Below are 118,452 nucleotides of genomic sequence, written 5' to 3'. Positions count from 1 at the left end.
GTCCATTTGGAAGAAGCATTTGCGACCAAGCTTTAACTTCCTGACTGATGTCTTGAGATGTTGCTTCAATATATCCACATAATTTGCTCTCCTCATGATGCCATCTAATTTGTGAAGTGCACCAGTCCCTCCTGCAGCGAAGCACCCCCACAACATGATGCTGCCACCCCCGTTCTTTACGGTTGGGATTGTGCTATTTGGCTTGCAAGCCTCCCCCTTTTCCTCCAAACATAACGATGGTCATTATGGCCAAACAGTTCTATTTTTGTTTCATCAGACCAGAGGATATTTCTCAAAAAGTACAATCTTTGTCCCAATGTGCAGTTGCAATCGATACTCTGGCTTTTTTATGGCGGTTTTGGAGCAGTGGCTTCTTCCTTGCTGAACGGCCTTTCAGGTTAAGTTGATAAAGGACTTGTTTTACTGTGGATATAGATACTTTTGTACCGGTTTCCTCCAGCATCTTCACAGGGTCCTTTGCTGTTTTTCTGGGATTGATTTGCACTTTTCGCACCAAAGTACATTCATCTCTAGGAGACAGAACGTGTCTCCTTCTGAGCGGTATTACGGCTGCATGGTCCCATGGCGTTTATACTTGCATACTATTGTTTGTACAGATGAACGTAGCACCTTCAGGCGTTTGGAAATTGCTCCCAAGGATGAACCAGACTTGTGGAGGTCTACAATTTTGTTTCTGAGGTCTTGGCTGATTTCTTTTGATTTTCCCATGTTGTCAAGCATAGAGGCACTGAGTTTGAAGGTAGGCCTTGAAATACATCCACAGATACACCTCCAATTGACTCAAATGATGTCAATTAGCCTATCAGAAGCTTCTAAAGCCATGGCATCATTTTCTGGATTTTTCCAAGCTGTTTAAAGGCACAGTCAACTTAGTGTATGGTAATTATAAGTTAAATAATCTGTAAACAATTGTTGGAAAAATTACTTGTGTCATGCACAAAGTAGATGTCCTAACTGACTTGCCAAAACTATAGTTTGTTAACAAGAAATGTGTGGAGTGGTTGAAAAACGAGTTTTAATGACTCCAACCTAAGTGTATGTAAACTTCCGATTTCAACTGTCTCTGGTTGAATGACAAGTTGTCCTTTAAAGTTCATATGGATAATCTTGTGTGGATGCTTAAATTGAAATGTGGTTTTTATTTCCATATTAAGGTTTGCTTCCCGCTTCTGGCTAGAAAGAAACTTGTTCAGGCCACTTTTTTTCTCTCTGTAATTGATTCTGATGACTTGTTGTATATGCATGCAGCCTCCTCTGTCTTACCGAGACTGGACTCTGTTCATCAGGCATCCTTGCACTTTATTACAAATGCCAAGTCATTCACCCATCATTGCACCTTGTACCAGGGGTTGGACCTCACTTTATATGTGCAGAAAGCTACATTTGTACGTGTCCATCTACAAAGCCCTTTTGGGTGAACTCCCTCTTTACCTCTGTAGTCTGGTCTCCTTCACCACCAGCAGTTACCATACCTGGTCTGCTAGGTGGTTGCTACTTAAAGTCCCCAGGACATTTACAGTACTAGGCAAGACAGCCTTCTCGTCTTGTGCACCAGAGACATGGAATAGTCTACGATCCATCCTTCATCTAGATATGTTAGTGTCACTGAATGAATTTACATTTTTGATGGGAGACTCCGTTACAGAGGAGTGTTAATGCTTTTTTTTTTGTCTGGATCATGTTGTTGTTTTGTATTGGTGAATGTTTGACATCTGTAATGTATTGATTGTTGCTGCCTTCTTGGCAGGTCTCCCTTGAAAAAGAGACTCTGGGTCTCAATGGACTTTTCCTTGTTAAATAAAGGTTAATTACATTAGATTTTTTTTTAAATAGGGCGAATTACCAGAGGTGGCAGGTTTGGTGAGGGTCTTGGAGCCCGAACCTTGCACTGATGGTCAGGATAAAGATGAGCCTGTTGTTTTTGGAGAATGTAGACACCCACCTTTTGGCTGATCGACATGTGGTTTCAGGTTGGGTGAAAACGTAATTGGGTGGAGTCAGTGAAGGTAACCGGAGGTGGGTTTGTGATAATTGTTTTGTGTTTCTGTCGGTCACAGGGAGCGGCCACTCCGCGCCACACAAATGGGGACAAGAAGAGCAGTGACTTGTTTTCCCCTCAAGAACATGGCGTCATTGAAAGGAGTGATTGCTGGGGTAGCGGTAAATGTGAAGTTGGACCAGATGAAGGGGAAGATTCCCGGTGTTTGTGATGCTCGTCGTTTGGTGCGACGCAGTCAGAGCGGCGTGAGTTTGGATGTTGAGTCCTTGCCCTACAAAGTGATGTTAGGATATTTCAGTTATCCCGTATGAGCTTTTGTGCCGAATACATTATGTTGTTGCAGGTGTCAAGTTTATGGGCATGTGGCAGCAGTGTGTGGGAGGGAGGTTCCTAGGGGTGAGAAGTGTTTCCGAAGGACGTGAGACAAAAGAATACGTAGTATTGTGGAAAGAAGCTCAATGTGTTAAATGTAGGCGTGCCTATGGTGCTGAGGATGAGAAGTGTCCGGTGACAGAGAGGCAGGTTGCGGGTTACCAGGGTTAGAGTGGTGCAGAGGGTGTCCGATGCTGAGGCAGTGAAGAAAGTAGAGGACAATTGGTCAAAGGTGAGAGATCCTGAGAGGATCCGTGTGAGCAGCAGATCTGTGTCAGCACAGAGGTATAGGCCAACGAGTGATATAAGTGTGGCTTCTTAGCGTTTATAGCAATGGTTGTCAACTGTACCGCAGGGATGGAACGTAAAATCGCTGAAAATGTAGGTTGTGGTGGCAGCCGCAGAGAAGTATTTGGGTGAAGGAGATTTGACTTCAGAAGAGTTGCAGGGTGTGTTGAGTGGTGGTGTCTCGTCCTCCGTTGGCCTGGGCTAAGAACAGATAGGGTTAAATAGTGGAATTGAGTTATTAATGAGTGTAGGGTCGTTTTTATACTTATATCATTTTTTGTTGTTTGGCTTGTGGTAATGCTGGAGCGGAAATATCTGAACGGTATCAAATACAGTAAACACATAGTTTCCATGTATTTTATGCCATTCCATTTGCTCCTGTCCAGCCATTATTAGCCGTTCTCCCCTAAATATCATCCACTGGTGTTAGCACTCACTGTCAATCTGGAAACACTGGATAGGAGCCCAGTCCAGGAGCGCGTTCAGTTTGGTTAAACGTTTGCTACGTTGCGTGACTGTTTTATACTGAGCGAAACGTTTCCCCAAAACGTTCAACCCACAACCCAACCCCCCCCCCCCATTTTTCAACTGATAATTTAGAACAGTACCACTTCCATTTAATTGAACGTTTCACACCGTTTTTTCATACTTAATGCAGCCCTGAATAGACGTGTGTGTTCGACCTCTTGGTCCTCCCCTGAGCATGCTGCACCCCATCCCACTTTATACATCATCACATTTTTAACAATTGCTGCCTAAAATGCTGTGGTACCTGCTTGCGCTTACTAACACAGACGTTGCATGAATCAACCAATGGTTGCGTGCAACGTCATCGACTGTGCTATCGACTGACAGATTCCTATAACATGTGATGTGGTTACCCGATACGTAACATACCTATCCAGGCTTCATAAGATCTGTAAAGCGTCAGCAACGCCTGGGCAGAGGAACGCGCCCAGTAGGAGAGGTTGTGGTAGACCTGAACCATCACAGGTGAATTCACAGCTCATTCACTCTGGGTATCAATATCAATGATCCCCCCCCCCCCCCCCCCCCCCCCCCCCCCCCCAAAAGGACCATCAATACCCAGAGTTTTACAAGACTATTTAGATCATCAACTGGACATTTCAACAGCCTGGCCCTCAATATAGACCTGGACATATATTGTTTTACCTGGCCACTGTTTCAAATGCTAACTTTTTAGCATTTGTGGCATGAAGTCAATAGTAGAGGACGTTAGCATTTTTGCACTTCATGTCCAAATCATCCTAAAGTGTGAAAGTATTGTAGCGATCCGCACTATATGAGCGACATTACATTTCCGACCAAGTGGGTTAACCCTATTGGCCCGATGCGTAAGATGTTTACGTTTCACGCCAGCAACCCAGATTCACTTCCTTGCCCCGTAGTTTGCTACATTGGTGTCAGAAGTGGGGTAGCGGGCATGTTAGGGGAGTTGACTAGTTAAAGCATGGGGACTTGCTTTCCTGTTTGGAAAGGGGCAGTGTAGGGATCCTCCCTATATGAACCATGTTACAATTCTCACAAAGTGGATTAACGTCATTGGAACGATGTATAGGGGTGTTTACCTTTCACACTAGCGACCCGGATTCACTCCACAGCCCTGCTGTTTGCCTCAGTATCGAAACATGTATTGTGTAACTCAACAAAGTTACTTAAAGACGACAAAGCGTGGATTGCTGTCATAACCTTGTCCAAAGACTGCTTACAAGATAAGGAAATCAATATGTCATTTTATAATATGGGTGAACTATCCCTTTAATGTTATTTAGGCTATCCAGTTTTCTTGAAGGAAATCACACTTTTTTAACAAACAATAAGCACATTTATCATCCCCTTCTCCCACCCACTTATCCCCCCCTCATCCCCCACTCCCTCATCTGTCCGTTTTAATGGCATTGGCACTCAAGGTTTATCAGAACTGTTTCACACACAGACAGACACACAGACGGACAGACACTATAGATGATATACGGTCCTCAAATCCAAATTTGGACCTTGAAGCCAGTTCTACTGCTTCTTTTCATTCTCCCCCTCTAATTTTGGACTGGTTTAAATCTGGGACACCATATGGGTGCAATTCATTATCAGTTAAAGAGAAAACCAGCAGTATTCCGGACCTCATAGGCCAGGGTCTGGGAATGAGGGATTATCACTCAATGGGTGGGATACATCCCAATAATCTTATAGTGGCCTTCTCTCTTTGTCTCCTCTCCTTCATTTGTACTGATCTGAAAACACAGGACGGGTAGCATCAACATGGTGGATGGGAATTTGTTCTCACCTATCTAGGTATTTCACACAGGCATTGTGTGAGCTGAAATGCTGCACAGTTAATGACGACAGATCCTGCCACGTAGGCAGTGCAACTGTTATTTGTGGTGCTGGCGACATCTTGTGGTTAGCTCATGTAAATCCAATCACAACCGCAATATAAACACAATATGTAAAGCGTTGGTCCCATTATTTCATGAGCTGAAATAAAAGATCACAGAAATTCATAAGAATTTCGTATGAAATTTACTCCACCAATCAGGCCTTTATTGTAGAGTGGCCAGACGTAAGCCACTCCTCAGTAAAAGGCACATGACAGCCCAATTGGAGTTTGCCAAAAGGCACCTAAAGGAGAAACAAGATTCTCTGGTCTGATTAAACCAAGATTGAACTCTTTGGCCTGAATGCCAAGCGTCACATCTGGAGGAAACCTGGCACCATCCCTAAAGATGAACGGAGTAAAGTACAGAGATCCTTGATGAAAACCTGATCCAGAGCACTCACGACCTCAGACTGGGGTGAAGGTTCACCATCCAACAGGATAACGACCCTAAGCACACAGCCAAGACAGCGCGGGAGTGGAAAATAAATTTGAGATGAGATTTTTTTCAAAGTAGCCACCTTTTGCCTTGATGACAGCTTTGCACACTCTTGGCATTCTCTCAATCAGCTTCACCTGGAATGCCTTCCCAACAGGACTTCCCACATATACTGAGCACTTGTTGGCTGCTTTTACTTCACAAATTGGTCCAACTCATCCCAAACCATTTCAATTGGGTTGAGGTCTGGTGATTGTTGAGGCCAGGTCATCTGATGCAGCACTCCATCACTCTCCTTCTTGGTCAAATAGCCCTTACACAGCCGGAGGTGTGTTGAGTCATTGTTCTGTTGAAAAACAATTGCTAGTCCCAATAAGCGCAAACCAGATGAGATGGCGCAAAATGCTGTGGTAGCCATGCTGGTTAAGTGTGCCTTGAATTCTAAATAAATCACGGACCGTGTCACCAGCAAAGCACCCCCACACTACCTCCTCCATGCTTCACGGTGGGAACCACACATGCGGAGATCATCCATTCACCTACTCTGCGTCGCGAAAGGCACACCGGTTAGAACCAAAAAGATCAAATTTGGACTCATAAGACCAAAGGACAGAGTCCCACTGGTCTAATGTCCATTGCTCATGTTTCTTGGCCCAAGCAAGTCTCTTCTTATTATTGGTGTCCTTTAGTAGTGGTTTCTTTGCAGCAATTCAACCATGAAGGCCTGATTAATGTAGTCTCCTTTGAACAGTTGATGTTGAGATGTGTCTGTGAAGCATTTACTTGGTCTGCAATCTGAGGTGCAATTAACTCCAATGGACTTATCCTCTGCAGCAGATGTAACTCTGGGTCTTCCTTTCCTGTGGCAGTATTCATGAGAGCTAGTTTCATCATAGCGCTTGATGATTTTTTGCAGCTGCACTTGAAGAAACTGAAAGTTCTGGAAATGTTCCTGATTGACTGACCTTCCTGTCTTAAAGTAATGATGGACTGTCGTTTCTCTTCTTTTGTTTGACCTATTCTTACCATAATCTGTATACCAACCCTACCATGTCACAACACAACTGATTGGTTCAAATGCATTAAGAAGGAAAGAAATTCCACAAATGAACTTTTAATCAGACACACCTGTTAATTGAAATGCATTCCAGTGACTACGTCATGAAGCTGTTCCATTGAGACCCAGCAAAGCTTTCATCAAGGCAGAGTGCCTACATTGAAGAATTTCAAATATAAAATATATTTAGATTTTTTTCTTTTTTGGTGACCACATGATTCCATATGTGTTATTTTATAGTTTGGTACAATGTACAATGTATAAAATAGTAAAGATAAAGAAAAATCCATGAATGAATATGTGTCCAAACTTTTGACTTGTACTGTATGTAAATGTGATATTTCATTTTTATATATATTTTTTTTATAAATGTGCACAAATCTCTAAAAACCTGCTTTCGATTCGTCATTATGGGGTATTGTGTGCAGATTGATGAGGGGGAAAAACGATATAATCAATTTTAGAATAAGGCTGTAACGCAACAAAATGTGGAAAAAGTCAACCAGAGTTCAAATTCATGTATTGGCCTAGCATGACAATGGCACCCAAGATGATAATACCATATTTGGATACATTTCAAATGCAATGTTAAACCAGAATGTATATTCAGATACTGCATAAATTCGGTAGATTGGTCTTTTTATGTCAACAGCCCGAATTATAGGCCCATATAAAAACTATTGAGTTCAACATTCACCACCTAGACAGGTGTAATGCAATACCCGAAGTATCCACTAGGTGTCACACTCTTCTCAGATAATACATAACCATACAAATCGAAGTCAATGTAATCATAGATAATTATTCCATGATAATACTGCGTCTGTTAGAGCCAATTGAAAACTATGAGTATGTCAAAGAGGTCGAGGAAGATCAAAATTCCCCTGCTCTGATGCCATATTTTTCTACTGTAATTCCATCTTTTGATTGGTGGTAACATTATTGCTTAATGGCATTGGTGCTTCTATTTCCCAATTAGAACACAATCATTACATAATTATAACTCTTGTTGAAGGAAGGCAATATTATCTTGGTTGTTGTAGCTCTAATTTTATCCGTCTATTCAACAGATGATGGTGACGGTCAGAAATCACCCCACAGGACTGAGAGTCTCTAGAATCTTCCTCCCTAGAATCGTCGTCCCTAATTTGACACAAGGTCAATGAGTTTTAAAGGCTGTGTTGTTGCATATTGAGGGGGTATAATACATTTCCATTCGATTATAATCTTGGATATTTATTTGCATTTTTTCTGGATGGTTTGAACCCCTGCTTGCAGCACCCTTGTCTTCCTCTCAAACAACATGATCAGCTTTTAGCCCAATAAAGGTACATTTTTTGCCCTGGTGCCCCCCCCCACTGTCTCCTTCAGCCAGTACTATAGTTTCTCCCTGACATGTCCATGCCCAGCCAGTACTATAGTTTCTCCCTGACATGTCCATGCCCAGCCAGTACTATAGTTTCTCCCTGACATGTCCATGCCCAGCCAGTACTATAGTTTCTCCCTGACATGTCCATGCCCAGCCAGTACTATAGTTTCTCCCTGACATGTCCATGCCCAGCCAGTACTATAGTTTCTCCCTGACATGTCCATGCCCAGCCAGTACTATAGTTTCTCCCTGACATGTCCATGCCCAGCCAGTACTATAGTTTCTCCCTGACATGTCCATGCCCAGCCAGTCCCACTCTTGTCAAATATTCTGCATTCCACCGCTGATAATATAATCTAGCACTCTCACTGCAACAATACCCCCCGCTGTTCTATCTAAGAAAGGCTGGAGCTCACACACACACTTCTCAGTTCAAACAGGAATATTGGAATGGCAAGATCAAATGAAATTGAGGCTCTCCAAACACTGTGGACGTTGTTCATGGGGATAAAGAAGGTAGAGAGAGAGAGAGAGAGAGAGAGAAGCATTACAGACAATCCACCCTTCCATACAAAGACAAATAACCAAGACAAATAGAAAGTAGGCCACATCTTTTTAAAATGCTATTTGATGCCCCCCAATCGTTGTCTCCCCTACTCTCACCCCCTAGTCTCCTACTCTCAACCCCTAGTCCACTACTCTCACCCCCTAGTCCCCTACTCTCACCCCCTAGTCTCCTACTCTCACCCCCTAGTCCCCTACTCTCACCCCCTAGTCCCCTACTCTCACCCCCTAGTCCCCTCGGCTCACCCCCTAGTCCCCTCGGCTCACCCCCTAGCCCCCTACTCTCACCCCCCTAGTCCCCTCGGCTCACCCCCTAGTCCCCTCGGCTCACCCCCTAGTCCCCTACTCTCACCCCCTAGTCCCCTCGGCTCACCCCCTAGTCCCCTACTCTCACCCCCTAGTCCCCTACTCTCACCCCCTAGTCCCCTACTTTCACCCCCTAGTCCCCTCGGCTCACCCTCTAGTCCCCTCGGCTCACCCCCTAGTCCCCTACTCTCATCCCCTAGTCCCCTACTCTCACCCCCTAGTCCCCTCGGCTCACCCCCTAGTCCCCTACTCTCACCCCCTAGTCCCCTCGGCTCACCCCCAAGTCCCCTTGGCTCACCCCCTAGTCCCCTACTCTCACCCCCTAGTCCCCTCGGCTCACCCCCTAGTCTCCTACTCTCACCCCCTAGTCCCCTCGGCTCACCCCCTAGTCTCCTACTCTCACCCCCTAGTCCCCTCGGCTCACCCCCTAGTCCCCTACTCTCACCCCCTAGTCCCCTCGGCTCACCCCCTAGTCCCCTACTCTCACCCCCTAGTCCCCTCGGCTCACCCCCTAGTCTCCTACTCTCACCCCCTATTCCCCTCGGCTCACCCCCTAGTCTCCTACTCTCACCCCCTAGTCCCCTTGGCTCACCCCCTAGTCCCCTACTCTCACCCCTAGTCCCCTCGGCTCACCCCCTAGTCCCCTACTCTCACCCCCTAGTCCCCTCGGCTCACCCCCTAGTCCCCTACTCTCACCCCTAGTCCCCTCGGCTCACCCCCTAGTCCCCTACTCTCACCCCCTAGTCCCCTACTCTCACCCCCTAGTCCCCTCGGCTCACCCCCTAGTCCCCACGGCTCACCCCCTAGTCTCCTACTCTCACCCCCTAGTCCCCTCGGCTCACCCCCTAGTCCCCACGGCTCACCCCCTAGTCCCCTACTCTCACCCCCTAGTCCCCTAGTCTCACCCCCTAGTCCCCTACTCTCACCCCCTAGTCCCATACTCTCACCCCCTAGTCCCCTACTCTCACCTCCTAGTCCCCTCGGCTCACCCCCTAGTCCCCTCGGCTCACCCCCTAGTCCCCTACTCTCACCCCCTAGTCCCCTCGGCTCACCCCCAAGTCCCCTCGGCTCACCCCCTAGTCCCCTACTCTCACCCCCTAGTCCCCTCAGCTCACCCCCTAGTCTCCTACTCTCACCCCCTAGTCCCCTCGGCTCACCCCCTAGTCTCCTACTCTCACCCCCTAGTCCCCTTGGCTCACCCCCTAGTCCCCTACTCTCACCCCTAGTCCCCTCGGCTCACCCCCTAGTCCCCTACTCTCACCCCCTAGTCCCCTCGGCTCACCCCCTAGTCCCCTACTCTCACCCCTAGTCCCCTCGGCTCACCCCCTAGTCCCCTACTCTCACCCCCTAGTCCCCTACTCTCACCCCCTAGTCCCCTCGGCTCACCCCCTAGTCCCCACGGCTCACCCCCTAGTCTCCTACTCTCACCCCCTAGTCCCCTCGGCTCACCCCCTAGTCCCCACGGCTCACCCCCTAGTCCCCTACTCTCACCCCCTAGTCCCCTAGTCTCACCCCCTAGTCCCCTACTCTCACCCCCTAGTCCCATACTCTCACCCCCTAGTCCCCTACTCTCACCTCCTAGTCCCCTCGGCTCACCCCCTAGTCCCCTCGGCTCACCCCCTAGTCCCCTACTCTCACCCCCTAGTCCCCTACTCAAATCAAATCAAATCAAATTTATTTATATAGCCCTTCGTACATCAGCTGATATCTCAAAGTGCTGTACAGAAACCCAGCCTAAAACCCCAAACAGCAAGCAATGCAGGTGTAGAAGCACGGTGGCTAGGAAAAACTCCCTAGAAAGGCCAATACCTAGGAAGAAACCTAGAGAGGAACCAGGCTATGTGGGGTGGCCAGTCCTCTTCTGGCTGTGCCGGGTGGAGATTATAACAGAACATGGCCAAGATGTTCAAATGTTCATAAATGACCAGCATGGTCAAATAATAATAAGGCAGAACAGTTGAAACTGGAGCAGCAGCACAGTCAGGTGGAAGTTGAAACTGGAGCAGCAGCATGGCCAGGTGGACTGGGGACAGCAAGGAGTCATCATGTCAGGTAGTCCTGGGGCATGGTCCTAGGGCTCAGGTCAGTTGAAACTGGAACAGCAGCATGGCCAGGTGGACTGGGGACAGCAAGGAGTCATCATGTCAGGTAGTCCTGGGGCATGGTCCTAGGGCTCAGGTCCTCCGAGAGAGAGAAAGAAAGAGAGAAGGAGAGAATTAGAGAACGCACACTTAGATTCACACAGGACACCGAATAGGACAGGAGAAGTACTCCAGATATAACAAACTGACCCCAGCCCCCCGACACATAAACTACTGCAGCATAAATACTGGAGGCTGAGACAGGAGGGGTCAGGAGACACTGTGGCCCCATCCGAGGACACCCCCGGACAGGGCCAAACAGGAAGGATATAACCCCACCCACTTTGCCAAAGCACAGCCCCCACACCACTAGGGCTCACCCCCTAGTCCCCTACTCTCACCCCCTACTCCCCGCGGCTCACCCCCTAGTCCCCTTGGCTCACCCCCTAGTCCCCTACTCTCACCCCCTAGTCCCCTCGGCTCACCCTTAGCTAGCTTAGCTATCACACAGTAACCCAGGCAGCATGTCACAGCTATGTTATGTGTCAGTTGAATCAGAATAAGCCAGAACAGGTGGCGGTTTTGTTTTTCAGATGTGGACAGACCGTGGATTCCCCCTGCTTACCAGATTAGCCCATGGTGTTTTTATGTGTAGGATGATTGAGTGGGCTATACATGTGTTTCATGCAGTGTTGTGGCTGATAGAGAAAATGTGGAGTTTGGCATACAAATTGATGCATGGTATGATCACAAGAGAGACAGAGAGAGAGAGAGAGAACTTTTGTTCATTCAGTTACATTTTTTTTATTGTTTATGTCACTTTTGTTTATTATCTACTTCACTTGCTTTGGCAATGTTGACATGTCTCCCATGCCTATAAAGCCCTTGAATTGAATTGAGAGAGAAGGGTGAGGGGTGGGGGGATAAAGCAGCGGGGGGAAGAGGAGGAGGGAGTGGTAATACAATAGAGGAGAGGGAAGGGGAGGGAGCTAGACAGAGGATAGACAGAGCAGTGAAAGAAAAAGAAGTAGAGAAGAAAGGAGAGAGAGAGAGAGAGAGCGTTTGTGTTTAAGTTTAGCCATAGCCTTCGGTGAGTTGTCCAGTTCCTGTTGTTGACGGGTGGTGGGGGGAGTTTCCCTCAGCACAGGCTGAGAGGGGAGGGAAACTATAGAAGATGTGTTTTTCCTGACTGACCAAGAATGACCGTGTTTGCCTCTGTGTTTACATGTTTGTGTATATTCACATGTCCTGTAGAATAACAGTTGACCCTTTACTCCCTGTATCACTTTCCCTTGGCTGTGTGTGGCAATGCATCACCAAACATTTGTGAGGGAAGCACCATGAAAACATGCATTCCTTAAAGGGCCACAGGGATCCCTGTAGCCCTCCCCTGCTCTCCCCTTTCCCCCAATCATGGTACCAGGACTACATGTCCCAGCATGCCCCCCCCCCCCCCCCCCCCCTTGCAGTGGGTCATAAATCCTGCCAATGGTTTTGTACCAGGAGACCTCTGGTTGGTGTATTCTATGGCAACTTTGGTTTTCACAGAGGCATTAGCCGGACAGCTGGCAGAGGGTTCCTCAGACCTCTACCGGGAGTCACATGGTTTGGCCCGACCAACCCCTTTTCCTCACTCCTCTCTCGCCCCCCTCCCTCCTACTCTCTCATTTGCTCATTCTGGCTCTGTGTTTCGCTACAGTGAGAGGGGGAGGGGAGATGGGAAGGAGGAGGGAAGTGGAGAGAAAGAGGAGGGAGGGAAGAGGAGGAAGGGGGCAGCAACAGAGGGGGAGTCGAGGCGAGTGAAAGAGAGAAAGAGAGCGGGAGACCTCTCCCTGTGCAATTCTGCTATCAGTGAGAGAGGTGAAGATTCCACACACGCCCTGTTTCCCCCCCGCAGCTCCACGGAAACAAGCAGAACGACAGAAGACCGAGGAAGGACAAGAGAGGAGAGACTGGCAGGATAAACACAGGCTGTCAGAGCCACAGAGAGGAGGGAGAAGGAGCGAGGTATAGACGGGAAGAATCATGCCTCCCCAGAGGGTTGCCGCCGCCCGCAGCTTGGCTGCCTTGCCTATTTGAGGAGAGGAGGATCGCAGTTGGGAATACTGAGCCAAGAACGCCGAAGGGGAGCCAAGGAGACGCCGGTGATTCTGTACCATGAGCGGGAACAGGAGGAGGGAGGAGGCTCGCTGAAAACATGGACCAGGTGAGGAGAGGAAGAGAGGAGAAAGGAGGAGCAGAGGGACAGGGAAACGCCGCGTAGTACCTACACACACAATACATGTACCTTACACACACTAAACACACAGTAGACCCTCCGATTCATTCATAACATCCACCACCCCACCTATTTCCGGTTCCAACACCCCCGGCCTCCGGGTAAAAACAAACAACACAGCATGCTTCTTCTCTGCCGCTACTACCATATCTGATCCCCCCCCGATACTGCTGCCTGTCTCCATCAGGCTGAGGGGCGGTGGGGTGCCGTGCCGGGGGGAGGGAGCCACCGGGTGTGCCTGTCGTCAAACAGCCACCACCAGCATCCAGGCCACTAGAGGGTTGACAATACCACTCAATACTATGTATTTTCTCCCAGATATGTACTGGGATCAGCAATACACAGGAGAGCAATGACTTGCTTTGGCAATGTAAACATGTGTTTGCCGTGCCAATGAAGCCCTTTTGGATTGAAATGGAGGGAGAGAGAGACAGGGGTGTGGCTGTGGTTTAAGCAGGCATCCTTGATGATCTCTCTTCACCCAGATCCCTGTAATTAGCGCCGTGTCACATTATCATTTAGCATGGAGGGTATTGCAACGCTAATCAGGGCTTGACTACGGTTGTGTGCGTCACTGTGTGTGTGTAACCCATGGACTTTAAGGAGGGTGTCACGGTGAGGACGCCATGCAACAGGGGCTCTCTGAGGAGGATGCTCAGACAGAGTGGAGGAGAGAGTAGATGGATAGAGATGAGCAAACGCTTTCTCTGAGCTATCCAACCAGGGCCGCAAGTTCACTCATGAAAAAAAGAGTTTACTCACTTGTTTTCCTACATTATCGGGACCCCGATGTCCTAACAAATCACCCGAATGTCCTGAAAAGGTAGGAAAACAATAACCTTCTTGAAGAGTCGGGTCTTTTTTCAGGTCCTGAATTTGTTCAAATGCTCTTTTAAGCTTAAGGGTTACGTTTAGTGGTGAGGGTTTTCGGGGTTAGGGTAGAAGTTACGGGGTGGGGTTACGTTTAGCGGTGAGGGTTTTGGGGGTTAGGGTAGAGGTTACGGGGTGGGGTTACGTTTAGCGGTGATGGTTTTGGGGGTTAGGGTAGAGGTTACGGGGTAGGGTTACGTTTAGCAGTGAGGGTTTTGGGGGCTAGGGTAGAGGTTACGGGGTAGGGTTACAGAAAATATGATTTTTAACGGTTAAACATTTTGACACCCCAAAAAGTCCTACAATTTCATGATTTCAATTTCGTGTGTGTGTGTAATCTATTCATCCTGTCTATGGGGTCATCATGGTGCATGCATGGTCTGTGACAGTGTGCTTCTATCTGTGTCAGCTGCCCTATGACCGTTTGTGTGCCATCAGCCTTATAGGTGTCTGTGCATCACCTGTTCCTGTGCTCTCTCCTCTCGTTTCTCTTCCACTCCATAGGGATGGTGTGAGAATGAGACATAGGGAGGAACCCAATTAATTACTTAAAAATCATGGCTTTTTGTTTTAGATTCTGTTTCTCACAGTTGAAGTGTACCTATGATAAAATGTACAGACCTCTACATGCTTTGTAAGTAGGACACCTGCAAAATCAGCAGTGTTTCAAATACTTGTTCTCCCCACTGTACACTGAGTGTACAAAACATTATCAACACCTGCTCTTTCCATGACATAGACCAGGTGAAAGCTATGATCCCTTACTGATGTCACTTGATAAATCCACTTCAGTCAGTGTAAATGAAGGTTAGGAGACAGGTTAAAGAAGGATTTTTAAGCTATGCGTCAACTGAGACATGGATTGTGTGTGTGTGCCATTCAGAGATTGAATAGGCAAGACAAAAGATTAAAGTTCCTTTGAACAGGGTATGGTAGTCTGTGCCAGGGGCACTGGTTTGTGTCAAGGACTGTAACACTGCTGGGTTTTTCACGCTGAACAGCTTACCATGTGTATCAAGAACGGTCCACCACCCAAAGGACACCCAGCCAACTTGACACAACTGGGGAGTCAACATGGGCCAGCATCCCTGTGGAACGCTTTCGACACCTTGTAAGGTTCATGCCCCGGCAATTTGAGGCTGTTCTGAGGGCGAAAGGGGGGAGGGGTTCTTAATGTAGGGTAGCCTAGTGGTTAGAGTGTTGGACTAGTAACCGGAAGGTTGCAAGTTCAAACCCCCGAGCTGACAAGGTACAAATCTGTCGTTCTGCCCCTGAACAGGCAGTTAACCCACTGTTCCTAGGCTGTCATTGAAAATAAGAATTAGTTCTTAACTGACTTGCCTAGTTAAATAAAGGTAAGTGTACCTGCTTGTGTGATGCTATCTTTTCTGCTGACATTCACACATTTGGAGGCGTTTTACATTAGCTTACGTCATCTGTTTTCATCCATGCCTTAATGACCTGAGGGTGGACGGAGCAGTAGAAATCAGGGAAAGGGCCACCTATGACCCAGCCTTTACCTTGTCATCAGGTAGCCTCCATTAGGGCTTACAGTATAGTCACCTCATACACTTCTATGGCCCTGTCTCTGTCCCTGTCCAGTTGGGGCCTGTGCTTGGCTGATGGTTGATGAGACTGATGTTAGGCTGGACTCTGTAGTCTGGGTGTATCTAATGTTAGGCTGAACTCTGTAGTGTGGTTGTATCTGATGTTAGGTTGGACTCTGTAGTCTGGTTGTATCTGATGTTAGGCTGGACTCTGTAGTCTGGTTGTATCTGATGTTAGGTTGGACTCTGTAGTCTGGTTGTATCTGATGTTAGGCTGAACTCTGTAGTGTGGTTGTATCTGATGTTAGGCTGGACTCTGTAGTCTGGTTGTATCTGATGTTAGGCTAGACTCTGTAGTCTGGTTGTATCTGATGTTAGGCTGAACTCTGTAGTCTGGTTGTATCTGATGTTAGGCTGGACTCTGTAGTCCGGTTGTATCTGATGTCACATTTATTTATAAAGCCCTTCTTACATCAGCTGATGTCACAAAGTGCTGTACAGAAACCCAGCCTTAAACCCCAAACAACAAGCAATGCAGGTGTAGAAGCACAGTGGCTAGGAAAAACTCCCTAGAAAGGCCAGAACCTAGGAAGAAACCTAGAGAGGAACCAGGCAATAAGGGGTGGCCAGTCCTCTTCTGGCTGTCCCGGGTGGAGATTATAACAGAACATGGCCAAGATGTTCAAATGTTCATAGATGACTAACAGGGTCAAATAATAATAATCACAGTGGTTGTAGAGGGTGCAACAGGTCAGCACCTCAGGAGTAATTGTCAGTTGGCTTTTCATAGCCGATCATTCAGAGTATCTCTACCGCTCCTGCTGTCTCTAGAGAGTTGAAAACAGCAGTTTTGGGACAGGTAGCAAGTCCGGTGAACAGGTCAGGGTTCCATAGCTGCAGGCAGAACAGTTGAACCTGGAGCAGCAGCACAACCAGGTGGACTGGGGACAGCAAGGAGTCATCAGGCCAGGTAGTCCTGAGGCATGGTCCTAGGGCTCAGGTCCTCAGAGAGAGAAAGAAAGAAAGAAAGAAAGAAAGAAAGAATTTGAGAGAGCATACTTAAATTCACACAGGACACTGGATAAGAGAGGATAAATACTCCAGATATAACAGACTGACCCTAGCCGCCTGACACATAAACTACTGCAGCGTAAATACTGGAGGCTGAGACAGGAGGGGTCGGGAGACACTGTGGTCCCGTCCGACGATACCCCCGGACAGGGCCAAACAGGCAGGATATAACCCCACCCACTTTGCCAAAGCACAGCCGCCACACGACTAGAGGGATATCTTCAACCACCAACTTACCATCCTGAGACAAGGCTGAGTATAGCCCACAAAGATCTCCCCCACAGCACAACCCAGGGGGGGGGGGGGGGGGGGGGGGGGGGCGCCAACCTGGACAGGAAGATCACGTCAGTGACTCAACCCACTCAAGTGATGCACCCCTCCTAGGGACGGCATGGAGGAGCACCAGTAAGCCATTGACTCAGACCCTGTAATAGGGTTTGAGGCAGAGAATCCCAGTGGAGAGAGGGGAACCGGCCAGGCAGAGACAGCAAGGGCGGTTCGTTGCTCCAGTGCTTTTCCGTTCACCTTCACACTCCTGGGCCAGACTACACTCAATCATAGGACCTACTGAAGAGATGAGTCTTCAATAAAGTCTTAAAGGTTGAGACCGAGTTTGTGTCTCTGACATGGGTAGGCAGACCATTCCATAAAAATGGAGCTCTATAGGAGAAAGCCCTGCCTCCAGCTGTTTGCTTAGAAATTCTAGGGACAGTAAGAAGGCTTGCGCCTTGTGACCATAGCGTACGTGTAGGTATGTACGGCAGGACCAAATCGGAAAGATAGGTAGGAGCAAGCCCATGTAATGCTTTGAAGGTTAGCAGTAAAACCTTGAACCTTGTATCTAATGTTAGGCTGGACTCTGTATTCTGGTTGTATCTGATGTTAGGCTGGAGGCAGCCCAGGGACACAGCAGACTAGCTGCTAGGACCTGAAAGGGTGCTGAATGAGTAGGAGGAGAGGAGAGCTGTCTGGGAGATGACAAGGAGCACAGGCACAAGTCCCTACTCTTCTCTCCCCCAGACAGTGTATTTCCCTGGTCATTGATTACCTCATCCCCCATTCTACCCCTCCTCTCCCGAGGTGGTGTGTGTGGTTGTAAACAACATGTTTTAGGGTGGCTACTCCTCACCCTCTCCTCAGGTCAGGGTGAATGATTCATAGTGAACCACTGGGGGACAACTGCACTGCGTTTCAAATGGCACCCTATTCCCTATATAGTGCACTATTTTTGACTCAAACTCATTGGGCCCTGGATAAAAGTAGTGCACTATAAAGGGAATATGATGCTATTTGGGATGCCACCGTGGTGTACTTTCCATGCCCATCCTGTCAGTCTGCCAAGGTGACGCTAGCCCCCCACTCAAGTAGAGGTGACATCATCACTGCCAGCCAGCATCTGTGTATGTGTGTGCGTGCAAGCGTCCGATTTAATTGAATGTGTGTGTGCCTTCCATTTGTTAGCCTAGTTTCTCATTTCAGAGATTGGCCTGGGGCAATCACACAGCATGCTTCTGTACTGTGTCCCACGCAGCAGAGGGAGCTTCTCGTTGTACTTTACATGTACAACAACAGAGCTTACTACTACAGTGTTTGCATCAGTGGCAGGGGGTAACTTACACTACCACAATGCAGCAAACAGGAAACAATACTATTTATACGAGTCTAATCTGAGAAATGCTGACATGACATGGCCTTGGTGCGGAGCTCGGCTCTGATGTCATTGTCATGGATAGTCTGTTTTCTGATTTAATTCAATGATGTGTCAATTCTATTTCTACATTCTACTTGTACTTTTCTTTGTGATGGGCTGTCTCTTCAGTTGCATGGGTGTGGACTCTTTGAGATGACATTGGACATTTTAGAGTTTCCAGAGGAGTCATTTGATCTCACCGATGGTTGTGTCCCGCTTCAAAGTTGGGGAACAAGACGTTGGACCCGTCACGACTTCTACCGAAGTCGATGCCTCGCCTTGTCCGGGCGGTGTTCGGCGGTCGACGTGGCCAGTCTTCTAGCCTTCGCCGATCAATTTTTCATTTTCCATTTGTTTTGTCTCGTTTTCCCACACACCTGGTTCTCATTTCCCTCATTATGTGTTGTGTATTTAACCCTCTGTTTCCCCCCCATGTCTTTGTGTGGTATTGTTTGTTGTAAGTGCTTGTGCACATTTGTTTGACTGGTGCGCATCGGGTTATTGTGCCCATACTTTGTATTTCTTATGCCGTTGGTTTTGCTGTTAAACTGCTCCGGCTATTATCAAGTTCTGCTCTCCTGCGTCTGACTTCCCTGCCACCAGATACGCACCCCTTACAGGACACTTAAAATAGGAAGAACATCGGAGAAGCTGTACCTACGTTTGTCAATATAAACAGTGGCGTGATGGAAATATAAACAAACTTCAACATGTGTTTACTATGGAGCCTCAGTGGAATGACACGTAAGAAAAGTCACATTACTGTGGTCTCCTTTTCTGCTTCTCTCTCTCACACACACACACACACACACACACACACACGTACACAAACACACACACACACACACGTACACACACACACACACACACGTACACACACACACACACACACGTACACACACACACACACTCACACTCACACACACACACACACACACACACACACACACACTCGTACACACACACACACTCGTACACACACACACACTCGTACACACACACACACACACTTGTACACACACGTGTACACACATTTCCATGAGTGAGTGATAAGGAGGGTAGTGGCCCACAGAGGGACAGGAAGAGGCTGGTTATATAAAGAGTGTGTGTGAACAGATCGAGGACAGGCAGCGGTGAAGTGCTAGGGCAACACTCCTCCCTCCCCGGCAGGAGGAGACCTATCTGTGTTTGATGTTTTGCCCCGAGAGCAGAGGCCACACAGGACTCTTTACCGCGTACGCATATCTCGTCAGTGCCCCTATGTAAGTGTGTGTGTGTGTGTGTCTGTATGCATGTGTGTAAAGTGTACTCTCTTTACTCTGCACGCTCTGCAATGAGAATGAGAACCCTGCCTGGGGGCACGCTGCTGCACAGCCAGACCCACTGTAATGCCCCGTTGGTAGGGAATCAATAGTCATTGAGGGAGACCTCAGTAAACCCTGTGGGCTCTGCTCAGCTCCGCTCAGGTCTGATCAGGGCTGTGGCTGTGCATGTCAATCCCAGCTCAACCTGCCCTCAGAGTTGGAGCTGGTTCAGACTGCTCGTAACAGCCTCCGCTCTTCTGGGAAGGCTTTCATCTAGATGTTGGAACATTGCTGCGGGGACTTGCTTCCATTCAGTCATGAGCATTATTGAGGTCAGGCACTGATGTTGGGGAATTAGGCGTTGCTCGTAGTTGGCGTTCTAATTCATCCCAAAGGTGTTCGATGGGGTTGAGGTTCTGCACAAAGCTCTGTGCAGGCCAGTCAAGTTCTTTCACACCGATCTCGACAGACCATTTCTGTATGTATGTCGCTTTGTACACAGGGGCATTGTCATGCTGAAACAGGAAAGGGCCTTCCCCAAACTGTTACCACAAAGTTGGAAGCACAGAATCGTCGATAATGTCATTGTATGCTGTAGCGTTAAGATTTCCCTTCACTGGAACTAAGGGGCCTAGCCCGAACCATGGAAAACAGCCCCAGACCATTATTCCTACTCCACCAAACTTTACAGTTGGCATTATGCATTGGGGAAGGTAGCATTCATCTGGCAACCGCCAAACCCATATTTGTCTGTCGGAATGCCAATTGGTGAGTAGTGCGTAGTGCTGAGCCGTTGTTGCTCCTAGACGTTTCCACTTCACAATACAGCACTTACAGTTGACGTGGCAGCTCTAGCAGAGCGGAGATTTGACGAACTGACTTGTTGGAAAGGTGGCATCCTAAGTCGGTGCCACGTTGAAAGTCACTGAGCTCTTCAGTAAGGCCTTTTTACTGCCAATGTTTGTCTATGGAGATTGCATGGCTATGTGCTCAATTTTATACACAGGTGTGGCTGAAATAGCCACTAATCCACTAATTTGAAGGAGTGTCCACATACTTTTGTGTATGTATGTGCATGAGCCAGTTGCAGACACTCCTAATATGTCCTGTAGATACATGGAATGGAATGTATGAAGACCCACACCATCTTATAAACAAGACTGAGGCTCTGTAAAGGACATACAGGACAAACAGTCTTGTTTATAAGATTGTGTGGGTCTTCATACATTACATTTCATGTAAGCACAGATAGATAGAGAATGTGGCTAGGGTGTAGGGAGGGAGTTCCCTCCTGGCCCAGGTACTGTTATTGCTGTGCCACAATGGATATACTACGGCGGCGTCCCAAATGCCACCCTATTCCCAACATAGTGGAGTCCATCGGGCTCTGGTCAAAGGTAGTGCACTATGTAGGAAATAGGGTGCCATTTGGGATGCACACTAGCTCTGTGTTTACTCCTCGGTCTGTACACCACTCCCTGGAGGCCGGCTCTTAGACACAAGGTGACACGTGTGTGTGTGTGTGTGTGTGTGTGTGTGTGTGTGTGTGTGTGTGTGTGTGTGTGTGTGTGTGTGTGTGTGTGTGTGTGTGTGTGTGTGTGTGTGTGTGTGTGTGTGTGTGTGTGTGTGTGTGTGTTTCTGTCTTTATGTGTGCTGCGGCTCTCTGCCAAAGTTATCTGGCAGATTGTTTTGTCTGTTTCCCATAGATGGAATGCAGTCAGTTTGGAGCTAGGCAGCCAGACTGAAAGGGGTGAGATTGAGGGAGAGAAGACAAGAGTGGGTAGTTTATAAAAAGATAATAAGAGAGAGCGAAAGAATGAGAAGGGGAGAGAGCGAGATAAAGGGAGGGAATGAGTGTGTGTTTTCCACAGTGGAACAGGTGGTCTAATCTAACCCTACCAGGCAACCCCCCCCCATCTCTGCAGTGTTAGGAATTTCTCACTCCTCCTTTTGGGCCATAGAGAGAGATGAGTGCTGTTACTGTTCTGGAGTGTGTGTTTTTATAACAGAGATATACATTGAGTATAGGCCTATATTGTGTGTGTGTGTGTGTGTGTGTGTGTGTGTGTGTGTGTGTGTGTGTGTGTGTGTGTGTGTGTGTGTGTGTGTGTGTGTGTGTGTGTGTCTTAACCGGGCTGGGCTGGAGAGAGTGAGATCAGCCTCAATTCGTCAGGGCATGGACTCTACAAGGTGTCAAGCGTTCCACAGGGATGTTGGCCCATATTGACTCCAAAGCTTCCCACAGTTGTGTAAAGTTGGATGGAGGTCCCTTGGGGGTGGACCCATCTTGATACACACAGGAAACTGTTGAGCATAAAAAACCCAGCAGCGTTGCCATTTTTGACACACTCAAACAGTTGCGCCTGGAACCTACTTCCATACCCCCTTCAAAGGCACTTCAATATATGTTTTTTCTCGAGGCTTAAAAATCCTTTTAACCGGTCTCCTCCCCTTCATCTACACTGATTTGAAGTGGATTTAACAGGTGACATCAGTAAGGGATCATAGCTTTCACCTGGATTCACCTGGTCAAGTCTATATCATGGAAAGGACAGGTGTTCTTAATGTTTTGTACACTCGGTGTATATGAATCTAGTGTTGTCGGTGAACAGTGTGGCCTGATCAGTGCGCTGTGTGAAGGATGTCAGTCTGCAATGAGCAGCTGCTGCTTCATTACTGTGATCATTCTTGAGGCCAAGTAGCAGCCCTGTCTTCTCTGAGGGCCGGACAGAGGCACCACAGCTGCATCCTATCCTAGGTGTACATACTACTAACCTCCTGGCCCAATTACTGAACCACCGAAGGCTACCGATGCTCTCATTACCAAGGAAATGGGGATACTTCATACAACCAGTGTGTGCTATAGTATTCTTGAAGTTATCTTGAGTAGTGTGTGTGTGTGTGTGTGTGTGTGTGTGTGTGTGTGTGTGTGTGTGTGTGTGTGTGTGTGTGTGTGTGTGTGTGTGTGTGGGGGGGGGGGGGCTGCGTTGGAGATGGATGAATGTCCACCTGCACTCATCACTCCTCTCCAGTATGTCTCCTCTCCCTCCATACATCACTATAATGACTCATTAGGCTGATCGTTACGCTGGTCCTTTAAGCATGGCTCAAGCTCTGTCTGCTCTGTACTCTGGTTCATATGCTCTGGACTAGTACATATCTACTGTGTCTTTACAGCTCTGGGTAGCAATTGCCCAGATCTAGGATCAGTTTACCCTCCCCAAATCCTAACCATTAAGGGGAAATGCTAAACTGACCCAATATCAATGTTTAGGGGCAACTTTATCCAACTTTCTTTGTCTTTACATGCTAAGTGCCTACTAGTTTCCCTCTCTTTTCTGTGCTTCACCAGCCCTGCATGCGCCCTCCGGTGGCCATATGGTGAAATGAAACTCAATTAATTTCCATGTTGAAGGGATTATTCAAAAAAAAAATAGAAGTTTTACCTTTAACTAGGCAAGTCAGTTAGTAACAAATTCTTATTTACAATGACGGCCCACCCCGGCCAAACCTGGACGACGCTGGGCCAATTGTGCGCCAACCTATGGGACTCCCAATCACGGCCGGATGTGATGCAGCCTGGATGGTTTATATATTTAGGGGAATTCTCCCTACTGTGCTGTAACTGAACAGATGGCCTTCCTTTTTATTCATCTCCACGCCAACACAAGGCAGATGTTTATTTATGTGGATTTATTTACTTGAATTTTATTGCCCATTTGTGTTAAATCCAAGATAATTTCTAATCTGTCCCAGTGGAGCTGGTTCTTTGTTTCAGTGTTGATCACAGCTATTGGGTGGCTAGGGTAAAGTTCATCACAAATGAATAAACTGTTGTTACTGAACTGAATGTTAAATATTGCCTGGTTTAACATGCAGAGGGGTCTAGGACTATGCTGTTTTGTGGCCCCTTGTTTCATTCATATAACCTTTATTCATATAATTCGCTAGCAGGACAAGCATACAAGACATGGTAAGGGATGTATGTGTTTGGAAGGGGGGAGATATCTCCATGAGATAAGACCCCCTACACCAATCCCCCTCATGCCCCCCTTCTCCCTTCCCCAAACCCAAGGAGTGAGTCCCTCTTCTAAGCCCCGGTCTAGACAAGCTGTCCCCCTCTGTTATTAGGAAAGGGGACACTGGGGAAATGCCAGGATTAGGATATGATGACCCTCTGACAGAGATACAGTATTTAACACAAATGTTAAATTGTTTGTACAGTATAATCCTTCTTCTGCTGTCAAGATGTCTTTAATCCTTGACATTATAATAAAAATAAATAATATCTGGTCCATATTAGTGAATAGCACGAAATGGGGTCAGTGGAAGGCCTTTTATGAGTAGGGACGTGAACCGACTATATTTATACTACTGTCAAACCATGACTGTGATATTTCATTTTAGATCCACAGCTACCTAACGGATGCCATTACTCAGCCTGGCACACAGAAATAGAATCGGACAACCAGAGTGAATAAAACAGGCAGAAGCGACAGAAACAGTTTACCGTATATGGGTCACTCATCTCTGGGTCCTTAGCAGTGCTATTTCTATAACCTACCTTTTACTCATGACTCCTACATGTATATGCACTTGCATATAGGTCTGAGGGTCAGCAGCGTGAGTAGGTTTTCCATTGTCTCTAGCTCCAGGAAGTAACATCAGAGACGGGAAGCAGAGCGGTGAAGGTAAAGGGGGCAGCAGACATATGTGCCTGTGAAGTGACCGGCAGAGGAAGGAAACATGGGGACCTACTGGAGCTGTGAGCCCCTGTTTACCCCCCCCCCCCCCTGTCTGTCTGTCTGTCTCCCAGATTGGGGGTAGAGTGCTGGGAAGAGGTGGGGTGGAGACAGGGTGAAGGGTGCAGCACAGCGGGTATGTCTTCTTGCTGAGGAATGTGTACCACTGCCAAGCAGTTATAGCAACAGTTGAATTACCTGGATGTGATTCACATGTTCCGGCTCAGTACGGGGGGGGGGGTCTCATATTTTCCTTATTATTCACACACGTAAGAGGTAGGAGCCACACTGGAAGCAAAGTGGATATGACTGTGAATTGATTACCGATTGTGACACTTGACACCCCTCTAATCAGCAGCCAGTGTGTGAAGGCCATGTATTTTTGTATCTCAGATAATGGGGAATTGATATGTATGTGCATTTATACAACCTCAGATTGTGGTGTGTGTGTGTGTGTGTACACATTCTCTGGACTAATGCCAATGTGACGTACTTTGGCAGGGGTGTGCCGGTCCACCACGCCCAGTGCAGGGTACACAAGCTGGTGACACTGCTGGAGGCCCTGAACCATGATCCAGTGAGTCACAGCGCAGCCGGCCAAACGCCCCCCACAGCCTCAAACTTGACCTTAGCCTCAGCCCCAGACACAGCCTCAGCCCCAGCTCTGAGTCTAATCTGTCTTTACAGACATCCAGTTATTATGTATGTCTGACAGGGAGTTTCTCATCCATTCTCTATCTGGCTGAACAAGCCTGGAGAAGAGTGGAGAGGAAGGAGTGAGATGGGCAGCTGCAGAGAAGAGAGGGATTGTAACGATATGGAGTAAGAAGAGAGGGAGCGAGGCGGCAGGGGGAGGTTAGAGGAAGGGTGGAAGAGAGGAGAATGAAGACAGACAGCTAGAGGAAAAGGGAATGGCAGGGGTGAGGAAAGGGGTTGGGCAGTAGACCAGGGAAAATGGCAAGGGGGTTGAGGAAAGAGGTTGGATAGTAGACAAGGGATAAGGGCAATGGGATGAGGATGGTTGGGGGATGGGTGGAAGGGCACAGGAGTTTTAGGAAATTGTCCAGTAGAAGTGACCTAGTAGGGGCTGGGGGAATGGGAGAGGGCGGCCGGGAGGAATTTTAGCAGAGGAGTGGAGAGAACCCTGTGCCTCCTGCAATAACATACCAGCCTAAATACTTTAACCAATGGCACTAACACAATACCATCATAGTGGTTACACCAGAAAAGGACACCACCATGTGATATATTTGTGTATTTTATTACCTGGTTTATTAATAACAGTATCCACATGAATTTTATGAAGTCCAGTCAAGGTTTTGTAACAAAACTACACCATGCCTGCCTGTGTGTGTCTGTGCCAGTCTTTATATTATGCAGGTTATATTTTTTATGTCATGAATCTTGTTCTGAAGGGAGCTCTGCAGAGTGCTCACTCGCTGGTTCAAACCATAAATTAAAACCAAAAAGCTATTTTATTTTTATAATATACAGAATTTTGACTTTGCAGCTGGCCTATCTAGCAGAAATCAAGGGTTGGAACCGAAATTATTTTCTCATCTTTTAATTCTGACAGAACCATATATTTTCTGGTTCCGTTCCGACCAGCAAAATACAGTTCTGAACCGTTTGGAACCCCAAAAAGTACCGGTTTATATCGTTATTTTCTGTTCCTTTTTAAACTTGCTGTGGAGTGGGTAAACAATTTGATCTGTATAGGAAAGTCGTTAATTAAGAGCAATTGTATTTTTGCCGAAAATGGCATGGTTTAATCATAATGAAAGACCAACACACACACACTGCTGCCAGTCACATTGTAGGGCGTGAGATTTAACTGAAATGTTGCGGTTGAGGGGAGAGCGAGAGAGGATGGAGGAAGCTTGCGATGAGGCGCTGGGCATCTTGTTATGACATGCATTATCTGAATTAGGATAACAGAATTATACCTAGGAGGAGCAGATTCTATGGAGAAACATTGAATGTCTGAATTTCCCGAATTGGTTTAACGTTGGACCAGAGCAAACGTTAGCTAGCTAACAAGCTTGTGTGTGCAGAGCAGCACTATCATTACAAACACGTATTTTTGTAAATACATGTGAAACGTGATGACTATAGTATCCTTAACTAGCATTAAACAAGTTAATCCATTCTATTAAACATCTCCCTAATTTCTGAATCATGTTTGTAACATAATCAGTACGCTACAGTAACCAAAGGTTCAGAGGGGCGGGGCAGGTAGCCTACACACACACACACACACACACACACAGGCAGAGATTTCCAGCTGGCAGGCAGAAACTCGAATACATTTCAGAGGGAGAGCTTTGCATAGGTGCTTTGTTGCAATTTTTGTGAGACCAAAAAAAATAAGCCCAGAACTCAAAATAACGGTATTAACCGGTTCCCTTGCTTTTAAAATAAAGGTTCCCAAACCATATTGTAACGGCTGTCTTGGGAAGAAGGTGAGGACCAATGAGCAGCGTGGTACCTGTTCATGTTTTTTATGTAAACGGTCCCTTTCTCTCCACGGTAAGCACTGGGAGTTGGCTCAGGTCTCCTACCTGACTTAGCCACACTCCCCGTGTGCCCCCCCCAATGCATTTTTGGGGCTGCTTCTCGGGCTTCCAGCCGCGCTGCCCTGCTGCCTCCTCATACCGCCGCCTCTCAGCTTTCGCTGCCTCCAGCTCTGCCTTGGGGCGGCGATATTCCCCAGCCTGTGCCCAGGATCCTTAGCCGTCCAGGATCTCCTCCCAAGTCCAGTTCTTCGGGTATCGCTGCCTCTCGTCACCATGCTGCTTGGTCCTTTCTTGGTGGGTGGTTCTGTAATGGTCATAATGGGAAGAAGGTGAGGACCAATGTGCAGCGTGGTACCTGTTCATCTTTTTAATGTAAACTGAACACTGAATAACAAAACAACAAAGAAAACAACAGAAACAGTTCTGTCTGGTGCAGACACACAAAGACAGAAAACAACAATCCACAAAACACAATAGAAAACAGGCTCCCTAAATATGGTTCTCAATCAGGGACAACGATTGACAGCTGCTTCTGATTGAGAACCATACCAGGACAAACACAGAAATAGCAAATCATAGAAAAACTAACATAGACAACCCACCCAACTCACGCCCTGACCATAATAAAACAAAAGACAAAACTAAGGAACTTAGGTCAGAACGTGACACATTTTGATCACTTTTGGTTCGGGTTCTTTTACTCAAGTAATAACGTTATTTTCTGGTTTTATTTTCTGTTCCCTGAACCAGTTCAAACCCTCGGCAGAAATTCCTTAGGTTTGCCTCCAGGACAAGACTCATCCCAATGAACGTCAACCTGTATTCTGACTGGTCAGCTGTCTCCCCCTCTCCATGCCAGTTGTCCAGGCAAACAAAGAGAGGACCCCCGCCCCATGCCCCTACTCCTCCATACTGCGAGTGGGGAATTTAAGGCTCACAGTGGAATCTGGACATGGAGGGGTCACCACACTGCACCTCTTCCCACAGCCCCACAGCCTTACCTCCTTCAACGGAGTGCCCCAGGATCCTCTGTGTCAACAGGCAGCACAGCCACGACAGACCAGGATGTCAAACTTACTGCATTCTATGGGACATGGCACTCCGTCATACACACAAGTGTCTATGTTACGAAGATGACACTATGATCACACAGGAGGATCTCTCAAACAGTGTCTGTCTCTCTCTATCTCAAACACACACACTATCTCTTCATTTATTTAGCCAGGATACTCCACTCAGTAACATTTGCCACACACACACACATATACTTGAACTAATCCACATTTTGTCAGAGACCCATCTCTTCAGCTCCCCTCTTAAAAGAGCACATTTTGTGCTGTGTGACCAAGACCGCTATTAATGGTCTTCAATTATTACATTTGAGATGGGGGTCAGAGTGAAGGTCACTGTTTATGTTAGATGGACAGAGAGGGGGAGAGAAAGAGGGAGAGACGACTTGGCTGGACTCGAACATGGTGTCCATTCAGCTCTTAGCAGGGCTACAGATGCAGTCCAAGCAGCAGCGGTAAATGTAGTTGTGTCCGATGGAGGGCCGAGCGAGAGAAAGAGAAAGCGAGAGAGGGCTACTGTGCTGTGACAGGCCTGACAGAGTAGCAGTGTGTGCTAATGCGCCACTCCATACTGAGGAGGCCCACTGTGAATGATGTTGAAAGGGTATGACAACAAAGCTTAGAACCAACAAAAGTGTGTGCGTTTGGTGTGCGTTTGGTTTGTGTGTGTGTCATGCATCTACTCACACAGAAAGGAGGGCTTCAATCTCAGGACTAGAGGGAACTGGAGGGAAAGAGGGCGAGAGAACAGCGATGGGACAGGCTGTGAGACGAGCAGTGTGACAGCAGATATCTGGCTAATTGGAGTGACCGGAATTGATTGTAACACACAGTGAGTGCAGAGGCATGGGACTGTGGACTGTGATATCTAGCATGGCAGTTTTTATTTTTCTTTCCTAATTTTTATCAAATTTGGCACAGTTGGCATCTCGTTAATGTGTTGGTTGGTTCAGGGTAGGACCGCGAGCCGACCCTGTGAGCGGGCAGCAGCAGCGGTGGGGCCCATCCCAGGGGGGTTTGAGATGGGGCGCAGTGGAGCGAGTAAACATGATGAACGTTGATTGTTTGTGGGTTACCCTCCAAAGTGCTCCCTCTGCTGTGCGTTGTTATGTAATGACCGTTGGGGAGGGGGGGGGGGCTGATGGTCTTTTGGTGCTCTCCCCCCTATACACCCCCCTCGAGGAGAGAGATAGGGGTGTCAGCACCCATCAGGGTCAAACTCTGTCTCGCTCAGTCAGCCAGGGGGACCCTCTCTGGCCCGTGGGCTGTGTACCAATGACTAAGGCTGTCCAACAGACCCAGAGAAAGAAGAGAGGGAGGGAGGGGGCGAGTGGTTTTTACTCCAGACAGATACACATACTGTACAGCGCTCAGTCTTACAATAGTATAGTAAATACACTACTCACACACAATGGTAAATAAGCTAATCCAGTCACCAGAGTAACAATGTAGTAGTCTGCAAAATTTAAATCTGCCCACTCAAACACCTGACAGACAGACTTCCTCACAGACGGCTTCCCAGTGGCTCCTTGGCTGGGCTTATTCTCGCTCAGTCTCCCCCTCGGCAATAATAGAGGGGCCATTTTGCCGGGCTGACAGGCCAGTTGACTTCTGCTGCAGAAAACCCGAACGGTGGAGTGCTGTGGCACTGTATCGCCCCACCCAGAGCAGACACAAGTGATTTACTCCTCTGTCTGGTTGAACAGAATACACACGTAGCCTACTGTAGGGTCAGGCTGAGTCAGAGATTGGGGCTGCATCCCCAATCGCACCCTATTTCCTATGGGCCGCGGTCAAAAGTAGTGCACCACATAGGACATAGGGTGCCATTTTGAGAGTGAGAGCCTACAGACTATAGACAGTGTTCAATGGTCACAGGGGACACGGAACAGTTCAGCTCACCAGCGGCCATGGCCCTCACGCTCTCTGACTCCCACCACGGGACCCTAGTCCCGCCTCCCCCTCCTTCCTCATATCCCCTCACTCAGGGACCACGTGACCCCTTCCAGACAGCACCATCTGCCCACCCTGCTCTGCTCTCCCACCTTATGAGCACAATCGCCTAGAGAAAGACCCCGGTCTCTCCCTCTCCCATGGAGGACTCTGACTGACCAGCTATAGGCTGACCCTCTGGCAGCGGTATGGAGCAATGGGTGTCGAACAATGTGCTCGCTGGCAGGGCCTCGCCGAAGCCTCGCAGACTCTCATCGATATCTTTGGAAGTGAGCTGAGGTGGAAGTAGTTGAAGGTCGTGGTTGAGTTGAAGATGTGTGTTCAGGTGCCGAGCTGCCCTTGACACGGCTGGTGTATCAACACAAGGTGGGCGGGGGGGGGGGGGGGGGTCTGCAGCCATGTGGAGAAAGGGAGGAGAGGAAGGCAGGGAGGGCAGCTGTGTGTGGCTCTGTGCGTGGGAAGTATCTTTCTCCCTGTGACTCGACTCCGTATCCCCCGGCAGGCAGGCGGCTTTGAAGTGGCTCTCCCTAGCCTGCTCCCTGCACCCGTCTCCCACTGCACACTCCAGTGTAATGGCAGCCACATGGGTCCCCAGCCACGCCTCAACCCCACTCTCCTTACACCAACAAACTCACTGCATCCTTTCCCTCTCTCCTCTGCATCCTCCTCCCTTCCCCCCCTCTCCCCTCATTCCCTGCTTAAGTTATTCTCTCTCTCTCTCTCTCTCTTTTCTATCCTTTCTGTTCTTTACTCCTCTTTATGGTCAATACCAGTCCAGAACACATGTAATAACATTGTTTTGCAGTAATATATATTTAGTTACAAAAAAACGTACTAATCGGTCTATTTTGCAACCTAATTTGCTATAAATACCACTTTAGTCACACTTTCCACAAATTCCCATCCATACAGTATACAATCATCTGGCTTAAGCGTTTACCAGAAACGGTTTTGTTTCTCTCAACCCATGCCTCACTAGGCAACAGCCCCGTGCTTCCACACCTTCATATATACCTTCATTTATCCTCTTGTAAGTCTGTCTCTGTATCTGAGTACAAAAGGGCTTTGTTTAAATGGCATTGGGAACGCCGTGGCATGTGCGACCCCCACACGTCGCGGTTTCCGAAGAGACACGAATAGTAGTGTGTACATTCCCGACTTGAACTTTTTGGCACAGCCAGAGGGAGCCCGTACGCTCCTTTACGGCAAGCCGAGTGCTCCGTAATGGGAGGCAGGCGCTTTGCTCAATCGGCGCGCAGATTTTCCCAACGCGCCCCCAGGCAGACCGAGCAAGAGAGGGATTTACGCTGAGCCAGTCTGGCGGAGGAGGGGGAGCAACACCAACCAAACAGCCCAAACAACGGAAAAGAGGGGGGTTGGAAAGGAAGGAAACTGGATAGGTGAATACCACAGAGCATCGCCACCAGGCTAAACTATAATAGTCTGTTCTTCACAGACTATTCTGTATTTGCCGATTTTTACGTCTTATTTTTTTAACTTCTTATAGCAGCAAATCTCACTCTATTTTGTACTGCTGAACAATCCCAGCTGTCCAATGAATGGAGTTGCTTTCTGCCTTGTTGGAATCCCACCCTTCCCAGAGAACGAAGTAAGTGATCGACCCCACTGTGTTGTCATCGATGTATTCTCGTCTCCTATGTTTAGTCTTCAAGATTTACCCCAGAAGCTCTTGCGTTGGACAATCGGGTTGGTCAGAGAGCATGATTTCCTAAGAGGATTAGTTCACATCGCTACTGTGTACACACACAGACATGTGATACAGAAAACCCGTAATTTTAACGAGTTCTCTGCAACTTTGTCCACACCCCAACGTTTGAATATGTTTTCTGCAGGTGTTGATTGTTTATTTTGCTATTACGCGGTGGTCAGTGTCGGAGAGAAACAACTTAAACTGCTCCTGAAATCGAATTGCGATTTCAAAGCCACCCTGACTGACACTTGGACGATATAATGTAATTGTGTCTGTCTGACCATTGAGTGAAGCTGTCATACACTGAACGGGACGTCCGGTACAGGGATGGAACTCACGTCATTACATTATCCAGCGATACCCGCCATACCCAGATAACGGGTTTAATTGGCAATTTATTCAACCTTTTTATTTGAAGTTTCTCGGTTTGTTGCAGTTTGTTTCCATTTCAAGTAGTCGACATGATTGGTTAATACAATTCACTCACAAACGTGTTAAACAGCATAATTGAGCTTTAATCTTAGGACTCTCTTCCCCTGTCTTTCCGGTTCGTTTTCCTGCAAGTCTTTCCTTATCTACTTTGGGTATTCAAGGACATGTGTTCCCTCTCCAAAATGTTTCTCTAGCCACTTGATAATACCAGACAAAGCTATGTACAGTGTAACGGTTTCATGATAAATTGTTACTTTGAGCTACACATGTTGCCACATAGTATCCCAGCAATGGTCGACTGAACACATTGCATTAGAGATTTGCTTTCTAAATGACTTTTTATGACCACGGACACACAAAAAAACTGTCTGACAATGTTTGCATACACACTATTTAGTTGTTTTCTTTGCATAAAGCTGTCGAATAAAGGATTTTATGTTTCATTTCAAGCCCCAAAAGTACTGAGGCTTTAAATGTAAGGTTATCCCACATTATTACCCCACGTTTGCAAAGTTGTCCATCCCTCCATCCAGTGTTGAGGTCGAGGCCTCTGAGGGTGATGTGACATTGCTCAGCTATAAGATAAGAGTAGAGGTTCTCCTCGGCCTCCCAGGTGGTCTGTGTGTCTGGAAGAGGAGGGCTCAGTGTTGCTGTTTGTAAGTCCTGTCCTGGCCGCAGAGCGCTGTGTCTGGGTGAATCTGTTTTAATTTAGCCTTTGACACGGTCTGGCCTCTCTCTCTCTCTTTCTCTCTCTCTCTCTCTTTCTCTCTGTGTGTGGTGTCTATATCATGTGTTTGTGACACACAGTGTTTCACAACATCACCTGGGTCTTTCTGCTTTCAAACTTGGAATCTCCTTACTCCCTACGTCTCCCTAATTTTCGGTGCCGTAGACAACTTCTCTGAAGCACTCCTTGCTGCTCCTGCAAAGTTCATCTTCCCTAATCCATTTTCCTCAAAACAAGAAATGACAATTATTTTGTTTAGCGAGACTACATTGGGACCATGCGTCTCTAACTCCCCCCATATCAACAGTGATGATGTCCTCCATTTTTAAAGGTCCTAAGAGTCAGCACATAACCTCCCGCCCCAACTTCCGACCTGACCCCTGCCCTGCCCCACCCTCAGCTCAGACCTCACCCCACCTCTAACCCTGACACTAGTGTCAGCCCCAATCCTGACGTACTCCCTGGAGAGAGAGATTGAGAAGCCATGTTGTTTCTAGAGACTCTTCTGGAGACCAACAAGCATTCTGTTACCACAGAGCCTGGTGTCTGTCTGTCTGGGTCTAAGGAGGGGAGAAGTGGCCCTGCCCGCTTCCCCTCTCCTTCCCCTCCCCTGGTCAGGCAGCCTGGCCTGATTGAACACTGATTCAATTAAGAGCAAACCGACCAGCAGAAAGAGAGCAAACAGGGAGAGGGAGGACATCCAATGTTACATTTGTTTTCGGTAGCCGTTTGAATGAGAAAATATAGGCCACAGTCTGAGGAGTCTGTTGTCAGTTGGCTCAGTGTGGAGTCTGATGGGAGTCTGCTGGGAGTCTGCTGGGAGTCTGATGGGAGTCTGCTGGGAGTCTGCTGGGAGTCTGCTGGGAGTCTGCTGGGAGTCTGATGGGAGTCTGCTGGGAGTCTAATGGGAGTCTGATGGGAGTCTGCTGGGAGTCAGTTGGAGTAGGACAGTTCTGACGTCCAGTGGGGACTGCATGTTGTTCGCAGGGTCGGATGGTTGGGCGTGGCAGTGAATTGGTGTTGCAGCAATGCTGTAGCTGTAATCAATAGGGATGACTGTACAGTACAGGGGGAGATGGGTGGCTGGGCGGGGCGGAGGCAGGCCCATTAAGAGCGCATTGCGTCATGTGATGCTACAGTTTATCGATAGGAAATATGAGAGTCCTGTTATGAAAACCATCTCTGCTGCTAAGCCGGTCAATGATGCAGCTGCCCATGTGTTATAGCAGCACGCGGTTCCCATTGGGCTCTGTGCATGTCAGTCAGGCATGTGCTTTCTCTCCTTTCATATATGTATCTGAGGAACACTTCCCGATGTGGCGTGTGTACGCTCACTATTTGATAATCATCGACATAACAATCTTTTAACCACTATGTTCTAACCGTTTATTTCAGATGTATAAGCTAACCGTTCAAGTAACGTGTTTACTGAGGTGTCGGTCAAATCTTCTTTGAAAGCCCCTCTTTTGCACGCGAGCAGAGCGTCAAACTGTGGCCTGGGGCCTGCCGATTCAGCTGATCCTAGATCAAATCAAATGTATTTATATAGCCCTTCGTACATCAGCTGATATCTCAAAGTGCTGTACAGAAACCCAGCCTAAAACCCCAAACAGCAAGCAATGCAGGTGTAGAAGCACGGTGGCTAGGAAAAACTCCCTAGAAAGGCCAAAACCTAGGAAGAAACCTAGAGAGGAACCAGGCTCTGAAGGGTGGCCAGTCCTCTTCTGGCTGTGCCGGGTGGAGATTATAACAGAACATGGCCAAGATGTTCAAATGTTCATAAATGACCAGCAGGGTCAAATAAAATAATCACAGTAGTTGTCGAGGGTGCAGCAAGTCAGCACCTCAGGAGTAAATGTCAGTTGGATTTTCATAGCCTATCATTAAGAGTATCACTACCACTCCTGCTGTCTGTAGAGAGTTGAAAACAGCAGGTCTGGGACAGGTAGCAAGTCCGGTGAACAGGTCAGGATTCCATAGCCGCAGGCAGAACAGTTGGAACTGGAGCAGCAGCACTGCCAGGTGGACTGGGGACAGCAAGGAGTCATCATGCCAGGTAGTCCTGAGGCATGGTCCTAGGGCTCAGGTCCTCCTCCGTTAGAGAAAGAGAAAATTAGAGAGAGCATACTTAAATTCACACAGGACACCGGATAAGACAGGAGAGGTACTCCAGATATAACAAACTGACCCTAGCCCCCCGACGCATAAACTACTGCAGCATAAATACTGGAGGCTGAGACAGGAGGGGTCAGGAGACACTGTGGCCCCGTCCGATGATACCCCCAGACAGGGCCAAACAGGAAGGATATAACCCCACCCACTTTGCCAAAGCAAAGACCCCACATCATTAGAGGGATACCTTCAACCACCAACTTACCATCCTGAGACAAGGCCGAATACAGCCCACAAAGATCTCCGCCACGGCATAACCCAAGGGGGGCGCCAACCCAGACAGGAAGATCAGTCACGTGAGTCAGGTCCCTGATCTCAGACCCCAGAGGCATGCTGATTCAGCTGTTCTGAGATCATTTCCTGGTCAGGGCAGTTACTCAGGATCAAAAGTGTTGTGCGTGAGGCTGCAGAGGAAAACCCCCTGTCCTGCATGATTCTTAGCAGATGCCTTCACCACCTTGGAAAATGTGACATCAAGACAAAGCATTTCCCCAGAGGTTGTTGACATGAGCATGTACAAACCTCTTATGTACTGCTTATAAATTCAGTGTATGGGCTATGCATGTGTTCTTGTGGGTACCATTCAAAAAGGTTGAGTATAATGCAACCCGGAAAGTATATACTTTCAGTAAATCCTATTTGTTGTCATGTTTACGGTGTGTCCACTGGTGTTGAAGCGGCTGCAGGGCAGAGAGGGCAGTGGGTAGAATTGCACATGGGAGTGGAGAGAAGGAGGGAGGGAAAGTAAACCCAGTGTTACAGACCTGTGCTGTGTGAGTCCATTTAACGCGGCTACGACGTCTCCTCACACCTTAACACCAGCACACCGCCCCTCGGGCATTCCTCAAGGCCTCTACGCCAGACAGCAGCCACACTCGCACCTCACCTCTACAATCATTAACCTACCCTGGGAGAGTGGGTGAGGGTGTAGATTACAACCCTCTTCCTGGAAACCTACTGTCCTGTTGGTTTTCGGTCCAACCCTAATTTAGCATATCTGATTCAACTAGTTAAGGTCTTGTTGAGCAGCTAATTGGTAGAATCAGGTGTGTTAAATTAGGGTTGGACTGAAAACCTACAGGAGGGTAGATCTCCAGGAAGAGGGTTTAACTGATAACCCACAGGAGGGTAGATTCTCCAGGAAGAGGGATGAACTGATAACGCACAGGAGGGTAGATCTCCAGGAAGAGGGTTGGACTGAACCTACAGGAGGGTAGATCTCCAGGAAGATGGTTGGACTGATAACCCACAGGAGGGTAGGTCTCCAGGAAGAGGGTTGGTCTCCAGGAAGAGGGTTGGATTGATAACCCACAGGAGGGTAGATCTCCAGAAAGAGGGTTGGACTGATAACACACAGGAGGGTAGATCTCCAGGAAGTGGGTTGGACTGAAAACCCACAGGAGGGTAGAGCTCCAGGAAGAGGGTTGGACTGAAAACCCACAGCAGGGTAGATCTCCAGGAAGTGGGTTGGACTGAAAACCCACAGGACAGTAGATCTCCAGGAAGAGGGTTGGACTGAAAACCCACAGCAGGGTAGATCTCCAGGAAGAGGGTTGGGCTGCCCTGAGATAGACACACTCTAGGATGTGTATATCCACACACAGACTCATAGTCATTCATTCGACACGTTCTCCCAAACACAGATGTATGTGTACTTCTGCAGCCCTAGGCTGTGTGGTATGCACTGCTTCTACGCCTGATGTGGTGACAGTGATAGGGGTGAACCTGAATTGAAGAGCATGGGGGAGAGAGAGAGCGAGAGATGCTGTTGTTTTGAATGCTTCAATTGCATCTAGATAGGTTCTGAAGTGGAGAGTGAGAACCATGGATCTTTTACTCTATCCATGGCTTAAATGTCGCTAAGCATTCCTATCCCAGGTCTCATTCCACGCAGCTAAAGACTGAAGTTAGAAATGAGATCCGCTCCACGTTTCAATGTAGCCTTCCAGTCAAGGAACATCCGTGCAACTTTCACGTCTCTGTCGTAGTCCAGGACGCCTCAATCTGCAACGCTTTGGATGTTTTACCCCACTGATCAAACCTCTCTGCACAGTATGAACCTAGTACACACTGGTAGACACTGCTGGAGCATTATGGACACTGCCCTCACTGGTCACACACACACACACACACACACACACACACACACACACACACACACACACACACACACACACACACACACACACACACACACACACACACACACACACACACACACACACACACACACCATTTACTCTACTTTTCGTAGCCTGACTTCTGAAATGTCTTCTCAACTGCCATTTTGCTACTTGAGTTTTCCTGTCGAACTTGTGCGTAGCTACAGGCTATGCAAACATATAGAATGAGAGTAGGAGTCATCATTGAGTAAGTTGATGTTTGTCATGAATCTTTACCTGGAGGCAGAACTGAGCGATTTCCCCTTAGATGGGCGCCTCAAATTTGGCTTTATTGCAAAAATTCATTAAAACATAAATTCGCTTTTTGGTCTTAATTTAGTGTTAGGAATTATGGTTAGCAATGTGGTTAAAGTTAAGGTTAGGGTTAGGTTTAATATCAGATTTTCTGACTTTGCGGCTATGCCAGCTAGTGACCACTCTGAAAAAAGCTAACCTGCTGTCATTGACCTTGTTTACCATGGCAATGAGGGGTGTGGCCCCTTTAATGCAGCTTTGCAGCGCAGGGCAAACTAACATACTGTACTCCCCCTGCTAATGGTTGTGTAGAGATTCTCTTCACTCACTCACTCACTCACTCACTCACTCACTCACTCACTCACTCACTCACTCTCACACACACTTCCCGTAAGGAGCACTTTCAAGGAAACTGTCTGGGAGAAATGGGGGGTCCTGTTTTCTTAGCTGTCCTTAATGATTGCCTGCCTAAAATAGTGATGGTTCCACAGTGGACTATCCTACCCCGGTGCTGGGTGGAGGGCCGGATAAGATGGGCAACAAGGCACAGATCCTCTGTCTCTATATTATGTTGGCATCTGATGGTCAGGAGTGCAGTGGTTTAGTGGAAAAACAAAAAGCTCTCTCTCAATAACGGAGCAGGGCTAATTTGATTTAGCCTCCTGACAGTCTGGCCTTTCAGTGTCAGTGTCTGTGTGTGTGTTTCAAGTGTGTTGTTCTTGTACAAGAAAACATGTGAGTGTGTCTCTCTGTCTCTGTGATTGTTGTTGTGGAGGGCTCTCAAATAAGTAATTGGGGACAGGTTACGTCTTGTGCTGCGCTGCAGCCTTGACTCTGTCTGTCTGACTAGATAACTGTCTATCTGTTTGTGGGATCAGCCTGAAGCCAGGGGGCGGGGCCCACACAGGGTTCAGAGGTTAGGGGCCCCTCATCACACACTTGCCCCCCAATAAAGAGAGGGTAAGGAGGCAGGAGGAGACCCCTGCCATTGGGTCCAGCAGAGGCCAGGGGGTTAAGTAAGGGAGGCCTTTGAGTAAACCCCCCCCCCCCCCCAGTCAGATTATGCATACAGATGTTTTGGGTGTTTGTCGATATGCATATTCACATCCATGATCTATGAATCAAACTTTTTCAAGATTCTGTTTGGTGGTGCAAATGTAATAGCAGAATACCGTTTGTGAGGGAGATGAGAGAGAGACGGGTGTGTATTTGTTGTTTTAATATTGTGCATATCTGTTTGTGTGTACGTGTCCGTGTGTGTGCGAGCGCGTGTGTGTGGCTGCAGCGAGCTGAGTGGTTTAGCCTGTCTCCATGCTCCTGTCAGATGTGGGAGCACATTGCCTACTCAGCCTTTAGTGAACAGCAGGGTATTGTCAGGAATGTGTGGAACACAGAGAGAGGGAGAGAAGGAGACAGAGGGAGGGGGAGGGAGAGTGCTAGGGGAGAGGGAGACTTGGTGAGTCAGAGAGAAAGAGAACGAGAGAATGACAGCTGAGTGACAGACAGGTAGCCACAGACACGTTCATCTCAACAGTTTGAGAAGGAAAGTAGATGGGAACTGCAGCCCCTCTTGTTACCCGGTAACATGGCATGCACCTTACCACCTCTTCCCCTGCAGCACCTACTGGTAACAAAACACACATGTGGCTCAAAGTGTGTTGGGCTCAGTTGGTAGAGCATGACGCTTGCAACACCAGCATTGTGGGTCCGATTCCCGGGGACAACCATACATTAAACTCTTAAGTTTCTGCTAAATGGCATATATTCAAGAGGGTTTGTTCTTTCTGGATGTCGTGACCCGGAGGTCCTGTTAGTCCCACATTTGCAGTGACCAGAAACAGCCCTCCCGGTATGTCCCATAACTGGCAGGTAGAAGACCTTCCAGTAGTCATTGTGTACCACACGGATCAGGGAGGATCCTCCTGGTTTGAAAATGGCAGAACATCAAAATGCTGTTGGAAGCGGATGAAGTGTGCGCAGTGGACAGTGAATTACTCTCTGTCTGTGCAACAGATTTCCTCGCGGCTGGTGGACCCACTGACCCCAATCAGCGTTCCATTGGTCAGGCTCTAACACTCACACACATGTATACCGCATGTGTGTAAACATAGAACATGCTCATACACTTTCTCTCTTTCCCTGTCTCTCAATCTCTCTCTCGTCATGTGTTCTGTAATGCTTGTTGACCCTGCAGTTAGCCCAGTGAGCTTGTTCTGACAGGCCGGTTGACAGTGTGGAGCAGGGGGCTGGGATAGGCAGGCAGGCTGATGAGGAGATAAGGAGGCTGGGCAGAGATAGTGTACTGAGCTGGGCTGGTTGCCTGGGGGTAGGGAGGATTGGGTACAAGGGAGGATAGGAGAGCCTTCCAGGCAGGCAGGCAGGCAGGCAGGCAGGCAGGCAGGCAGGCGCTCCAGCAGAACAGACACACAGGCATGCAGACGCCCCAGCAGAGCAGACACACAGGCAGGCAGGCGCCCCAGCAGAGCAGACACACAGGCAGGCAGGCGCCCCAGCAGAGCAGACACACAGGCAGGCAGGCAGGCAGGCAGGCGCCCCAGCAGAGTAGACACACAGGCCCCGGGCACACCGCAACTACTCAATGTACTTCTCTCACTCTCTCACTCACTGTTTTGTCCTGCTCTTTCTCTGTGATTGGACCTACAGAGCCACACTCAAACCGTCAACTTTGATGGCCTCTGTACTGCCTTATTTGGTCAGCTCTAAATGCCCACATTTTTCAACTTGGTGTCCGTGTTTGTGTAGTCCCGAAAAGTCTCTTCTAAAGGACTCAGTTGTTACAGTCTAAATGGCCTTTTAGGTGGATGTTGTCGACGGTATTCCATCTTTCTGTTCATCTTTCTGTTCTGTGCTCAGTGTTGAGATGCTTTAGTTTTGGAGCTGTACACTATTCTGTCTGTCAGACTCGGGGTTATGCATCGGTCTCTCTCTCTCTCTCTCTCTCTCGTGCTCTGTTAGAACACACACACACACACACGAACCTAACCACAAGGAAATGAGAAAGGAGAAACGGCGTGTTGATGTTTATTACTCTCCACTATCACAGCATCTCTACCCTTTCGCCTGAGAGCGAGGCAGAGAGAAGCTGTATGTGTGGATGTGACTGGCGTGTCAACAGCCATGTTCCTATGGTCTCTGTGCTCCTATAATGGGCTTCAATTATTACATTTGAGATGGGGTCAGAGCGAAGATTACTGTAAGTGAGTGAGTGTGTCACGCCCTGACCTTAGAGATCCTTTTAATTCTCTATTTTGGTTAGGTCAGGGTGTGACTAGGGTGGGCAATCTAGGTTATCTATTTCTTTGTTTGGCCTGGTATGGTTCCCAATCAGAGGCAGCTGTCTATCATTGTCTCTGTTTGGGGATCATACTTAGGTATATTTTTTCCCACCTTAGTTTGTGGGATCTTGATTTTGTACAGTTACTGTGTAGCCTGCAGAACGTTGCGTTCGTTTATATTTTGGTGTTTTTTTGGTGTTCATCTAATAAAGAAAGATGTACGCTTACCACGCTGCACCTTGGTCTCCTCATTCCAACGACGAACGTAACAGAGTGAGTGAGTGAGTGAGTGAGTGAGTGAGTGAGTGAGTGTAAGTGTGAGAGACCAAATTGAGACACCAATTTGAGCAGAGCAGAAATAGGCCGATACCTGCTAATGATTCAAATCCAGAAAAGAGCAGTTAAATTTTACAACCACTAAAAGGAAGGGATTCCCAAACCTTCCATAACAAAGCCATCACCTACAGAGAGGTGAACCTGGAGAAGAGTCCCTTAAGCAAGCTGGTCCTGGGGCTCTGTTCACAAACAGACCCCGCAGAGCCCCAGGAAAGCAACACAATTAGACCCAATCATGAGAAAAGAAAAAGCTACAGTTGAAGTGGGAAGTTTACATCCACTTAGGTTGGAGTCTTTAAAACTCGTTTTTCAACCACTCCACAAATGTATTGTTAACCAACTATATGTTTGGCAAGTCGGTTAGGACATTTTTCCAACAATTGTTTACAGACAGATTATTTCACTTATAATTCACTGTATCACAATTCCAGTGGGTCAGAAGTTTACATGCACTAAGTTGACTGTGCCTTTAAACAGCCTGGAAATGTCATGGCTTTAGAAGCTTCTGATAGAATAAATTACATCATTTGAGTCAATTGGAGTTGTACCTGTGGATGTATGTCAAGGCCTACCTTCAAACTCAGTGCCTCTTTGCTTGACATCATGGGAAAATCAATAGAAATCAGCCAAGACCTCTGGTTCCTCCTTGGGAACAATTACCAAACGCCTGAAGGTGCCACGTTCATCTGTACAAACAATAGTACGCAAGTATATAAAGACCATGGGACCACACCGCCGTCATACCGCTCAGGAAGGAGACGTGTTCTGTCTCCTAGAGATGAACGTAAAAGTGCGAAAAGTGCAAATCAATCCCAGAACAACAGCAAAGGACCTTGTGAAGATGCTAGAGGAAACAGGTACAAAAGTATCTATATCCACAGTAAATTAGTCCTATATCGACATAATCTGACAGGCCGCTCAGCAAAGAAGAAGCCACTGCTCCAAAACCGCCATAAAAAAGCCAGAGTACGGTTTTCAACTGCACATTGGGACAAAGATCGTACTTTTTGGTGAAATATCCTCTGGTCTGATGAAACAAATATAGAACTTTTTGGCCATCATGACCATAGTTATGTTTGGAGGAAAATGGGGGAGGCTTGCAAGCCGAAGAACACCATCCCAACCGTGAAGCATGGGGTTGGCAGCATCATGTTGTGGGGGTGCTTTGCTGCAGGAGTGACTGATGCACTTCACAAAATAGATGGCATCATGAGGATGGAAAATGATGTGGATATATTGAAGCAACATCTCAAGACATCAGTCAGGAAGTTAAAGCTTGGTCGCAAATGGGTCTTCCAAATGGACAATGACCCCAAACATACTTCCAAAGTTATGGCAAAATGGCTTAAGGACAACAAAGTCAAGGTATTGGAGTGGCCATCACAAAGCTCTGACCTCAATCCCATAGAAAATGTGTGGGCAGAACTGAAAAAGAGGCCTACAAAGCTGACTCAGTTACATCATCTTTGTCAGGAGAAATGGGCCAAAATGCACCCAAATTATTGTGGGAAGCTTGTGGAAGGCTACCCAAAATATTTGACCCAAGTTTAAACAATTTAAAGGCAATGCTACCAAATACTAATTGAGTGTATGTAAACTGCTGACCCATTGGGAATGTGATGAAATAAATAAAAGCTGAAATAAATCATTCTCTCTACCATTCTCTCTGACATTTCACATTCTTAAAATAAAGTGGTGATCCTAACTGACAGTGAATTTTTACTAGGATTAAATGTCAGGAATTGTGAAAAACTGAGATTAAATGTATTTGGTTAAGGTGTAAAACTTCCGACTTCAACTGTGATTACTTGACACATTGGAAAGAATTTTAAAAAACAGAGCAAACTAGAATGCTATTTGACCCTAAACAGAGAGTACACAGTGGCAGAATACCTGACCACTGTGGCTGACCCAATATTAAGGAAAGCTTTGAGTATGTACAGACTCAGTGATCATAGCCTCGCTATTGAGAAAGGCCGCCGAAGGCAGACCTGGCTCTCAAGAGAAGACAGGCTATGTGCACACTGCCCATAAAATAAGGTGGAAACTGAGCTGCACTTCCTAACCTCCTGCCAAATGTATGACCATATTAGAGACACATATTTCCCTCAGATTACACAGATCCACAGGCCACACATTTGGATAAACTCCCTTATCTAATGGGTGAAATACCACAGTGTGCCATCACAGCAGTAAGATTTGTGATCTGTTGCCACAAGAAAAGGGTAACCAGTGAACAAACACCATTGTAAATACAACCCATATTGTATATATTTGAACTATTTGCACATCGTTACAAAACTGTATATAGCCATAATATAACATTTGAAATGTCTTTTAATCTTTTGGTGTGTTATGTTAACTGTTCATTTTGTTTAGTTTATTTCACTTTTTGTTATCTATTTCACTTGCTTTGGCAATGTAAACATATGTTTCCCGTGCCAATAAAGGCCTTTGAATTGAATTGAGAGAGAGCCTTGTATGTGACCTTTGTCTGCTGTGTAGAACATGGAGACCTTCACGGTCTGGAGGGGCCGTCTTGCCGAGTCTATGCCAGCCTCCATCTTCTACCCACAGCTCTCCTCTGGCATGCAGGAAAGGCCACTAACACACAGTGACAGTGGCTAAAGACACAGAAAGGCCATCAGGCCTGGCATATGTAGCTCATCAAATTACACATGGGGATACAAGGCAGAGCCTGTGGCGTGTAGAACCGGCAGGGGTGGTGTGTACTGGTCTAGAACACGCACGCACGCACGCACGCACGCACGCACGCACGCACGCACGCACGCACGCACACACACACACACACACACACACACACACACACACACACACACACACACACACACACACACACACACACACACACACACACACACACACACACACACACACACACACACACACACACACACACACACACACACACACACACACACACACACACACACACACACACACACACACACACACACACACACACACACACACACACACACACACACCTCCCTGATTGGCTGGCTGGGCTGCACAGCGTTCATTCTAACCACAGGAAGGAGCGTGCAGTTCAACTGAAGATGAGACGATAGGGAGGACAAGGAGGGCTTATCCTGACGTTTTCAAAACATGCCCAGGGAGAAGGACCTATCTGGGTGTCATCTCTGTGCCAGTGGAGGATAGGTCACATCTGGACCAGACGCTGGCTCGGGGGGGGGCGGAGCCCCGAAATCTCTGTGTTATCTGTGTTATCTCTTATCACAGTGTACAGTGTGGGTAGTGGGAGCCGCAGCGGCTCAAGTCCAGACGGGCACAGCGTAGCACGACCACGTTCTTCTCTGTCCTGGATGCCCTGTTCTCTGCTTTCTTCTCCCTTGGTCTGCTGTGGGGTCTCTTGTGAACGACAATGAAGCTCCAGCTCTGGGTTTTGGCGGATATGTTGACGGGTCACTTAATTAGAGACTGAGAGAACAGAATGTTGAATGGGGAAAGGCCCTGTGAAGAAAAAGGGCAGCGGGGTTGTTTGAGTTTAGTGGTGTGTTCTGTTCGTTGGCTGGGTGCTGCTGTTGCTGTCCCACACTCCCTGGGAGGTTGTCCTCCACTCCAGCAGAGAGAGAGAGCTCACTGACTCTTAAGTGCTGATAGAGAGAAGGTGTGGACTGGAGCAGTGATGGAACACAAAGAACAGGGGGAGATGGGAGGATTGGGTATGGTAGAAACAGACTGAGAGAGATGGGAGGATTGGGTATGGTAGAAACTGACTGAGAGAGATGGGAGGATTGGGTATGGTAGAAACAGACTGAGAGAGATGGGAGGATTGGGTATGGTAGAAACTGACTGAGAGAGATGGGAGGATTGGGTCTGGTAGAAACAGACTGAGAGAGATGGGAGGATTGGGTATGGTAGAAACTGACTGAGAGAGATGGGAGGATTAGGTATGGTAGAAACAGACAGGGAGAGATGGGAGGATTGGGTATGGTAGAAACAGACTGAGAGAGATGGGAGGATTGGGTATGGTAGAAACAGACAGGGAGAGATGGGAGGATTGGGTCTGGTAGAAACAGACAGGGAGAGATGGGAGGATTGGGTCTGGTAGAAACAGACAGGGAGAGATGGGAGGATTGGGTCTGGTAGAAACAGACAGGGAGAGATGGGAGGATTGGGTATGGTAGAAACAGACTGAGAGAGATGGGAGGATTGGGTCTGGTAGAAACAGACTGAGAGAGATGGGAGGATTGGGTCTGGTAGAAACAGACTGAGAGAGATGGGAGGATTGGGTCTGGTAGAAACAGACTGAGAGAGATGGGAGGATTGGGTCTGGTAGAAACAGACTGAGAGAGATGGGAGGATTGGGTATGGTAGAAACAGACTGAGAGAGATGGGAGGATTGGGTCTGGTAGAAACAGACTGAGAGAGATGGGAGGATTGGGTCTGGTAGAAACAGACTGAGAGAGATGGGAGGATTGGGTCTGGTAGAAACAGACTGAGAGAGATGGGATGATTGGGTATGGTAGAAACAGACAGGGAGAGATGGGAGGATTGGGTCTGGTAGAAACAGACTGAGAGAGATGGGAGGATTGGGTATGGTAGAAACTGACTGAGAGAGATGGGAGGATTAGGTATGGTAGAAACAGACAGGGAGAGATGGGAGGATTGGGTATGGTAGAAACAGACTGAGAGAGATGGGAGGATTGGGTAATGGTAGAAACAGACAGGGAGAGATGGGAGGATTGGGTCTGGTAGAAACAGACAGGGAGAGATGGGAGGATTGGGTCTGGTAGAAACAGACAGGGAGAGATGGGAGGATTGGGTCTGGTAGAAACAGACTGAGAGAGATGGGAGGATTGGGTCTGGTAGAAACAGACTGAGAGAGATGGGAGGATTGGGTATGGTAGAAACAGACTGAGAGAGATGGGAGGATTGGGTCTGGTAGAAACAGACTGAGAGAGATGGGAGGATTGGGTCTGGTAGAAACAGACAGAGAGATGGGAGGATTTGGGTCTGGTAGAAACAGACTGAGAGAGATGGGATGATTGGGTATGGTAGAAACAGACAGGGAGAGATGGGAGGATTGGGTCTGGTAGAAACAGACTGAGAGAGATGGGAGGATTGGGTATGGTAGAAACTGACTGAGAGAGATGGGAGGATTAGGTATGGTAGAAACAGACAGGGAGAGATGGGAGGATTGGGTATGGTAGAAACAGACTGAGAGAGATGGGAGGATTGGGTAATGGTAGAAACAGACAGGGAGAGATGGGAGGATTGGGTCTGGTAGAAACAGACAGGGAGAGATGGGAGGATTGGGTCTGGTAGAAACAGGCAGGGAGAGATGGGAGGATTGGGTCTGGTAGAAACAGACAGGAAGAGATGGGAGGATTGGGTATGGTAGAAACAGACAGGGAGAGATGGGAGGATTGGGTCTGGTAGAAACAGACATGGAGAGATGGGAGGATTGGGTCTGGTAGAAACAGACAGGGAGAGATGGGAGGATTGGGTCTGGTAGAAACAGACAGGGAGAGATGGGAGGATTGGGTCTGGTAGAAACAGACTGAGAGAGATGGGAGGATTGGGTATGGTAGAAACAGACAGGGAGATATGGGAGGATTGGGTCTGGTAGAAACAGACTGAGAGAGATGGGAGGATTGGGTCTGGTAGAAACAGACTGAGAGAGATGGGAGGATTGGGTCTGGTAGAAACAGACTGAGAGAGATGGGAGGATTGGGTATGGTAGAAACAGACTGAGAGAGATGGGAGGATTGGGTCTGGTAGAAACAGACTGAGAGAGATGGGAGGATTGGGTCTGGTAGAAACAGACTGAGAGAGATGGGAGGATTGGGTCTGGTAGAAACAGACTGAGAGAGATGGGATGATTGGGTATGGTAGAAACAGACAGGGAGAGATGGGAGGATTGGGTCTGGTAGAAACAGACTGAGAGAGATGGGAGGATTGGGTATGGTAGAAACTGACTGAGAGAGATGGGAGGATTAGGTATGGTAGAAACAGACAGGGAGAGATGGGAGGATTGGGTATGGTAGAAACAGACTGAGAGAGATGGGAGGATTGGGTAATGGTAGAAACAGACAGGGGGAGATGGGAGGATTGGGTCTGGTAGAAACAGACAGGGAGAGATGGGAGGATTGGGTCTGGTAGAAACAGACAGGGAGAGATGGGAGGATTGGGTCTGGTAGAAACAGACAGGAAGAGATGGGAGGATTGGGTATGGTAGAAACAGACAGGGAGAGATGGGAGGATTGGGTCTGGTAGAAACAGACATGGAGAGATGGGAGGATTGGGTCTGGTAGAAACAGACAGGGAGAGATGGGAGGATTGGGTCTGGTAGAAACAGACAGGGAGAGATGGGAGGATTGGGTCTGGTAGAAACAGACTGAGAGAGATGGGAGGATTGGGTATGGTAGAAACAGACAGGGAGATATGGGAGGATTGGGTATGGTAGAAACAGACAGGGAGAGATGGGAGGATTGGGTATGGTAGAAACAGACAGGGAGAGATGGGAGGATTGGGTCTGGTAGAAACAGACAGGGAGAGATGGGAGGATTGGGTCTGGTAGAAACAGACAGGGAGAGATGGGAGGATTGGGTCTGGTAGAAACAGACAGGGGGAGATGGGAGGATTGGGTCTGGTAGAAACAGACAGGGGGAGATGGGAGGATTGGGTATGGTAGAAACAGACAGGGAGAGATGGGAGGATTGGGTCTGGTAGAAACAGACAGGGGGAGATGGGAGGATTGGGTCTGGTAGAAACAGACAGAGATGGGAGGATTGGGTCTGGTAGAAACAGACAGGGAGAGATGGGAGGATTGGGTCTGGTAGAAACAGACAGGGAGAGATGGGAGGATTGGGTATGGTAGAAACTGACTGAGAGAGATGGGAGGATTAGGTATGGTAGAAACAGACAGGGAGAGATGGGAGGATTGGGTATGGTAGAAACAGACAGGGGGAGATGGGAGGATTGGGTCTGGTAGAAACAGACAGAGGGAGATGGGAGGATTAGGTATGGTAGAAACAGACAGGGAGAGATGGGAGGATTGGGTCTGGTAGAAACAGACAGGGAGAGATGGGAGGATTGGGTCTGGTAGAAACAGACAGGGAGAGATGGGAGGATTGGGTCTGGTAGAAACAGACAGGGAGATATGGGAGGATTGGGTATGGTAGAAACAGACAGGGGGAGATGGGAGGATTGGGTCTGGTAGAAACAGACAGAGATGGGAGGATTGGGTCTGGTAGAAACAGACAGGGAGAGATGGGAGGATTGGGTCTGGTAGAAACAGACAGGGAGAGATGGGAGGATTGGGTATGGTAGAAACTGACTGAGAGAGATGGGAGGATTAGGTATGGTAGAAACAGACAGGGAGAGATGGGAGGATTGGGTATGGTAGAAACAGACAGGGGGAGATGGGAGGATTGGGTCTGGTAGAAACAGACAGAGGGAGATGGGAGGATTAGGTATGGTAGAAACAGACAGGGAGAGATGGGAGGATTGGGTCTGGTAGAAAGAGATGGGAGGATTGGGTCTGGTAGAAAGAGATGGGAGGATTGGGTCTGGTAGAAACAGACAGGGAGAGATGGGAGGATTGGGTCTGGTAGAAACAGACAGGGAGAGATGGGAGGATTGGGTCTGGTAGAAACAGACAGGGAGAGATGGGAGGATTGGGTCTGGTAGAAACAGACAGGGAGAGATGGGAGGATTGGGTCTGGTAGAAACAGACAGGGAGAGATGGGAGGATTGGGTCTGGTAGAAACAGACTGAGAGAGATGGGAGGATTGGGTATGGTAGAAACAGACAGGGAGAGATGGGAGGATTGGGTATGGTAGAAACAGACAGGGAGAGATGGGAGGATTGGGTATGGTAGAAACAGACAGGGAGAGATGGGAGGATTGGGTCTGGTAGAAACAGACAGGGAGAGATGGGAGGATTGGGTCTGGTAGAAACAGACAGGGAGAGATGGGAGGATTGGGTCTGGTAGAAACAGACAGGGGGAGATGGGAGGATTGGGTCTGGTAGAAACAGACAGGGGGAGATGGGAGGATTGGGTATGGTAGAAACAGACAGGGAGAGATGGGAGGATTGGGTCTGGTAGAAACAGACAGGGGGAGATGGGAGGATTGGGTCTGGTAGAAACAGACAGAGATGGGAGGATTGGGTCTGGTAGAAACAGACAGGGAGAGATGGGAGGATTGGGTCTGGTAGAAACAGACAGGGAGAGATGGGAGGATTGGGTATGGTAGAAACTGACTGAGAGAGATGGGAGGATTAGGTATGGTAGAAACAGACAGGGAGAGATGGGAGGATTGGGTATGGTAGAAACAGACAGGGGGAGATGGGAGGATTGGGTCTGGTAGAAACAGACAGAGGGAGATGGGAGGATTAGGTATGGTAGAAACAGACAGGGAGAGATGGGAGGATTGGGTCTGGTAGAAAGAGATGGGAGGATTGGGTCTGGTAGAAACAGACAGGGAGAGATGGGAGGATTGGGTCTGGTAGAAACAGACAGGGAGAGATGGGAGGATTGGGTCTGGTAGAAACAGACAGGGAGAGATGGGAGGATTGGGTCTGGTAGAAACAGACAGGGAGAGATGGGAGGATTGGGTCTGGTAGAAACAGACAGGGAGAGATGGGAGGATTGGGTCTGGTAGAAACAGACTGAGAGAGATGGGAGGATTGGGTATGGTAGAAACAGACAGGGAGAGATGGGAGGATTGGGTATGGTAGAAACAGACAGGGAGAGATGGGAGGATTGGGTATGGTAGAAACAGACAGGGAGAGATGGGAGGATTGGGTCTGGTAGAAACAGACAGGGAGAGATGGGAGGATTGGGTCTGGTAGAAACAGACAGGGAGAGATGGGAGGATTGGGTCTGGTAGAAACAGACAGGGGGAGATGGGAGGATTGGGTCTGGTAGAAACAGACAGGGGGAGATGGGAGGATTGGGTATGGTAGAAACAGACAGGGAGAGATGGGAGGATTGGGTCTGGTAGAAACAGACAGGGGGAGATGGGAGGATTGGGTCTGGTAGAAACAGACAGAGAGATGGGAGGATTGGGTCTGGTAGAAACAGACAGGGAGAGATGGGAGGATTGGGTCTGGTAGAAACAGACAGGGAGAGATGGGAGGATTGGGTATGGTAGAAACAGACTGAGAGAGATGGGAGGATTGGGTATGGTAGAAACTGACTGAGAGAGATGGGAGGATTAGGTATGGTAGAAACAGACAGGGAGAGATGGGAGGATTGGGTATGGTAGAAACAGACAGGGGGAGATGGGAGGATTGGGTCTGGTAGAAACAGACAGAGGGAGATGGGAGGATTAGGTATGGTAGAAACAGACAGGGAGAGATGGGAGGATTGGGTCTGGTAGAAAGAGATGGGAGGATTGGGTCTGGTAGAAACAGACAGGGAGAGATGGGAGGATTGGGTCTGGTAGAAACAGACAGGGAGAGATGGGAGGATTGGGTCTGGTAGAAACAGACAGGGAGAGATGGGAGGATTGGGTCTGTAGAAACAGACAGGGAGAGATGGGAGGATTGGATCTGGTAGAAACAGACTGAGAGAGATGGGAGGATTGGGTATGGTAGAAACAGACAGGGAGAGATGGGAGGATTGGGTATGGTAGAAACAGACAGGGAGAGATGGGAGGATTGGGTATGGTAGAAACAGACAGGGAGAGATGGGAGGATTGGGTCTGGTAGAAACAGACAGGGAGAGATGGGAGGATTGGGTCTGGTAGAAACAGACAGGGAGAGATGGGAGGATTGGGTCTGGTAGAAACAGACAGGGGGAGATGGGAGGATTGGGTCTGGTAGAAACAGACAGGGGGAGATGGGAGGATTGGGTATGGTAGAAACAGACAGGGAGAGATGGGAGGATTGGGTCTGGTAGAAACAGACAGGGGGAGATGGGAGGATTGGGTCTGGTAGAAACAGACAGAGAGATGGGAGGATTGGGTCTGGTAGAAACAGACAGGGAGAGATGGGAGGATTGGGTCTGGTAGAAACAGACAGGGAGAGATGGGAGGATTGGGTATGGTAGAAACAGACTGAGAGAGATGGGAGGATTGGGTATGGTAGAAACAGACTGAGAGAGATGGGAGGATTGGGTCTGGTTGAAACAGACTGAGAGAGATGGGAGGATTGGGTCTGGTAGAAACAGACTGAGAGAGATGGGAGGATTGGGTCTGGTAGAAACAGACTGAGAGAGATGGGAGGATTGGGTCTGGTAGAAACAGACTGAGAGAGATGGGAGGATTGGGTCTGGTAGAAACAGACTGAGAGAGATGGGAGGATTGGGTCTGGTAGAAACAGACTGAGAGAGATGGGAGGATTGGGTCTGGTAGAAACAGACTGAGAGAGATGGGAGGATTGGGTATGGTAGAAACAGACAGGGAGAGAAAGGAGGATTGGGTATGGTAGAAACTGACTGAGAGAGATGGGAGGATTGGGTATGGTAGAAACTGACTGAGAGAGATGGGAGGATTAGGTATGGTAGAAACAGACAGGGAGAGATGGGAGGATTGGGTATGGTAGAAACAGACTGAGAGAGATGGGAGGATTGGGTATGGTAGAAACAGACAGGGAGAGATGGGAGGATTGGGTCTGGTAGAAACAGACAGGGAGAGATGGGAGGATTGGGTCTGGTAGAAACAGACAGGGAGAGATGGGAGGATTGGGTCTGGTAGAAACAGACAGGGAGAGATGGGAGGATTGGGTATGGTAGAAACAGACAGGAGAGATGGGAGGATTGGGTCTGGTAGAAACAGACAGGGAGAGATGGGAGGATTGGGTCTGGTAGAAACAGACAGGGAGAGATGGGAGGATTGGGTCTGGTAGAAACAGACTGAGAGAGATGGGAGGATTGGGTATGGTAGAAACAGACAGGGAGAGATGGGAGGATTGGGTATGGTAGAAACAGACTGAGAGAGATGGGAGGATTGGGTATGGTAGAAACAGACAGGGAGAGATGGGAGGATTGGGTCTGGTGGAAACAGACAGGGAGAGATGGGAGGATTGGGTCTGGTAGAAACAGACAGGGAGAGATGGGAGGATTGGGTCTGGTAGAAACAGACAGGGAGAGATGGGAGGATTGGGTATGGTAGAAACAGACAGGGAGAGATGGGAGGATTGGGTCTGGTAGAAACAGACAGGGAGAGATGGGAGGATTGGGTCTGGTAGAAACAGACAGGGAGAGATGGGAGGATTGGGTCTGGTAGAAACAGACTGAGAGAGATGGGAGGATTGGGTATGGTAGAAACAGACAGGGAGAGATGGGAGGATTGGGTATGGTAGAAACAGACAGGGAGAGATGGGAGGATTGGGTATGGTAGAAACAGACAGGGAGAGATGGGAGGATTGGGTATGGTAGAAAACAGACAGGGAGAGATGGGAGGATTGGGTATGGTAGAAACAGACAGGGAGAGATGGGAGGATTGGGTATGGTAGAAACAGACAGGGAGAGATGGGAGGATTGGGTCTGGTAGAAACAGACAGGGAGAGATGGGAGGATTGGGTCTGGTAGAAACAGACAGGGAGAGATGGGAGGATTGGGTCTGGTAGAAACAGACAGGGGGAGATGGGAGGATTGGGTCTGGTAGAAACAGACAGGGGGAGATGGGAGGATTGGGTATGGTAGAAACAGACAGGGAGAGATGGGAGGATTGGGTCTGGTAGAAACAGACAGGGGGAGATGGGAGGATTGGGTCTGGTAGAAACAGACAGGGGGAGATGGGAGGATTGGGTATGGTAGAAACAGACAGGGAGAGATGGGAGGATTGGGTATGGTAGAAACTGACTGAGAGAGATGGGAGGATTGGGTATGGTAGAAACTGACTGAGAGAGATGGGAGGATTAGGTATGGTAGAAACAGACAGGGAGAGATGGGAGGATTGGGTATGGTAGAAACAGACTGAGAGAGATGGGAGGATTGGGTATGGTAGAAACAGACAGGGAGAGATGGGAGGATTGGGTCTGGTAGAAACAGACAGGGAGAGATGGGAGGATTGGGTCTGGTAGAAACAGACAGGGAGAGATGGGAGGATTGGGTCTGGTAGAAACAGACAGGGAGAGATGGGAGGATTGGGTATGGTAGAAACAGACAGGGAGAGATGGGAGGATTGGGTCTGGTAGAAACAGACAGGGAGAGATGGGAGGATTGGGTCTGGTAGAAACAGACAGGGAGAGATGGGAGGATTGGGTCTGGTAGAAACAGACTGAGAGAGATGGGAGGATTGGGTATGGTAGAAACAGACAGGGAGAGATGGGAGGATTGGGTATGGTAGAAACAGACAGGGAGAGATGGGAGGATTGGGTCTGGTGGAAACAGACAGGGAGAGATGGGAGGATTGGGTCTGGTAGAAACAGACAGGGAGAGATGGGAGGATTGGGTCTGGTAGAAACAGACAGGGAGAGATGGGAGGATTGGGTATGGTAGAAACAGACAGGGAGAGATGGGAGGATTGGGTCTGGTAGAAACAGACAGGGAGAGATGGGAGGATTGGGTCTGGTAGAAACAGACAGGGAGAGATGGGAGGATTGGGTCTGGTAGAAACAGACTGAGAGAGATGGGAGGATTGGGTATGGTAGAAACAGACAGGGAGAGATGGGAGGATTGGGTATGGTAGAAACAGACAGGGAGAGATGGGAGGATTGGGTATGGTAGAAACAGACAGGGAGAGATGGGAGGATTGGGTATGGTAGAAACAGACAGGGAGAGATGGGAGGATTGGGTATGGTAGAAACAGACAGGGAGAGATGGGAGGATTGGGTATGGTAGAAACAGACAGGGAGAGATGGGAGGATTGGGTCTGGTAGAAACAGACAGGGAGAGATGGGAGGATTGGGTCTGGTAGAAACAGACAGGGAGAGATGGGAGGATTGGGTCTGGTAGAAACAGACAGGGGGAGATGGGAGGATTGGGTCTGGTAGAAACAGACAGGGGGAGATGGGAGGATTGGGTATGGTAGAAACAGACAGGGAGAGATGGGAGGATTGGGTCTGGTAGAAACAGACAGGGGGAGATGGGAGGATTGGGTCTGGTAGAAACAGACAGGGGGAGATGGGAGGATTGGGTCTGGTAGAAACAGACAGAGAGATGGGAGGATTGGGTCTGGTAGAAACAGACAGGGAGAGATGGGAGGATTGGGTTTGGTAGAAACAGACAGAGAGAGATGGGAGGATTGGGTATGGTAGAAACAGACAGGGAGAGATGGGAGGATTGGGTCTGGTAGAAACAGACAGGGAGAGATGGGAGGATTGGGTCTGGTAGAAACAGACAGGGAGAGATGGGAGGATTGGGTATGGTAGAAACAGACAGGGAGAGATGGGAGGATTGGGTCTGGTAGAAACAGACAGGGAGAGATGGGAGGATTGGGTCTGGTAGAAACAGACAGGGAGAGATGGGAGGATTGGGTCTGGTAGAAACAGACTGAGAGAGATGGGAGGATTGGGTATGGTAGAAACAGACAGGGAGAGATGGGAGGATTGGGTATGGTAGAAACAGACAGGGAGAGATGGGAGGATTGGGTATGGGTAGAAACAGACAGGGAGAGATGGGAGGATTGGGTATGGTAGAAACAGACAGGGAGAGATGGGAGGATTGGGTATGGTAGAAACAGACAGGGAGAGATGGGAGGATTGGGTATGGTAGAAACAGACAGGGAGAGATGGGAGGATTGGGTCTGGTAGAAACAGACAGGGAGAGATGGGAGGATTGGGTCTGGTAGAAACAGACAGGGAGAGATGGGAGGATTGGGTCTGGTAGAAACAGACAGGGAGAGATGGGAGGATTGGGTCTGGTAGAAACAGACAGGGGGAGATGGGAGGATTGGGTATGGTAGAAACAGACAGGGAGAGATGGGAGGATTGGGTCTGGTAGAAACAGACAGGGAGAGATGGGAGGATTGGGTATGGTAGAAACAGACAGGGAGAGATGGGAGGATTGAGTATGGTAGAAACAGACAGGGAGAGATGGGAGGATTGGGTATGGTAGAAACAGACAGGGAGAGATGGGAGGATTGGGTATGGTAGAAACAGACAGGGAGAGATGGGAGGATTGGGTATGGTAGAAACAGACAGGGAGAAATGGGAGGATTGGGTATGGTAGAAACAGACAGGGAGAGATGGGAGGATTGGGTATGGTAGAAACAGACAGGGAGAGATGGGAGGATTGGGTCTGGTAGAAACAGACAGGGAGAGATGGGAGGATTGGGTCTGGTAGAAACAGACAGGGGGAGATGGGAGGATTGGGTCTGGTAGAAACAGACAGAGAGATGGGAGGATTGGGTCTGGTAGAAACAGACAGGGAGAGATGGGAGGATTGGGTTTGGTAGAAACAGACAGAGAGAGATGGGAGGATTGGGTATGGTAGAAACAGACTGAGAGAGATGGGAGGATTGGGTCTGGTAGAAACAGACAGAGGGATGGGAGGATTGGGTCTGGTAGAAACAGACTGAGAGAGATGGAAGGATTGGGTATGGTAGAAACAGACTGAGAGAGATGGGAGGATTGGGTCTGGTAGAAACAGATAGGGAGAGATGGGAGGATTGGGTCTGGTAGAAACAGACAGGGAGAGATGGGAGGATTGGGTCTGGTAGAAACAGACTGAGAGAGATGGGAGGATTGGGTCTGGTAGAAACAGACTGAGAGAGATGGGAGGATTGGGTCTGGTAGAAACAGACTGAGAGAGATGGGAGGATTGGGTCTGGTAGAAACAGACAATGAGAGCGTGAGAGAAAGGAGAGAGGTAAGAAATGTAAACAGGCCTTTTCCCCACCTGTGTGTGTGTGTGTGTGAGTGTGAGTGTTTGTGATGGCGTGAGTGTGTTGGATATATGTCTTCCTATGTATGCAGTAAGGATAAGGAACTCTCCTCTCCTCCATCTTCCTCCTCCAGTCTTTGGTGCGTGGTTGGAATGTAAAAACCATCTGACGTTCGAATGGAAACTCCAGTGGTGTGTGGTGTGATTGACAGACCATGTAGCTTGACTGTATTAACATTCCGACCCCGCCTGGCTCAGAGTATTATACACTCCATCCACCGGTGCAAGTCCTCCTCCATCTTGGCTCAATGCTGGCTCCACCACGCCCATGCTATTGGCCCACTGCCCAGTGTGGCTCCGTGATGAACCTAGCAGGTCCAGTTTCAGTCTCTGCCCATGCCGCGGAGGGAAACAGAAACGTCATCCCAAGCCCAAAGTTATAATTTTCATCTGTTAATTACATAGAGGCTTAGATGGGCTAAATATACCGGCAACTGGGGCCTGGATTGGGGGGGGGGGGGGGTGGGGAGGAAAGGGGGCCCAGGATCCCAACCCTCTTCCCAGACACAGAGGGGGGTGGAGGGGGCACAGAGGCCTGCTGGAGCCGTGTGGTTTCAGGAGCTCCACTCCACTTCTGAAAACACGCTGGGAAAAAAAGAGTGAGCGAGAGAAAGAAAGAAAAAAGGAGAGGTGGGGGCTGTCATCGCAGCGGGGGCCAATCGTGACGCTCTCTCTGATTGCTCCCAGTGGTTGTGGTTGTTGCGGGGGGGGGGTGGGGGGGGGGGGGGGGGGGGGTAGCTCTTTGCCAGATGTTGTCATTCCTCTGTTTAGGTTACATGGCACATGGAATACACACAGGGAGACGGATGTTAATGCTGAAACATAATCAAGGCAAGACGAGGTTCTGTACCTGACAAGACCCAGCCGCTGCCTCTCACAGCAACCTTCAGACAGACACCACTAGATGTAGACTGTAGTGGTGCAAGGGTTCTGGAAGAGAATGACCTGTAGACTGATTGACAGTTGTCATGGTGACTGGCGATGGTGAAAGCTAAGGTGGGAGAGTGGTAGAGTTGGTAGAGGTAAACGTTATTGATGGTGGTTGGGGGTGAGAATCGTCATATTGCCTGTCACTGTTGCTATGGCGACTCTCGAGATTGATGGCCTCCAGAGGTGTAGTAGCAAGAAGTGATGTTGATGGTCGTCAGGCGAGATGGTCACCATGGTGATGGGCAGGGGTATGCAACATTGGCGACGGCGACAGCGAGAAGAGCAGCTGCTGCACTCATGTGGAAAAACAAGAGCACGAGAGACACCGAAAGGAAAAAAGTCTATTTTTAGAGCAGAATTAATTTCACAGTTGAGTAAAAACAGGTCAATTTGGACACGTCTCGTGCCTTTCCGCTTACTCCTTCATCTCTTGGATGTGATTGTCTTTGTGAACGTGACCAAACACTCCTCATCAACGAGCAGCTTCAAATGAGGAACCAGCCACTCCTTAAGTAGGCTAAAGTGTATCACTCTCTCTCCACTTAGTGTGTGGTAGTTGTTGGGGAGATGGAGGGAGAGAGAGGGAGAAGAGGAAGAGTGAGACAGGAAAGCCCAGGAGGGTTGTAAGGGGAGAATGAAATTCTCGTATCATCTCCTCTCTGTCCGTCCGTCCGTCCATATGACTAATGAGAACGAGCACCAGAACAGCCAGGGAGAAGGTTGATGAGGCTGGGCCTCTCACCTCAGTCTTCCACCCTTCCATCCTCCTTCATGTACCAACAGCTCATACTAGTTAATTATTCATCAACCTAATGATAATGCTCCAGGGGGCGAGACCTGCACACCCCATTTAAGTGCAGGGTTTTCAAACTGGGGTCTGTGGCCCCCTAGGGGGATTTTTGTTTTTGCGAAAAATTGTTTTATGAATTTGTATGTCTCTGCATCCAGTATAACGGAAGTTAGAGGTAGTTTCACGTGCCAATGCTAGCTAGCGTTACCGCAATGACTGTAAGTCTACAGGAACAGTTAGCAAGCTCTCCGACTCTGGGGAAGTGGATAAATGGCTTCATTGCAAAATCTAATCTATCATCCCAAAATCTCTAACTATCCCTTTAATATGGAGGAAAGTACAGTCATTGGAGCTTATTACATGTTTTTTTTCTGTATAAAAAAGTCTTAGGCGGGCAGTCTAGGTGGTAATTTTCAGGATGGAAAAACTGTTTTGTGTCAACTAAAATGACCGTAACCAGATAGAAAGCATGCAGAAAATAGATGAACTATATATCTTTTTAAATAATACCATCTTTGAGAACTAACAATCAAATCAAATCTAGAGAGTCAGGGAGAATCGATTGGTTTTGTTACTAGCTAATATGCTAGTTTAGAGTTTACACGTCCTTCATAAAACTGTCTACCAAATCTATTCATTTTTAAAATGTTGATTACTTCTACTTGCCAATAGCATTCATCTGATGATAAGAAAATGGGTAATACATTTTTTTGCTAAAATATAATGGGGGTCCCTGGGTCGCTGGTATGCCGGGGGGGGGGGGGGGGGGGGGGGGGCATGCTCCCTCCAAGCTCTTCCAGCCCCTACCCCTCATGCAGGCATCTTCCAGTACAGTCAGTGGAGGAATTCTGACCACACTGAAGGTTATACTTAACAAACCCAGCCACAGGCTAACTCCATATTTAGGGATATTAATGCCCTGTGTGTGTGTGTGTGTGTGTGTGTGTGTGTGTGTGTGTGTGTGTGTGTGTGTGTGTGTGTGTGTGTGTGTGTGTGTGTGTGTGTGTGTGTGTGTGTGTGGTCATATCTGTCTCATTCTGCTCTCCATCTGCCTACTACTTCTCCATCTTTTGTTTCTGCTTTACATCTCTCTCTCTGCCTTCATGTTTATCCCTCATAGTACGCTTTCTCCCAGTTTGAACCCTTTCCAGCATCTGTCTCTTTCTCACTCCCCTCATTCTTTCAAAAGAATAGAAACATTTAAAATGTTATTATGGCTATGTACAGTGTTGTAACAATGTGCAAGTAGGGAAATTAAATCAACATAAATATGGGTTGTATTTATAATCTAATTTCTCTTCCTCTCTCTGGCCTGCTAGGTTTCAGGCTGGCTGGCTGGCTGACTCATGTATCCCATGTCCCCCTGGGGCATTAGTGGTTGATGAATGTTCACTGAAAGATATATTGGACACACCCACCTCCTTGTATCCCACCAATATCCACATTCAGCCAATCAGCTCTCTCTGAGCTCCCCACTCAGCCAATCATCCTCCGCTGTGTGTCTCACCCCAGTAGTGCAATGGTCCCTGTAATCGCTGTATATGTGTCAATGCGTGCATGTGGTGGTGTGTGTTGGAATATGTGTCATTGTTTGCATGAGTAGGGGGAATCCGGGTCGGATGGGTGTGTCTGTGAGAGTATGGATCAGTCTGGGGTTGGCCCACGTTAGAACTCACATGGTCTCACATGGTTAGGCAGAACAGCATGAGGTCACACACACACGTAGAATGCATCCATAATGTGTTGTCTGCGTTCCTGTGGGGGGAGGTCGAGGGCCAGGTGGGTCTGATTTGTTTGTTTCCAGTCTGCTGGAGAGATGGGGCGTGTTAGTCAGAGACAGTCATGCAGTCAGACAGGGCCAGGCGGGGAGGGACCACCCTGATCCTCTCAGCTGTGTAGAGAGGGTAAGGGGGGAAGAGGTAAGACGACCCCGCTATTGTTTCACCCAACTCCTCCTGCCACTGGCCCTCCTACGACTCTTTCCTCCTCACAACAGGTGTGGCCTCACCCCTTATCTCCCGTCAGAGTGCCTTGCCCCAGCCCTAGCCATAACCATTAGAAGGGGGACCAAAAACTGACTGTAGACCAGTGCTTACATCCTGTACATTACCTCACACCTTCAGACTAACACCATCTTTTCCAAGCACATCCAACCCCTGCACTGAAACCCCTATGATGACACAGCCATCCTACTACAGTAGCACTAACTGTGTGTGGGTTTCCACTCTGTTCTCACAGCCCCGTGTCCCCGTCCCCCGTCCCCCGTCCGTACACATCTGCCATTGAGCTGCGTGGTATGTCTGCCCTCTTGTGGTCAGAGATCTGTAACTGCGCCCTGCGGACTCTCAGCCTTTGGCCTCTGTGTGTCGTGGATTTGCAGGAGATTAGAGTTAAAATTAACCTGCTTAAAAAGAGACCGGCCCTTTTCTATCCATCCACTGCTTTTCATAGGATCCACTGCTGGGAGTAATGGTCGTCTGTCTAGGCTGTTCTGCTATCTAATGTTTTCTGGACTGATGGGCAGAGTCAGCCAGCCTCCCTCGTTCTCTCTTCCTCTCGTTTTCACTGTGCTTACTATATGTGTCTCTAGCTACGCACAAGGAGTTATAGTGACAGTGGAAGGTTGTGTAGAGTGAGTGTGTGTGTGTGTGTGTGTGTGTGTGTAGTGTGTGAGAGATGTGGTCGATGGCCATTCCCTGGGAAAGCCACATCCTGTGGAGATTACTCCGATTTCTGTTTGTCTGTGTGTGTTTGGTGGATTCCTCTGGGCTGGCCATGACTCTGACCTGGAAACATAGACTTAGAGGGAAAACCCACCACACACGCACACAGTGCCCATACACACTATACTGTACATCCTCATAGTCACCTTTCCCTCAGTGACCCTAGTTTCTACTTGTTAAGCTCTTGTCTCATTGTCTGTGTTTACTGCAAACATCCCCTGTTATGTCTGCGTAGTCACTTGTTTGATCTCTCACACCGATCTCTCACTGACACAGAACGTCTCACTCTCTCTCTAAAACACACACACACACACACACACACACACACACACACACACACACACACACACACACACACACACACACACACACACACACACACACACACACACACACACACAGTTGATGTCTCTCTCAAGTAAAAGTGAAAGTCACCCAGTAAAATACTACTAAAAGTGTTTGGTTTGACATATACTTAAGTACCAAAAGTACATTTTATTGCTAAAATATACTTAAGTATCAAAAGTTAAAGTATAAATCATTACAAATTCCTTATATTCAGCAAAGCGGACGGCACCATGTTCTTGTTTATTAAATGTACGGATAGCCAGTGGCACACAATTTGTGTTTAGTGAGTCAACCAGGACATAGGCAGTAGGGATGACCACGTGTTCTTGTTACGTCCGTCGGCGGAATGAGACCAAAGCGCAGCGTGGAAAGTGTTCATCCAAATAGAGAAATGAAAAAACTCTCTAAGGTCAGGGTGTGACAGTAACGCCCCCCCTCCCAAAGGTGCAGACTCCGGCTGCAAAACCTGACTTTATGAGGGAGGGTCTGGGTGGGCATCTAGCCTCGGTGGCTCCTCCGGTTCGGCGCATAGACCTCGCTCCACTTGCTGATCCCTCCGCTTCCGTGGAACCGGGCCTTGGATCGTCGCCGGAGGCTCTGGACCGTAGATCGTCACCGGAGGAACCGGACCGTAGCTCGTCGCCGGAAGCTCCGGACTGCCGATCGTCGCCGGAGGTTCCTGACCGTGGATCGTCAGAGGAGGTTCCAGACTGTGGACCGTCTCAGGAGGTTCCGGACTGTGGACCGTCTCAGGAGGTTCTGGACTGTGAAACGTCGCCGGAAGCTCTGGACTGGGGACTGTCGCCGGAAGCTCTGGACTGGGGACTGTCGCCGGAAGCTCTGGACTGGGGACTGTTGCCGGAAGCTCTGGACTGGGGACTGTCACCGGAAGCTCTGAACTGGGGACTGTCACCGGAAGCTCTGAACTGGGGACTGTCGCCGGAAGCTCTGAACTGGGGACTGTCGCCGGAAACTCTGGACTGGGAACGTCGCCGGAAGCTTTGGACTGGGGACTGTCGCCGGAAGCTCTGGACTGGGGACTGTCGCCGGAAGCTCTGGACTGGGGACTGTCGCCGGAAGATCTGGACTGGGAACATCCCCGGAAGCTCTGGACTGGGGACTGTCGCCGGAAGCTCTGGACTGTGGAGGCGCACTGGAGGCCTGATGCGTGGGACCGGTACAGGTGGCACCGGGCTGATGACACGCACCTCAGGGCGAGTGCAGGGAGGAGGCATAGGACGGACTGGACTGTGGAGGTGCACTGGAGGTCTGGAGCGTAGAGCTGACACAACCCGTCCTGGCTGGACGCTCATTTTAGCCCTGCAAATGCGGGGCGCTGGCACAGGACGCACTGGGCTGTGAAGGCGCACAGGAGACACGGTGCATAGAACCGCATAACATGGTGCCTGAACGGTGACACACACCCCAGGGCGAGTGCGCGGAGGAGACACAGGACGCATCGGACTGGGGAGGCGCACTGGAGGCCAGATGCGTGAAACAGGTGCACATGACACCGGACTGGTGTCACGCTCCTCAGCACGCCCGCTCTGCAGCGCTCTCAACTCCAGCACCTCTCTCCTCCCATGTCCATGATGTCCTCCACTCACTTTCCTCCCGGGCCCAGGATCCCTGCTCCTCCTGGCCACGCTGCTCGGTCCTTTGGTGATGGGATGTTCTGTTACGTCCGTCGTCGGAAGGAGACCAAAGCGCAGCGTGGAAAGTGTTCATCGTACTTTATTAGAATGAACACCAAAAACAACAAAGGGAAAGTTGTAAAGTTGTGCAGGGCTAATACAGCTACTGTGCAAAAACAACATCCCACAAACTAGGGTGGGAAACAGGCTGCCTAAGTATGATTCCCAATCAGAGATAACGATAGACAGCTGCCACTGATTGGGAACCATAGCCGGCCAACAAAGAAATAGAAAACTAGAATGCCCACCCAAATCACACCCTGACCTAACCAAATAGAGAAATAAAAAGGCGTGACAGTTCTCTTGATAAGTGTGTGAATTTCACAATTTTCCTGTCCTGCTAAGCATTCAAAATGTAACTTGTACTTTGGGTTGTCAGGAAAATGTATGGAGTAAAAAGTACAATATTTTCTTTAGGAATGTACGGAAGTAAAAGTTGTCAAAAATAGAAATACTCCCCAAAACGACTTAAGTAGTACTTTAAAGTAGTTTTACTTAAGTACTTTACACCACTGCATCTCTCTGATATAGATCCTGCCTGATGTCTTGCTCAGCTAGCTGTGTGTATGAGGGTTATTATGGCTGGTGGTTCTCAATCAGTCAGTGAAGAATGGGAGTGGACTGTGTCTCCATCAGGCTGTGTTAGTTAATCTGCTGGCCGGTGGTGTCGGCGTCACTATGAAGGGGATTATCTACCAACTAATCTGTCTGTGAGCAGAGTTGCAGATCAACCGCCCCGACCCGCTCTCTCTCTCTCTCTCGGTGGTGTGCATGGCAGAGAGGGCGAGGGGCCGGGGCGGCGGTGTGGTAGGGTGGGGGGGCAAGAGGCGAGCAGTATGGCGTCTCTCCAGAGATTAGCGGCGTGTGCCGTTTGAATCTCACACTCTTTGATCTCAGGACTTCAGGGGCTTTAGGGGCGGATGAGAGGTTACGGTGACGTTGAGCCACAGACAGACAGGTGTTCACTTTCTCCCGGGATGAGGATTGTTTAGGATGTAATGTTCAGGACCTAGTGGTGTTTAGGCCTCATCCAACCACAACGTAGCAGGCTCCCGAGTGGCGCAGCGGTCTAAGGCACTGTATCTCAGTGCAAGAGCCGTCACTACAGTTCCCGGTCCGAATCCAGGCTGTTTCACATCCAGCCGTGATTGGGAGTCTCATAGGGCGGTGCACATTTGGCCCAACGTCGTCCGGGTTTGACCGGGGTAGTCTGTCATTGTAACTAAGAATTTGTTCTTAAAACTGACTTGCCTAGTGTATGGACATGTCTCTGCCAATCAGCAGCCAGCATGGGTCACTGGAGGCAACGGTGGTTTTGTGACAGCGCACGGTGTGACTCCTTTGTCCTCCATGTGAACTGAAACTCAACACCTTTTCTCTCCGCTCTTTTGTTGCTTACTTCTCCTCCTCCTGTTTTTGTAAATATGGCTGCAGGTCACTAGAGGGGGAGAGACCGGGATCTTTTCCCAATTGGGCTTGTCTGTTATTGGCAAAACTCCACGGCAAAACTCAATGTGAGTCTTTCTCAACGCTGCGCTTGTGATAAGCAGATCGTTTTCATTGATTGAACCAGGAAGGCTCATCGTCGGGTGGTGCCAGCTTATGATGTCATACACACAGTGTCCCCTATCAAGGCCCGTCCCCTTCTGAAGCTTCCATCTGTGGTCTTTTTCTGAATGGGACGTCCCCCCTGAGTGATCTGGTCCCGGTGTCTCTCCATCCGGTCCTGGGCGGATTCTGCTTGGCGGTCTGTTAGAACCCAAACCTCCGGTCTGACCACAGGCTGAACACAACCCCTCACAGTCACAGCCCACGGTCACAGCACAGCCCACAGCACAGCCCACAGCCAATAGGACTTAAGTCTTTATGAGAGCGTAATTACACCCCAGCAAGTGTATTTATACACGTGTGTGACTCAACGGGCCATGTGTATGTCTATGTGTGGAAGGAGCGTTCCCTTTTGTGTCGTGTGTTTGTGTATAGTACAGTTTGTACGTCTGCACATTTGTATTGGGTATAGCTGGTGGGTGTTTATCACAGGAGGTTGGTGGCACCTTAATTGGGGAGGACGGGTGGTAATGGCTGGAGTGCGAAATAGGTGGAATGGTATCAAATACATCAAACACATGGTATTTCAACATACACTAGGTGAGCCTGCAAAGTGTATTTTCTGTGTGTGCCTGGAGGGCACGGTGTGTGTGTGTGTGTTTTAGAGAGTGTGTGTACTATGTGTGTGTTCAGGTGTTGTGGTCGTGTTGGTGCTTGCCCTGCTTGTATGGCAGCAGGTGAAACCAGTCTAACCTCATCAGTAACAGGTCTGTGGAGTGCGTTTCTAGAGAGAGGATCATGAAGCCTTAGCTCTGTCAGACTCACCATGGTCACCTGCCTGACACTTTCACACACACTCAGGACCCCTGGATGTTTGGTGAGAACTCTGCTGTGTGTGTGTGTGTGTGTGTGTGTGTGTGTGTGTGTGTGTGTGTGTGTGTGTGTGTGTGTTTGTGTGTGTGTGTGTGTGTGTGTGTGTGTGTGTGTGTGTGTGTGTGTCACTGTTTGTTTTAGTGTTTGTATGTGTGAATTCATGACTTAGCGTGAGGGGGTGGGGGGGTGGGGGGGTGGGGGGGGGGGGGGGGGGGGGGGGGGGTCAGTGTCAAATTAATGTTCAATTGCAGCTGTTTTATTCTGGTCTGCCTGGCTGGCGACGGGGCTGCTGGAGTGAAGCGGCAGCCTGTTGCGCTCTCTCTCTCTCTCTCTCTCTCTCTCTCGTTCTGCTCTCACAGTTGTTCCACTGCGTCTGCTCAACTTTATCTCATGTCCTCTCGATTTTGCTGGAGAGGGCGAGAACAGGAGAGAACAGGAGAGAAAAGGAGAGAGAAACTGTGTGGGTGGGTACAGTGGTGGAGCATGTGTTTTGGAGCATGGGGGGTGGGTTGTTGTGTGTGAGTTGAGTGCCGGGATCATAGCGGTGTCACTGTGCCTGTGTCTCTTTCACACATACACCAAGCGCCACTCAACTCCCTCTACAATCACAGGGCAGGACAGAGCCACAGGGACCTGCTGTTGAATTTAGGCCTACCACATCATCAGCCTACAGTTGAAAACTCCATCCGGACTTCAAGAGTGGAGCACGGTGTCGGGGGCCCGGCCCTCAGTGTTCACATTGTACATGTTGGATGTTGTGTGTGTGTTTTTGGCTCTCTGTCAGAAAAGTGGATTTTGAGTGACAGATTGGAATGGATCCCACGGAGCGGAGGGCAGAAAGGAGGGAGCAGAGGAGTGAGAGCGTAAACGTGGGACAGAGACGGAACAAAGGATGGATTGGTAGAAGTGAAGCCGGACAACGAGCTGGAGGCTGACAAAAGGAGGAAAGAGAGAGAGAGAGAGTCAGGAAGAGAGAAACAAAGAGAGAGAGAGCGAGAGAGGGAGGGAGGAGAGAGGGAGGGAGGAGAGACAGAGGAGCCAGCCCTCTAGCTGTGACAGTTTGTGTGTTAGGGGGGTTGACAGACACAGTGGCTTTGTGTCCTGCTGAACACCGCTGGACAGGACACTGCTGTGCTGAGAGAGGAGAGGCACTGTCAGTTAGTCTGTCAGTCACTTTGTCAGTCAGTCAGTCAGTCAGACCGTCTGTCTGTCTGTCTGTAGGGAAACCAGACCTCTCTGCTACCACACACACTCCGGCGTACATCTGCTTTCCAGGACTTCTTTGATATCTTCTCAGGGCACAGGACGCCCCACCACGGCCCCCGCCAGCGTGTGTGTGAGCGTGTGTGTTTGCCTTGGAAAGCTCCTTTACGTCCTTGGAGGTCAGGAGTTTGAGACTGGGATATGGGACTAAAAGCAGGTATCTTTGGAGACGTGCCAGCATTGGGATGAGAGGAACGCAGAGGAGAACAGGGGACTAGACTGAACTGGTTGGAACTATTGGTTGATTTTTTTCTTCAGGGATGATCTTGGCCCATCTGAAGAGCTACTCAGCCCTCTTGGTTTCTGCTTTCACTGCTTGTTTTATCTCCATGGATTGGTGCTGACAGTAGGATTTGGCCAGAGAGGATGCATGTGTTACTCTGACACCTGCGTCGTTTACTGTAAAATAGCGCGTTTGTGCGATAGTGTCAAGACTTTGCCCGTGTGTGTGTGTGTGTGTGGCCCATGTTGGCATCAGGTCGGCCCGTGTCGGGTAATCTCTGCGCCCCAATGCCCGCGGCTATGCCCCCCTACCCTGCTTTGCCAGCTGAGTCAGAGTGGTGCTTCCAGAATCCCGTAGGGGTGGACTGTAGTGCCGCCGAGCCTCGCTGCATCTGGTTGGCAGTGCTGCGTGGTGCCCCCTTGCCCTCACCTTCGCCCCCCACCATGAGGCCAGTCCTGGTCGGCAGTGGGCACGGCTGCACCAGCAGGGCCCTGCAACGTTCTCACCAGCCCAGGGTAAGGACTGTGCCCAGTGCCCACCACACCTGTCTGTAAAGTGGTGATTCATTTTAATCCATAGAGACGTGAAGGAGAAGCTCGTCGGATGTTGATCTCTTCTCGGCTGGGTCCTCATTTGGGACCAAAGTTCCTTGTTATCTCTCTTTTTGGGTCTACCTCAGAATCTCTGTCCATAGCGTTATGTGGAACTGGTGTTTTGCTAATTGCGCAGTGTGTATGCTTGCTTGTGTGTTTGTGTGTCAGCGAGAAAGAGCTTCTCCTAATGTGTTTTCTCCATGTCTGTCCAAGGAGGTTGGTGGCACCGTAATTGGGGAAGACAGGCTCGTGGCAACGGCTGGAACGGAATGAGTGGTTTCCATGGGTTGGATGCCATTCCGTTCGTTCCGTTCCAGACGTTATTAAGAGCTGTCCTCCCCACAGCAGCCTCCATTGGTGTCTATGGCAGTGTGATGCTGAATGTGAGCGGCAATAATGCGGTAATCATTAATCATTAAGCATCAGCTATAGATTTGATTTGATTTGATTTAGTTGTGTTGTCTTCTTCCCCCTGAAGGGGCGGTACTAATTAGTGAGTTAAGGCAGGCGATGGGGCTTGTTATGTGGCAGTTAAAGGGGGGGGAGGCAGGCAATGCGCCCTCCAGGCCTGCAGAATTCAGGGCATCTCTCATCCATGTGCACTCATTTAGTGTGTGTATGTGCGTGCGTGTGTGCGTATGTGCGTGTGTGTGTGCGTATGCGTGTGTGTGTGTGTGTGTTGAAGCGCAGTGTGTGTTTGCTCTCTCTCTCTGTCTCTCTCTCAGACACACAGTTGAGAGATGGCGGCTTGGGGAATGTGGGCAGGCAGGGGAAAGAGCGCCCAGGCTATAGTGTATGGACACAGCTGGCGTAAACACACTGTCTGTGTACAGTAATGGCCTCTCGCAATACTGTGGACAGCATCAGTCCTGGAATCTCAGCCATCTCCCTCTGTAATTGTGTTGACCAGGATAGTATAACACCAGTAATGTGCACAGCATCAGTCCTGGAATCTCAGCCAGCTCCCTCTGTAATTGTGTTGACCAGGATAGTAACACCAGTGCAACAGTATGTGGCTAAGGCCAGTTAAATGCCACAGCGATGATGTCATTCTAATGTTGCTCTAATGGCCAGGTTGGTGAGGCCTTAACGCACATCACTCTCAGTATCTCTCTCTGACGGGACTAGACACATTTTGATACAGCCAGTAGCCTGTTAGACTTTACTGTTGCCTGTATGCCACTGGGTGTGGGCCTTTAAGGAGCTTTTGGGCTATTATGGTTAGGATCTGTGGATGTATGCTGAACAAAAATATAAAACGCAGCACACAACAATTTCAACGATTTCACTGAGTTACAGTTCACTTGGCAGCCAGGCCCAGCCAATCAGAATATGTCCCCCCCCCCCCCTCCCCCGCCACAAAATGGCTTTATTACAGACATGGGACTAACACTTTACATGATGTGTTTTATGTTTTTGTTCAGTGTAGACTAAAAGCTCAGGTTAGGCAAACAATAAGAAGATACTTATACAGATAGTTAAGTTGTGCTAGCCTCGGCCTCTCCTGTCCTACCGTTTTTTGGTGGATGGGTGGGGGGGGGGGTTACTGGAGATTCATATTCAGCGGAGTTGCTCAAGGAGAAAACCCTGTTTAACTGATGTGACATCAACTGACTTGATCTGACAGAGGGCTCGGACAGGTTCTTGAGCAAACAAACACACACACACACACATACACACACACAGACGGAGGAATTCAGGCGGTTGTGTAAAAGACAGAGACGTTATTCTTGAAGCTGTGCGTCAGGTATGCTGAATGACCGTTTACCCTCTATTGTGAAATACTGTTTGTGCTTAAAGAGGCTGTCATGGTGCGGCCGGCCTGTCGTCTGTACCGACATAACAGTCAGACGTTGGCTGTCATGCTAGTTTGAACTATGATGCATTCCGGCTTGGAGAGGAGCCGGAGGAGAGACAACGATACAGGTGGGGGAGGGCCTTTGATATACAGTAGATGATGTGGTCGCGTCCCTGGGGGTTTTTCCTGACGACCTGATCTGACCAGGAAGAACTATTGACCCTTAAAGTAGCCGTACTTAATCACTTCAGTTTGTGTCCCTTTCTCTTCTCCCGTCCCCCATACACCCATCCGTCCAGCTCTCAGACCAGTGCTACGGAGCGGACAGTGGGTCTCTGGATTAAAAGCGTGTCAGCGTTTGTAACCTCTCTGTAAAGCTCCACTTTTCAAACGGGATGCAGCTCTCAGCTGTTTGAAAGACCATTGTTCCCCCAGTGGCACTAGCGCCGGGCGCCAGTGTGTGTTTGTGCATTCCTTTCCTTCACCATCAATTTCAATCACTCTGAACTAATTATATAGCTTAATAATCACTTCATAACTGTGTCATCTTTAGGCTGGTGATGTCGTGGTTCATACGAACATGGCTCACATTAACACCATCATCCCAGAAACCCGAGACACACTCCAGTTTGCATACCACACCGACAGATCCATAGATGATGCAATCGCTATTGCACTCCACACTGCCCTTTCCCACCTGGTCAAAACTAACACCTATGTGAGAATTCTGTTCATTGACTACAGCTCAGCGTTCAACACCATAGTGCCCTCAGAGCTCATCAATAAGCTAAGGACCCTGGGACTAAACACCTCCCTCTGCAACTGGATCCTGGACTTCCTGATGGGCCGCCCCCCAGGTGGTAAGGGTATGTAACAACATATCCGCCACGTTGATCCTCAACACGGGGGCCCCTCAGGGGTGCGTGCCCAGTCCCCTTCTTGTACTCCCGGTTCACTCATGACTGCAAGGCCAGGCACGACTCCAAAATCATCATTGAGTTTGCCAATGACACAACGGTGGTAGGCCTGATCACCAACAACGACGAGACAGCCTATAGGGAGGAAGTCAGAGACCTGGCAGTGTGGTGCCAGGACAAGAACCTCTCACTCAATGTGATCAAGACAAAGGAGATGATTGTGGCCTGCAGGAAAAAGAGTACAGAGCACGCCCCCATTCTCATCAATGGGGCTGTAGTGGAGCAGGTTGAGAGCTTCAAGTTCCTTGGTGTCGACATCACCAACAAGCTAACATGGTCCAAGCACACCAAGACAGTTGTGAAGAGGGCACGACAAAACGTATTCCCCCTCAGGAGACTGAAAAGATTTGCCATGGGCCCTCAGATCCTCAAAAGGTTCTACAGCTGCACCATTGAGAGCATCCTGACTGGTTGCATCACTGCCTGGTATGGCAACTGCTCGGCCTCCGACCACAAGGCACTACAGAGGGTAGTGCGAACGGGCCAGTACATCACTGGGGCCAAGCTTCCTGCCATCCAGTCCCTCTATACCAGGCTGTGTCAGAGGAAGGCCCTAAAAATTGTCAAAGACTCCAGCCACCCTAGTCATAGACTGTTCTCTCTGCTACCGCACGGCAGCTTCTACCCCCAAGCCATAAGACTCCTGAACGTCTAATCAAATGGCTACCCAGACTACCTGCACCCCTCCTCCCCCTCTTTTACACCACTGCCACTCTCTGTTGTTATCATCTATGCATAGTCACTTTAATAACTCTACCTACATGTACATATTACCTCAACTAATCGGTGCCCCCGCACTTTGACTCTGTACCGGTTTCCCCTGTATATAACCTCGCTATTGTATTTTACTGCTGCTCTTTAATGACTTGTTACTTTTATTTCTTATTCTTATCCGTATTTTTTTAAACTGCATTGTTGGTTAGGGGCTCGTAAGTAAGCATTTTACTGTAAGGTCAACACCTGTTGTATTCGGCGCATGTGACTAATAAAGTTTGATTTGATGTCGTGGAGAGTTGGACACCTGTCTGCTACCCACCACAATAGAAAACAATGTGGATGTGGTTATATAGACTAATAGGAATGATGGGAAATATTGTGTATGGTTTCCTGGGGGCCCCATGTGGCATTTTAATAGGAGTTTTCATTATGGTGCCTGTAGATGTGATAATTACTGCACTGTTGGCGCTAGAAGCACAAGCATTTGCGATAGCATCGGCAGATCTGTGTACACGGCCAATACACTTTGATTTGATTTGAGATATCTAGGCATTTCAGAGAACTGCAGAGTGAAATGCCAGTCATCTGAAATGCCAAATGTTCCCCTTTTGGATTGGCTAGACTGGAGAAAGGTTTCCTCATCTAGAAGGTTGGTGAGAGAGTGGCCATGGAAAGGAGAGTCCAGACTAGACTATCAGGTATAGCCTAAATACAGTCTGGTTTTACATAAGCTGAGAGACAGATGTAAGTTTAACCAATGTTGTTAGATCTCATGTCTGGAGTGTAACCTAGAGTCTGGAGTGTACCCTACTGTAGTTAGATGGAGACTAGTGGGGTCGGGGGTAGTGGAGAATAGCCAGGCAGTCACAGACGTCCCACACACTCAGGGACAGGCAGGCAGGCTGACAGGCAGTGGGAATCATCTCTGGCCCAGAGCTCCAGTCTCTGTGTGTTTGGGGTAATCACAGGGTTTGGTATTCCGAGCGCCGGGAGGGGCTGTGCGGTTAAAACCAGCGTGCTGGAACCTGTCTCGCACTTGGCCCAGCCTGCTCTCACTCCATTCCTCTCCACTCGCGCCTTCCCTCTCTCTATCATTCTCTTCTTCCCTCGCTCTCCTCACCCCCCCCCTCCTTGCCAGTCCCCATCAGTATGTGTTTCAACATGTCTCAATCCAACCGCTCCCTCTGTGGAATTCCCTCTGGCTAGTCTCTTTCTTTCTCTCTTCAGATCTTAAGCCTACTCTTTCATTTTCACTCTCCCTTTATTTTCCTCCCTTGTCTTCCCTCCCCCTCACTTTCATGCATCTCTCATTTAAACGTTCTCCCTTGTTATTCTCATGTTATTCTCATGCCTCTCGTCTGTTCATGTGAGAATTTCTTGGGCAATGTGAAACGGTGAGAACACGGTTACATCAGCGGCTATATGGAGAGCTGTGCATCGAGCTGGAAAGAGGAGAGGAGGACAAAGAGAGGATGTGTTGTAAAGGTCACTCCAGCTGGATCATTTGGCAAGAAAGTATATGTGGTGATGGTGGAAGGGAGGAGAAGGGAGAGCGGTAGAATGGAAGGAAGAACAGAGGAGAGAGGTACTGTATTGTAGACACAAGGGACATTGAGAGATAGCTGACCCCCTGTGGTTTTTATTTCTAGGTGCTCTGTATGCCTGATTATCCCTCCTCTATGGTACCATATTTCCTGTCCCCAGCCTGCCACTTCCTGTTGTTGAGCGGGCTGGGTGATTGGCCCTGCGAGGTCAGAGTGTGTGGAGGGGGGAGGGGGCACAGGAAGGGAAATACAGTGCCTTCCAAAAGTATTCACCCCCCTTGGCATTTTTCCTATTTTGTTGCATTGCAAACTGTAATTTAAATTTAAATCATACACAAAATAGTCTAAATTGGTGAAGTGAAAGTAAAAAAATAACTTGTTTAAAACAATTCCCCCCCCAAAATTTACGGAAAAGTGGTGCGTGCATATGCATTCACACCCTTTGCTATGAAGCCCCTAAATAAATCTTGTGCAACCAATTACCTTCAGAAGTCACATAATTAGTTAAATAATGTCCACCTGTGTACAATCTAAGTGTCACATAATCTGTCACATGATCTCAGTATATATACACCTGTTCTGAAAGGCCCCAGATTCTGCAACACCACTAAGCAAGGGGCACCACCAAGCAAGTGGCACCATGAAGACCAAGGAGCTCTCCGAACAGGTCAGGGACAAAGTTGTGGAGAAGTACAGATCGGGATTGGGTTATAAAAAAATATCTGAAACTTTGAACATCCCACGGAGCACCATTTAAATCCATTATTAAAAATGGAAAGAATATGGCACCACAACAAACCTGCCAAGAGAGGGCCGCCCACCAAACTCACGGACCAGGCAAGGAGGGCATTAATCAGAGAGGCGACAAAGAGACCAAAGATAACCCCGAAGGAGCTGCAAAGCTCCACAGCGGAGATGGGAGTATCTGTCCATAGGACCATTTTAAGCCGTACACTCCACAGAGCTGGGCTTTATGGAAGAGTGGCCAGAAAAAAAGCCATTGCCTTAAGAAAGAAAATAAAAAAACATGTTTGGTGTTCGACAAAAGGCATGTGGGAGACTCCCCAAACATATGGAAGAAGGTTCTCTGGTCAGATGAGATGACAATTTAGCTTTTTGGCCATCAAGGAAAACGCTATGTCTGGTGCAAACCCAACACCTCTCATCACCCTGAGAATAACATCCCCAGAGGGAAGCATGGTGGTGGCAGCATCATGCTGTGGATATGTTTTTCAGCGGCAGGGACTGGGAAACTGGTCAGAATTGAAGGAATGATGGATGGCACTAAATACAGGGAAATTCTTGAGGATAACCTGTTTCAGTCTTCAAGAAATTTTAGACTGGGACGGAGGTTCACCTTCCAGCAGGACAATGACTCTAAGCATAGCATATTGCTAAAGCAACACTCGAGTGGTTTAAGAGGAAACATTAAATATCTTGGAATGGCCTAGTCAAAGACCAGACCTCAATCCAATTGAGAATCTGTGGTATGACTTAAAGATTGTTGTACACCATCGGAACCCATCCAACTTAAAGGAGCTGGAGCAGTTTTTCCTTGAAGAATGGGCAACAATCCCAGTGCCTAGATGTGCCAAGCTTATAGAGACATATACCCCAAGAGACTTGCAGCTGTAATTGCTGCAAAAGGTGGTTCTTCAAAGTATTAACTTTGGGGGGGAAACAGTTATGCACGCTCATGTTTTCAGTTTTTTTGTCTTATTTCTTGTTTGTTTCACACATTTTTTATTTTACATGTACAAAGTGGTAGGTATGTTGTATAATTCAAATGATACAACCCCCCCCCCCCCCCAAAAAAAAATCTATTTTAATTCCAGGTTGTAAGGCAACAAAATAGGAAAAATGCCAAGGGGGTGAATACTTTCGCACGCCACTGTATAGGGTTTGTGTTGGGGGTTAAACCCCTTCCACACATGGGAACTAACCTATATGAATAGGGATACGTTGACATGTTTTTACAGAAGAAATATGAAAAGCATATGCATAACCATGGTTGCAATTAAAAGGGAACAGTTTGGAGAGTATGGGAACATTATTAGGCTAAAGGTGAGAACCGTTCGTCTAACACAAGACTGTATACAAACATTACACTATTGATTTTATGTGCATTTTACATTTAATGTACGTTTTCCCCGCATTTGTTGATAACGAAATCTGATAATACTCTGAATACATTCAGTAACATGATAAGAGTATTCTTAGAGAATGTGGGGTAGGTGCAATACAAGATTACAAGGGTTTGAGTGAGAGGACCAACTGGTGTCTCCAAGTGGCCACACACCACTTCAAAGTGTGCACAGTTCCAAAGTCATTTTAATGCAATTTTTTATGACTCAAAGAACAGTCTTCAACTATAAGGTGCTTTTTTTAAGCTCTCCTAGCTGTGCTGTTGAGGAACTAGGGCAAGTACACTTGTATTTTTCTTTATTTTATGGAACACAACCCTGCATCCCCACGATCCCACAATTACCGTTGTTTACGCAATCCAAAAACGGACCATTATAAATCCCAAAATGGAAATGTGAAGTGCACATTTGGACTGACGGGTGTTTTGTCTTGCTTGTATGACGCCAAAACGGTATTTATTATAACTTTCAACCTCTCATCTTTCGAAATACATCGGGACCTCTTCATTTACAGCCCTTCCCTCATTCAGACGACAACAACATTTGCAAAAGTTGCCCAATTAGCGGGAGAGACTTCATCACGTGGCGCACGTAGTTCAGAACGTCTGTCAGTCAAAACCCTTAAAGTGATGTGAAGTGGAGACCCTGGGCTCTGATGTCATGTATAGCTTGTTACGGTACAGCCACTGCATTCCAATATAGGCGCTTATCAGTGGTCAAATCTGCCATTTTCAACCTGTATAAACTGCTAACACACACACACACACACACACAAATACACACACACACACACACAACCTCAGAGTGGAGAGTCAGGAGGAGAGACACCGGTACAATTAAGTAACTGTACTTCCATAGAGAAGAGTCAATAGGTATTTTGACCAAACAGGCTAATATACATTTAGGAAGGCTGTGTCTCCCTCCCATCCCTGTTTGGTCAAGTGGTTGTGTTTGAAATGTGGGTTGTGGCAGCAGCATCAAAGTGTTAGTTCTCGCGTGTATCTGTCATGTTTGGTATTTGCCTTCTTTGGGGAAAATGAGTGGAAATCTACTCTGAATCACCCTGACCCTTTCACAGCACTCTGGTGCACTATGACCTGACCAAGGTCAAACCTGATTGGTTACAGGCATTCCTTAATTGTCTAGAGTTCCGTCCTGAGCATTCCTGAGTGTGCTAGGAACGTAACCCCCCCCCCCCCCCCCCCCCTGCTCCACACCGTCTAGACTTGGGCTCTTCCTGACAGCGGTCATAACCCCCCAGGACCCCCTAGTGGTTTATGGGATATTGTTGTGGTGCTGGATGCCATGTGGGGACTGCCTGGCCCTATGGGCCAGCCGTGCTCACGTCTCCCCTACTAGCATTAAAACATATGGACAGACACACACACACAAACACATACATATACACACACACTCATTGTCCGCCAGTCTCCCAGGACAAAAACAGACACATTCCTATTCCTGCCTGCAGGGGAAGACTCAAATGAAGTAACCAGCAGCCCATTAAATGGTGATGTCACTCTGGGGTTTCTCTTGTTGTTATGGCTCCAAGTATAGCATGGATCTGTGCCAGTTCCATAATGTTCTGAAACCTTTTCCTGGGAATACTTGGTGGAAGGAGGAACTGGTTAAGTACTAATGGAGTGTTGACCGTTGGAGGGGTGACATAAGTGATTGTTTTAGGGATATTAACTGAGTCTCACATGTTTTTATTCTCTCTCTGTTCATCAGGCAAAGGGGTGGAGAGATGGGCTCTCCTCGGCAGGCGACAACCCTCGGCCTGCGATGGGGGCGCGAGGAGAGGGCGTCGCCGTTGGCTGGCAAGGCCCCCGGACGCTACTACTCCAGAAGAACTCTCAGGGCTTCGGCTTCACGCTGCGCCACTTCATCGTCTACCCACCAGAGTCTGCCCTGCACACCAGCCTCAAGGTACCACCACTGGACACGACAACATGGGGCTTTAAGAAGAATAATCCACTCAAATCTACAAATTCCTATGATTTACATTGTTAAATAACGCTAATATCTAATCGCAACATATGTTGTGAGGAAAAATATATAACAAATTAGGAGGCAAAAAATCTGCAGAGATCAAGTCGCCTACAAAACCCATAATGCAATGCTTTCTCCAGAAAGGCTGGCTAGCTAGCTAGGCAGCTAGCTATAAAAAATTGCTACACACCATAATACCAAAGTCAATATCAGCATGTAAAGTTAGTTACAGTAGCTAGTTGTAAAATCCCAGAAATATCAATTTTGGCATTTGATTAGGATTCCCATTATCTTTTGCGAAAGCAGCAGCTATTCTTCCTGGGGTCCACACAAAACATGAAACAAGACATAATACAGAACATTAATAGACAAGAACAGCTCAAGCACAGAACTACATCCATTTAAACATGGGGCATACGTAGTCTACATATCAGTACATACACACAAACTATCTAGGTCAAATAGGGGAGAGGCGTTGTGCCGTGAGGTGTTGCTTTATTTAGGAGTTACAATATCACCGTGTTCGACCTGGTAGAGATGGCTTTTCTAGCTGAAAGCTGTGCGAGCCTGGCTGCTATGGCAACTCGCAGGGAGACTAGAGGAGGAAACAGGTTTGTGCCATGGTAGTTGAAGGAAGAAAATATATTAAAGAGACGGTGCACGTTATGAAAGGTTCTCCTCTCCAGTGATGAGAACCGTATCTTGATGAAGTATCACGTCACATTTCATCTCTAGGGTGGATTATCCCTTTAAGACTGAGCCAATCATATCACACGGGCAGCTAGGCGGAGTCAATCAGATCACTGGAGCTGTAAGGGGGCAGTAAGACGGGACCAATCAGATCACAGGGCTGGAAGGTCGTAGGTCGATCCGAACACAGGAGCAGTAAGGTCAAGAGAATCAGGACACAATGGGGGGGAGGGTGGGAGCCAAGCATAGCCAATTAAATGCAGGGACTGAACAAGCATAGCTAATTAAATGCAGGGACTGAACAAGCATTGCCAATTAAAGTGTTGGGCTAGACTCATGTGAGTTAATCAGATTAGGGACATAGACAGATGGATACCATAAGAAGAGCCCTGTCATTAGAGTAGAGATGGATAAACAAGCGAAGGACAGAAGGGGATGCAACTCCGGTGATACACAACCTCCATACTCCTTCCTGTATGACCGATTTAAGGAGAGAGAGAGAGAGAGTGCCATTGGCAGCCTGTTTTACCGTCTGTGGACAGACAAAGCTACCACTGCCCGTGTGCCTTTTGGCTCACGTTTTCCTTTTTCCAAAAGGAGGGCACTGCTGTAAGAAACGGTACAGGGACAGCAACCGTGTTTTACTGAAATATATGTTCTGTCTTAACTATACAGCCATTCAGCATCATAGATAACAATCTCCTCAGAAAAAGAATCTCCCCGGTGGGTGTTTTTGTTTTGTTCTCTGAGGTGTGGGGGAAGACAGAGCTACAGATGTGAAATAGAGGGACGGGGGAGGGGGGACAGGGGTGGGGGGGGGTTACAGCCAGCCGAAACAAGGGCCCTATTATGATGAACCCCCTCCCCCCTTCAGCCCCCAGCCCAGCAGCTGCAGTAAGGACAGGACACAGTGGGTGCGTTCCAAAAAAATGGGACCCTATTCCCTATATAGTGTACTACTTTAGACCACAGCCCAATGGGCCCTGGTTAAAAGTAGTGCACTATAAAGGAATAGGGTGCCATTTGAGAGACACCCAGTGTCAATAGGCTCTGTTGTACTGGCCTGCCTGGTACCACTCTCACATTACCCCCAGTCTGGACCGACAGTACCATGCCCTCTACCAGGACCACCACGGACAATGGGCCCACTGCTGCCTGCCCTGTCCTGTCCCCAGGGTCACATGCTGCTGTGAGGGGCAGCGAGTGGCACAGAGAAACCAGCCCTCTGTCCCTACCCATCTGAAGGGGCCTCAGGGGTGACTGCCCCTCATTAGGGCCCCATCAAAGACCTGTATGATGTGACTCCCTTCATCATGGACACATGCCTGATGATTGTCCTAACGGACATAGCAGTGCATGCATGACAGCTGTCCCTAACCCGACATCTATATCCACAGGGAGAGAGATAATCTGAGAGAGATGTAGAGATGAGGATAGTACACCTCCATCTCTCGGTCCTCAGCCCCACCCCAGGCCCGCATGTGTCCAGACAGGGGTGGTCAGCTCAGCTGGGGAGCGTCCCTGGCTCCTGGCTCTATTCTGGGGCGGCAGCCCTCCTTTCTCTGGCCATAAACCCACACTATTGTCTGTGGAGTCAGGAATGAGCCCACTCAGCTCTGCCTAAAGCCAGGCAGGAGCCAGTCAGTCCACCCTGCCCCTCACTCACCCCAAACTGTCCACTCAGCTCAGTGTGTGTGTGTGTGTTTGTGTGTGTGTGTGTGTGTGTGCATGCGTGTGCGCGCCTACATCAGTCTATCACCCTATCAAACAGCACCTATGATAGACAGACTGTGTGCTCAGTGCTGCCCTCGTCTGTCTGACGCAGACAACTACACACAACTACACTGTGTATGACATCACCACCTGCAGACAGTCAAACCCGTCTGAGTGTCTCTGCTGTGTGTGTGCTGAACGTTAGGTGCTCATAAATCAGAACAGGTCTGTTTGTCTGAGAGACCTGGCTGGGATACCAGTGAAGTCACTCCTCACATACTAATCAGCTTGTAAAAGAAGAGCTACATGGTTGAACTGCCATTTGTTTTGCGAAGAGACAGACACTGCATGAGCGAGAGTTTAGGGGACACTGAGCGTTTGGCAGCTTCCATTCACACTAAAAACCGCACGTGCACACCAGAGGAGGCTGTTGGGAGGAGCTAGAGGAGGATATGTTAGACTCTGTTGCATTTATTCCATTCCAGCCGTTACAATGAGCCCATCCTCCTATAGCTCCCCCCACCAGCCTCCTCTGGTGTGCACGTGCGGTTGTTAGTGTGAATGGAAGCTGTCAAACGCTCAGAGTGTCCCCTGAGCTCTTGTTCATGCACAGTGTCTGTGGTGCACACAGATACACTTCTGTTGTACACTAGTTTAAGGTGTCATGGCTGTTTCCTCACCCAACTCCACCCTTCCTAATATCCGTGTCATTCTGGTTTCCTGGAAAGAGGTGGACGTTCTGTGAACAGGTGTTTAGGTTGCCATGGCACTTTGTTCCCTGGGCAACATTGTCTGTATGGGCCTGGATATCAGTGTTGATGTGGTTTTTCATTGTCTTCACAGGACGAGGAGAACGGGAATGGGAAGGGTAAGTCACCTCCCTCCGTCTACACCATCACCACTAGACTCTGGTCTCTCGATGACGTCACCGCCACTCGAGCCACTTGGACCTGTGCATAGAGTTGTCCTTTTATTGAGTCTCAGTTGGATTCTTGTCGGCATTTATGTTCACGTCATATTGATGTGCATCGTATATTCCCACTAGACTCACACTGGTTGAATCAACATTGTGTCCACGTCATTTCAAAGAGACTCGGTTGAACCAACATTGAATAGACAATGAATTGACGTCTTTGCCCAGTGGGCAATGATTTATTCAATAGTTATCACCAGTTCCTATTTAATCAATTGAAGAATGAAGTGACAGTAACATACTACATGTTCCATGTAGGGAGAAGTAGATTGGAGCCAATGGACACCATATTTGTCAAGAATGTGAGAGAGCGAGGTCCCGCTCACCAGGGTGGCTTGTGTACAGGTAAGGAAAATGTCTGTCTGAAAGAGAACGAGAGGGGCGGGAGATTGAGTGTGTGCGGGAACTGTCTGATTTGCAATGGAATTAACCCTAAGAGCATCAGACATGATCACACATAGGTGATGAGAGGGAGCGGGAGTCAGGTGCTGACAACGATTCAACAAGGATACTAAACAGACCATGTTCAGCAAAAACACACACACATTAAAGTTGCATTATTGTCTTAGGAAATTAGTAATGATACTGATGAGAACAGAATGACACAGACTGACAAATACCCAGCAAACGATTTCCTGTTGTGTCTTGCAGGCTAAGCTGGGCAGCATTCCTCTCCCTGCAGCCCAGCCAAGCTAAACCATTACTCCTATATGAATATATACGCATACTCTCAAACACACACACACTTGCACCACCAAAACACATCCACATACTAACACATGACGAATGACTTGTCCCTTCTCCTGCCAAACACACAAATGGATACAAGCATTTTGCCTCAGGCTTATGATCCAGTATGTCAACACACGACAAACCCCTAGGGGACACCTTGTCCTTCCCGAATTCACAGCAGCTACTGCAAGCACATAGTTTTATATTTCCCTACACAAATCCCCAGTGCCTACCAAACTCCCCTCTCAGCCATTCCCTACCCATCCCCCAGCAGGAAGTCTGGGTCTGGGGTCTCCCTGACCTTCCCTCCCCTGACCTGACCCACCAGGATATCCCTCTGCTGGTGTCCTGTGTCTGGGGGGGGGGGGGGGGGGGGGGTCAGTGATGAGGGTGGAGCGGTTGCTCCCTTTTTCTTTTGTAATTGAGAGTGTATCACTGAATATCTGTGCAGTGTTTGGTCCTACTGTGATATAAATATGTATGTGTGTTGCAGGGGATCGGCTGGTGAAGGTGAATGGAGAGAGTGTCCTGGGGAAAACTTACTCCCAGGTGATCGCCCTCATACAGAACAGGTAAGAGCCACTGTACTGTGTGTGTTTGTGTGTGTGTGTGTGTGTGTGTGTGTGTGTGTGTGTGTGTGTGTGTGTGTGTGTGTGTGTGTGTGTGTGTGTGTGTGTGTGTGTGTGTGTGTACCCACAGTGTGTAAAATGCATTCAGAAATTATTCAGACCCCTTGACTATTTCCACATTTTTGTTACGTTACAGCCTTATTCTAAAATGGATGAAATAGTTTTATTCCTCTCATCAATCTACACACAATAGCCCATCATTTTTTAGAAATGTGTTCGATCCATGTCAATCAGTATAGATTAGTATAGAAGGGGAGGAGACCGAATGATTTTTAAGACTTGAGACATGGATTGTGTATGTGTGCTATTCAGAGGGTGAATAAAAAATATATTGAAATATAACATTTACATAAGTATTCAGACCATTTACTCAGTATTTTGTTGAAGCACCTTTGGCAGCGATTAAAGCATCGAGTCTTCTTGGGTATGCCTCTACAAGCTTGGCACACCTGTATTTGGGGAGCTTCTCCCATTCTTCTCTGCAGATCCTCTCAAGCTCTGCCAGGCTGAATGGGGAGCATCACTGCACAGCTATTTTCAGGTCTCTCCAGCGATTTTCAAGTTCGGGCTCTGGCTGGGCCACTCAAGGACATTCAGAGACTTGCCCCGAAGCCACTCCTGAGTTGTCTTGATTGTGTGCTTAGGATTGTTGTCCTGTTGGAAGGTGAACCTTCACCCCAGTCTGAGGTCCTGAGCTCTCTGGAGCAGGTTTTCATCAAGGATCTCTCTGTACTTTGCTCCGTTCATCTTTCCCTCGATCCTGACTAGTCTCCCAGTCCCTGCAGCTGAAAAACATCCCCACCGCATGATGCTGCCAACACCATGCTTCACCATAGGGATGGTGCCAAGTTTCCTCCAGACGTGATGCTTGGCATTCAGGCCAAATAGTTCAATCTTGGTTCATCAGAGCAGAGAATCTTGTTTTCCATGGTCTGAGAGTCCTCTAGGTGCCTTTTGGCAAACTCCAAGCGGGCTGTCATGTGCCTTTTACTGAGGAGTATCTTCCGTCTGGCCACTCTACCATAAAGGCCTGATTGGTGGAGTGCTGCAGAGATTTGATTTGGATCTCTTTTAGTCCTAATTTGGAGTAATCTTCCAAGAGTCCTTAAACATTAAAATACAATGTATAATACAATCACATTTTCACATATAACACACTGTTACTAACAGACATAATACTCTAACATATATATTGATTCTTCATCTACCATAGTCCAGCACAACTTTCCTATTTATTATATTCAAATGGTTTTAAAGTGTTGTTTAAATGTATATATTGAAATGGTTTTAAAGTGTTGTTTAAATGTATATATTGAAAGGTTTCTGGTTTGCTCAGTTAAATTATTACATTTCTTTATTGCTCTAAATCAAAAAGTTATTTAGCCGATTTCTCTTTTCTGTCTGGATAACACAATCTATGGACAATCTGTTCCTAGTATTTACTGAATGTCTGTCTCTTACCAACTGAATACCGTTGTGAATAGAGTTTGGCTGTTTTAAATGGTGTATATTAAAAAAAAATAAGCATGTTTTTTTCAATTATCTTGTTGATTGACGACCAACCAAGAGCATTGCGCATGACTACAACAGAAGAACCATATCTCCACCTTAAAACAATCCTTGCTGCTTTGTTCTGTGCAGTCTGCAGCCTCCTAACTTCACTTGCTGATGCATTTCCCCAGACCACAGAACAGTAGTTCACCTGACTCTCATATTAATGTTTGTGTTATTTGCTTAAGAATCTTTCCTGGTAAATATTTAGCTGTCCTTCTGATCATGCATGCTGTTTTGATTATTATATATTTTTTTACATCGATTAGTTATTTGAGACGACCATGATAAGCAGTTGTCTAGCTGCACTCCTAGTAGTTTGGTTTCTGACACTTCCTCAATTTGTACTCCCCCATACTTGTGTTGGCCTTTTCCTAGTGGAACAGACCAACATAACTTTGGTTTTCTTGGTGTTTAAAACAAGTTTGTTCCGGCAAACCCACTCCCTGATATTCTCCAAATCTCCTTGTTAAGCTTGCTGTACCTGTTGAACCGATTGTCTTGCTGTATAAATTGTAGTATCATCTGCAAATATAGTAGCTTGAGTTTCAGATAAGGCATAAGGAAGGTCGTTGGTAGATATTAAATAAAGAAGTGGCCCAAGGCAGCTGCCCTGCGGTATTCCACAGCTTAAAGCATGAGGGGAAGAAAATTAACCATTGATATAGGTGGACTGTTTCCTGTCAGTTAGATAATGACTGTACCCAATTCAATGCTACCTTCTTAAAACCATAATGCATTAATTTTGTCAAAATTATTTAATGATCCACTAAATCAAATGCTGCACTAAAATCTAAAAATAGTGCACCTACAAACCTGCCATTATCCATAGCATTGAGCCACTGGTCAGTCATGTCAACCAATGCAGTGGTAGTGGAATGTTTTTTGCGATAAGCATGCAGATTGGATGTAAACAGATCATTCTTTTCAATGTACTCCCATAATTGTCTACTCATAATACCCTCCAATATCTTACTGAGTGAAGGGAGGTTACTAATTGGTCGACTATTGGCAGGGGTAATGGGTTCTTTGCTGTGTTTCGGAATAGGACACAGTTTAGCATGCTTCCATACATTTGCCAACATCCCCTGTTCCAGTGACCAAATAAGTATGTATTTCAGTGGAGCTGCAATCTGGGGAGCAGCATAGTGAAGTAAAAAATTGTCCATAAGATCATAACCTGTAAATTTACCATCAGGTAATGACTTCAATATGTTTAACACCTCCTCTACTGACACCATTTGTAGACTAAAAGATCAGGTCTTGTTGCTCATAATATGATCATCAATCCATTGGACAATAGCTTGTTTGGAAGAATGTGTGTTTACATTATTGCTCAGTAAATTAATTGTCTTTGTAAAAAAAATCTGCAAAATGATTGGCAATGTCAGCTGGTTTTGTTCTTGTTCTTCCGTCAACCTCCACACTAGATGGGCATGAGGAGATAGATGTACCAAGTAAGCCCTTAACTGTATTCCATACCTTTTTACAATCATTTTTACAATCAATAAAAGCATTGCTGTAAAATAACGTTTTTTTCTTAGATTCAATTTAACTGCATAATTACTAAGACTTTTGCCATATTTCTTTGAGAAAAAAACCTCACCCAGTTGATCATCAATCCATGGAGATGGACGAGCCCCAACAGTACTCTTTTTTACTGGTGCATGATGGTCCATTACCTCAGTGAGCAAATCAATAAAAACATTCTGTAGCGTGATTTAAATCATCCTCTAGATAAATCAGCTCCCAGGGTACAGCAGCCAAATCATTTTGAAATAGCTCATGATTAAATGTTTAAAAATTTCTGTTGACCACAATCCTTGGGGGTTTCTTTGGAACCTTGGTGTTCATGGTTATGGTCACAATATTATGGTCTGTCCAGCCCACTGGCATTGATCTGGATTTTAAGCATTGCAATGGTATATTACAGAAAATCAGATCAATGCACGTGTCTGAACGTTGACCCAACGTAATTGATGATCTAGTAGTATCATTAACCATTTGTTTCAAACCACAGTTCTCGGCATATCTCATAAATTTAGTTCTATTTGAATGATTATGAGCCTTGAAATGTATATTAAAATCACCCAAGATAAATACATCTCTGTTGCTATCTGTGGCCTGGTCAAACCCAGTGCATAAGTCATCCAGATAGGACACCTTAAAGCTAGGAGGTTTATACACACATTCTACCAATATGGCTGCCTGGTGAGGCAGATGTACTTGAGCCCATAGTGCCTCTATTTGACATACATTAAGATCATCACTCCTCTTAAAGGGTATATGATTCTGAATTTACAGTGCTACACCCCTACCATTCCTATTCCTGTCCCTTCTCAGTAGACTATATCCTTGAATGTTAATTTGCCCATCATTTACAGATGCATCTAAATGTGTTTCGGTCAAAGCCAAAATATGAATATTATTTATGTTGACCAAGTTAAAAACCTTCTTATGGCTGAAATCCGGTTAACGGGATCGATATGACAACAGCCAGTGAAAGTGCAGGGCGCCAAATTCAAAACAACAAAAATCTTATAATTACAATTCCTCAAACATACAAGTATCTTATACCGTTTTAAAGATAGAATTCTCATTAATCCAGCCAGTGTCTGATTTCAAAAAGGCTTTACAGCGAAAGCACCACAAACGATTGTTAGGTCACCACCAAGCCACAAAAAAAACACAGCCATTTTCCCAGCCAAAGATAGGAGTCACAAAAAGCACAAATAGAGATAAAATTAATCACTAACCTTTGATGCTCTTCATCAGATGACACTCATAGGACTTCATGTTACACAATACATGTATGTTTTGTTTGATAAAGTTCATATTTATATTTAAAAATCTGAGTTTACATTGGAGTGTTACGTTCAGTAGTTCCAAAAACATCCAGTGATTTTGCATAGCCACATCAATTTACAGAAATACTCATCATAAATGTTGATGACAATACAAGTGTTACACATGGACTTATAGCTATACTTCTCCTTAATGCAACCGCTGTGTCAGATTTCAAAAACGCTTCACGGAAAAAGCAAACCATGCAATAATCGGAGAACGGCGCTCAGAAAACAAATACATTTATCCGCCATGTTGGAGTCAACAGAAATCAGAACTAACATTATAAATATTCACTTACCTTTGATGATCTTCATCAGAATGCACTCCCAGGAATCCTAGGTCCACAATAAATGTTTGATTTGTTCGATAATGTCCATCATTTATGTCCAAATAGCTACTTTTGTTAGGGCATTTAGTCACAAATCTAAACGTGTGCAGGTCAGGCCGAAAGTCGGACGAAATGTTCAAAAAGTTATATTACAGGTCGTAGAAATATTTCAAACTAAGTATAGAATCAATCTTTAGGATGTTTTTATCATAAATCTTCAATAACGTTCCAAACGGAGAATTCCTATGTCTGTAGAAAAGCAATGGAACGCAGGTCGCTCTCATGTGAAATGCGCGTGACCAGCGCGTTGCTCTCTGCCAGACACCTGACTCATTCAGCTCTCATTCGACCTCACTTCACTGTAGAAGCCTCAAACCAGCTTCTAAAGACAGTTGACATCTAGTGGAAGCCTTAGGAAGTGCAACTTGACCCATATCCCACTGTGTTTTCGATAGGGGCTGAGTTGAAAATCGAACAACCTCAGATTTCCCACTTCCTGTTTGGATTTTTTCTCAGGTTTTTGCCTGCCATGAGTTATTTTAAACTCACAGACATCATTCAAACAGTTTTAAAAACTTCAGAGTGTTTTCTATCCAATACTACTAATAATATGCATATATTAGCACCTGGGATTGAGGAGCAGGCCGTTTACTCTGGGCACCTTATTCATCCAAGCTACTCAATACTGCCCCCAGCCATAAGAAGTTAAAAACCTCATGTATTTTGTTAGGAAAGCTACATACAGTTGAAGTCGGAAGTTTACATACACCTTAGCCAAATACATTTAAACTCTGTATTTCACAATTCCTGACATTTAATCCTAGTAAAAATGACCTGTCTTAGGACAGTTAGGATCACCACTTTATTTTAAGAATGTGAAATGTCAGAATAATAGTAGATAATTATTTATTTCAGCTTTTATTTTTTTCATCACATTCCCAGTGGGTCAGAAGTTTACATACACTCAAATAGTATTTGGTAGCATTGCCTTTAAATTGTTTAACTTGGGTCAAACGTTTTGGGTAGCTTCCCACAATAAGTTGGGTGAATTTTGGCCCATTCCTCCTGACAGAGCTGGTGTAACTGAGTCAGATTTGTAGGCCTCCTTGCTTGCTTACGCTTTTTCAGTTCTGCCCACAAATTTCCTATACGGTTGAGGTCAGTGCTTTGTGATGGCCACTCCAATACCTTGACTTTGTTGTTCTTAAGCCATTTTGCCACAACTTTAGAAGTATGCTTGGGGTCATTGTCCATTTGGAAGACCCATTTGCGACCAAGCTTTAAATTAACTTTAACTTTAACTGATGTCTTGAGATGATGCTTCAATATATCCACATAATTTGCCCTCCCAATGATGCCATCTATTTTGTGAAGTGCACCAGTCCCTCATGTAGAAAAGCACCCCCACAACATGATGCTGCCACCCCCATGCTTCACGGTTGGGATGGTGTTCTTCGGCTTGCAAGCCTCCCCCTTTTCCTCCAAACATAACGATGGCCATTATGGCCAAACAGTTCTATTTTTCTTTCATCAGACCAGAGGACATTTCTCCAAAACGTACAATCTTTGTCCCCATGTGCAGTTGCAAACCGTAGTCTGGCTTTTTTATGGCGGTTTGTGATTGGAATTGTGATACAGTGAATTATAAGTGAAATAATCTGTCTGTAAACAATTGTTGGAAAAATGACTTGTGACATGCACAAAGTAGAAGTCCTAACCGAAACAAAACTATAGCTTGTTAACAAGACATTTGTGGAGTGGTTGAAAAACAAGTTTGAATGACTCCAACCTAAGTGTATGTAAACTTCCACCTTCAACTGTACATTAACCTATATGCAGCCCTTTCCTTGTCATGTGGAGAACAATAGAGCATGTATTCATTATAGTTGAAGTTGTTATGATACACTACAACACACAAACTCAGATTTGAACATTGAATTAAAATAGCCAGGGAGTTACTCTAGAGTCCCGATACAATTGCCCATTGATGTAAAGTTTATCCATCACCCTGGAGACTCGTTGATTCGGGCAACACTTTTCCTTCACGATTTGCAAAAAAAAAAATCCTTTCATTGATCTCGGTGGGGAAATGATCATTCATTCCAAAATCAGTGTTTCTGAGTTCTCTGCACCTGCTCTTCGTCATTTCCTCTTGCTTAAATTTGTCAAAACATGCAATAATAGCCAGTGGCCTATTCCCCAGAGGCCTTACCCATTCTATTGACTCTGGACAAAGTGACATTACGCACAACATCAGTGGGCAGTTTCAGTTGAGTTGACATAAAGTCTCGGATTGTGTCCTCACAGCCTCTGTTGTTGTCATTCTCCGGTATCCCTGAGAATATTAGATTGTCCCACATTGATCGACACTGTACATCAAGCAAGGTTTCTTTAAGTTGTTTGTTCTCCCTTTGCACCACCTCCACCTTGCTATGAATACAGTCCACAGTACATTTCAGCATCGTGTTCTCTTTCCTTAGATCATCCATCTGACATTGGCTGAATTCTGGACTGGCACATAATGCATTTCTGTTATTGTTTTTTTTATACATTTGCAAAAATGTCACTTTGTGTTTATGAGGTATTGTGTGTCGACTGATGAGGATTTTTTTTAAATTTCATCCTTTTTAGAATAAGCCTGTAATGTAACAACGTAGAAAAAGTCAAGGGTCTGAATACCTTCCGAATGCACCATATGTGTGGGTGTCGTTTATGTACGAGACATGTATGTTTTATGTATGTACAGCATCATTCTGGAATGTGGAACATGTTCCAGTTGTGTAAAGTCTTCCTTGACTTGTGTGAGTACATCCTCCTAAAGAGAATAGCTTGGCGCAATGAGTGTCCAGAACACATCCACTGAGAGCAGTAGAGTCAACGGGGTCATCGTCAACAGGGTCTCCTGTGACATGGTGGCTGATCAACTCATCTCAAAGCAAAACAAAACCCTTCGTCACAACTGGGGGGAAAGTGTTCTCTTACTGTAACACGATGAGTTTGGGAAAAAATGTGGAATTATAATTGTTTTTCTATCGTTCCATCTGTGTTCCTTTTTCCCTTCTCCCCTTCCTCCTTCTCTCCCCTCTCTTTGGTTCCCCCTCTCTTTGCCCTCTCCCGTCCTTGTCCCTCTCGCCTTTCTTCTCGATCCCTCCACAGTGAGAGTGTGTTGGAGCTCTCTATAATGCCAAAAGGTGAAGACGTGCTGCAGCTGGTAAGTGTGAGTATTATATTTCTGCCACACTACACCCTAATAGAAATACTCAACTCTCTCCTGATAAATGAATTGATTTAAGAATACTAATACTACGGAGAGATAACATCTTGGATATAGTCGTTCTTGTCATTCCTTTGCTTTGATTTGAAATCCTCAACTCTCAGGAACTAGTTTCACTCTGACCTCACTGTCACGCAGATGCTTTCTCGCCTGTAGCTGGATTACAACACACATTATTTCAAGCTATTATCCAAAGTTCTGTAGAAGCGTCACATGAAAAGCAGCTACCCACACACACACACACACACACACACACACACACACACACACACACACACACACACACACACACACACACACACACACACACACACACACACACACACACACACACACACACACACACACACACACACACACACACACACACACACACACACACACACACACACACACACACACACACGCTTTGCCTCAGTCCATAAATTGCTCCACCACTTACACACATGACCAGACATGCAGAGCAGAGCAGAGCAGAGCCTCTGGACCAGGAGGAGCAACCCAGGGGCAAGAACGCTGACACAACCTCCCAGACCTGGGCGCCCGACTTGGGCCTTTCTCTCTCTCTCTCACACACACACAAACCCCTACCCACCAAGCACCCTTTCTTCCCCCTTCCAAATACTGTCCTCCTTCAACCCCACTACCACTCCCCTACCCCTCCACTCCTCCACCCTTCTCTCCTCTCACTCTGCCCCTCACTGCACCACGGGCATCGGTTGCATTCCAATGGTGACGTCACCAGCACTAGTTACGCCCCCTTCCACCCTCCCACAGGGTAGAGTGAGGGAAAGAGAGAGAGAGGGAAGAGGGACTTTGGAAAGGCTTGTCTGAGGACGGCATACTGAACGAAGAAGAAAGTTCGACAGATAGCAGAAAAGAACAGCGAGAGAGACAAAAAGAGGAGTGTAAAGAAGAAGTTGAGACATAACCTCGAGAAAGAAGGAAAGAGAGTGGTAAAATCATAGCGGCGGGAGTGTTAGTGTCTGTGGGAAGCAAACAGACTGGTGCATTGAGGAGTTCCCCTCCTCTCCTCTTCCTCTGTGAGTGACTTCAAGCCACAGTATTGAGCCTGAGAGACACTGCCAGACTGAGTGTTGGGCCTGCCCTGCTCTCTGAGGTGAAGCCTGAACACCAGCTGAACACTTCATCTGTAAGTGTTGCCTTTTGATGTGAATTCATTTCGGGCAAAGATGTTTTAAGTCTGTGGCTTTGTAGTTTCTTAATCGGTGTTGCGGCTGTAGCTTGGGGGGCTTGAACGCTGAACGATGCTTCAGATGTGTGTTGTTGTTGCGGGTTTATTGGATCAAGCTAGCTGTAGCAGTGAGACTCTGTGCTGGTTTTGATAGATCCAGATTTGCTGTTGTTTTAAGTCAGTGCTTTGTTGACGTGTTTTCTTCGGGAACATTGCTGTGGGTCTGTGCGGCTGCAGACGGTTGCTGTGCTGTGGCTCTGGCTCAAGGCGCGTGCTAGTGCCTGCAGCTAACGAGTAGCTGTGTTTGTGTTGGAGGCTGAGTTGGGGCCCCTGAGAGTCACTGTGGCTGAGCAGACTGAGGTGGTAGGAGGATGAACACAGATGATTCTCGACGTCGCTTGCGGTGCAACATCATAGTTAACAAGGAGCTTTAGTGGAATGCTGTGCCGGTCAAACCTGTGACTGTCAAAGCAGTTGTATTGAATCATTGAGTCCATCTACTGATCCCGCTCCTTCCTCCCCTCTGACCTCTGTTCGTCACCTGAACTCCTCCTATTTGTGTCTCAGCTCTCTCCCTCTCTTGTCTCCACCTACAGGCATACTCCCAGGATGCCTACCTGAGGGGCAACGAGCCTTACACAGGGGGAGCCCGGAATCTTCCGGTACCCCCGCCCCTCTGCTACGCTCCCCGCACCAAGTCCCAGCCTCCCGCCGGGGCCCCGGCCCCCATGGGCCAGAACCAGCTGGACAACTGGAGCCGCTGGGCAGGCTCCGCCAGCCCCTTGTCCCCCCTGGACAACCGCTCCACCGTGGGCAGCCCGGCCAGCTGGCAGGAGGGACTGGGCGGAGAGCTGGGGGGCGTGTGCCACAGTAGCCCCCCCTACAGGACAGAGGAGATCCAGTACGGTGTGACCGGGCAGCAGCCTACGGGACAGACCAGGGGCCGCTCCTACTCCTCATCTTCTTCTTCAGGAGGGCCCCTCAGCAGCCCTCTGCATGTCCATTATGTCAACCACAATGCTGCTGGCACTGCCACCACCGCCTCTCAGCCCCAGAAAGGCAGCCAGGCCTGGGCCAGCCCTCCCCAGCCGAGCCCCAGCCGCAGCCAGCACTGCCAACAGGCCCTGTCTGAGTGGTACTACAGCCAAGCTGCTGAGCAGCGTCAGGGCCGCAGTGGCAGCATGCACCAACGCCACCGCAGCTACTCTCAGGACAGGCTGTGTGAGACAGGCCCTGGGTGCCACCGCCGGGGTCCGGGCGGCTGGCCCCACAGCGCCTCCCAGGACACCCTGATGCTACTGCAGCAGTCGGGCCCCGGCCCCCACGGGGACCCTTCTTGGACATACGGAGACTGGGAGGGGGCCCGGGACCAGAGTCACCCCTCCTCCTACGGCAGCAGAGCCCGGTCGGAGAGCCTGCTGGTACAGTACGACCGCTATGGCCGTTCGCTGGAGATGTTGGAGTCGCCCCGTTCCGAGAGGCCCGCCTGGCTGCAGCAGGCCTCACAGCAAGCACCCAGGACTGAGGCCTACCAGAGGCAGGGGAACCATTACGGTGTCGCACCGGCCCCCTCTATGGGCCGACAAGCACAGCCGCACCACAAAACCACCCCCCAACCCCACTCACAGTCTCACTCACAGCCCCAGCCCCAACAACCAGCCCCCCAGAGCAGACGTCTGCCCACCGGACAGAGCCTGGATGACCAGCCAGTAGGTTACCGCAGCTACAGCCCCTCCTTCAACCGCAAGACAGGCCGCATCATGCAGCAACCCTCCTTCAGGGACCCCTCCTACCTTGGCCCCCACCTCAGCTGGGCCCCCACCCCCAAAACCAGCCCCCCAGAGGGTGTTGTCCCCTCAGTTCCATCCCCCCTGGCCTCCACCACCCCCGAGCCCCTTGACAGGGCCTACCGCCCCACCAACCATGAGAGAGGGGCAGTGGAAGGCCAGGCGGAGGTGCTAGCTCAGACCCAGGAAGTCAAACTGAGACAGAAACCCCCCACGGGACGAAGGAGCGCCCACGCCATGCGCCACCCCCACTACACCCTGCCTGTAGATGGCACAGAACCCCCTGTGTTCCCCCCTGACCCCCACGACACTGCCCCTGCCCCTCGCCCCTCAGGAGATGGTGCCCCGCACCGTACCAATGGCAACCTGGCCCCCCTGTCTGTAGAGGATGACGCAATGGCATCCATTCCCTTTATAGGTAGGCACCTCCACCACCACACACTCCTCCTCCTCTTCCTCTCCCAACCCCTCCATGTGACTTGAAGACCCCATCACTCACACTTCCGTTTAAGACACAAACATATTCCTCCTGATTGATCTTACTGGAACTTACTTGAAACTAACTGTTTGTAAAAATAAACAAGAAGCTTACCAGAAAGATTGACCCGAAAGAGGGGGGGGGGGGGGGGGGGGGGACATAGACTATTGACTTGGCCTCTATTTAGAGAATAGAACCATTCTCTCTGTATCCTTCATTTCCTCTGTCTACCTGTGTGGCCAGGCTCCGGGCTTTTCCTCACTCTGTCTCCAGTCTGTGTCTTTGTTTGTGTTGGGTAATACTGTCACTTCCCACAGACATGCAGACAGTATTAGTAGTGTTTGATTGAATCATATTTTACGGGACTTCACTAACCCCCCCCCCCCCCCCCCCCCCCCCCCCCCTCCTCACCAAGTCTCTCAGATCCCCTTTCCTTTCCATTCACAGGAGAGGAGGTGGAAGCTGACTTTATGTCTCTCACTAGCTTTCAGTCTGTCTGCTTTCACCACAGGGAGAATATTTTTCTCTCTCTATGTCACTGCCATGAATTCCATTTGAATTCCAGCCAAGTTGGGTGACAGGTAGCCTAGCGGTTAAGAGCGTTGGCCCGGTAACCAAAAGGTTGTTGGTTTGAATCCCCGAGCCGACTAGGTGACAAATCTGCCGATGTGCCCTTGAGCACGGCACTTAACCCTAAATGCTCCTGTAAGTCGCTCTGGATAAGAGCGTCTGCTAATTGACAACAAAAAAAAGAGAAGAATAGTATAAATGAATTGGTTGAAACTCTAATAATAACCTTAACTTTTGGCATTATGTCTGGATTTACTGAGATTCACCTTCTGGGCTTTGTAACTGTTTGAACGTTTGTGTATTTGCATACTGCATGTGTGTTCTACTGTAATCACACGTATGTATGTATGTATGTATGTATGCATGTATGTATGCATGTATGTATGCATGTATGTATGTATGTATGTATGTATGTATGTATGTATGTATGTATGTATGTATGTATGTATGTATGTATGTATGTATGTATGTATGTATGCATGTATGTATGTATGTATGTATGTATGTATGTATGTATGTATGTATGTATGTATGTATGTATGTATGTATGCATGTATGTATGTATGCATGTATGTATGTATGCATGCATGCATGTATGTATGCATGTATGTATGTATGTATGTATGTATGCATGCATGCATGTATGTATGTATGCATGCATGTATGTACGTGTGTATGTATGCATGCATGCATGTATGCATGCATGTATGTATGTGTATATGTATGTATGCATGCATGCATGTATGTATGTATGCATGCATGTATGTGTGTATGTATGTATGCATGCATGCATGCATGTATGTATGTATGTATGTATGTATGTATGTATGTATGTATGTATGTATGTATGCATGTATGTATGTACAGTGTGTGTGTGTGTGTTTGTGAGAACAGAACAAGAGGTATCTGGCCGTGTCTCAGCTTGTTGCCTCTGCTCTGCTGCTGGAAGAACACATGATGAACATAACAGGGCCTCAGTAAATAGCCAGCTAGTCCTACATCCTGTACAGTACTGATCAACAGACCATAGCCTCTAGCCCTACAGTCAAACCACAGGTAAACCAACCGACCACAGCTAAGGCAGGACCAGGCCAGGGCCACATGCAGTACCTATAGGAAGTCTACACCCCCTTGAACCTTTTTCACATTTTGTTGCGTTTACACAGTGGGATTGAAATGTTTAATTATGTCATTGATCGACACAAAATACTCCATAATCTCAAAGTGGAAAGAAAATTCAACAAATTTGAACAAATTAATCAAACTTGAATAACTGAAATAGAGTTGTTGCATAAGTATTCAGCCCCTTTGTTTAGACAAGCCTAAATGAGTTCAGGAGTAAACTGTGGCTTAACAAATCACACAAGTTACATGGACTCACAGTGTGAAATAATAGGGGTTGATATGATTTTTAAATGACTAACTCTTCCTCTGTCCCCCATACATACCACATATGTAAGGTCCCTCAGTCAAGTACTGAATTTCAAGCACAGATTCAACTACAAAGACCAGGGAGCTTTTCAAACGCCTCATAAAGAAGGGCAGTGATTGGTAGATGGGTAACAATAACAAATCAGACATTGAATATATATCTTTAAGCATGGCCAAGTTAATCATAATGCTGTGGGGGATGTATTTACATCATCCAGACACAAAGATACAGTCGTCCTTCTGAACTGAACTGAGCTGCAGGACAGGAATGAAACTGTGTGTGTGTGTGTGTGTGTGTGTGTGTGTGTGTGTGTGTGTGTGTGTGTGTGTGTGTGTGTGTGTGTGTGTGTGTGTGTGTGTGTGCGTGTGCGTGTGCGTGTGCGTGTGCGTGTGCGCGCGCGCGCACGCGCGCACAGGGATGTTACCATGAGGCCATTGGTGATTTTAAAACAGTTACAGAATTCAATGGCACTGATGGGAGGAAACTGAAGATGGGTCAACAACATTGTAGTGCCTCCGCAATACTAACCTAAATGACAGAGTGAAAAGAAGAATACAGATATACTGAATAAAAAATATTCCAAAACATGCATATATATATATGCGATAAGGCACTCATGCAATATTGCAAATAAAACATGGCAAAGGAATACACGTTTTGGCCAAAATGCAAAGTCTTATGTTTGGTCCAAAACCCCACTGAGTAACTGCCTCCTAATTGTCAAGCATGGCGGTGACTGCATCGTGGTATGGGTATGCTTGACTTTGGAAATAACCCAGTTACCGTTTTGACTTAAATCTGCTTGAAAATGTATGGCAAGATTTGAAAAATTGCTGTCTAGCCATGATCCCCAACACCTTGGCAGAGCTTGAAGATTATTTTTTAAATTTTTTTTAAAGGATAATGGGCAAATATCGCACAATACAGGTGGGAGAAGCTCTTAGGAGATTTACTCACAAGACTCACAGCTGTCATCGTCTGCCAAATGTGCTCCTAACATGTACCGACTCAGGGGGGTGACTAATCATTATAATTATTATTAATGAACTAATCAAGGCATATGACTGTTTTATTTTTATTTCATCTTTAACTTTAGAGTTTAGAGTATCTCGTGTCGATCGTTGACAAAAGAAATGACAGTTAAATCCATTTTAATCCCACTTTGTAACACAATCAAATGTGACGAAATCCAAGGAGTATGCAGACAATCTATAAGCAAGGTAGGCTACTCCACACCCTCAGATGGTCAGGACAACAACTGAGGTCAGCAAAGTGGCAAAGCGGATTCAAATGAGCTGTGTCGGAAACTTGTGCCTCCGTTAAAATGGAGAGATGCCCTCAATGTGGGGCCAAACCTTGAGGAACATAGAGAGCGAGAGAGACCTATAAAGAAAGATATTTAATAAGGAAGAAAACCAGGGAACGGAGAAAATTCTTGCTGCTTCTCTTCCTTCCTGCTCAAGAGTCAGGGATGCAAGCTGAGGCATGTTTAATGACCATAGACTTCAAACTCCTCTCTTGCTGTTTCTCTATCTCTCCATCTTTTCCTCTCCCTGATAGGATCTGTGATCTGGTTGTTTGGGAACATGATTTAATAGGCTGTAGAGGATGAGGCTGTGTAGTAGACAGACGCACAAAAGCAGAGTCTGTGCTGTCCAGGATGGTGGTTGGATTCTCTTGCCCTCTAGTATCGGTCGTTTGACTTAGCGTTTCTCTATATGGTGCTTTCACTCACTGTAGTCCCCTTTTTGAATAGTGTTGGTAGCTTGCGGTAGCAAAACCAATGAAAGGAATTACGTATTGGAGCATTTATACTGTAAATCCTAGGATTGGGTCTTATTAGGAAGCCAGAAGTCTCGATGGTGGGACAGGGGGCCTGGTGGTAGTGGGACCCCCTGTGAGTCACAGTACAGTAAGGGTCCAGACTGTCTCTGTCACACTGCCAGCCTCAGGCATTGCCCTCTCTGCCCACCGCCCTCAATGCTGCCTTTGTGTACCACTGGGAGATGGAAGGGTTATTCACCAGTCCACAGCCCCTCCCCACAACAGACACACAGAGCCACTACCATCCACACAACACACACACACACACACATACATACTGAGCTAGCCAAAACATGGCCTATGCTCTCAAAGGCATCTCTCTTTCACCCTCTCTCTGTGTCTCTGTGTGAGCGGGTGAGGTCATGGCGTCTCCTATGGAGAAGGGGAAGTGGTAGTAGGCTATAGGAGTGTGTTGTAGTAGTATAGATCCCTGCTCCATTCTAAGTCCTGTAGTGTGGTGGCTGGGAGCTCCTCTCTCTACTGGCGCTGCTCTGCTGCTGCTGGCTCTGTTAATGATGGCCTTTGTTAAACCCACAGGCAGCGAGAGCGGCTATTTCTGGGCTCGGCTGTAAACAGGCAGATTCCACATCCCAGATTGGGAATGTTTCCGCCTCTTCTCCTACTGCCTCTGTTGGGCTGACCCTAGAACCCGAGACGAGAAACGGACGGATGCGGAGAGAAGAGGAGATTGTGAGGGAGAGACAGAGGAAAGCAGGTGGAAGGCAGTGAAAGTGGAAGCAGAGATGGAATAGAGGGGAGAATATGTCTGTGGAGAGGTATGGTGAGAGAAGAAACAGACATAGGGGAGAGAGGGATGAGTGTTGCATGAAAAGTTATGTTTTGAGCACCTTGTAACAATACAAGAAAGCATAACATTCCGTTTCAAAAGTTCAAGTTAAGGCTATAGGGGTTGCTTTCGAGTTGAGAGCCAAGTCGTCTTTGAGCCATAGCTTCCATTTGAGACTGAAGATCTGCTGCCCTCTGCTGTTTAGTGAAGGTACTCACAGACAGGCGCAGCAGCCGTGGTTATTAGTGAGGCCAGCATTCGGACCTGAAGCTACAAAAGTTAAACATGGGAAAAACCCTACCCTTCCCTCCCTAAATGCAAACACTAGTCTGGTCCATAATCCTCTCTGTCAGTCAGAAAGTGTGTTGTGGCTGGCTGGTTTCACATCCCCTTGTGTGTGTTTTAGAATGGTTGAGATGAACGTGGTAGGGTTATCTTGGACAAGGTTGGGTAGGTTACTTTCTAAATGACATCTGCTAGAGTTACTAGTTACCTGTCCAAAATTGTAATCAGTACTGTAACTTTTGGATTACCCAAACTCAGTAACAATCGGATGACTTTCAGTTACTTTTAGATTACTATTGCAGGATAAATCAACGTTAGAGTTTACATGGCTGATGTCGCACTATGGTGTATGTTGGCTTCTTTTAACCCATCGCTTTGTACTTTAATACAGATAGGTTTCACGTTTTAATGTCACGCGTGACAACAGTGAAATGCCTTTCCTGCGAGCTCTAAACCCAACGATGCAGTAATCAATAATTAGTGCGAAAAATAACATACGGTAGAACAAAAACAAACAAGACATTTTTTCTATAAATAATAAGAATACGAGAAAGTAAGAAGCTATATACAGGGTCAGTTCCAGGGTCAGTAACTATATACAGGGTCAGTTCCAGGGTCAGTAACTATATACAGGGTCAGTTACAGGGTCAGTAGCTATATACAGGGTCAGTTCCAGGGTAAGTAACTATATACAGGGTCAGTTCCAGGGTCAGTAACTATATACAGGGTCAGTTCCAGGGTCAGTAACTATATACAGGGTCAGTTCCAGGGTTAGTAACTATAGACAGGGTCAGTTCCAGGGTCAGTAACTATATACAGGGTCAGTTCCAGGGTCAGTAACTATATACAGGGTCAGTTCCAGGGTCAGTAGCTATATACAGGGTCAGTTCCAGGGTCAGTAACTATATACAGGGTCAGTTCCAGGGTTAGTAACTATATACAGGGTCAGTTCCAGGGTCAGTAGCTATATACAGGGTCAGTTCCAGGGTCAGTAACTATATACAGGGTCAGTTCCAGGGTCAGTAGCTATATACAGGGTCAGTTCCAGGGTCAGTAACTATATACAGGGTCAGTTCCAGGGTCAGTAACTATATACAGGGTCAGTTCCAGGGTCAGTAACTATATACAGGGTCAGTTCCAGGGTCAGTAACTATATACAGGGTCAGTTCCAGGGTCAGTAACTATATACAGGGTCAGTTCCAGGGTCAGTAACTATATACAGGGTCAGTTCCAGGGTCAGTAACTATATACAGGGTCAGTTCCAGGGTCAGTAGCTATATACAGGGTCAGTTCCAGGGTCAGTAGCTATATGCAGGGTCAGTTCCAGGGTCAGTAGCTATATACAGGGTCAGTTCCAGGGTCAGTAACTATATACAGGGTCAGTTCCAGGGTCAGTAACTATATACAGGGTCAGTTCCAGGGTCAGTAGCTATATACAGGGTCAGTTCCAGGGTCAGTAGCTATATGCAGGGTCAGTTCCAGGGTCAGTAGCTATATACAGGGTCAGTTCCAGGGTCAGTAACTATATACAGGGTCAGTTCCAGGGTCAGTAACTATATACAGGGTCAGTTCCAGGGTCAGTAGCTATATACAGGGTCAGTTCCAGGGTCAGTAACTATATACAGGGTCAGTTCCAGGGTCAGTAACTATATACAGGGTCAGTTCCAGGGTCAGTAACTATATACAGGGTCAGTTCCAGGGTCAGTAACTATATACAGGGTCAGTTCCAGGGTCAGTAGCTATATACAGGGTCAGTTCCAGGGTCAGTAACTATATACAGGGTCAGTTACAGGGTCAGTAGCTATATACAGGGTCAGTTCCAGGGTCAGTAACTATATACAGGGTCAGTTCCAGGGTCAGTAACTATATACAGGGTCAGTTCCAGGGTCAGTAGCTATATACAGGGTCAGTTCCAGGGTCAGTAACTATATACAGGGTCAGTTACAGGGTCAGTAGCTATATACAGGGTCAGTTCCAGGGTCAGTAACTATATACAGGGTCAGTTCCAGGGTCAGTAGCTATATACAGGGTCAGTTCCAGGGTCAGTAGCTATATACAGGGTCAGTTACAGGGTCAGTAGCTATATACAGGGTCAGTTCCAGGGTCAGTAACTATATACAGGGTCAGTTCCAGGGTCAGTAGCTATATACAGGGTCAGTTCCAGGGTCAGTAACTATATACAGGGTCAGTTCCAGGGTCAGTAGCTATATACAGGGTTCTATTTCAATGAGGAAACAGAAAGGTGTCAACAACAACAAAAAATCGCCAACATCCTTTATGAATTTAAAAGTAATCCAAGTAAATCTTCTAGTTTTTCAAAGGAATCTGTAATCTGATTACAATATTTTTGCTGGTTAGTTTTTGTTGTAATCAGTTATATGTAACACATTACATGTAATCCATTACTCCCCAACAATGATCTTCGATATATTACTTATGGTTGTTTTATGTATTTCTGTCATTCAACTTTGAAATGACTGCTTTCATTTTGAAAATACATAGCAGCTAACCAGTGTAATGCAATCACACAAATGAACACACTGAATCACACACAGCCTTACACATTCTTCCCAACCCGCTAGTTGATAAAGAACTGAAGCGTAGCGTTATTACATGGTACTCGAAGCCTTTTCCGTTTCTATTTGAAGAACTGTTCTCATGGAGGCCGCAGACACAGGTATAGCATAGGGTGTTGTTTCAATCTCTCTGTATGTTGTTTTACTTTCCACCTTATTAGTTTGTCTATTGTCCGTGTGTGTGTGTGTGTGTGTGTGTGTGTGTGTGTGTGTGTGTGTGTGTGTGTGTGTGTGTGTGTGTGTGTGTGTGTTTTTATGCAATAGAGCTGTAATATGGCTCATTTACAGATACGTTATTGAAGTTCTAAATTGCAGTTCTGCCTTGTTCTTTCCTGACCATTTTCATCCACTTTCTCGTTGAGGATGCTTCATAGAACACATGTTATAATCTGTGTGTACGGTGTTTGTGTGTTAGAAGGACAAAGAAAGTGAGTACGTAAGTACTGTGTCTGGTCAAAGGTTCTCAGAGAACCGGAGCATTCCCTTTTGAAATCAGTATCTCTGTCCTTTATGGTCACCCTCTGGTGGTACCTCATCGCTCTCCCTTCCTTCAAATCCTCTCCCCTCCTCCCTCTATCCTTCCCTCTCGTCCTCTCACCCTTGATTCTGCCCTCTTCCCTTTTCTAACCTTCCCTCTACTTCCCTTCCTCCCTTCTTCCTCTCCTGTCTCCCCACCTTTTCCCTTTCCCTTCCCTCTGTCCTTCCCTCTCCTCCTCCCTCTACCCCCCCCCACACACACAGATGAGCCGACGAGCCCCAGCGCTGACCTCCGTGCCCGCCACGTACCCGCCTCCTCCGTGGTGTCCAGCGGCATGAGCTCAGCGCCCGCCATCGTCACCAGCCCCGCCTCCCCCACCTTCACCTTCCCCCTAACCAGGCTCTTCTCACACGACTGCAGTGAGTGTCCCCCTTGAGCCGGACTACCCCGGACCGACCCCCTGCATGCAGCCATACCAGAACCCACCCAGCACCCCTCTCTGCGGTGTCTGGTACCATGCGAGCAGACATGCCACCTCCACATCTATGGAGAGAATGGCTTACTGTACACAGCATGCTCCTTTGTCTCTCTGCATGAGTTGATTGACAATTTTTCCATGGCGAAGAGGTCAATTAGCCTCCAGTGAATAGGCCTTGTGTACTTCTTTGTGCCTGGTAAGATGCATGCGCACCCTAAAGCAAATGTAGTCTCTCCGCCTAGGCAGATGTATATGCGTCACTGAAGTGAATGTGGTTACTCTTTACCTTTGGTAGAAAGTGTGTTTTCCTCTGTATAGACTAGAGCATGAAGTCCAGAGGTCCTCGTACACCCAGCTTTAGCCCAGTCTGACAGACAGACTCCCCTTGCACGACAGTAGTGAGCGAAGTGACCTGAGAAGATCTAACCTAACCTGAGTCCATCCTGCCAGCCCACCTCTTCACCCGCTACCTCACCCCAACCACCTCACCCAACCACCCTCCAGCTCTGTCAACCGCTCACCCTCGTCTCTTAACCCCACACTCCTTAACCTTCTCTCATCCTCTGACTGCCATTACATCTACATTCTTCTCTTTCCTTCTTTCTTTCTTTCTTCCTTTCCTTCTTTCTTTCTTTCTTTCCCTCTCTCTCTCACTCGCTCCGTCTCCCACTGAGCAGGCAGTATTAAATCCAGTCGCCGTTCCTCCTATCTTCTAGCCATCACCACGGAACGCTCCAAGTCATGTGACGAGGGACTCAACACCTTCAGGGGAGAGGAGGGCCGCGTCTTCTCGTGAGTAACGGAACACCGGGGGGAGACGTGGGAAAGCGATTTAAGAGGGACTCATCGGGAGCATATGATCAATTCAATTCATAGGAAATCTTGCGGTAGTCATTTTAAACTAACCCTCTGTTTTATTCTCCATAGGAGGCTGCCAAAGAGAGTGAAGAGTTTCTTCACTGATGGGGTGAGTTTTCCCCCTGTTTCACAACAACAGTAGGCTGTATCCTACATGTGACCACACTGCTGATTGCAGAGGACCTGGCAGCTTGGGAAGTGTGTCTGAATCCATCTGTTTTTTTTCTTCAGTGTGTTTATCCTAAAAACCTGTTGTGGAGTGGTGTGTCACTTTTGACCGTGTGTGTGTGTGTGTGTGTGTGTGTGTGTGTGTGTGTGTGTTAGTCTCTGGACAGTCTGGGGGCAGCGGAGGAGGTGCGCTCCAAACGCCACTCCACCTCAGAGCTGGGCAGCATCAGCTACAGTGACATATGGAGAGAGGGATGGCTGCACTACAAACAGATCCTCACGGAGAAGGGCAAGGTGAGAGAGAGGGAGGAGAAAGCAGGAAAGAACGAGTAGAGGAATAGGACCTGCTGCAGTTTAATGAACCATTTCCTCTCTCTCTCTCTCTCTCTCTCTCTCTGTCCTTTCTCTCACTTTCTCCGTTCCGTTCTGTGTTGCAGAAGGTGGGCAGCGGCATGCGTCCGTGGAGGCGGGTCTTCTCGGTGTTGCGCTCCCACTCGCTCTTCCTCTACAAGGACAAGCGGGAGGCGGTCCTGCGGGGCGCCACTCTGGGAGGCGATGCCGACGAGGAGCAGCCAATCAGCATCCGGGGCTGCCTGGTGGACATAGCGTACAGCGAGACCAAGCGCAAGCACGCACTGCGTCTGACCACTCAGGACTTTTGTGAGTACCTGCTGCAGGCCGAGGACAGAGAGGACATGCTGGACTGGATCAAGGTCATCAGTGAGAACAGCAAGACCGACAATGAGGTGGGTCAGAGGGCACCACTCTCACCTCTCAACTGACCTCTTACCTCTCAACTCTGACCGTAGACCCCTCTCAACTCTGACCCTAGAACCCTCTCAACTCTGACCCTAGAACCCTCTCAACTCTGACCCTAGAACCCTCTCAACTCTGACCCTAGAACCCTCTCAACTCTGACCCTAGAACCCTCATATCTTATGTCACAGACTGCCTTCTATTTATGTATCTCCTGTATCTCCTTTATGTATCACATTGTTGCACACGGCACCTTTCTTCACTGGTGTTTGCTACAGTGTAAGCCTGTATTGATGAGGGAGTGGACTGTGTGTTTGTCTCAGGAGCTGGGATTCTCAAGACAGGCTCTGATCAGTAAGAAGCTCAATGACTACAGGAAACAGAGGTGAGGGACACATACCTGTCACTATACAGCAGTAGTGTTTGGTACATCCATCTTGCTTGCCATTGGCTGGTAGAGTCTGTTTGTAACAGTCTTCTCTCTGTCTCCCTCTGCCTCCAGTCCAACAGGCAACAAGCCGGACTCCTCGCCCAGGGTGTCCCGTGCCAAGCCGTCCTTCCTGCTGGCCAAGATGGAGAACGCTGCCGGGGCGCCGCGCTCACCCAAACCTGAGGGCAAAGGTCAGAGACAGGAACCAGCCAGCAGTGGTCATTCCAGGTGGATGTTTGCTCTGACTCGGTGTCTGTCTGACTCGCTGTCCCTCTGTCTGTCCCCAGATGAGAGCAGCCCCCCTAAGTCACCATGGGGGATCAACATCATGAAGAAGTCCAAGAAGTCAGCGCCCAAGGCTTTTGGAGTGCGGCTAGAAGACTGCCAGCCAGCCGCCAACAACAAAGTCAGCCAGAGCCTCTAATCTCATCTGATCATATACTGTAAATGTATCATTCTGTGCGTGTTTATATGCCCTGTGAAAGTATTTACTGAAAATGAATGGCATATGGACATGTATGGGTCAGTGTGTGTCTACTGTTTACTATGATGTATCTGTGTGCTGGTAAGGTTATGTGGGTCCACTCCTGTCCGACCCTCCCCTCTCCTGTCTGTCTGTCCGTCCTCCCAGTTCATCCCTATGATCGTGGAGATCTGCTGTGGGCTGGTGGAGGAGATGGGTCTGGAGTACACCGGCATCTACAGGGTCCCAGGGAACAACGCAGTGGTGTCCAGCCTTCAGGACCAGCTCAACAAGGGGTCGGACATCAACCCTGCAGAGGAGGTGAGCAGAGCAGGAACCCAGTCGCACGCACGCACAGGCGCACACACACACACACACAACCTAACGTACAGTAAGCAATAGGCACAGTACACAGTGACTGGGTTAGATAGACACAGTATATCTAGTCATCTGTGGGATGGTGTTAAACAGCATCAGTGGGGTATACAAGTGTGTTCAGCATAGGGAAAGGATGATATGAACATCAACGATTCTATCCAACCCTGTCTCTAAAGACCTTTTAGTCTTGCCTTTGACCTCTCCCCCTCCCCACCCTGTTCTTACCGTTTCACAGAAATGGCAGGACCTGAACGTGATCAGCAGCTTGCTCAAGTCTTTCTTCAGGAAACTTCCGGAGCCCCTCTTCACTGACGGTGAGTCCCAGTTTTGGTAGAAGAACCGTCAGTAAAGGCAGGAATCATCTCACATTCATCCTCCTTTTTAATGTTTTTGAATGTTAGTTTTTATGTCAATGTACTGCAACTATTCATATTACTCTCATCCTCACAGATAAGTACAATGACTTCATCGACGCTAACCGGATGGAGAATGCCGGGGACCGGCTAAAGACCATGAAAAAACTGGTATGTTGTCAGAGCGTGTTCCTCTATTGGCATATCCGGTGTCGTCTTTCTCTGGAAGGATGATATGTTCAAGGGCTAGCAGATTACCCAGGATACTCAGAGGTGTTGACATATTTCTCCTTATCTCTCTCTCTGTCTCTGTCTCTGTCTCTGTCTCTGTCTCTGTCTCTGTCTCTCTCTGTCTCTCTCTCTCTGTCTCTCTCTCTCTGTCTCTCTCTCTCTGTTAGATCCGTGACTTACCGGACCATTACTACCACACTCTCAAGTTCCTGGTTGGCCATCTGAAGACGGTAGCCGACCACTGTGAGAAAAACAAGGTCCGGACACTGCTATCGTGGTGCTCTAACGTGAACGGGTTACTATTGGCCGCGCGTCCCAAATGGCACCCTATTCCCTATATAGTGGTCTTTTGTCCCGCAAACAGTGGCACTTTATTCCCTATGTAAAGTGCCCGACTTTTCACAGTGTTACAGTTCGGGTGTGTTAACACATGGTCGCCATAGCAACGGATTATTATTAAGGAAGTCTGGTTTATAAGGAGATGTGTTGTTTCTGTGCGCGTAGATGGAACCTCGCAACTTGGCCCTGGTGTTCGGGCCCACGCTGGTGCGGACGTCTGAAGACAACATGACAGACATGGTGACTCACATGCCTGACCGCTACAAGATAGTCGAGACGCTCATCCAACACGTGAGTGACCCTCTCATCCCAACCAATGACAAACCTGTTTACTGGGCTTCATGTTAACGATCCTCCAGTGAGCTGGCGCTACCCTGTCGGGAATATCTTCTCACAGATCTCTTCTTTCTCTCTGTCTCCTCTCGCACTCTGTTTCCTCCCACAGTATCTCTGGTTTTTCAGTGAGGACCTGGACAAGGATGAGAAGGTACAGTGGGACTTACTCTGCAAACCGTGGAGACTATGTGGGAGCAGCTGTTCAGTTCACACGGTCATGTTGGAGCTCACTGTGTAATCTGCTCCAGTAACCAGCCCAAATAGAATCCTGCAAGTCAGAGGATGTGATATGATACAGTATATCTGATCTATGTGTCATTGCCTGCGTCTCATATTGCACCCTATTCCCTTCGTAGTGCACTACTTCTTACCAGAGCCCTATGGGCCGGGGAAGAATAGCGCATTATATGGAGAAACGGTTGCCATTTGGGACAAAGTCACCGATTCTGATGCAGGAATCCAGTGTTCATGTGTTGTTTATGACTCGATGCCTTTCTCCCCTTCAGACTCCAGTAGACACGAAGGACCTGGTGCCTGCCCCCAATATCGACCACTTGCTCTCCAACATTGGCAAGACCGCTCTGCTAGGGGAGGCGTCAGGTGAGGGCCCGCCCGCCACTGCCCAAATGTACCAGTCACAACCTGCACTGAGCTACTGACAGCCTGTGCAGACCAATCACGGTTCACACTGTGGCCAAACTGGCCAATCGGCGACTGGCAATAATTATTGACAGCCACACAGTTGAACCAATCCCATGCAACCAGGAAATAGGCATGACATACATTTGAAATGATTTGCCCTTGCTGAGTTTCTCTCCTTCCTGATTTGATCACTAGACTGTGTGCTTCTTTCCTCTCACCTGGTTTTCTTTTCTTCTTTATTACTCATCCTTCACTGTCTCTTCTACATCGCTGCATCCCTCTCTTAGCTGAGCCTGTGGAGCAGCCACTGCGGTAGGATGGGACTTCCCCTGCCAATTCCTGTGTGTGTGTGTGTGTGTGTGTGTGTGTGTGTGTGTGTGTGTGTGTGTGTGTGTGTGTGTGTGTGTGTGTGTGTGTGTGTGTGTGTGTGTGTGTGTGTGTGTGAGAGAAATTGTGAGTTTTGGTGTGATGGTGTTTGTTAGTGAAAGATGGGTGGGTGTGGTGGGTGTGTTTGGTATGTGTCACCATCTTCAGAGGAAGTTGCTCTCGGCTCCCTTTGTGTCAGCTTGACTAAGGCAGGAGGTGTGTGTGAGGATGACCCTGCACTTTGTGTACTCTGTCACTGAGAGAGAAAGCCCCTCTACAGTGGTCTGTCCATCTGTCTGTCCTGTCTGCCTCACCTGCTCCACTCATTCTCTATGGGCCCTCTCATGTGTTACTCTGGGGTTTTAGTGTGTGTGTGTGTGTGTGTGTGTGTGTGTGTGTGTGTGTGTGTGTGTGTGTGTGTGTGTGTGTGTGTGTGTGTGTGTGTGTGTGTGTGTGTGTGTGTGTGTGTGTGTGTGTGTGTGTGTGTGTGTGTGTGTGTGTGTGTGTGTGTGTGTGTGTGTGTGTGTGTTATAGTAAACAAAGAATATAAAAAAGTAAACAAACAAAAGATTTGACCGGGGACATTTTCTTAGTACCGACAAGGTCAAATGCTATTTCCAGGGGGTTAGGGTTAGGAGCTGGGGTTAGTTTTAGAGTTAGGAGCTGGGGTTAGTTTTAGGGTTAGGAGCTAGGCTTAGGGTTACGGTAAGGTTTTCAGGTTAAGGTTAGGGTTAGGGAAAATAGGATTTAGAATGGGACTGAATTGTGTCTTCCCACAAGGTTAGTTATGTGAGTGTGAGCATGAGAGTGTGAGCGTGAGAGTGTGTGTGTGAGAGCGAGGGCGTGTGAGCGAGGGCGTGTGTGCGAGGTGGTGTGACTAAGTGTGTGGTGATTGAAAAACCCTTTACTCAACCTTGTATTCTGCCTTCCCTCCTCCCCGACGCTTCCTTCACCGGTTGATGTCATCAGTGTTTGCCGTGATGTCATCAGTGTGTGCTGCGATTCCTTAATGCTGTTGTTTTTCCCCACCCTCGCCCCTCTCTCCAACAACCCTGGTCACATACCAGTCAGTATGATCAACTCCATGACAATCGGTGGTTTGTGATGACACGTTGTCCTGTGTGTTAATGGTGTGTGACCAGTGTCTGTATGGTTCTGTTCCCTTAGGGGAAGGTGAACGGGTAGAAGGTAGGCACAGAGGATGCACAACTCTCTACTAATTGGATTAGTGTTACATTAGAGCAGTCATATTTCCTGTGTTATAACAGTGTCGAAATAGTGTGTTTTAAAAGCTCTAGCTAGCTAGATAACAGAAAGGTTTATTGTTTTCTGAAGCGGCAGCTCTGTGCCCCCCCCCCATCGCTGCCATTCACGCTCCTCCTCCCCTCCCATGTAACACAGACCAGCTTTACAGTGTACCTTTCTCCTCTGATCCTCTCTCTTTGTCCTCTCTTAGACTCAACCAACAGTGACTCAGCTAAATCTAAGGTAAGGTCTCGTATAGCCAACTATGCTGTTCTTCACTTGTTATTGAACTTCTGGCCACTCGACTTCTGGCCACACATATAGCAGAAGCTGGGGACAGTTTCACAGACACAAAACAATCTTCTTCACAACCATAAAAATACTTCCATAGAGCTGAAGCAAGTCACAAAATGTTTCTTCACACTATCTAGTTATGGTTGAGGTTGTGTAAATCGTCCGACCTTTGACCTATGTGACTTTGTTTTGCCTCAGGGTTCGTGGGGGTCAAAGCGAGACCTCACTGCCAAGGACTTTCTGACCCTGTCCATCATGTCCGCCGTCACCGGACGCAAGCGCAGGAATCGCCACAACGGCCACCTCGTGGGCAGCAGCACAGACGACGACTCGGAGCACGAGCCAATCAAAGCCAGCCACCTGGGGGTGGAGGAGGGAGAAGAGGCGGGGTTGGTGGTGGCAGGAGCAGACACCGCCCCACGAGCAGAGGGAGAGGAGGAGGAGGAAGATGATGAGGAGGAGGAGGAGGAGGAAGAAGAAGAAGAAGAGTCTGTAGTAGAGAGAGTGAGAGTGCCGGTGGAGGTAAAGGAGGTGGTAGTTCCCAGCATGCCGTGCGGTGGTGAGAAAAAGAAAGCAGGGCAGACGGTGATGCTGCTCCCTGAGGAAGAGGCAGTGACGTCAGAGGTGAAGGGCAGGGCGTGGCGGGGGCCAGAGGACGCTCGTTCTATCGTCTCCGGTTACTCCACCCTCTCCACACTGGGGCGGAGCCTGGCATCTGAGGGACGGTGTGATGAAGCTGACGACGAGCGCAGTGAGCTGGTGAGCGAGACGGACAATGAGAGCGGATTCGCCTCGCGCTCCCTTACCCAGGAGAGACCTGAGAAACACCCCCCTGCATCCATTACACCCACACTCACACCCCCTACCCCCACACAGACCCCCACACAACCCCCCACAGCAGGACAACGAAGCTTCCTCTACACACACTACAAACCCCACCCTGTCTCTGCCACACCCCAGCACACCACCCCCACCCCCTCCACACACACTCAGGACCCTGGGGAGAGGAGCGAGGGTGGGGCGCGATCCACCACCCCCTCCTCCTCCTCCTTCTCGTCGTCCTCCACCACCCACAGACTGCACACCCGGCCCTCCTTCAACTCCCACAAGCTGATCCAATGTGACACGCTGGCCAGGAAGAAGCTAAAGGACAGAGGGAAGACCAAGGCTCGTTCTCTGGACCTGCTGGACCTCCCTGGGCCTTCAGGAGAAGAGGAGGGAGCTGGGGCACCAGGGGCCCAGAGGGACCGATCCAGGACCAACCCTTCCACAGGGAGCAGCCAGGAGAGCCTACGTCCACCCCGGCCCAAAGAACCTCTGCCGCCCAGCGAGGCTGCCTCTTTCACCCCCAGCGGGACAGGGCAGGGTCAGGGGCGAGGGTCTCTGGCTGACCAGGTGCGTGCGCGCCTGCTGGGCTCGGCTGATGACCTGCGTATCGTGGGGCTGAGGAAGCCACTCTCCCCGGAGACGAGGAGGAAGAGACGGGCCTGGAGAAGACACACTGTGGTGGTCTCACCTACCGAGACTGGCGACAAGAGGCCTGCGCTAGCCACCAACATGTTCCCCATGTCGCCGGCCACTTCCAAACCACAGGAGTCACCCCTCGACCCCCAGGAGCTTGACCCAAGACATTCTCTTCCCCTGGGCCAGAATCCCCCCGCCACACGCCGAGCACCAGCCTCCAGGTTCCATCAGTACCTGTAACTATGGACAGAGACTGATAGGCCTGTAAATTACAAGGCCTCTGGCCTCCCTCTCAAAGTCTCCCTCCCCTGAGCTGCTGAGCCAGGGTCTACTGTCTCAGAGGGTCAGATAGTGCTGACCCCAGGTCAGTTGCATGACGGCAGTGAGTAGTGGACAGCAGAGCCACAGACAGACACAAGGGATCTTATGACAGGTCTGATAACAGTTTTCGGCCTCCAGTCTACTCACGCTCCCTTTTCATTTGTTTCAGCTCCGTTTGCATGGCAAAGGGAATTCCAGTATTTGCCAAAGCTTTTTTTTGTGTGGTTTAAATAAAAAATAAAATAATGCTAAACTGCAATGGGACGGACGGACGGACGGACGGACGGACGGACGGACGGACGGACGGACGGACGGACGGACGGACGGACGGACGGACGGACGGACGGACGGACGGACGGACGGACGGACGGACGGACGGACGGACGGACGGACGGACGGACGGACGGACGGACAGACAGACAGACAGACAGACAGACAGACAGACAGACAGACAGACAGACAGACAGACAGACAGACAGACAGACAGACAGACAGACAGACAGACAGACAGACAGACAGACAGACAGACAGACAGACAGACAGACAGACAGACAGACAGACAGACAGACAGACAGACAGACAGACAGACAGACAGACAGACGTTGTTGATGTTAATGCCAAGAACTCGCCCTCATGCAGGCAGCAGACACTGTGTTACTGAATACTCGGATCCTTCCTGTCCTCTCTGTTGCTTCCTGTCTGACACAGGAAGTGGGCTGTCCTCTCCCAGTGCACAGGGAAGAGCATGCCAAACCAAGCCTACCCAGGGTTCCTCACAGAGTAACACTTTCAACAGGGCTGTGGGCTCTCTCTCTGTCTTTCTCACAAACACACACAAACTAGCTGAGAGATCAGCAAGTACACTATAAGAAGAGTACAGGCAGTATTAGAATGTGAGTTATGAGGGAGAACTCTGTCTAACCTTTGGCCCCAGCACTGACTTCTATATCAGTCTTCCTTAATATTCTGTTACTGTGACGACCACAGAACAACTGACTCTAACACTCCTCTAGTTGCCAACACACATAAATGACATAACTCTCATACACACACATGCTCACACAGCAGTAGTGGTCTGTAACCCAGATGTTTGTCTGTCTGTACACATGTGTGTTTGCCTGACAATACCCGTGAGTATGTTTGAGTGTGCAGGTGTTTGTGTGTTGGACTATTTTGTAACATTTGTACAAAGCCTTGTTAAGTTAACCTTGTAAATATATATATTATTACATTATTATAATTTTTGTTGTTGTTTTCTTTTTTATGTTTTACATAAGTGCACACAGGTGCACCATCCTTTCCTTCAAGATGTTACTTGAAATGTTCCCCTTAATATATTATTTTTTGTTTTATATACAGTGTATATTATATATATTTTTTGGGTATGAAAAGAATAAGTACTTTTATTGTGATTTGACTTCTCGCATCCTAAACGCATCCTAAAGAAGCATCCGAAAGAAGCATCCTAAAGAAGCATCCTAAACCTGACTTAATTCCCGTTCCTTGTTTCCTCATAGATGGCCTTCCTCTGTGACTCACAGTGCTCTATGCAGAAATACTTTCTCTCGTTTAGCAAAGATAGAATAACTCATCCAAATTCTCCAGTCAAAATCCCTAGGTCTGGCCGTTGTAATGCCTCTCCATTTCATGGCTGGATAGCATCCATTTCCGCATTTGAAGAAAGAAACATACTCTCCCCTTGCTGACACTACTATCTACTTTATCTATTTTGCAGCAAGCAGGGCTTTATCTACTTAAGTCAGAATAATGTTTGTAAGCAACTCAGCTCTCTTATCAAAGAACGGTCACATACTGTACTCGCATCAACGTTATCATAACTGTCTTTTCAATTGGATGAAGTATTAGTTGGTAATAATTTGCTTGACCAAACCTGCATATGTGTACCAGAGGAAACATTTGCTTTCATCTGATAGGTGGCATAGAAAGCTTCAAAATATTGACAACATGCCGTTAAAACGTCAAGGATTATAAATGCAACCTGCATGTATACACAAAGTTACGTTTGGTATACGTCTGTCAATTATATTTCATTTGTTATATTATCAGGAATCGTTTTAGTGTGACACCATCTGCACATGATTTTTCATGTCACATATTACATTTCCGTAAGTTTAGACTCACTCAAGTGAATGACCACTGTGAGTGGGGTGCTTCAGAATTCCTGGATACAAATGACTGATTGCAGAAATGTGGTTACCATAAGTAGGCATTTTGGGGTCTGCTGTGTTTCTAGACTTGCATGCCATTCTCTTGGCCATGGTCCAAGATGAGTTTCCATTTCCCAAATACTCTTTATTACCTGTTCCTCAACCAATGTCATATGGGACTTATTCTTCGGGTTTGCCTGACAGGATTTTTCTCATCATTAAATGTAATTGACTTTTTGTTAGTCTTGTCTTACCTCAAGAGTTGCCCTACAAGTGCCTGATTTCTGGGGTGTTTTTGTTCTGCAGTGAGTGCCATGGTCAGTCCTCACCTCCCCCATTAACCCTCATTATTCCAGACTCTCAAAGCCAAAAGCTTCAACCTTCACATCTAGTTATAAGCCAGACTGAATCCATTATCTTCTCGTTGCTGTGCTTACATCTTAGCCGCTGACCCAAAGACGTGTACACGAGCAGCCTCTCTGGGAGGCCATTAAGAGCAACACTGTCTGGCCAAGGACTTGTCTATGCAGTCTGTTTGCATCTAACAAACACTAACAAACACCAGAATACCCGATGCTGCAAAGGCGAGGGAAAGCATATTGCTCTCACCTGCTTTTCTCGCACACAGAGGTTATTTCATGTGGACAGTGTTTTGTATGGTTCACATAACAAGCTCTAAGTAAGGGTAATCAATACCTAAAACATGGGAATATAGTACCAACTCATTTGCATTAGATTTTGTTTGGTGAACTAACTGTATAAATGTAAACTGTAGGAGACATACAGCTGAGCTTAACAGAGCTGATCCAAACTGCTCATGCCTTCAATGTAAACTGTAGGAGACATACAGCTGAGCTTAACAGAGCTGATCCAAACTGCTCATGCCTTCATGGAAAAGATAAATACAAAAATTGTAGAACATTCTGACAACGCTCAATGTGTGTTTAGGTGTCCGTCTCTTGAAATGTGACATATCTTATGTTTGTTATTATGTCTGATAATATTTTGTACATATTGTCTTGATATGTAACATATTGTATTGTGTAAAGTACATTTTGAATTGCATTGAGTAAACAATCTTATAAGAAAATGGACTGACTAAAGGTTATCCACCTGGAACCATTTTATTCTATGGCTTTTTTTCCTTCAAAGCAAGGTTATACGATGTAAATAAACAGAATTACGTTTTAAAAATAGAATTTCTTTCAGTTGCTTGAAAGTTTTGTGAATGTTTAATGTCAATAGTATTCTGTTGTCAATGCTGACATGCTTCATTCTAGGCAAAAGTTTCAGATATGTCATTGAAATGGGGTAGGATGTCAATCCACATTAACAAAATTCATTCACAGGTTTGTGAAAAAACAGGTTTGTGACACCACTGATTGGCATCCACCCAACGCATCCTGCACCAAAATAAAAAAAATACTGTACTTTAAAAAAAAATGTATCCCTCTAGCAGCGCAATTCACAGATTAATCTTGGAACTACATTACCCATAACTATTCTACTGTAGAGCACTTAATCTTGCGCCACACTTCCCTACATGCGTTTTGCCTGCACCCAGGGAGGACCTGACAACTAGAAATTGGTGCAAATTATATCACTACAATCAATTAAGATTCCTAAAGTCTTGCATACATTTGGTTGTGTATGTATGTCGGTAAACCACGTTTGATTTGGGAAATGTAAGTGTTTACAAGTTAGCAAATTCCTGCTAAAAACAAGGAAATCGTTAGCTTGCTAGCTGGCCTAGCTTGATAAATAAATGCATATTTTGACCAGCCATATAGCTAGTTACCTAACCTGCATTTTAAACAGGGACGTTAACAATTAGCGATCTTATAACCAACTACTCTAGCTGGTTAAGCGATTTCATGTGCTCTGCCCACAGCGCACTTTGAACCACTGCTATATTTTTCAAATGCATACGGTTGGAAACTTAAGCATGAAAAGGAAATAAACGTCCTACTCCTTATTATCGTGTAGCCCTCACTAAAATCTAAATGCTTAGCTGCAGCCAAATGGCTGCCAGTATGCATTTGAGACATTGGGATCAAGACAACGTCGAAAGAGGAGCTCAGGAAAATCCGTGGATTCCAAGTACACCACGAGAAACGCTCGATTTAAATAATTTCTTAATCCTAGGACAATTTATCACTGCAATCTTGGTATTTAATCATAGTTTAAACTTGCATAAGATGTATCATTTTTGAATAAATATATTGACACAAGTTTATTTGCAACTTTGTGTTAATGTTGACCACATATCTGAGTCTGGAACCAGGCTAAATTACAGAATTACATATAGGTTTCCTTACCATATAAATCTATGGACAAGGTATGGTAGAAATCCATGCATTGGTTTGTTTCACCTGGCCACTGTTAAATACGTAATAAGTAACTTAATTGAGCAACACTCAATGTTGGATACTTTAGAATGATTTGGACATGAAGAACAAATCATGCTAATATCATTGACTTGCATTGGATTTGTGCCACAAAAGTTTGGAAACAGTAGCCAGGTAAACAAAGCATTGATTTATGTCATACCTTGTCCATAGACTACTTACAGGGTAGGAAAGCCAATGTAATTTGTGTGAACTATCCCTCTTTTCACACTATTTAGCTGTATACTATTCCATAAGAACTTTATGAATGCTTAACATTCACATTGAATTCAATCCAATTTTATGAGTAGTCGCAAAATGTAATGACAGTAAATGAAAAAGTGAATAGAGTGCCCCCCTGACATTCATTGGTCACCCTTGGCCCAATAAATTCCATACCCGAAATTATACCATGGAAGTAGGGCAATGGAACTCTAACAGGACCCTTGCCTTGTTTAGAAAGACTATTTTAGCAAGTTGGAGTTAGCTGCTCAATGAGCTTTACCCTACTACATTAGGTCCATTTCCCATACCACTGAGACAGGTCAAGAGGTGACCTAAGGAGCTTTGGAGTACAAAATAGCTTTGGTAAGGATATCATGTCAAGTCGTGAGACCTCACAAAACCATCAGCTACAGACATATATCCAGGGTTGGGTACAGTCCCTGGTTCGATTCCAGGCTGTATCACAACTGGTCGTGATTGGGAATCCCATTGAGCGGCACACAATTGGCCCAGCGTCCTGCGAGGTAGGCCGTGATTGTAAATAAGAATTTGTTCTGACTTGCCTAGTTAAATAAAAATACGTTCTAAATGTAATCTATTGCTAGTTACCTGGCCAACATTGTAATCAATGTAATTTTTGGATTTCCCAAATTTAGTAACTTAATCTGATTACTTTCCCCTCAATTAGAATAAGACTAAAAGGAGCTATCGAACGCATTAAGTGTGATCATCATAGTGGTGTCTGACTTGTCAGACTCACTCAGGTGGAACAAACTTTAACTTGCACCTTTTTTCCAATGCTGAATTGAATGTCATTGAGAAAACAAAAAATGTTTTCACAAACATCCTTTATTTAAATCAAGTAGATGTCTACTTTTTCAAAAGTATCTAATCTGATTGCAGTTAGTTTTTTGTAACCCTGCATATGGCTATGTACAGCCTACTGTAGATTCTATTTTATTTTTATTTATCAAGGGTTACATTATGCAACCTGCATATGATCTCTACAGTGGCCATAAGTCATGAGTGAAGCGATCACAACTTACCTGATTTGGTAGTGGCTAATCTAATAGAGTAGGATAGTATGGACACATCTGAATGAATCTGAAAAACTAGGCTATTGAGCATATTCAATCACTTTACATCTGCCTAAATAGTGGAAAGAAAATGATCTCAGTAGATAGCTGTAAAATGGCTTGCAGATAATAGCCAAACACTTATGTTGATGTCAGGCAAATCTTTATTTACCCCCTACAAAAAAAACTAAATAATGTTTGCGCACATTTTAATTTACACATTTAATTGTGGAAAGTTATTTGAAATTCTCAAAATAAGCATTGTTTGACAAATGTTAAATTTAGACAAACATGTCCTGCTCACTTAAATTGTGGGATAGAGTACTTTAATGCATGCATACCAGGGAAACAAAAACGTATTTCCAAATACATTCTCTTTATAAAAAAGAAAATAATAATTTTAAATATATACATTACTTATTGAAAAAGTTTAAAACAGGCGCCTTTACAGTCCAAATAGAAAACAAAAGATAAAGTATTCCAAAGCAATTTTACGGACTGTCACTGAACCGATTTCATAAAACTGCTGACAATATTTTAAAGTCCAGTTCAGTCTCCACATTTTACCTGGTTCTATCCATTTCTAGTCACCTAATGTGACTATCTGCTCCCGCTCCTTGCTCTGCTGGTTATGCGGACGCTGCTCACTGTTCTGCGCCCTCAGTCTCTCCAATTCACCCTCCAATTCTCTGATCCGCGCCGAATCCGACTGGGGCACCTGGCTATCATTTGTGATGTCCGGGTTGGCTGCGCGTCGCAACCGGGTGTTCTCTTCCTCCAGGCGGGACATACACTTTTCCAGCTCCAGGTATTCTTGAACCAGCTCTTGCTTGGACATGTTTTGAAGACTTTCGATGTGGTATTTCTCGTAGGTCTCAGAAAAGTCTCTCTGAAGAAACTCACCACCGGCGTTTCCAGGCCTCCCGATGCCGTCGCTGCCACCACCGCTGCCATAGTCCTCCTCCTCCTCGACATCGAATAGGTCATCCTCACTTGCGGTGTCCTCTGGGCGAGCACCAGTCCCCAACTGACGTCGGGGCCCACTTTCGGTATTCAGATCCGGTTCCTCTCGGTCGTGTTCATCCATAAGGAACTGCGTTGTATTGTAGGGGGCAACGGGCAACCCCTTCGCGAACATTTCTGCTCTCACTCGGGACGCTCGTTCTGTCTCTCGCTCGTCAAGCTTTTTCTTTTCTTCCCAAGACAGTTTAAAATAGGGCTTCCATTGACGCTTCTTTTTGGATGGTCGACGCCTGTGTTTCTTCTTGCCCTGGCGCGCATCTACAGCTGCCCCGCCGCCCAGAGAGCCAGAGTCGCTTCTTTTCCCACACTCGCCTTGCACTTGACTCAGGGTCTCCTCGTGCGGTCCATCTCCACTATTTCCGTGGGCTACGAGGCCACCTTCCCCGGCTGCATCTGCTCCTGGTTCCTGGCAAGGCTGTGTTGCTGCTGGGCACTTAGGAAGTGCATTTCCGGCAACGAATCTAGGGCACACCTCCCTCTGTCCGCCTTGCATTTGCCACAACTTGTCTGAAGGGATAACCCCGCCTTCGCTCTCTGACTGCTGCTGTTTATCTCCATATCGCCCCCTACCGTCAGTCTCCAGTCCATGTCTCTCATTGGTTTGGAGATGCTCCACAACTCTTTCTCTCCCACCTGATGGGGTATCTGAAGTTTTCAGGTGATGGGTCTTCTCAATGCTCGGTTCTGTCATCCTGGTGTATGCGGGTGGGCTGTTCGCCTTACAACATGTCAACCTTTGTCTCTGTGTGAATTAAACTAAATGTTATTTAAAATATTTTTAGATAACTTTTGCTAAGTATACTGTTTCTATGTCTTAATATGAGTAACATTTACTTGACAAGAAATGTTCAGCTAACTTTCGAAACGTTCACTGTCGCTACTCTTAAAAACAAAGTTATGAATGGTAACACTTGTTACTTCGCGAATGATTCGTCAGAGCTACTGTAGCTAGCTAGCGAACTAACGTTAACTATTTCCGTGCCGCTAGCACTCGTAGTCCTTCTCAAGTTCGTATTTCATCTCCACAACAGTGACTGTCCAGTATGCTACTACAGAAGGAGTTCGCGGCTTTATATCACCTCTACCACTGCCAAGTGCGCATGCTGCTTTTCTTGACTCTACTTGTTTTGTGGGATATGTAGTTCCAATGTAGGTAAATTACTAGCCAGACCGTCCATGCCAAACTACCTAACCCACAATTCTAGGAAATTTTTTGAACATTTAAGCCAATCCGATTTTAGGATATAGGACCTCCCTCTCATTGCTGCTATTGGACAAAATGGCATATTCGCTGTTGCTAAGCTTACATCATATTTTTATTGGTTATCCTGAGAGTCAATCAAGTGTACATTGGTCTCATGGGGAGAGCAGTCCGGGGCATTATTTCAGACGCTACCATGTATACATAGAGGGGGGAATTAGTGAACGTATTGAAGAATCTGTGGATTAATCTTCATTAATCCATATCCCACTCATATTGTATACTACTAGGTAATGATGACATATGAGTATGTCGTGGCTTTGATCTATTTCGGATTTTTTGGGGGGCTCAGGATCACTCCCCAATCATTGAGACAATCCTTTCTTTCTAACTATAATGAGACCGTCATCCTGAACAAACTAGTCCTTTTTTACGGACCGTGTAGAATAACGATTAACTATCGTCTACACACTATGTTCGTTTTGTTAATGCGTTAACAATTATACAATTATTTTATGTGGTTTCAAATAGTGGAAGGTTTTTCTTGATTTTTTATTTTTTTGTATCTCTGGTGCGGAGCGATATTTCCCTCGCCTCCCACTAATGCGCAAGGATAAGAGTGTAGAACGATGCTAAATAAACTACATTTTATTTATCGAGAGCTAGCTAGCCAGTAGCAAATTAGGCTCAATAGAACGGAACAACAAACGATGGTGAAATGTTAACATAACACAATTGCCCACATTTGAGAGTTAAGCTTATTGTCGACGGTTGAGTTACCAGTTGATTAAACGTGCCTCTCTTTGACCCCTTTTCTATATTAAAAACGACCTAAAGGCTTGCCGACTGAGCTGGCTAGTTACTAGCTAGGTTAGCTGGCTAGCTAATGTGCTATCTAGCGTCACATATCATGCATGTGCAGTGAAATATAAAACTTTAGAACCAAATATTGTATGGTATTGGCAAACGCATTGATAATCGTTGTATAAATTAGCATGTTATAAAATGTACGCTTCTCATTACAAGCTGGTGGAAATCATAAATTAGCATTTGAGCTAGCTCGTCCAGTAGCTAGGTACCAGGACCAGTTAGAGAAT

General features: G+C 47.5%; 2 protein-coding genes across 14 annotated transcripts; one reads left to right on the top strand and one right to left on the bottom strand.

Annotated features, from left to right (window-relative positions):
* Positions 1-12,608: 12,608 nt before the first annotated feature.
* On the top strand, positions 12,609-112,642 carry LOC109897280 (rho GTPase-activating protein 23). 13 transcript variants are annotated; one of them, XM_031833962.1, is made up of 25 exons: positions 65,195-66,754; positions 75,744-75,941; positions 79,251-79,275; positions 79,639-79,725; positions 80,606-80,684; positions 88,624-88,684; positions 90,533-92,141; positions 100,417-100,572; positions 101,348-101,423; positions 101,559-101,598; positions 101,814-101,951; positions 102,095-102,403; positions 102,737-102,798; positions 102,916-103,034; positions 103,131-103,249; positions 103,475-103,627; positions 103,920-103,998; positions 104,135-104,208; positions 104,436-104,525; positions 104,773-104,898; positions 105,053-105,094; positions 105,450-105,543; positions 105,873-105,897; positions 107,408-107,439; positions 107,689-112,642. In XM_031833962.1, exons 1-24 carry the CDS (start codon positions 66,482-66,484, stop codon positions 107,421-107,423), a joined length of 4,050 nt encoding a protein of 1,349 aa, XP_031689822.1. In that variant the 5' UTR covers positions 65,195-66,481; the 3' UTR covers positions 107,424-107,439; positions 107,689-112,642. The 13 variants fall into 13 exon arrangements, with proteins under 13 accessions (XP_031689819.1, XP_031689818.1, XP_031689817.1 ...); XM_031833961.1 differs by having other exon boundaries at positions 101,309-101,423; positions 107,689-107,805; XM_031833959.1 differs by lacking the exons at positions 65,195-66,754; positions 105,873-105,897 and adding an exon at positions 12,609-13,097 and having other exon boundaries at positions 88,624-88,678.
* Positions 112,643-115,277: 2,635 nt separating this feature from the next.
* Positions 115,278-117,343, bottom strand: LOC109898381 (protein HEXIM-like). The gene has a single exon (XM_020493344.2). It carries the CDS (start codon positions 116,843-116,845, stop codon positions 115,715-115,717), a length of 1,131 nt encoding a protein of 376 aa, XP_020348933.1. The 5' UTR covers positions 116,846-117,343; the 3' UTR covers positions 115,278-115,714.
* Between the last annotated feature and the right edge of the window lie 1,109 nt (positions 117,344-118,452).

This window comes from Oncorhynchus kisutch, linkage group LG10 (genome assembly GCF_002021735.2).
Source record: "Oncorhynchus kisutch isolate 150728-3 linkage group LG10, Okis_V2, whole genome shotgun sequence".
NCBI classification, from domain to species: domain Eukaryota; kingdom Metazoa; phylum Chordata; class Actinopteri; order Salmoniformes; family Salmonidae; genus Oncorhynchus; species Oncorhynchus kisutch.
Note: the sequence above shows the minus strand (reverse complement) of the source record. Positions and strands in the feature narration are given on the sequence as shown.

Bases quoted from the DNA above. Each gene is read 5' to 3' on its own strand.
- LOC109897280 (XM_031833949.1), top strand. From the start codon at position 66,482: ATGTTGGCATCAGGTCGGCCCGTGTCGGGTAATCTCTGCGCCCCAATG. The intron at 101,952-102,094 runs GTGAGAGAGAGG...TCTGTGTTGCAG, and splicing joins TCCTCACGGAGAAGGGCAAG to AAGGTGGGCAGCGGCATGCG. The intron at 103,999-104,134 runs GTGAGTCCCAGT...TCATCCTCACAG, and splicing joins GGAGCCCCTCTTCACTGACG to ATAAGTACAATGACTTCATC.
- LOC109898381 (XM_020493344.2), bottom strand. From the start codon at position 116,845: ATGACAGAACCGAGCATTGAGAAGACCCATCACCTGAAAACTTCAGAT.